The following is a 138435-nucleotide window of genomic DNA, read 5'->3' on the forward strand; positions in this document are numbered from 1 at the left end:
AGCAGCAGAACTGCAGCCTGAAGTCCCTGAGCCCTCTCTCTCCGTGACCGAGACCCAGCCTGCTGACCCCAAAACCCGTCCCCTCCTGTCCGAAACGGATACCACAGAACCCCATCTCCCTGTGTCCGAAACGGGGCCTTCAGACTGGACTGAAGTGCAGGAGAAGAAGAGCGAAGAGGTGCAGGGGTGGAATGATGCATTGGAATAACATTAAAAATGACAAAGCACAACACAAAATCTAAACGCACACTAACAAAAAATATATTTTTTTATATATTTTTTTTTGTTAATGACAATATAATCTCAAGCTGAATCATCCGAACAACACAAAGTGCCTAAGAAGAAAAAAAAAAACCCCTCTAGGGTCTTTCAGCGAACTTATCCCTGGTTATGGGTATGCACTTTCTTGTACGTCGCTCTGGATAAGAGCGTCTGCCAAATGCCAATAATGTAATAATGTAATGTAATGTTGTTTGTTTTCGTGCCGGACAGCGGAAGCGGGCGGTTGCACTCGGTCACGCTTGGCGTGCTAGCGTGCTAGCGTGCTAGCCTGGACGGGTGAAGTGATTCTGAATCTCGCTGCTCGTCTCACGTACAGGCATCGGGAGCTCAGGATAGGCATTTGTCGCTCGTGAAAGGCACGCTTGGCCTTGTGTGTTTTGCCTTTAATCGTCACACAATGCATTAAATTAAGCATTAGGAGCAATAGCACCATGCAGGAGAGCCATTTGATATTTTCTTCAGGGCCTTCAACCCTTCACATTATGGAAGCGTAAGGTTGCGTTGCATTTCCATTCATTGTGCAGAGCAATGATGTCTGTCTACAATCCATAATTAATGCATCTTAACTCGTGAACGGCCCTGGGTGACATGCTTTCTTTTTTAATGTTGTTTTTAAGCCCTGTGTATTTTATTATAGTTTAAGGGTTATTTTTACTTTGACTTATTAAAAATGAGTTAATATTTGTACATTCCAAAATTAGTAATATTTGTACCATTGTGTTCTCTGGTCCGTCCTTTTTGGACAGTGACATGTATCAGCACCTCTGGATCAACAGCATTGTGTGATGAATTGTCACTGATTTATTATTTTGGGCATTCCTCTTTACCTTGCCATGAAAATAATGTAAATGTATTTGTACAGTTAATTGTTCGAAAAAAATTTTTAAATGCTGATTTTTAAATGTGAAAAAGATGAATATTTTGCTGTTTGTAGTTCAAATGAATTTGCTCACCCACAATCGGTGGGGTACAAAAACGTTGACACAATGTCTATGTGTCTACTTGCACTATGTATTCCCCCTTGAGGTGCCTGGATTGGATCACACCTGTGTGGCCTACATGATGTGAAGTGGAACTTTGTGTCATAAACATGTACATACTTCTATGATGAAGTAGTATGTTACTCTTTACTGGTAGTTTACTGGTGTTGTATTTGATTTGGGACACCGCCCAATCGCCCCGCCCCTTTCCCCGCCTACTTCCTGTGCAGAACTTCCGGTATGAGGTAACAAGCATACAAAATCCCTTTGTCAACCATCAGCATGGGAAAAGCCAAGGAACTGTCAATTCAGAAGACACTGATGGTAATTGACCATCACAAGTCAGGTAATGAATACAAAAAATACATAAACGGTCAAACATACCACTTAGCACTGTAAGGGCAGTAATACAAACTTGCCAGGAAGAGGATGCAAGTGCATATTGTCCACATAGACTGCAAGGAAGATAGTGAGGGTGGCCATAAGTAACCTAAGGATTGCATTTTAAGAATTGCTGAGATTGGTTGTGCCTTGGGGTCACCAAGTCTAAAAATAAAATCCTAAAAATGCACCCCCATACCAGCAAGTGAGTGAACAGAAGAAAAATCTAAATCGAATCAATACTTGGTATGACCACCCTTTGCCTTCAAACCAGCATCAATTCTTCTAGGTACACTTGCACAAAGCTAGGGATATTGTAGGCATATAGTCAGGTGTGAGCTAATGATCATCAATTTAATATGTAGGTTGAAACACAATCATTAACTGAAACAGAAACCGCTGTGTAGGAGGGTTAAAACTGGGTGAGGAACAGCCTAACTCTGCTTCCAAGGTGAGGTTGAGGAAGACAGTTTAATGTCAGAAGTAATACACCATGGCAAGACTGAGCACAGCAACAAGACACAAGGTAGTTATCCTAGCAAGGTCTCTCCCAGGAAGAAATTCCAAGGCAGATAGGGGTTTCCAGATGTGCTGTCCAAGCTCTGTTGAAGAAGCACAAAGAAACGGGCAACATTGAGGACCGTAGATGCAGTGGTCGGCCAAGGAAACAGTGCAGCAGATGAGACAGATCATGCTTACTTCCCTTGCATGTCTGCAAATGGAGTTGGGGATTTGGGCAGAATTAATGGTCTCCTCAATGTTGCGAAGTACAGGCAGATACTTATCCATCATGCAATACAATCAGGGAGGCATCTGATTGGCCCTAAATTTATTCTGCAGCAGTATAACGACCCCAAACATACAGCCAATGTCATTCAGAACTATCTTCAGCGTAAAGAAGAACAAGGAGTCTTGGGAGTGATGGTATGGCCCCTAGAGCCCTGAGCTCAACATCATCAAGTCTGTCTGGGATTACATGAAGAGACGGAAGCATTTGAGGCTGCCTTAATCCACAGACAAACTGTGCTTACTTCTCGAAGTTTGGAACAACCTACCTACCAAGTTCCTTCAAAAACTGTTCAAGTATACCTAGAAGAATTGATGCTGTTTTGAAGGCAAAGGGTGGCCACACCAAATATTGATTTGATTTAGATTTTCTTCTGTTCATTCACTTCTTCTGTCAATGCATTTTGTTAATTGTTAAAAATAAACTATTAATATTTCTATTTTTGAAAGCATTCTTATTCTATAGCATTTTTTCCACACTTGCCTAAAACCTTTGCACAGTACTGTAGGTGACACATCCCTGCTCTATATCTCTGCCCTTCAAGGTCAAAAGGTTATCTTGTTCAACCCGAGCATGCATCCTATACAGGCTTGCTCTGTCTTCAGGTTAGAAGTCATTTTTGTGAAGTAACTTACATCTTAAAGGAAGAGTAAACAAACACTTAAATCATTCAGCTTTCTCTACGTTCAAAAGATATATGTTGATTATATATGTTTTAGCTCAAAAAGATATATATATTTTTACTTATAGAGCTCAGCTCTTTTTTAAGAAGTCCTTATTCATGGTCCCTCAGAAGGTATACAAGGAAAAGCACCTCATACCTACTGTCAAATATGACAGTGGGTCATTGATGTTTTGCAGATGTTTTGCTAGTGGACCAGGGGAACTATTTAAGATCAACGGCACAATGAATTAGAAGTACCAGAAACTCTTGGCAGAAAATCAGATTGCCTCAACTAGGAAACCTGAGTCTTGGTCATAGTTAGATTGTCCAGCATGACCACATGTAAAAAGGAAGTTAACCTCAGAACAATGGCTTTTCCATTTATTTATTTATTTATTTATTTAATTAATTAATTTTTTTGTTTTGGAGAAATGAACAGTGTGACAACTTACCATGCTCTCTCCTATGCTTCTGGTCTCCAGTGACTTGTGTTAAGTCGGTGGAGACCAGGATGCCTCATCCAAGCCTGGAAAAATGAAACTGTGACCAAATTACATGGATGTTCTTTTATCATTTTACCCAGTATTTGATCTTTACACATTTGTTCTTTATCCTATAGCAATAGCATAGGCTATATATGGCTAGGTTATGTCTTTTCCACTGTTTTTTTTTGAGGTAACTTGATGTTTTGTTCTCCTTATTTCCATGATAGTTTGGTAAACCTTTAAATCACATACTGTAGGCCTACCACCAATGTGTTTATTCGTTTGGTTTGATTCTTGTTTAACTTTCCGAATGATCTTTTTATTATTATTTATATTTGACAATATCGACAAATTTTTTCTGTAAGAAGTAGACTATTGTTGCTGTAGAAAAATTTATATTTCTGTTTTTGGGAAATAAGACCAATGCCAATTCTGTTCTAAAATGTGTCTTCCTTCCTCCAAACAATGAAAAAGAACCAATAAGAGAATCAATAATATACCGAATCAATCCCTTAGTGTAGGAGTTCCTCAGGACTCCAACTGAGTCCCACTGCCTTTGTGCTTAGGTAACTCAAGTAACGAACAGTACCCTCCTCAAACCTCATTTTCTACTCAAAGCACTACATCCACAGTCAATTTACAAATATTAAAGTCTTCCTGCCTGATTACTTACTCTGCTCAATTTCTCCCAAATGAGTCCCTCTTTCTTCATGCTCTCTTAGGACTGCCTCCCTCGGAAGAAGGGACTGTAGAGAGACACTCTGGAGGACAAGTTACAAAATTCTCTACAGTGGCTTTGGTCATTACTGGAATGGTAGCGGTGGTAATGCTGATGGTCATTGCACTATTCCATCAATCACTCTGCAATCAAGATAAGAACATGAAGTCTTACCAAGCAGCCAGAGAAGCTGACCGTGAGACCCAACCCATCCCAGAGGCAACTGCGTTTCCAGTGTCGGAAACAGAGCCTTCTGAGGCTTTTGTAAAATGTGAAAGCAGCTGAGATTCTGGCCCTTACCCAGTGCAGTTCCACCGAGACCCATTTTGTACCTTTCGAACCTTAACTTGCTCTTAACTTTTGCACATTGCCAGTTTGCCCCCTCCCACTACAAAGTTAAGCACTTGCCACACTTGTTTGTAAGGTACCTTGCTACTCTCTATGTATATTCAGATTTCTGTAATTCAATTCTGGATTACTTTGGAACTTTGTTCTTTTGAAGATTTTGGTGAAGATTTGAAGATTATCAAATTCCAGTGATGCAGAGACAATATTATTTTTTCTCTTCTAGGCTTGACTACTACAATGCTCTGTATTCTGTATCATCTCATTTCATACCAACTCCAAGATGGCCAAAATTCAGCAGCTCAATTTTTAACTAGAATTAAGGAGTTCCAGTGTAATTCTGCACTGGCTTCCAGCAGTGTTCAAAGATTATCATCAATATCTTTAGATTTAATATCCATTCTAAAGCTCCATGTGACTTATCGCTTCCCTAGACAGGCAGAGGGGTGGCACGGATGGTGCAGTGGGTAGCACTGCCGCCTCACAGCAAGGAAGGTCCTGGGTTCGAATCCCCGTCGGCCGGGGCCTCTCTGTGCAGAGTTTGCATGTTCTCCCTGTGTCTGCGTGGGTTTCCTCCGGGTACTCTGGTTTCCTCCCACAGTCCAAAGATATGCATGTTAGGCTGATTGGAGAGTCTAAATTGCCCGTAGGTATGAGTGTATGAGTGTGTGAGTGTGTGAGTGTGTGAGTGTGTGAGTGTATGAGTGTGTGAGTGTGTGAGTGTATGAGTGTGTGAGTGTATGAGTGTGTGAGTGTGTGAGTGTGTGAGTGAATGGTGCGTGTGCCCTGCGATGGACTGGCGACCTGTCCAGGGTGTATTCCTGCCTTTCGCCCAATGTATGCTGGGATAGGCTCCAGCCTCCCTGCGACCCTGTTCAGGATAAGCGGGTTCAGATAATGGATGGATGGATGGAAAACAAATTGATATGTCTACGTTGATTGATATTCCCTCTTGAGGTGCCTGGATTGGACCATGCCTGTGTGACCAACATGATGTGAAACAACTTTATTTCGCCACAGTATCTGTGTCAGGTCATGTAGGTTAAAAATGCTAATAAAAGCAGTTTTTATCTTCATTTGAATTAAATTTCTAAAATTTAATTTTCAGCCAATGTAATTTATATATTTTCATTTAGAATCATTATTTCAAGCTTTTATTACCAACCTTACTAACCAGTGAATATTCAAGGTGAGATCTCATAGTATGTAGTGCTCAGGAAATAAAACATTTGCTACCATTTATTTTAGAGAAATTGCACTGGCTGTAGATCACGAGTTGGTGTGTTCAAGTCTCTGACAGAAAACTTCTGAGAACTTCCAATCTGGAAAATGTCTGAAAATGCTTTTTAGTACATGACACCACATTGTTTTCTCAACTCAGTCAATTTAAATTATGTATTTTTACTACAAAAAGATCTGTGTAATCCCGCCTGACTGATTAGTCTCACAATAAGACCTCTATAATAAGATAAAAATAACCTTATTTTACCATACTATAGTTCTCTTTTCAACTGCACTTGTTACTTTGCCGCTCCATTGGATAGCCAATGCAACCATGCCATTAAAATATACCACTAATGTAGTACAATAAATTAATGTTATCATAGCTCAGATTTTCTTTTAAATCAATTGCACTTCTTACTCAGATGGTCCAGATTCATTCCTTGCTCTCTTTTTTGCAAGAAGCTCCTCCCCAGCTGATGGTTTAAAAAAAAATTTTTTTTTTAATCATATGTTAATAGAAAGACCCCAATAATTATGGAAGTACGCTTCCATTTTAATTAAAACCATTTTTGTAGCCTTTTTGCATTCGGCGTGTGGGTGCAGACGGCTATCCCGTATCGCATTTTGCCAATGTGAAGTGTAATAATTCCTTAAATTTCTAATACTCTCAATAGACTGATATAATTTAACGCATGAAGGATATTATTGTTTCATGTATTTCCCCTATTTTGCCAGACCATAGGGCCGACCTTGAATTGTCCAGTGACGGACATACATTGTTGAAACGTACGGTCTGATACAGAAGATTCGGTAAGCAAGATGGTAGTGCAAACAGATATTCCGAGTCGGCTTACACTTCAAGTCCATGCTAGAAGAAAGCAAGCAATTAATGCAATGCAGTGGAGTCTGCGTAAAGAATATCAGCGTCTCAGTTAAAATTACATGGCTCTTTGAATAAGTACCATACAATGCTTATCTCTGGCAGTTTTTCCGGTAGCCCATAGGTAGCAGGGTTAACAGATGTGGAAATATTTGCTAGCTATTGAGTTTGCTGTTCTAAATCTAAACCAAAAATATCTAGCTAGCTTGCTTGCAGGTTTTATTACATATAACATTCATCGTAGCTGGGTAGCTTCAGCTTTCTCAGTTAAAGGTACAATAGGTAAAACATTGTGTTAAAACATTGTTACAAGACCATTGTAAATCCCTTCCTATCATTGAAAAAAGACTCGCTGACATGTTGACACCCTCTGCCTGTGTTTATAGTCCTTAAATTCTGGTTTCAATATATACAGTTGACGCCCGACTCTCTGACGAAAACATTGTATAACTGTACAATAATTGAATGAAAATTGGTTCTATTTACCACAGCCAATGGCATTTCAACGGCTTTTATTTACTTAGGCTGCACAAAGCACAGGCCTTTATTTGGGGCAGGCTTGTATTCGAGGCAGGCCTTTATTTCTTATTAGGCTTCTGTTGTAGTATTTTATTCTTAGAAATAAAGTAAAAGGCTACACTTAAAGTGGGCCAACACTGTTCAACACTTCCTGTAACCGTTCAGAAATCAATTCGTGTAGGCTAATCAGGAACACCGTTTGGTAAGTCATAGTGTCAGTCTTAACAGACTTAGTTTATTGCAAATATTCTCAAACACATCACATGCAAGTCCAGAATCCATCAAATAACAACTTGCCAGACACGCCTTCATGAACAATAACAAATTAGCGTAGATAACAGCAAGTTAAGGATCTTTTTTTCCTAAAGTGCGTTTTAATGTGAGACATGCGTTTCGTTTGGAGCAGCATACCGGTAGGCTATCAAAAGATTTTCGCTTTGGTTTGGGATTTAATTTACTTTTGGACTGTTTGATTCTATTGTTAAATGTTGAGAGATGGGCACTGAAATCTGGGGGGGATTTGATGGTTCACTGTTAAGTTTTATGTAGTTGAAAGAGTGTCGGGATTTCCACCCGTCTGTTTATTGCGAGCCAAGGCAGCCGCTTTGATTAATTAATTGAACGTGCGCTGTGCTGTAAATACATGGAAAGCTTATTGCGTAGCCTAAATTGAGTTAATTTTTAATTTTGCCTGATTTACTTTTTATTAAATTCGTAGGCTGGAGCCACAGTCAGTGATGATTTTGGGTGCCATGTCATCTGCTGGTGTTGGTCCACTGTCCACTGTCCACTGTCAAGTCCAGAGTCAACGTAGCTGTCTACCAGGAGATTTTAGAGCACTTCATGCTTCCATCTGCTGACAAGTTTTATGGAGATGCTGATTTCCTTTTCTAGCAGGACTTGGCACTTGCCCACAGCCAAAACTACCAGAAACTGGTTTGCTGACCATTACTGTGCTTGATTGGCCAGTTAACGTGCCTGACCTGAACCCCATAAGGGTATTGTCAAGAGAAAGATGAGATACCAAACCCAACAATACAGACGAGCTGAAGGCCGCTATCAAAGCAACCTGGGCTTCCATAACACCTCACAGGCTGATTGCCTCCATGCCACGCTGCATTGATGCAGTAATTTGTGCAAAAGGAGCCCCGACCGAGTGCATAAATGAATATACTTTTCAGAAGGTCAACATTTCTGTATTATAAATCTTTTTTTTGATTGTTCTTATGTAATATTCTAATATTTTGTGATACTGCATTTTTCATGAGCTGTAATCATCAAAGGCTTGAAATATTTCACTTTATGTGTAATGAATCTAGAATATATGAAAGTCTCACTTTTTGAATTAAATGAACTTTTCCATGATATTCTTATTTTTTGAGATGCACTTGTACAGCAGATACTTCAAGGGTTGTTTCTCCTAAATAACTCAAATAATTGAGTTCAACAGGAAAATTAGTCAGGAGAAATGTCTCATCTGGCAGCAGCACAGTGGTTTGATGCTCATGTGATACCTTGGACCCTTTATGACATAAAGCCATTTAGCCAACAAATGTGTTCTGTACTGTTTTGGTGTACAGCTGAATCTAGTCCCACCCCCAGTTCCCATAGAGATCCATTCAAATAGAAGGAGATTTTTGTATCACTTGTAAGACAACCTGAAAATATGATATCCAGACTCTGGTGATGTTGATAGCTCACACACTTCATGAAGTCATGGCATGCAAACGATATGCAACCAAATACAAAACTATTTTATTTGACATTATGTTAAATGGTCTCAAACATTGAAATGCGGGGCTATGTATAAAAGTACTGTAATTACTGCATGGTGAATCAAGAATACCCTTTAATAAAAGCTGAGAATCTGTACATTGACCACATATGAATTGTTTGATTACAAACAGAGAAAATAGGCAAGATTTGTCCAAATTTTAGATTGGTACTGTATATATATTATTTTTCATTTAAATATCCTAGCCCTGATTGCTACTGTACCAAAAACAACACAAAAAATACACTATAAAATCTAAATGTATTCAGCCCTAACACATATAAAATGTGTAACTTATTGTAACCATAAAACCTAGCTATTTCTAGCTGGAGTCTTCAATACTGTACTTTTTCAGTTTACATGAAAGAAAAACCATGTAAATATTATTATTCAATTAAAGAAATGCAAAGTGAATGTTTTTGATGTCATTTATTACGAAAAGCCTCTGTTTTAATGAACAGTAGTGAACAAAGATGGAGGCTGAAAGGTTGGAATGAAGCACAGACAAGACCAGTGCTGTCTGAACGACATGAGCACTTTGAGATATTTTGAGTTTCTAACTGAAATTTTGACAAAAATTTGTTGCTGTGATAAATACGTTGTTTATAGCAATTTCATAGGATGTTGATATTGTTCATTCAGAATCTGTCATTTTCATCTGCATTTAATTTTTTTTTTTGTTAGGGTGTGAAAGCTTCAAGCTCAATATCTCAAAATTATGCAGAACGGAGATACAACCTTATAATTCCAAGGTCACAACTTTATTCAATGAAGAAAAAGTGTCTAAGGCGAAATCTTCAGAAGAAATGTTTCGCGTGGCGCAGGTGTCCTGGCACTGTGAACGCGTTGGTGTCGTTTGAGGTGACTGAAGCGTGTGAAATTCTTTCCGCACACGGTGCAGACGAACGGTTTCTCCCCGGTGTGGATGCTCAGGTGGGTCTTCAGGTTGCATGACTGGGTGAACCTCTTGCCGCACTGCGTGCAGCTGTACGGTTTCTCTCCCGTGTGGACTCTCCGGTGAATCTCCAGTTCCTTCGCCCTGGGGAAGCCCTTGCCACAGTACTGACAAATGAATTTTCTCTTTCTATCAGAGACCTTGCGGTAAGAGTGAAATGGACCGGAGACGGGGAAACCGCCGGCGCGGGGATGAAATACGCTGGCAGTGACCTGGTTTCTCTCGTGCACAATCTGGGGGTGTGAGGGAAACCCATCGGCAGCAGTACCAGGTAGAGCTGCCTGTTCCTGCCTTTGGTCTCTGTGACGAATGCGTTGGATATTAGCACAGGCCCCTGGTCTCCACCCGCCATTGAATGCCGAATGTTCCACAGACACCCCTTCGACAGGTACCGAGCCCTTCAGCTCTGCCTCTGCTTCCCCATCAGAGCTTCCTGAAAAGGACACACCACTTCCACATACAGGAAGTGACCTCATCTGCGAGTGAAATGACAGGCGCTCTTCTGGGTCTGTTTCTGTAGAATAAGAGGAACAGGGATTGTCAGTTCAAAACACTCGCACATATACAGGTCAAATAATCAGTGACCTTACAGCTTGAGTCATTTCTGGACTTAAATACTGTATAACTGGCAAAAAAATTAATAAAATGTCTTTGATTTTAGAACTTAAATTGAAGGATGCACGATTGGAATGAAAGGGCATTTTAAATTGTAATCACATTTAAAACATGAATTACCTCAATTTCTCAATTTCCCTTTTCTTCACAATATGAAATAAATTAAATCAATTGTTTAAAAAAAAAAAAAAAAAAAGATTGTATTACTAGATGTTGAAGGCTTTATCATGAACACTTCTATAATCCTATAATCATATTACAAAATTAAAACCGTATATTCAGTTTAGGCTAATCTGTTAAATGTTACTTTAATCCCTGTAAAAATCAACATTATTGTTGGTGATACTCTTGACATAGTGTGCCAATTTTATTATTTTGAAGAATTTAGCAAAAACTGCATTCATTTCAATGTCCCTTCATTCCAAATCCAAAGAATTCCAGCTCTGTTCTAAACCAGCTCCAGGCCAGCCCAATGTGTGCTCACTGTTCTCCCGCTCCGTTGGAAGCTCGGTGTTCCCCAGAACTTCCTCTGCGTTCTCCTCCTTTATATGAAGTGATGTAAGGGATCGTCGCTCCCCGTCTGCAGCCTGCAACAGAGGAACAAGCTGATGAACCCGCGTCCCTTTCTTTTTCCTCAAGTGGAAAATACTGGCTTGTTTTAAGTTACATTTTGTTAGTCAAGTCTTACCCCACTGGCAAGTCAAACTCTCACCTGGTTAAGTTTTATTCATTCATGATGCTGTACATCTGATGTACCAGAAACAAAATGTGCAGTTTAGTAGGAACTTGGATTTTATGCTTTGTAGTACAAAATAATTGGCCTACTTAACTTTCCTACTGAAATCAAATTTACTTCTGAGTCTGCAAAAAAAAAAAAGCCTCAGATTATAGATGAATAAATTGGGGGAGATTTTGATTATGGTTCACTTTTTTGGAAGCATTTCATTATAACTTCCACTGAGCTCCATATGAATCGTAACCTGTTCATTGTAATCAGTGTTCAAGCCACCTCATGGTTGAATACTGTCAGCAGTATATTGATATGAAGAGATATTTTGGGTGGAAAGAATGTTGTGTAAAATGCATATACAGCCACAGTACCCCTGACATTCGGTTCTCTGTATATGGGAAACCCAGAATTTAGTGCTTCATTGCAGAGCCATTAGACCAAGCAGTTCAACAAGAATGGCTCAAGGGAAACATTATCTTAGATGATTTCTCATTAAAACAACAGTAAATGTACGGAAATCAGAGATGATGATGCTTTAACTAGACCAGGGGTCAGCAACCCTGGTCCTGGAGAGCCGCAGGGTGTAATGGTTTTTGTTTTCGCCTTAATACCAGCAACTGATTCAGACCCAAGAAACCAGGTGAGGCGAGTTAACTGTGTAATCCACTGCTTTAATCGATTAATTAAGTGCTGAGTAACAACAAAAGCCAGCACACCCTGCAGCTCTCCAGGACCAGAGTTGCCGACCCCTGAACTAGACAAACTAAATGTTCATGTTTCTCACTTTACGGATGCCAAATTGTATTGCTGGTCCCCATGTTGACATAATAACATTAATCAGTTCAGGAAGACTTCTGACGTTCACATAACATCTGCGCAGTCACTGCGTCAGAGAATACATCTGCGCAGTCAGAAGAGTTCATTTAATGCGCAACTGGTGCTGGTAGACTGCAGGTGGCAGTTGACCAGAAGGGGACGCTGGTGACAAGGCATTTCCATAATCCTACACGTGATCTTAATTCCTGCTGGTCCAACAGAACAGCAGGGTTTATAGTTTATAGGTACTCGGCACTTAATTGCAGGCGATTAGACCGTTAACTCACCTCACATGGTCTGAATTGGTTTAGCCCAATCATTTGCATGATCTGCCATTTTTAGCCTCATTCCGTGACTTGGAACAGTCAGCAGCTGATAAATGTTATTCTTGTCTTGTTGTAGCAATTTATTGTGGTCTAATTTACGACTGAATCGGTCATGGTGCATATGGCGCAAATTAGCTGATTGAGCCAGGCTAACCGTCAGCAAAATCCTGCATACACACCGGCCCTCTACGACTGGAGCGTCCCATCCCTGATTTAAATTAATAATGACGTGCTTACACACTTCTTGGTAAAGTTCGTGTTTTTAGCGTAGCGTAGCCGATGATATCACTTATTTTATTGGGTGTAAAATGTCTCAGGACTCCTGGGATAGCCTTCTAACGTTACCAGAGGCCAGACGGATATGGTTTTAGAGCAAGCAACGAAAAACAGCAATGAACAAGAGACAACCTTAATATTTTTGCCAGATACTTTAATTATTCTGTGACTGGTTAACTGTTCAGTGAACAAGGTAGGGTTTTTAATGCCGTAGCCAATACAATGGAATGTCACCATTTTCCCCAACAACCAGTTAACGAAGAAATACAGCCAGCCAAAACCGCTCATTTGTGATGGATTGGTATCGCTAGCTACCTTAATATCATGCCGTATATATATCGCTAGCTAGACATTGTACGAAGGTTGTAAGATAGCCAGCTACCCTAACTGGTCTAATATCGCCAACTGATCTCAAACCTAGCGATTCGCTTACACATAAATGCAGCCAATTGGCTATCTGCCGCCATTTTGAGAACTCGGCCAATATATTGATTCGATTGGTGTAATTGAGATACCGCCGCCGCCATTTTGTTGATATATAAAATTCAGCTGACACAGTAACCTAGTTTTCGGGAGAATTTCCCCTGAACATTATTTCACGAAACCCGATTACCGAGTTGGCTATATAACTGCACTGAATATTGAATAAAATATGTCCTGGTTTTTATATTTCATATTTATGAGTTAGCTGTTGGAAAAACGTGACTGTAACGTCAGCCGCTTCAGGCTAGTTACCAACACGATTTTTCTATGTCAACAAAATGGCGGCGGTTGACCAGTTCCGGTTTTGTGAATACATGATGCTGAGCTGCTGCGATTAGGTTCTGATGGATTTCAGATTTTCGCTTGTTCATACAGCTTCCCAGTCGCTAGCTAAAGAAATACGAAAAAATAATAATAATATCATCTTTCAAGACATCCATGAATTCATGTTATATTCATGAAGGGTGGGTAGGACAACATTGCCTCTAACCTATAAAGTTGGGAACATACTACCATTCTGAGAAGTTTCATTAGTGTGATATTTGTTTACAAATCTGCATATACCCTCCATGGGGTAGCTTATAATGGGACTCCTGTGATTCTAGGAATATTGTGGATGGGGATTACTAACCACATCTTTCACTCTTTATTGTTCTATTGGAATATCCTATTCCTGTTTTTGTTAACATAATGTTAATGCCTCCAGACATTTTTGTGTCAAGACAAAAACAATAAATCAGTTAAGATGAGGGCATATTTGCCCCAAGCCCTCAATTTCAGAGCCCTGTTGAATGCTCATATTAAAGCGAAAAAACAAAAACCATCATACTCTGTGGCCCACTAGACACAGGACTAAAGATCACTGCCATAGACTGTAACCTTCTTAGTGTAAGGCGAATTAAGGCTAATTCAGTTATGCTTCGGCCTGCGGGACAACACTGGCACAGTCCAATATCCATAACGGACCCTGGGCCCATCTAAACACTGGAACAGAGCCTTAACATAATAGTTCTCAAACTCGGTCCTGAGGGGAACCCCCTGTATGCTGGTATTCATTCCGACCACAATTGAAATTCCTGAATTTTAACGAGCATCATTTCTTAATCACGCTCTTCATGTTTTGAGGGATTATTTACCCTCTTAAACCATATTAAGACTGAAATAAATATTCTAATTGTGAGATTTTGCAAACAATGACATAATGGGTTCAATGTGAATCAATAGGTTCTTAACTGGTGATAGTGTGGACACCGGTCAACTAAAACTAACCATTTGGTAGAAAATGAAAAACTGAGGAAAGATGACCAGCCAAAACTACAGTCTGTTAATAAGATGGAGGAAAACAAATGTAATAATTGAAGCACAGGTGTTCAACCACATTAATTAATCAAGATTTTGGCTGCAACAAAAACCCAGCATACACAGGAGTCCCCCAGGACTGAGTTTGAGAAGCACTGCCATGACAGATCCAGACAGTGAAGCCCATCCACACACTGGAGCAGTACTTTAACAGATACCAGACCACAGGGTCCATCCACACACTGGAGCAGTACTTTAACAGATACCAGACCACAGGGTCCATCCACACACTGGAACAGAGCCTTAATGGATTGTCAACAATTTTTTAGAACACGGCATGTTATCAATCAAATATTGCCATCGTTTCTAAACTGATTCCTAATGTCTCTCATCTGCCAGTTTCTTACATCTCACATTTTGTTTACAAGGACATGATCAAAATAACGGTTGAAGTCAGTTTTTATTTCATATAGCGCCGGAAATAGACATGCTATAAATAACAATCACAATAATACAGATAACCATGCAGGTGATACCTGTCGCTTTCACATGACACATATACACTGAATTGTGCATGTTATGAACTATTATATTTGACCGCTGTGCTGTCATTGACACAGCTTATGCTACCCTGAGAAACACATTTCCGTCGATGTGTTGGGTTTGACAATGGAAGCGCAGATTTGGAAGGTGATTTTGATGAAATTTAATTTAATGTATAAAAACAGAATTAAGCACAAATTCTGCAAAATTCGCACAATACAAACAATCTACAGGTGTGCAACAGGTTCCCACCCCTCAGCAGTCCTAACCGAAGAAACTAATTTTCCACTAAACTCAGGTTAATGGTCTCTCTGCTCATGAGTTCTAAGGTTTTGTATGGAGGCAAACATTCTCCCACAAGATGTACATCTGAATGGTTTCTCTCCCGTGTGAACCCTCAAATGCTTTTTAAGATTACCTGCCTCAGCAAAACACCTCCCACAAATTGTGCACCTGTATGGTTTCTCTCCTGTGTGGACTCTCTGGTGTATTTCTACCTTTTTTGGACGATTGAAAGCCTTGCCACAGTATGTACAAATGAACAGTTTCTCCCTTCTGGCAACTCTGTGTGTACTGATGCCCTTTGCTGGCGATATTTCATCATCGAAGGGCATGTGTGGGTTTATGTCAGATGCCAGGATGTGTGTTGCTTCAGTGCTCTCTCTCACTGACATTTGTGCATATGGGGGACACATGTCAATATTGCCTGGGATGACTTCCATTCTCTCTCTCTCTTCACTGTAATGTCTGTGCTGAGACACAAGATTTCTGGAAATTGTCTCTTCATTCCATGCAGAGTGCATCTCAGCCTCCTCTTCAGACGGTGAATCTATCATTACAGCCTCTGGTTTCCCATCAAGAGGCCCCAATGAAAGATTACTGCCAGCACCTTTCCCTGGGGGAGGAAGTGACTGCAGCCCTGAGTGAATGGACAGGCTCTCAGAGCTGCTTTCTGTAGCATAAGAGCAGGAGGGAACATCAGCCTCTGTTTCACCAGCCCCCTGTGTACAGAAAGTCCTCAGTTGACTAGTTCTCTCACACATTAAGTACTCAGGACAGGAACTGTGGAGTCTTCCTGTGCTCTGCTCACATCCTGTGTGCTGAAGGGTCTTGGCACTCTCTGTCTCTGCCTCTCCCTTAAGAGGAGATTCCAGTCCACTGACCTCCCAAATGCAGTGCCTGGTCTCTCTGTACATCATGGGTGGAGCTTGCGATTCCACAGAGGGAGCCTGTCCCAAATGGTCAGAGCCCGAGTCCACCAATCCTGGAGAGAGGGTGCAGCAAACTGTCACTCAGTACAAGAGACCAACTTCAGCAGTTACAGGTGAATACAGCAACATTTCATACACTTCTGCCCCCAGTGCCTGTGATTTCATACATTTCTGCCCCCAGTGCCTGTGATTTCATACATTTCTGCCCCCAGTGCCTGTGACTTTCTACACTTCTGCCCCCAGGGGCTGACATTTCATACATTTCTGCCCCAGGGGCTGTAAATGTCTTACAGTTTGGAAAACTTTTGGAAATCTCAAATTTGTTATTTTCTACTGACACGCCAATGCAGAAAACAAAAAAGAAATATCAAAGACCAAATTTATATTTAAAAAACCAGAGAGCCTAAGACTTACAGTAGTGCATGTATGCTCTATGTATAAGCAGGTTTATGTCCTGCTTATATGTGTTATATCCTACAACACTCCCAGTGTCCCCCATGCTCTACTTACTCTCCTCCCTGGTGTTTATCTCTCTCTGTGGGCCTCTGTCCTCTTCCACTCTCTCCTCCTTTATAAGAACAGAGTCAGTCCTTCCCTCCTCCAAGTCTGCACACTGTAACAGAGGAATGAGGCCCAGATAATGGGTGCATATCCAGCTTCATCCACTGTCAGACACAGAGCATCAGCACTTGTCACTTTGGTTTGGTTTTGCTTTTGCTACTTTGTATTTCAGTAAGAGATCGGAAAAAGTCAGAACATTAACCCACACACCAGACATAGGGGTCAGTTCCATAATATACACTCCAGAGTCAGTTCAGTCTCATTTCAGTTAAACCAGTTGAGTTGAAATTCAGTTCATGGAATTCTCAAATGCTCTCATGATCCAAGATGCCTTTGCAATTAATAAATAGAACAGCATTTAATTTCCTGAATTGACAGAATTAGACCTTTTTTTCTTTTTTTTAAAAAACTCAGCAATACAACCCAATGCAATCACGTATATTCACGCAAGAGTTTTTCAACAGAAGCGTATTCTTTTTCTATCAGCGGAAGTTCTTTGTAACGGGAATGTCCGCAGTCCTGCGATGTCATACAGTTTAAGAAAAGCACAGTGATGTTATTTGTGCGGTCTAATCAAAGCACTGCTACAGTGTGTGACAGAGTGGCCCGGTCTGGGCCTTTGCTTATTCCTACCCGGCACGTAACGGCACAGCTGACAAGAATGACCCTCACCCACACCATTCTCCTCCATCTCCCTTCATACCTACACATTCACACTAACCTCTGACCCCCCTCCCCCCCCTTATGAAGAAACCAGGGAGAGCAAAGTCTGTCAGACGAACAACGCCGGGTGCAACTGTAGCAAATGCCACCTACTGGAATGTTTGTGCAGAAAACTATTTCCATGGTGATCAGCAGCCATATTGGTGCCGTTCCACTACATCGGTCAGAGGCAAACACTCGGCCATAATGCAACTGCTCTACAACGCTCTCCACGCAGGTGACACCCAGTTCTGTTCTGTATTCTGACTGCAACCTCACACCATATCTTAACCACTCATTTGTATGTGCAAATGTTGGCAGAGTATGTGGGAAATAACGGAAGACTTGCGACCAAGATGCAGCAGAAGCCACGCAAGTGAGTAAAACCACCGTACATGACGACTGCACCACTAACATGACCCCCGTGCTCATACAAAGCCTATGATTGGTGTTTTTTTGTATAATTATTTTTAGATATTCGCCTGGTTATATGTGATTTTCTTCCTTTGATGCAGAGATCAGAAATGTTGGAAATAAACCACAGGCATACTTTTCCCCCCCCCAAGCAAATAAATAGAAAATACATTTTAATCTTTATTACAAAAATCCAGTGCTGCAAAGCTTAAACAAAATTGAACACAGCTATCGTATCGTTAGTTTAAATGTATAGAGAAGGATTAAAACTCCCACTCATTGTACGACACAAGCAGGTCTGTGCCAAGTCTTTCTTGTTTTTGAGTGGAATCTTGGCCTTGTGATGACAACTCTATAAACTGAATTTGGGGGGTGTGTGTGCTGAATTTCCTCAAATGTTTAATGTTGTTCTGGAAGGACATCAGCAACAGGGTGACCTCAACAGCTTCCTGAATAGAGTCCATCTAAGAAACCTCAGTTCACCAATAGGAAGGCGGTGATGTCACATGTGCCCTCTCAGCCAATCGTGCAAGATGGGTCACCATCACAGATGCGTTCACTTCGGTTAGGTATACACCACGGCAAAATCCACCGCCTGCCTTCTCAACTCAGTTCTCGGTGTAGGCGTCTCTGATGCCTCTTGAGGTTACTCGGATGGGAGAAAGTGTCTCCGCAGGTCTTACAGCTAAACGGTTTCTCTCCTGTGTGAACGTTCTGGTGCGCTTTCAGATTGCCAAACTGAGTAAAGCGCTTCCCGCACTGAGGGCAACTGTACGGCTTCTCTCCCGTGTGGATTCTGTAGTGAGCCTTGAGATTCGTTGGACCACCAAAACATTTCCCGCAGAACTTGCAAACGTTTAGTTTCTTCCTAGCGCCGTATGTGTAAGTCTTTCTGAAAGACGTCAGGGCGTGTGGCGGACTCCTACGAGTTACACTACGAAGCTCCTCGCACCACCCTTCTTCTCCGCTGACGCTGCAATGGCTCCGAGCTACGCCTAGCGTGACCCTCTCACTGAAAGCCCAATGGGCCTCGGAAACCCCTTCTACAGGCACAGAGTCCTTTAACACAACCTCTGCTTTCACATCCGAATGTCCCGAAGAGGACACACCGCTTCCAGAGCAACGCAGATCCTCCGTCTCTGCGACAGCGCCCCCTTGTGTACAGTAGGACCCGAGTTGGCCTGGTCTCTCAAACATGACAAACTCAGAGTCCAGACTGTTGAGTCCTCCTGCCCTGTGTTCAGCTCCTCTGTGTTGGAGAGTCTTGGTAACACTACTATTCTCTGGCTCTGTTTTGAGGACGGTGTCCGGTCCACTGACCTCCCAAAGGCTGCCCGGGGGGCCGTGTTGCTCGACCAGCTCCTCCAGGGTGGGGGCAGGTGCCGTCTGCGGGTTCAGGGCGGGGGCTCTTCCCCCAACAGCCACACCCCTCTCCACAGCTCCTGGAAGCGAAAGAGAGGCTGAAAATAAATATCCTGAAAGATAACGGCGATTATAGCGACCAACCAGAGGCTTAGCATCATCACCGCGAACATACTGCCACACTGCGGCAGAAATGCCGGCATTCCCAGGGTTTGAACAACCACAACAACAACAAAATAATCCTGCATGTCAGATCCTGTCTGGACCTGAGATGTGAGACATGTAAAAGGTTGGGATATTAATAAGAATTAAACACAGCAATTGAATTGGAAGTGTTATTAGACCAATACATTTGTACGCCTATGTCCATTAATGGGTAACATTTGTAAACTTATAAATGTCCGGGACTGTTGGGCGACTGATCTGGTTATGACAGCCTTCTCATTCTAACGCTGGATGTTTTTTCTTTATTTTCTTTCATCGATGTAGAATCCATGTCGCTGGATATTTACGGAAACAGTTCAGGTCAAGCGCTGAAGTGCAACGGCAGTGCCACACTTGGGGCTCAAACTCGCAACCCCTCAGTGACAAGCTCAGTTTTCTAAGTGCTAAGCAATGCGGGTGGATTCAGTCCACGAAGGGTTTACGCACCGGAAGGTCTTCCTTTGGAGAAGGCACTTTGCTCTGTGTGGCTCGGCTCTCCCTGCGCGTTTCTCTTCTGAAGGCTCGTTCCCGGTCTCTCCTCCTTTATCAGGACCAGTTCGGCGTTTCCGTCCTCCGAGTCGGCGCCCTGCAACAGGAACGGGGTGGTCAGTCCAGCCGCATGCTTCAGACACAAACTGCACGACAGGCCTTCATCAGGAACTCAATCACGCAAAAATAAAACACTGGCATAACTCAATACAATACAATGTTACTGAAGAGACAGTCAACAGAATCCTAAATATGTTTTGGGGATGGGGGCCATGAGCTACGCCTTCCCAGGAAATGACATGACACTGCCGCAGTTCATCACATAATCTGGACCAAATAGTCCCTCGTCAAACTAGGGGGCAGAATTTGGTGGGTAAAACAAACTATCCTTAAACAAATATGTTTGAAAAGTGTCTTTCATTTGCCAATTCCCAGTTTTATGACAGACATTATTCAAGTTGTATATATAAGCAAAAAAGGACCAAATAACTAAACCACTCATTTTGCGAAGCATGGCGTACTGATAGCACATACGTTTATATTGATAGCATACAGTACGTGTTTATATTGATAGCATACAGTACGTGTTCATATTGATAGCATACAGTACGTGTTTATATTGATTGCATACATTCTAAACGCCGTCATACCATTAGCCTCCCAGGAGGAAATGTCAAGAGGGTTCAGGAAAAATTAAGTAAAATGATAAAATTAGCCCTGGTCAGCTAATGGTCAGTTATACAATTAATATTTCCATAATATTTGGACAGTACTGACACCTGAAAGCGCATATAATGCATACAACTATGAAACTGCCATGGTGATAGTTAATTTGTAGTGTGTGGAAAACTTTGTGTAAAGTGATCACTAAGATGATTCATTAGCAGAGTGCTCTTTACAGTGACTGTACATTTGGAGTATGGTGACTATAGATTTCCTTAGTACAGTGACAGTTGATTTAAGACTGAACAGCACTCAGTACAGTGACTGTAGAGGCGCTGTACAGATATTCGTAAATGAAGCAGCTCAAGTCTGGTACAAACAAATGTTCTATCCATTTGAGGTAAAACTGTTTTATTACAATTTCAATACAATTTATGCACAACATCCATCCATACAGGAAATTATCTTTTCAAACGAAAGATCCTCTTGATTTGGCAAACACATCGTCTGTAAACCAGTACATAAAAAAAACTTTTAGTGTTCTGTCCAAGTTTGTTTGTTGTTTTTCTAAAGTAATATGAACTTTTTTTTTTTTTTTTTTTTTTTTTTTTTTTTAACGTACAGAAGATAGCAAAATCCCAGAATCCCCATTATAAAAATGCCATGCAAGGGGATGGGCTAGGGCCCAAAGAACAGCGTTTAGACCGACTGCAACATGATGCATCAGTGCCAAATGAGAACAAAACTGCTCGGTTTCTTAACTCGGCAGTTTTGCACCAAAATTTGGGTACGTCACACTCAGTCAAACGGATGTCATTCTGTGGATCCACTGCAGATGCAGCATCATAGATGGCTTTGAAAATGCCTCGATTGCATTTCTAGCCATCTGCAGATGCAGATAACCGTGTTTCAGATACGCACACCATCCTTCCCATTTGTATGTCACCACAATGAAGAAGAAAATATCTTCATAGCTAAACACTGATTGGCTTGAGACTAAAAAATGCTATAATACACATTTGTAACAATACATAGAAGTGAATGAAACTACATCTCATTTTCAAGGTTCTAATATAAGTTATGAAGTGTTTTTTTAATGCGGTTAATTTTTTTCAAAAGACAAGTACATTTCTTAGTGTTGAATAGAGAGTAAATGATTTCAGTTGATATCCGACGCACACAAAAGACTATGTCGTCTAAAGGCTACGTTTACCCCACGGGTCTTGATGTCCAGTTCCGATTTTTTGCCTAAATTAGATTTTTTTTGACCGTCTGTGTACTACCATCTACTTTCAAAAAATGACACACAATCAAAAGTGTGTGTTAACCATCGGGAACTGGACTGGAGACGGCTCCATTTACCGGTCCCATGGATTCCTATGCGAGCAGCTTCTTCTCCAGGGATCAAAAGAAAATTATCCCTGGAGAGTAATTAGTTTAGTGTGAAGAAATGTTTTTCTTTAAAAGCACTGTCAGAAATAGTAAACTTGGGTAAAGTCTGGCCTTGAATGGACTGGGGGAAATTAGCTTTTTGGCAGCAGAGGCTTAATAATCTGCAGTACCTCCAGTAACCACTGGGGTGTGGGCTTCTAGGGGCATGTCGATCCCGGCCCTGGTCATCTGGGTTGTGCTGGTTACGTTACTCAAAAGCCAAGAATATTGCATTTTAAATGACATGCCGATTGCAATGGTGGGGAAATGTAGGCGAGTCAGTGGCAGATACCAGCTTTGCATCAAATTCATTTCCACATACGAATGTGACCCAATATAATTTTCAGATTCTGGTTTAAACATTTGTAGTACATATCTGATCTGTGCCACACGCGAGCACAAACTCAGAATTGGGTTGTGTTTACCAGGCGGCGTGAACGTAGCCTGAAGATGTTCAAGTGACGCAAGCACGCACGACGGATTCACTCAAGACGCGCCCAACCCATCCCTGAAGTACGAAACTCATCTTCCACTGCACACAGCTGTGTGGTTTCTCTGCTGGTGTGTTTTAAGGTTTCGTATCCAGGCAAACCTCTTTCCACAGAGTGTGCAGCTGAAGGGTTTCTCTCCGGTGTGGACCCTCTGGTGTTTTTTAAGATTACCCGATTCAGCAAACCACTTCCCACAAAGTGTGCATCTAAACGGTTTCTCTCCCGTGTGGACTCTCTGGTGTATTTCTACCTTTTTTGGACGATTGAAAGCCTTGCCACAGTATGTACAAATGAACAGTTTCTCCCTTCTGCCAACTCTGTGTGTACTGATGCCCTTTGCTGGCGATATTTCATCATCGAAGGGCATGTGTGGGTTTATGTCAGATGCCAGGATGTGTGTTGCTTCAGTGCTCTCTCTCACTGACATTTGTGCATATGGGGGACACATGTCAATATTGCCCGGGATTATTTCCATTCTCTCTTTCTCTTCACTGTAATGTCTGTGCTGAGATACAAGATTTTCTGAAATTGTTTCTCTATTCCATGCAGAGTGCATCTCAGCCTGTACTTCACACGGTGCAGAGTCTATCATTACAGCCTCTGGTTTCACATCAAGAGGCCCCAATGACAGATTACTGCCAGCACCTTTCCCTGGGGGAGGAAGTGACTGCAGCCCTGAGTGAATGGACAGGCTCTCAGAGCTGCTTTCTGTAGCATAAGAGCAGGAGGGAACATCAGCCTCTGTTTCACCAGCCCCCTGTGTACAGAAAGTCCTCAGTTGACTAGTTCTCTCACACGTTAAGTACTCAGGACAGGAACTGTGGAGTCTTCCTGTGCTCTGCTCACATCCTGTGTGCTGAAGGGTCTTGGCACTCTCTGTCTCTGGCTCTGTTTTAAGTGCAGATTCCAGTCCACTGACCTCCCAAACACCGCGTCTGGTCCTGTGCTGCTCAGTGAGCTCCTCTGTGTGATTCGCTGCTTTATTCTGCGTTTCCTGAACGGGACGCTTTTCCCTGCTGCCTGCCCTCCACTCCACAGCTCCTGGAAGAAAATGAGAAGTAATGTTTATTACACTCACATTGGTCTTTTGAATTCGTCATTTCCTAATGATGCACAATTGAAAAACGAATTAAGTAATCCTACAAAAATTGATTTACGATGTGTACACAAAATAATATTGAAAAACTGATGAATATTCAGTTTTGTAAACGGTAAATGGTTGGCATTTATATAGCGCCTTTATCCAAAGCGCTGTACAATTGATGCTTCTCATTCACCCATTCATACACACATTCACACACCAACGGCGATTGGCTGCCATGCAAGGTACCAACCAGCTCGTCAGGAGCATTTAGGGCAGTGTTTCCCAACTCCAGTCCTCGGGACCCACATGCCAGAAGGTTTTTGTTGTAACCAGTAACTCACACACCTGATTTAATGATTGAACCAATTAAACCACAAAAATGCCCTTGATTAGTTAAGTTCAGGTGTCAGGTTCAGTAGCTCAGGTGTGTGAGCTACTGGTTACAACAAAAACCTTCTGGCAAGTGGGTCCCGAGGACTGGAGTTGGGAAACACTGATTTAGGGGTTAGGTGTCTTGGCTCAGGGACACTTTGACACAGCCCGGGCGGGGGATCGAACTGGCAACACTCCGACTGCCAGACGACTGCTCTTACTGCCTGAGCAATGTCGCAACACAACAGGAGTTCTGCCTCTACTTACTCTCCTTCCCAGTGTTCATCTCTCTCTGTGGGTCTCTATCCCCTTCTGGTCTCTCTTCCTTTATAAGAACAGAGTCAGTCCTTCCCTCCTCCATGTCTGCACACTGTAAAAGAGGAACAGTGTGATCAATCAGACTTGACACCAGTTCTCAAAATTTGAAAGATGTATGTTTTTTGGAAAAGAATACATAGAAATGAGTCGGGCTCAAAACCTCTCAATCGGTGTAAATGCATTGCAACCGACTTGACCACAACTGACACCGTAACGTGATCGGTTTTGGGCAAGGTAGCCACTGTGTACTCTTGCGCTGTACCTTGAGGAGAATTACACCTCTGGGAAGCGCATTAGAAATGTCAAGTAGCCGTATTTTATTCATTCCTTTAAAATCGGGTGAGAGGGTAGGATGCTCAATCCGGTGTTCAACCCATCCAAAAAAACAAGACAGTTGCTGTTCAGACTTATTGAGCCGTTACTTGAATGCTTCCATTAATCTAATGTTACATCTGCTAGTTTAAATGACGGAATTTTGTTTATATTCATCCCCGTCTCTCAAATTCAGAGTGCCCAAAGTACCCGTTTTATAATTAATCTAACTATTCCAAACAAGACCTGACGTTTCCATCCACGTATGAATGCACATGACCAGCTGACACAACATAAGTGATGCCAGCCTATGACAAATACAGAAAAACACACAGGTACTGAGAGCGGCAGCATGTCCACTTTGTAGCCTAGTACACAAGGACACTCGTAATACATGTTTATGTTGCATTAAGGACATATTTTCCACAACGAATGACGCCTTACTTTAAAGATGGGATTGACATAGCCAGCTAAATAATATTGTCAATAATTATTTACAGCTGAATTTATTTCTGTGTTTACGTTACCATGTCGGTGCTGTAATTAGTTGCATTGACCTCGTCTCTCTGGACGACAGGCGGCTCTGGTGTGTGGTCTTCATCCACAACCGTAATCTCCCCATCTCTCCTCTGTGTGGCCGAAGGCCCTGCAAAGATCCCCGTTTCACCAGGAAAATGGCTGTCTGGAACATAATTGGCAACTTAAAAGGCGATCACGTTCAGGATTTCAGGGCTTTGACTAAAATCAGGAATGTTGCTAGTTAGCTAAACCGATTAGCATCGGTCGGTAAACTGAAAAGTTACTGCTACACGTTTTAAAGACGTAGAACATGACCAAACAATGATTAAATTGGCCCAAACAATACATTAACGTTTTGCAGTCGTTACCGGTGACTCTTCTTCTGGTTTTTTCGCAACTCTGAACTCCAAAGGGGCGAAAATTTACAGAGTTCTTCTCTGTATACCCTCGGGCGATCCGCAGCTCCAGCATCTGCAATTTCCTCTTTAAAGCTTTGTTCTCTTTCTGGCTTTGTGACATTTCCAAGCGTAAAACCGCATATCCATCGTCTACAACTTTGCAGATCTCCGCCACGGCCGCGTTCGCCAGCACCTCCATGATGGAAGCGATCTGTGTGTGAAACGCTACACAATTCGACATTGCAGCAATTATCTTGCAATCGACTACAGACACCCGACGATTTCACTCCCTGGATGAAGATATTATCCGAGGGAGGTGCAGAATATTCGCTTCACAATATCTGGAATGGCACATTTACCGAACATTAAAACGAGTTATTAGGTAGCTGTGTTTCTCGAGTTTGCTTTTTATTTCCGCACAGCTGGGAACAACGGCAGAGATACTAGTAAAACGAGATTGTAATCCCACCTTAATTATTTTAACAAAACATCGTCACGTGGCTCTCCAAGATGGCGTCAGGCAGTTTCGTGAGAGCCAAAGGCCGTATCCTTAGTATATGTGCTGATATTATTTTGCTTTTTGATTACGGCTATGTGCATATTTTTCGCTTACATTTTCTAGTTGAACTGAGATTTCATACTTCCTATAACGTTACTGCTTCGCCACGCAGACACCCTCTATGTGACGCCATTTTATGCGAGATTTGACTCTCTTAAAAACCGTTTTTCTTCTTTTGGTTTATTTTACCGCTGCATTTGTACAGCACAGGGTGCATTACCGCCACCCACTGATGTGGAGTGTGGATGGAGGAGACACAGATCATACGGAATTCATTTTAAAAAATATATGAATCAGTCGTATTGTGAAATAAATTACATACTTCCATCTCATGTAGATCAGAATTATATTAACATTAAGTTCTTTCCATATCCCTTGTAAACTCATCGTCTAGCCTTCTGGGGTGACATGAAATAGAACCTTCTATAATCAGATTTATGTTTCTTTATGCTAAAGTATTTTTGAATCCTGAGTGACCAAGTCTTAATTTAGAAATAACATTCTCCTCCTCGGTTGCCCCTCCAGATCATTACTCCGCCCCAGTGGATTAATGGAGAATAAGTGTTGCCCTGGGCACACTACCATCTCTTTTCAATTCAAGTTTTGATTTACCCTGATCAGCCACCTCTGCCCCTCTTACATCCAACAGTCAGACTTTTGATTCCCTAGCATATTCTTGTCCCCTTTCAGCCTTGTAAGATATACCTTTGTCATGGTGACAGTTTGGCACGATTTAAGATGTAATTCATGGTGTCTCTTCTCGTGGTGAGGCAGTTTCACAACTTACAAATCTTTTCTTTACTTACCGACAACTGCCCCTTTTCCCCTTTAATCAATTTATTTAATCAGGGAAGGCCCATAGAGAATGTGTTTCAACAGTTAAGCACCTGGAGCAAGTAAGGGCCTTGCTAAAGGGACCAAAAGCAGAGTTCTTCCTTTTTTTCTTCTTCTTCTTCTTCTTCTTCTTCTTCTTCTTCTTTTCCATGGTTTTTACCATCAGACCTTTTCAAACCAGTGTAAGCAAGTTCCGTTGCTGCCACTCTCTGGCATTCTCTGGCCAGGCACATCTCTGCTGCTGCTTCTCAGCACTCCACACTATGACCTGAGTGCCGTAGTCACCGTGTCAGTGACTTGACGTGTACTGACTGACCACAAGGTGTTTGCTACATGCTGTAATGGTGACACTTGCGCATAATTATTTGACTATTCATAGTGTTCTAGTTGCCAAAACTGTGGTATTGCTACCTCTTGGTCAGTTTATCTGATTATTCTACAAGGGCTCCAATTTTTATCGATGTGATCACTCAAGCACTTGGAACCGTACTTCCCTCTGGGGTTTTCAACACATTATTCCCAGTTTATCGCTCTGGATAAGAGCGTCTGCCAAATGACTGTAATGTAATGTAATGTAATGTAATGTAATGCAATGCATTGGACAATTACAGCATTGAGCTTCGCAAGCTTATAAGCATTTCAAGAGCTGAACTCAGTCAATGATTCAGGATATTAATGGATGCATGTAATAGATACATCTCAGTCTTTCAAACAAATAAACTGACAACTCACTGGATATTACTAATAATCCATATACATTTTAGCTGTTCAAATATGCATTTTTAAGTTTAGCTTTGAAATAACACACCGTTACCGACAGTATGGAAACTATACATTAGACTTTGATTATTATAGATATGTATTAAATCATTCCAAAGTATAACAGTACATAAACATGGATTAATAAATGTATAGATATAATTCAGATATTCATACAAATCTTTTTGTAGTGTAATCAACACTTAACCCTCTCCACTTTGACCCCCCCCCCCCACAAAAATTCAACTTGATGAACAATTTTTCACAGACATGGAGCCATGTGAGAAACAAACCTTCTTTTGCTTGAAGCCCACTTATCTTCTTGTGCTTTAAGTAACTAATCGACTGATCCATCTGTATCAATTCAGAAAATGTTTATTTGGAACGACTAAGGCAATAATTATTTTTCCTTCATAGGAAATAGGATACCGAAGGCAAAAAGAAAAATCCTAGTAAAATAGTCCCCGAAAACCTGTCATAGGTTTGGTGATTCCTCACGATGAAGAGAACTGCAGCGTGGTACTGCTTCAATTATTAGCTTCCGCTGTGAAGCTGGAAGAAATAATGTGCATGCAACAGAACCTACAGTGAGTCACTTTCAACTATTTAATGAGGGCAGCAGGGGAACAAAAAATGCTTTGGCACCAAACCTTTGTTGTGTAAAATCTGATCTAGGTGGCCCAGCCTGCATACAATTCCCCAGAGTTAAAGGAGAAGAGTGTTTCTGTCCAGCATGAGTTATTAGCATGTGTTTTATGGGGTGATGGTTTGTTTTACAAGAAAAAGAAAGAAAAAGATTTGCTTCCTTTGCCAAGTCATTGGGCTCTGTCCTGGCGATGCACCATTATAGAAACCACTTATAAAACTTTAATTTCCTCACACGATGGAGCTAACACTGTTACCTCTGCTTCGTTTGTCTAGCACATGCCTTCATCCTGAATGACTTACAGAGCAAAGCTTCGTCAAAACAAGTTCAGGTCGGTGCAGTTCCCAAGCACATGAACACTCTGGTGCCTCTTCAGGTGACAGGAGCGAGTGAAACACTTCCCACAATGTGCGCAGCTGTACGGTTTCTCCCCGGTGTGGACACTCTGATGGGATCTCAGGTAAGACGACTGGCCAAACCTCTTCCCGCATTTGGTGCAGCTGAAGGGTTTCTCTCCCGTGTGGACCCTCTGGTGTGCCTTCAGATAACCCGACTGGACAAACCGCTTTCCGCACTGCAGGCAACGGAAGGGTTTCTCCCCGGTGTGAACGCTCAGGTGCGTTTTAAGGTTACACTTCTGGGTGAAGCGCTTTCCACAGTGCGTGCAGCCGAACGGTTTCTCCCCCGTGTGCACTCTCTGGTGGATCTCCAGTTCCTTCGCACGGGGGAAACCCTTCCCGCAACATTTGCAGATGAACTTCCTCTTTCTCGTGCAGACCTTGCGGTGAGGCCGGAAGGCTTTCGGTGCGGCGCTCTGCTTCCCGTAGAGCGCGGTCCCGCTCGCACCTTCCGGACTGGACTGCGGTGCCGTTTCATGGGGCGGCAGACGCGATGTGAAGACAGGACCAGCTCGCCCTGCCTGCCGCCCCCCAGCCTCAGCGTGGTGCCTGTGCTCCGTGCACACCATCTCCGACACGGGCTTCCTGCTCCAGGCGGGAAGACTGTCTGCTTCCATTTTAACGGACATAGTGTCTGCCGGTACCACTGGTTTCACGTCATGGGAATCCAACGATAGACTGCTATGACCAGTGTCATCATTTGTAGGGCTGAACTGCAGCTCTGAGTGAAACAGGCCCTGTGCTGCTGTGTCTGCAGAGTAAGAGCAGCACGGATCCTCCGTCTCTGCGACAGCGCCCCCTTGTGTACAGTAAGACCCCAGTTGGCCTGGCCTTTCAAACATGACAAACTCAGAGTCCAGACTGTTGAGTCCTCCTGCCCTGTGTTCAGCTCCTCCGTGTTGGAGCGTCTCCACACACTCGCTCTGTCCCTCTGCTTTGAGAGCAGATTCCAGTCCACTGACCTCCCAAACACCGCGTCTGGTCCTGTGCTGCTCAGTGAGCTCCTCTGTGTGATTCGCTGCTTTACTCTGCGTTTCCTGAACGGGACGCTTTTCCCTGCTGCCTGCCCTCCACTCCACAGCTCCTGGAGGGAAGACTGAGAACAAAACATCTGCATTAAAATTCAACTGGATTAAAGTGATCAAATGAAATGGTGAAAAGCAAATGGTGCACAGCACTACCTAACATGGTTTTAAAGAATAACAACTCCTTCAGAGATGTAAGCCGATTCACAGCGCCTATCTACAAGAGTGAAGCAAATATCACTTACTCTCCTCCCTGGAGTTCATCTCTCCCTGTGGGTCTCTGTCCTCTTCCACACTCTCCTCCTTTATAAGAACCCATTCAGTCCTTCCCTCCTGCATGTCTGCACACTGTAACCAGGGGAGAAGTCAAGTTAAGTGTATTTCTAAAGCAAATTTAAAACGACTGCTGTCAACTAGCAGTAAATGCCTAGTGGTTAAGGTGCATGACTGGGGGCTGCAAGGTCGGTGGTTCCATCCCTGGTGTAGCAACGATAAAATCTGCACAGCTGCTGGGCCCTGGAGCAAGGCCCTTAGCCCTGCATTGCTCCAGATGGGACTGTCTCCTGCTTAGTCTAATCAACTGGAAGTCACTTTGGATAAAACTATCAGTTAATGACATATATAAAATAACTAAAGTGCTGAATATGATTTAGCAAAACAGAGGTAGATCTAGACAAACCTATAGCTAGATAAATATCTCACCATAGGCAATTACATGGGTTTAGTTTAACCTGGCAAGGAGCAGCCAGCTAAGTGTGAGCTGATGTGTGCTGGGCAGGTCAGTTTACCTGGGGTGATGAAATTGCAGGTTGCTCAGGAGCGATATCGTCAGGTACAGGTGTGGTCCGTCCACCTGTGTGCGGACAGCCAGCCACCTGCTCCCCAAAAGTCTGAAAACAACTGTCTGAAACTGAAGAAATACCTAAAGATACAACCGTATGATTACAATCACACCAGTGCCAATACCAGATTATCTCTATTTAAATGATTGGCCAAGGGAAGATCCAATGTTAATGTAAGGTCCTGCTATTTGATTGGTTTACGAAGTTATGTTATATAAAAAAAACCGTGTAGCCTCTGTTAATAATTTTAGAGAAAATAATGTAACTTCACAAGGTTTGGGGCACAGCGCATACTACATATCCCACCTTTAGTTCTTCTGGATTCAGGGCAAACTTGCACCTCTAAACGGCGAGAATGTGTAGAGCTCTCTGTTCTCTCTCGACGCGCTCGTGAAACCCGCAGCTCCATCGTCTGCAATTTTCTCTTCAGAGCTTCGTTCTCTTTCACACACTGCGACATTTCCAAATGTAAAACCGCATAACCATCATCTACAAGTTTGCTTATTTCTGATATTGCGGCAGCGGTTAGCACCTCCATAACGGAGGCCAGTTGTTTATGAAAAATAATCGCCATTGTACTGTACGCCACACGGCACGGAATATTTGTGAGATGCTTTGTGTAGTATATGCACGTAAACTACAGACTGATACAGTCGACGAATTACAAATTGACGTCCCAGGGTCTCACGTTAATAGAAAGCGACGGAGAATAGTTTTTTTTGCCGATACAGCATTTACTTCCGGACTGCAGAAGCGGTGATAGTGACGGATATTAATATTACCGTAACATGTGGAAACCGGGCGCAATTAGACATTCAGTTTGCGACTCTCGGTCATATTCTATTATTTTAAAATTAGACATCGAAAGTGTGCAACATTCGGTCATATCGTGTTATCTTAAAAAGCCTTTACAAACGTTGATTTAAAATCTGTTTTGGTTTTGGAATGATTTGTTTATTACTATTTGGATCCCGTGACTCACTCCCACACAAAACAATATTCTACCGCGACTTGTTTCGTACTTCCCTGGAATCGTCCTGATGAATTCAAGGAAAAACAATCAAATTGCCAAACTGGTTAGCCTACTCGTTTCAGTATTGGGTAGAAATCTATCCAGTACTACCAATGTTTGTTTACACACTGCTCGAGAACATTTGGAAAGTGTGTGTGTTTTTAAATATATTTTTTATGTTCATTATATCCAATGTATTGATGGTTGTGCTAGTGCACCATTTCATCGCATGTTCAAATTACCAAACTGTTACAGAATCTAAAAAGGAGTTGCTAAATTAAAAATACATAACATCAAAAAACATTAATACCATCTGAAATAACATAAACTTACTGTGGGTATTTAGGTACAACATTTTTCAAATGCACAATTATCATTCCACACAAGAAATAGAAACCAACAGGATTTATTTGACTTTCTAAAATATATGTAAATGCAAATGCATGATAACGTATGATAACGTACATGTGTGTATGTATTCACACACATGCGCGCGCGCGCGCGCGCACGCACACACACACACACACACACAGAGTTTTATTCAAAAATGGAAAAAGTAGTAAAATAAATAAAAGGATAAAATCATTAAACACAGGCATGCATTTATTGGTCATGATTGCACTTTAAATATAGATATATGCATAGATTTAGATTTAAAATAAACAGTTTTAAAGATTTCCCCAACTATTTTAACATGTTTACTCTGGAAAAACTGTACTATGAAACACTGGGATATCTGTTGAAAACTGGAATTAATCTCCATTAAGAATACAGATTATGAAGATGCCTGGCCCCAGCAGAATGGCATGACTAATCCCTGCATCAGGAATAAACCCCCCAGCAGTAATCTGACACATGGAGAAGATACAATCAGGGTGCCTTCTGAAGCACTGAAATGTCAAATATATAAAAAAAATGGAAAGGGAACTAGAGGACTGGAAGCTGAACCAGAGTCCCCTGTAATGAAGGAAGTTAAGGACAGAACAAACATTTGGTTGGTCTGTTATATATTTTGTGTTTGACCAGTGCCTCATTCTATTTGACTCTGATTCTTACCTTAGTCCATTTTGTTGTTTGTCACTCCTGCTCCACCCTGCTCACTCCTGCTCCACCCTGCTCACTCCTGCTCACTCAGGCTCCACCCTGCTCACTCCTGCTCCACCCTGCTCACTCCTGCTCACTCATGCTCCACCCTGCTAACTCCTACTCACTCCTGCTCACTCATGCTCCACCCTGCTCACTCATGCTCCACCCTGCTCACTCCTGCTCCACCCTGCTCACTCATGCTCCGCTCTACTCACTCCTGCTCCGCCCTGCTCACTCCTGCTCCACCCTGCTCACTCCTGCTCCGCCCTGCTCACTCCTGCTCCACCCTGCTCACTCCTGCTCACTCCTGCTCCACCCTGCTCACTCATGCTCCGCCCTGCTCACTCCTGCTCCGCCCTGCTCACTCATGCTCCACCCTGCTCACTCATGCTCCGCCCCACTCACTCCTGCTCACTCGTGTTCCACCCTGCTCACTCATGCTCCACCCTGCTCACTCCTGCTCACTCATGCTCCACCCTGCTCACTCATGCTCCACCCTGCTCACTCCTGCTCACTCATGCTCCACCCTGCTCACTCATGCTCCGCCCTACTCACTCCTGCTCACTCCTGTTCCACCCTGCTCACTCAGGCTCCACCCTGCTCACTCCTGCTCCACCCTGCTCACTCCTGTTCCACCCTGCTCACTCATGCTCCACCCTGCTCACTCCTGCTCACTCCTGCTCCACCCTGCTCACTCAGGCTCCACCCTGCTCACTCCTGCTCCACCCTGCTCACTCATGCTCCACCCTGCTCACTCCTGCTCCACCCTGCTCCCTCGCCCCAACTGTGGCTCTCGTCTTGCCCCACTGCTCACCATATAGTGACTCCGGTTTGTTAGTATTCCACCCAGATCACACATCCTTCCGGCGGGACACTAGTTGTTATTTTGCTTTGTTATTTTTCCTTATTATTTTTTAAGGTGACCCTGGGTACCCATCTGAGGTACACTATTTGGACTCTTGATCGCAGCCTGTGGATTAAAAGTTCTGAAGCTCAGAGTTCAAAGCTGCCCTGTACCTGGTAAACCTTTGCAGACCAGCCCGGCTCAGTTAGTTTTGGTAAATAGGGACCGGAGTTACTCATCGGTTTGCAGTTTTATTTTTCAGTCCCCATACTTCACACACACACACGCACGCACGCACGCTCGCTCGCTCACTCACTCACTCACTCACTCACTCACTCACTCACTCACACTACAATCCATTTTTTTCCTGTTATGGTCTGACCCCACTGCATACTCAACCCCATGTTTGTACAGTACCATATCCATGGCAACAGACACTGTATACTGTAATACAGCACCAAAAACCCTTCTAACCAGCCAGGACTCTCCTGGAGATGATGAGCAGAGAGGATGGAAGCAAAGCAATGCTGGATTTGAGTATCTGACGACCCGAAAGAATCTGGCCCCGCAGGAACAGCCGCAGGAACACATGTGGCTTCTGAAGGATGGACCTAGTACCTCATTTACCAGAATAATGGTAAATGATCACTTACGATGGTGTCAGAAACCTGGAACTGTTTCCTCTGTGTGCGAGTCGAAGGTAAGTGCCCTTCACATGGTGAGCCCACATGCTTTGCCAGCCTGTGACTTTACTCTCACAACAAACGTTCATGGGAAGTGAAGTCCTGTCCAATTCACAGCAGCAGCAGGAAGTGTTGATAATTAATAATTATAGGGATGCAGCCAAACAGCTAACAGTGAAAGAGTCTTCAGTGCACAGCCACCCCTCCCCCAAGACTCGCCAGATGCCTGCTGTTACAATATATAGGCCCAGTCTCACAGACACAGATTACATCTAGTCCAAGACTAAATGAAATTTTAAGCGGAGATTCTCCATACAAACTCAATTTAGTGCAGATTACAGCATTGTGAAATAGTTTCAGCTATGACACTGATGAATGCATCTCTTTTGGTGCCATGCCAACCTCTCTCACAGGCTACCTGTGAACGGTTTCCCTCCTGCATGTAGACCCTGGTGCCTGATGAGATTGCTTAAAAAGGAGAAACTCTTCTCACACTGTGTGCATCTGAACGGTTTCTCTCCGGTGTGGACCGTCTGATGCCTCTTGAGATAGCCGGGCTGAGCGAAGCGTTTCCCGCACTGCGCGCAGCGGAAGGGTCTCTCTCCCGTGTGCACGCTCAGGTGCGTCTTCAGGCTGCACAGCTGACTGAAGCTCTTCCCGCACTGCGTGCAGCTGAACGGTTTCTCCCCGGTGTGGACCCTCAGGTGGGTTTCCAGATTTCTCGGCCGGGAGAACGTCTTCCCGCAGTAGGTGCAGATGAAAAGCCGCTCCCCCGTGCCCATTCTGCAGCTGTTCTTAGGGCCCTGGAGGCCACAGAAGGAGAACCTCTTCCTCATGGACGTTTCAGGTTTGGAATGTGACTGGGTGGCCTGGTGTTCCCTCCCAGGCATTTGGGCGTGGCTGGGGTACAGGGTGCCAGCGTGGTCCAGCTGAGCGGTCTCCGCGGTTTCTTTGTAAAGTCTGTGTTTTTTAAGGGCCGGTCCTGGCATGGCATCGGTAAAACCCCTCGTGTTTAATTGTAAAGAGTTAACCGAGTCAGTCATACCCCTTGGGTTTAAATGTAAAGAGGGCAGACCGTTAATTCTCTGTTCCTCTGCCGGAGAACCCGTCTGCAGCTCGGAGTGAAACGACAGACCATCCGCGTCCGGTTCTGTAGAGTACGAGCAGCACGGATCCTCCGTCTCTGCGACAGCGCCCCCTTGTGTACAGTAGGACCCCAGTTGGCCTGGACTCTCAAACATGACAAACTCAGAGTCCAGACCGTTGAGTTCTCCTGTCCAGTGTTCAGCTCCTCTGTGACGGAGCGCCTTGGTAACGCTGTTAGTCTCCAGCTCAACCTTGAGGGAGGTCTCGTGCCCGTGCACCTCCCAAACCTCCTGTCTGGTTCTGGGAGCACCGTCAGGAGTTTCTCGCGTGTCCGAAACGAGAGGTCCTTCAGCTCCGTCACACGACCTCCCCACAGGACGAACGGCTGGAACAAATGCACAATGTTTAACAAGGCTCAATAATCACCATTTACACAGCACATGTTCCATCTTGTATGTGCTAAACCATGAGTATGCAACCAGGGTCGTGGAGTGCCTGGGATAGTCCTGGTTTTTGCTCCATCCATGACTGTATTCATTTGAATGAATCAGGTTTAATGAATATGGGCGACCATGTGCTGGAGGCACTCAGCATTTCACCAATCAGAATATCCAGCCTAAGACTTTTACTAATCCATCAAACTGTAGTGATCAACCTCAGATGGAGCAAAAGAAACGTCTGAAGAGGAACATTTACTGATAAAGGTATGTCAGTTTCATGACACTTGACAAACTTGTATAATCTGTTATGCCAATTTAGGACAGCTATTGTGTCATGTGTATGACATCATTATGTCAGCCGTATGTCGATGGGTTCAAGTAAAGTGTTCCCGTCGTGTTTTAATATGAAAATTAAGGACTGACACTTTAAGGTACCGCTGCATTTAAATACCTATGTTAAACCAAATTATCCAATGTGACAAGCATATATACAGAAGCTTGGCCCCCATACTTACTCTTGTCCCTGTTCTGCAGCTCCCCCTGGTAGTCGGGGTTCCTCATGTTCTCGTTGAGTCTCTCCTCCTTTATGAGAAGCGGCTTGGTCCTACCTTCCTCCGTGTCTGCACACTGTAACGGAGGAACATGGAATTCAGCTGAGCCCAGACTCTTTGGGCGTCTATAAACATAGACAACATGGAGAAGCAATGCTGCCTTTAACGGCTAGTGAGGGAACGGTTCATGCTGTAAAAAGGTTTACAGCTACGGATTAATAATTGTAATAATTGAATTACTGAACACAGATGTCGGAAATGTGATTAACTGAATGTTTGTATTTGTACATTGTAAGAAAGACCATGACTGGCTATGTTTTAAGGCAGCAGGGAGTTAACAGGCTCTGTAACCTGGACAAGGGGGTAGTCCTTATAACTGCAAAGCCGTGGAGGAGGAACTGAGAACCCAATGTGTGAGAACCCAAAAGAGCTATATCAGGCCAGGCTCAAACCAGGCCATGATTAAACTAGGCCAAGCTTAAAACTAGGCCACACTCAAACCAGGCCCAAGCTCAAATCAGGCCAAGTCTAAATTAAGCCAAGCTCATATCAGGCCAAGTTTAAACCAGCTCACTCTCAATCCAGGCCAAGTTTAAACCAGGCCACTCGTAAGCCAGGCCAAGCTTAAACCAGGCTCAGCTGAAACCAGGCCAAGTTTAAATTAGACCAAGGTTAAATCAGGTCACTCTCAAACCAGGCCAGGCATGCGTCTGCCCATCATTTGCCTTCAGATCAGCAGCCTGGTTTCTGCAGGAAGGGGCCTATATTGATTAACATAAAGATAAGCCTGCTGTACTGTGCTGCCATATTAATTATGGTCAACCTCTTAAACTGTGTTCTTCTAGTCAGTTGCACGAAAAGCAGGCCTGGGTCACACACACAGATTAAAATGTGTTTAACTCATATTCCAGCTTCGCTGAATTCAATGAATTAGGCCATGAAAGCCGTGAAAGTCACTCTGGATAACGGCTGGCAGGGGAGCCAGACTCAAACAGCGGCCAGGCTCATCGATTGGCTTCTTACTACTGACCTGTATGAGGTCATTGGCTGTCACACAAAAAAACACTTGGCAATAAAAACAGGAGCTATGATTTGTTCAGTAAAAAAAAAAAAAGCAGCCATCCAAACAGCATGGAGCCCAATTTGGTGCTTACAAGCTCAAAATACAGTCATCAGAGACTTTAGTTATCAGTAGGCATCCGGGCACCTACGTAAGCTGCATCTACCAAGCAGACAATGAGTAAGAGTCTTTGTGAGGGAGTGACTCTGTGAGGGGGCTGTGGCAGAGGTGACGCTCTTTTCCGTTAGTGACTGCAGTTAGACACAGCCGTGTCTAGGCTCAGTGCAAGGTCACTTAAACCAAACAACTCAGGAAGTCTGGCTCAACAAAATCTTTTTTTTTCCTTTTTGTAAAGTTTTATTTGAGTCTGACAAACGTCATACACAATCTAGGAACAACAGCCACACAGAACAATCTTAAGTGTTTAATGGTTTTCCTTTTGGTGGTACAGTGACATACGCAGGTTCCGTTAACATAACATGGGTTCATATTTACTACCGATCATTTTCAGTGATACGTTGATAACATGTCATGTTTCAAACTGCAAAGTGACAATTTAAGATACCAACAGAATTTCACTGATTCTGGACAACATTTCTTTAAAAAAAAATACAACTTCTAACATATTTAGGGAGAATAAATTATGTTCCATTTAATGGTGTTAAATTAACATGCCTGCTTACATGATATTGTATCAATAGTTCAGTCTTGACGATGAAAGGAATTGGCATTCGATATGTGAATTGTCAAATGCAATCCATACTGGGGAAATTATTGAAATTAAGAAGGGGAGAAAATGCAGAAATGGAATGGCATTTGTATGGCGTTTCACATTATTTTGTTTATTTTTGGAAGCTGATAAATAAGTTAAAATATAAACAGCTGGAAAACAGAAATATACAAAAAGCTTAAGCCTGATCTCTGATTTGGCAGCCATTTTGGATATTCTTTAACCAATTCACTAGTTTCTTCATCTATAATGAAGTTCAGCATGTCTTTGTTTGGGAGATAATATAGGCGTGGTGCATGCTTTCAGAGAAAGAGCAACTTCAATTTAATTCTGTATGCAGTTCGAATACAGAAGAATTTGCACAAATGTGATGTGGATGATTAATATTCATAATTTATACAATAATCAGGTTTGACTTTTACGGCAAATTACTTGATGATACAAGAATTCACATGCCAGTGTGTTTTCTATGCTGCTGAATTCTCAGGGTCCTTTTTTCCGAGAATCTGGTACAACTGTACAGTCTCCCCCGTGCATGAACCCTCTGGTGTGTTTTGAGATGACAGGACTGAGTAAACCTCTTCCCACACTGCGCGCAGCTGAAGGGTTTCTCTCCCGTGTGAACGATCTTGTGCCTGTTTAGGTTACACGACTGGGCAAACCGCTTTCCACAGAGTGGGCAGCTGAACGGTTTCTCCCCTGTGTGTATTCGCCGGTGTATCTCCAGCTTTTTTGGGCGGTTGAAACCCTTCCCACAGAAAGTGCAAATGAACAGTTTCTCTCGTGCGTGCATTTGCGCGTATGAGGAACACAAGCTGCTGTTAGTGTCCGGTTGCATTTTTGTCTTCGCATCTAAGTTATAAAGACCGTAAGGCATGAAGCCTCCGTCACAACTACTGTCCTGATTCCACAGAGTGTGCGTCTCGTCCTCCACCTGACAGGAGACAGACTGGGCCAGTGCAGCTCCTGACTTTGCCTCAACAGCTCCTAACAAAAGACTATTCCCAGTCCCAATCGCTTCCGCTGCAACCGAGACCGACCGCAGCTCTGCGTGAAACAGGCTCTGTGCTGCCGTTTCTGTAGAGTAAGAGCAGCACGGATCCTCCGTCTCTGCGACAGCGCCCCCTCGTGTACAGTAGGACCCCAGTTGGCCTGGCCTTTCAAACATGACAAACTCAGAGTCCAGACTGTTGAGTCCTCCTGCCCTGTGTTCAGCTCCTCTGTGTTGGAGCGTCTCCACACACTCGCTCTGTCCCTCTGCTTTGAGAGCAGGTTCCAGTCCACTGACCTCCCAAACACCGCGTCTGGTCCTGTGCTGCTCAGTGAGCTCCTCTGTGTGATTCGCTGCTTTATTCTGCATTTCCTGAACGGGACGCTTTTCCCTGCTGCCTGCCCTCAACTCCTCAGCTCCTGGAGAAAGGTGAGAAGTAAAACATGTTCAAGTACCAATTACAATGAAGACATTTGCCGAGTTAGTGGCAACTGTTGCATGATCAGATATGATCACAAATTCTACAGACCCACCAGATATTGAGATCCTGCACTTCTTATATCTTCTCTGCTTATATACAGTCGGTTCAAGCCGGAGACAATAGTTTCTGGTGCTTTTCTCCGCCAGTTAGCTAACGTTTGTGGGGAACAGAAAAAAGTTTGAATATGTTCGTGCTACGTTAGCTACCGTTTGCCATCTTGAACGCAGCTGAGGTGTCAAAAAGATGTTACCCCGCTCCACCGGCCACGTAGCCTCCTCCTTTACCCCCGTTAGCCAATATTCCCAAATGGCATATGCCGTTGTTTTTCGATAGCACACCACTTCATCGTGGATTATCACTTACAATGCCCACAGAGTATTGTTATATTAATTTCATTGACAATTCCCTTTAATGAAATTTCAGTAGATGCAGCTAATGTTTGGTTTCAATGGTCAAGAGACAACTTCCAAGAATACAGAACTGAGCATGTGGAAGAATAAAGAAAATGCGATTCTGAAGAAGAAATAAAGGTATTGCCCACGTTAAAACACACCAATAATTCTCCAAAAACAGCCAGAGAGACCAGCCAACATGAGAAGGCTGTTTAAATCAGACTTCAAGCAATTCTTCACTGATTTATCCAAAAGGCATATATGGTGACTTTGTGGAGCCAACTTGTACAGAAAGAGGTGGTGGTAAAATGTTGAAGTTTTCCCAAACAAACAGTAATAGGCTAACTTCAGATACAGAAGGGCATATGAAACTATTGGTTCTTTTGACAGCTTTTCAACTGTAACAAACTGTGAACCCTTTTGCACTTACTTTCCTCTTCAGTTTTCATCTCTCCCTGTGGGTCTCTGTCCTCTTCCACTCTCTCCTCCTTTATAAGAACCCATTCAGTCCTTCCCTCTGTGTCTGCACACTGTAACAGCGGATTGGACAGCAATACTCACGAGTTTCAAACACATTAAAACAGAAGCATACTTATAGTTTCATCACAGACAGGAACGTGCCCACAGACTCACACTTGTAAGCTCATCAAGTTTGGTTAAAATTGGACTTCAGTTGGCTTTTTATGAGCAAACATTTAAAAGTTTAGGACATTCAGAAGACACAGGTCACTATGGCTTTTCTACATCTTTACCAATCTGGATTGTGTGATCTGATTTCCAGCCACCAGCGGACCACTGACCTGGCTGGGATGTACTGGAGAGGTATTGTCCACCAAAGCGTTTCCCTCTCCTGCTCTCCTTGGGCTGTCCACCACCCGCTGACCCAGGGAGAAGTAACTCTCCTCTGGAACTCATAAAAAGGGAAATTAAGCGTTTCTCTGGTAACCATTAACCATAGTTCAATAAGTATCAATTTAGAACTGTCCCACATCACAGCGTGTAATGCCCATATCCATCTGTCTGTCTGTCTGTCTGTCTGTCTGATTAATTGATTGATTAATTTATGGTTGCTGCGCCAAGATAAAAGGCTTGTCGCCAGAGCTTAGAATTTGTAATCCGCATAACCTTGAAAGTTGAGCGAACTGCAATAGTGCTGTTGTAATCAGTTGCTTAACATGTTTTTAATTGGGAGAAACAAATAGTTTACAGTGTGGCATAGTGAGCCTGAATATAAATATAAATTGAGAATGGCTAGTTAAGGCACGACTTGATGGTCAAATAAGATAAATATATATGTCTACAAGGCGGCTCGATTGTACGTTATTCTTTATGATATTTTAATATTTAAAAATAAGTAAATATGACTGACAGTTGTTCGAGTATTCATTCATAAGAAGCCTGCTATAAAATGTTTACAGAAAACCATTTTCGCAGGTGAGTTTCTTGTCATTATAAATCATTCGCAATTAACACACTCATGGCTGGTTGTGAGTTAATGTAAACAAACGGTGCTCTTTAATATGTGGTAATAAAATTTACGGCCGGCCATATGGATACATACCGGTAGTCCACATCAGTTAACCAACTGCTCAAACAAAATAAGCTAGCAAGCATAGCTGACTATATCGGCGTGATTCTGCTAGGCTAGGTGAATGTCGTACCACTACCATGAAGTCCCTACGCGAGTGTCGACGTCAGAAACTAGTCTCACTCCTACATACAAAGAACGTAAACACATTTCAAGATCCTTGCCGAAATTTTTGTGTGTGTTAACTAGTGATTTACTTAGGCGAGCAGACGTGTCAATTAGCCAACCTGTAGTTCCCTTTATTTCGCTGCAGAGGCGAGGTACGTCCGATCGAGAATGTGCAGGACTCTCCCGCATCTTTGCTTTCTCTGTACATCCATGGGCCACCCGCAGCTCCATTATCCGTAATTTCCGCCGGAGAGCGTCGTTCTCCTTCTTGCTTTGGGACATTTCCAAACGTAAAACCGCATAGCCATCGTCTACGACTTTGCAGATTTCAGCCACTGCTGTATTAGCCAAGACTTCCATGATGGACGCCAACTGTTTATGCAAAACGCGATTCGACATTGTAGTGGCCAAACCGAATCCCTTGGCATCAACGATATCTTAAGGAGAGATTCTCTCAATTGTAGGACAATAACGATTACCAGTCAGAGACGTGTACTGTATTGTTGTGAATGTCGTCAAACAAAATACAGGGTATTTCGCTGGGAACAACAATTACTTCCGGATGCCTGCGGATGAGGCGTGATGGTATTAAAACTGTACCGTAAACACTGGAAAAATGTCGCATCTATTCTTCAGAATGGCATATTTGATTCAATTTTCCCGGGAGATGCCAATACGCCGTATTGCATCTATATGTACAAGTTTGACGAACCATGTATTGCGAATAAATACATTGAAATAGAGACTAGGTTAATCGTGTTTGTTCCACCATAAGCCAGTCTTTTCCAAGTAAAGCGGTTGTATTTTAATAAAAAACACGTCGCTCTGGATAAGAGCGTCTGCCAAATGCCATTAATGTAATGTGAAAATTTTATGAACATTTGCTTGATCTCGCTGCCTTAAAATGAATTCTCACTTATAACTCGGAAAGGCCAGCGCAATTCCACATAGTTCCAAAAGCTCTCAATTCTGCGATGCTGATTAGGTGATTGTATTTCTAATCTTTGTCGTTTTCCTGTTCCTTATAAAACCTGAGATTCTAAACCACAGCTTGACACAGGATTCCTTTATTTATTCTAGATAAATTAACACTTTTAAAATCCTCGCGTGAGAACGTTTATTGCATCGTCATATTTTAATACTAATGGAATTGACACATCTCTCTACAGTAACATTCTCACCAGGAATGTCCCTTTAATTTTCCACTGAAGCATGTAACTTAATTCCTGACAACGGTTAATGACGCAGTCTTGGTTTACATTGGGGTAAAGTGTGTGACTAATGAGGTAAGGCACAGTTATAGACTGTTACTAAAAATAATAAATACAATGTGAACGCCTTCTTCTATGTCTTAATATAGTATCGTCTTTGGATTAACAACCGACTTGAAAACACCTGCAGGTGACGTGACTTTCTGTCAGAATAATGGCATGGAATCACACAAGGGAAATCACAACATAGCATAAAACAGGCAGGCTCCACAGTCCTTGAGCGCCGGAGCTGTTCAAATCTCTGGCATGTCGAGATCACTGCTCGTCAGTTTGGAATTTCCATTCAAATTTAAAGTAAACTGTCCACTCGTGATGTAGGAATAATGATTTACTGCTCCTAAGAAAGGCTCGGGGACGCCTTGTACTGTCAATCGCGGATTCATGCTGCGTGAAACAATCACAAGAGCGACTGGTTCAAATCAGCAAATCACAGACAATGTGGCTGCTTGAGTCATTCACTCATACATCTCCATCCAGTGTTGCTGTACTGGAACTCAGCCACCGACTGATGTGATAATTCAGCTCGTGCGTTTTTGAGAATGTGTTATAGTGTGAAGTGCTCCTCTGACACTGCATCTACGAAATGTAGATTCATCTCCCAGCCGGCCGACGGGCCTCATCTCACGCTGTACACGCCCGAGTGGCTCCGCTGCTGGTGGATTCTGAGATAGCTTCTCTCGGAAAACCTCTTCCCACAGTGCGCACAGGCGAACGGCCTCTCCCCGGTGTGAATGCGCTGGTGCATTTTGAGCTGATGCAGGTGAGAGAAGCGCTTCTCGCACAGGGTGCAGCTGAAGGGTTTCTCCCCGGTGTGCACCCGCTGGTGTCTCTTCAGGTTCCCGGAGTGGGAGAAGCGCTGCCGACACTGAGCGCAGCTGAAGGGTTTCTCCCCGGTGTGCACCCGCTGGTGTATCTCCACCTGCTTGGGGAAGCTGAATCCCTTCCCGCAGAAGGAGCAGAAGAATCGTTTCTCCCTCCCGCCGCCGCCGCCTCTGGGCGGGGCGCTGCCGCCCTGCAGGCCCCCGTAGCCCCCGTCACTGGGGCCGCTCCCGTGGAAGGGGTCCGCGGGGGCCTGCGGCGGGGGGGGCAGGCACAGTTTGGAGGCGATCAGCACAGGCTCCGCCCTCCAGTCCAGGGCTCCCAGAGAGGCGGCGGAGTCTTCCGCGGAGGGGAGGAGCTCTGGGGGACACAGCGGGCCCTGGGGGCCGGTCCCCATCCCGTACAGGCACACAGGACCCCCGGCCCCTGTGCTGTCCCCCTCCCCTCCCCCCTGGGAGAACACCGTGCCGGCCGGGCCCTCGAGCCCTTCGTACAGCACACACTCAGCGCCCCCCCGCACCGACGCCCCGCACACGCCTCTGCCCCGAGGCTCCGCCTCCAGTCCGCCGGCCTCCCACACAGCCCTGTGATCCTCCACGTGATTGGCCGGTTTAGCTGCCTCGTCACCGTCCGAGCTGGAGTCCAAAACCCCTAGAGAGAGAGAGGGGGCAAACTGACACGCTCATTAACGTTCATCTGCAGGAGTCACACACACACTCTCACTCTCACTCTCACTCTCACTCTCACTCTCACTCAAACACACACTCACACACACACACACTCACTCACAGACAAGCTCACACACACTCACACACACCATACACACACACACACTCACAGACAAGCTCACACACACTCACACACAATACATACACACACACACTCACAGACAAGCTCACACACACTCACACACACAATACATACACACACACACACTCACAGACAAGCTCACACACACAATACATACACACACACACACTCACAGACAAGCTCACACACACCATACACACACACACACACACTCACAGACAAGCTCACACACTCACACACACACTCACAGATAAGCTCACAGACACACAGCCTGAACGCGCACACACACACACACACACACACACACACACACACACGCACGCACGCTCACACACTCACACACTCACACACTCACACACTCACACACTCACACACTCACACACTCACACACTCACACATGATGCACACATGCACACACACACATAGACACACACACAATACATATGCATATGCTATATATACAGTACCTACCATAGAGGAAATCAGGAAGGGGTCAAATACTCTTGCACGGCTCTGTGCATACACACTCTCTCTCACACACACACACACACACACACACACTCTCTCTCTCTCTCACACACACACACACACACACACACACACACACACACACACACGCACGCAGTGTGCTGCGTCTGTTTTAGCATAGAGCTTGAAGAGCAGATTGAAGAAACAAGTGCAGTTGTTCAGTTGTTCCTTATCTGATTTACCACAGGGGTATTACGGGAGGCATGTAGAATTAAGGGAAGTTGCTCAGTGGTTACAGCAGTTCCTTATCTGGTTCACCATAGAGTTTAGTCCCATAGACACTTCTTCAGTGGTGCCTTGCTATAGAAGATAATGACACTACAAACTGAAAAACGTATGAAGCCTCTCTTTCTGCATCCCCCATTGAGAATGCACCTGTGCCAGACAGAATTGGCATCTTGCATATTACTGATAAAGCTTCAGTACAGACACAGAGCATGTCTTGCCTCCAATACAGCGTTTCCCAACTGCAATGGCCCTCTAGTGCGCCATCAGGCTACATCAGGGGGGCCATCTGAAAAACCCTTGAAAATAAATGTTTAATCTTGATCAAAGAAATCCCATTCACAAAAGCCAAAATAAATGTAATTAAAATGCATATTGCTTAATTAAAACCCTAAAAGAACACTTAGGCCTACTGTTGAGCCTTCACATCCACGTCAGGGTGTCGCTGGCTTTGAGAGAGACATGCCGTGAGATTCTGTGAATCTGGAAAGTGTGCCGCGGAGGGAAAAATGCTGGGAAGTGCTGCTCTAATATACAAGCCAGCCTTGAGCAGGACTCAACAACATTAACAACGTACAGCAAACCGGCAGAAATCAACCAGAAATATGAGCACAGTTCACTGGAGACAGTGAGGTATTCAGACACTAGACAAAAACCTGCAGGTGGCTGCCAAACAGAAGAGATTATTTTCACATTTATTAAACCACAAACCTGATGCCCAGAGTTCAGACAGGAACAGCCCTGTTTTTACACTTAAAAAGACCCCTTCAAGATCATACCAGGTACACAGGAATATCTCCACTAATGCCGTCAAACTTTCTCTTTCGAGCAGTTGGATCTAGAGGAACGGTGCAGGAGGAGGGACATTTTCAAACGGTGGTAAAATAATCATCTCCTTCTACACCCTTCACCCCCCCCCCCCTCCCTCACTCACTCTACTTACTCTCCTCCCTGGAGTTCATCTCTCCCTGTGGGTCTCTGTCCTCTTCCACACTCTCCTCCTTTATAAGAACAGAGTCAGTCCTTCCCTCCTCCGTGTCTGCACACTGTAACAGAGGAACGGGGTGATCAGTCTGACTTGGCTTCAGCTCTCCTGCCAGCAAACACTCAAGAGATCATCCTAGTCCCACCTGAACCCTGAGTCTGGAAGTCCTGCGAAGTACAAGCAACGACCCAGCAAATATCTGTACGATGAGCGAGGGCCTCTGGAAAGTTGTGAATTTGCGCAGGATGACAGGCATAAAGTAAAGATCCCTTTAGGTCTTAAATGTTGCACCTGTTCTGTGGAAAGGCTTTCAATCTTGTGGTGAATGCGTTTTGGCATTTGTCGCTTGCCGACAATCGACCTCAGTCATGCACATACATTTCATTACCCATGAGAAAAACCTCAACAATCACTTTCCAGAGGATTCAATATGGCCATCACCATGATATAAACTCTGCTTCACATGTATCCTGTCAAGAGTATAAGAGTATATCTCTCAATGAAGTGAACAGGCACGAAATACATGGTGAGATTAGATTAGATTAGATTAGATCAGAGAAATTGGATCCATACAGCCACACAACTGCCATGGTTGTATTATCTGAGAAACAGTTCCTTGATTAAAGCTGAACCTACTGTGTGTGGAAAATAATCATGAAGAGGATTCAGAGTGGGGTCTGAGGAAATGTGTTTTTATAACGAGCTGCAGCAGGGAACCCTAATTTACACTGTACAGCCACTGTAGATATTTACTCTGTACAGTGACTTAACATTAGAGATCTACCAAGTAAAATGACTGCAGATATAGTCAGTATAGTCACTAGATTACCTCAGTACAGTGACTGTAGATTTACTCAGTACAATAACTATGCAAGCTTAGCCCAGAGCCTTTTAAATCAAACAGCTCAACGAGTCCAGCTCAAACACTTCACAATTTTTTTTATTAAAATTCAACAAACTACAAATACAAAGTGTCAACAACATCATCGTCTGCACAAGGATTTTCGTACCATTTAATCCATGTTTTCAGTGAACTGGCCAAATAAAAAATAAAAAAATTAAATTACCGTTTCACAATTTTCTTTGACTTGTTTTTATCCTGACATTAGACAGTCTGTTCTTATGGGAGTTAACAGCTATTCAATGGCTGTGTTCATAAAAAACCAAGCAGGAAAACAAACAAGCCATTTCCAATTCAATGTTATGTGTACACACTCATGCACATTATCCCAAGTTAACACAAATTAGTTGCAACTAATCCAAATGTTTCCCAGATGGAAATATTGCCACTGTTAAAGTGACTTATTGGTCATAAAGTATATATATATGTTATTATATAATTATATAATAATAATGAATATATACACTTACTGAGCACTTTATTAGGAACATTTTTACTTTATTATACCTACTTATTCATGCGATTATCTAATCAGCCAATTGCAATGCATACAATCAAATAGATACGGGTCAGGAGCTTCAGTGAATGTTCACATCAACCATCAGAATGGGAAAAGAAATGTGATCTAAGTGACTTTGACCGTGGAATGATTGTTGGTGGCAGACAGGGTGGTTTGAGTATCACAGAAACTGCTGATCTGCTGGGATTTTCACACACACTAGTCCCTATAGTTTGCAAAGAATTGTGCTAAAAACAAAAATAAATCCAGTGAGCAGCAGTTCTGCAGACAGAAATGCTTTGTTAATGAGAAATGTCAGAGGAGAATGGCCAGACTGGTCAAAGCTGACAGGAAGGTGACAGTAACGCAAATAACCACACATTACAACAGTGGTATGCAGAAGAGCATCTCTGAACACACAATGCATCATAACTCTAAGTGGATAGGCTACAGCAGTAGAAGTCTAAAAAATAAGTCTAATAAAGACCTAATAAAGTGCTCACTGAGTGAATATATATATACACATACACTGTATAGTCCGTTTTGGCCCATCCTGACTGATACATATTATCTGACACTGTAAACAACTGGATGGTTTCTCTGTTGGTGTATTCTAAGGTAACTTCTCTCAGCAAATCTTTTCCCACAGTGTGGACAGGCATACGGTCTCTCTCCAGTGTGGACCTTTTGATGCATCTTGAGTTGGTGCAGGTGAGAAAAACGCTTCTCACACTGTGTGCAACTAAACGGCTTCTCTCCGGTGTGAACCCGCTGGTGCCTTTTGAGGTTGCCCGCCTGCGCGAACTGCTTTCGACACTGCGCGCAACTGAACGGCTTCTCCCCCGTGTGGACCCTCTGGTGTATTTCGACCTTCTTTGGACAACTAAAGCCCTTCCCACAGAACTTGCAAAAGAACCGCTTTTCTCTCGAGCCGACCCTCAACGTGTGCGTGTCAGCGGGCTCTGCCGCGGCGAGGCTGTTACCCAGGGGCGCGCGCTCGTGCACCTCTACGGCGCCGAATTTCGCCGCGGCCGTCTCTCGCCTCGCGGGCGTTTGGGCTTTTACGGGGCAGGGGTGGATAATGTGTTCCGGCAGCGCCTCCTCACCCTCCCTGCAATCGCCAAACCCTCTGAGCGGCGAGCGGCCCGATTCTGAAAAGGCCTCTCTACTCCAAGCGGCCTGCATCTCAGCTTCCTCTTTAACGGGCACGGAGTCGACCACTACAACGTCTGTCTTCCAATCGAGAGAGGACAGCGAGGACACACTATTACCCGAGCCTTCCTCCGCAGCAGAGCCGGACTGAGACTTAGCTTGAGCCAAGATGGCTGCCGCGTCGTACAAGCAAGACGAGTCACCGGTATCGCCATCTTCTTGGGAAAAGTAAGTCCCCAGGTGGCTGTTTCTCTCAGACATTACACATTCAGGGCCCAGACTGCGTTCATATCCTCTATCCTGGAGCCTCTTGGTAGCAACACTATCATTGTCTTCCTCTGCTTTGAGGAGAGACTCCAGTCCACTGACCTCCCAAACACTGCGTCTGGTCCTGTGCTGCTCAGAGTCCGTGAGCTCGTCCGTGCCCCTTCCCCGTCCGGTCTGCACCACTGCGGCTGGAGACCTTCTGCCTCCATCAGCACCCAAATCCACAACTGCACAGAATGTGAACGGCAAAATTAATATCCATTTTAATATGTACACACGCGAGTCCCCGCTCTTTTAAAAGTAAAATAATAATCAACGCTCCACAAACCGAATGTGCTGCCATGCATGATGCAACTGCAACGGAATACAACAATTTAAAATGTTTTTAAAATGCATTATGTTTATCCACTGTTTGACGTTGATATGTCTTTGAGATGTATATCGCATCTCTTGCGTTTCACTGGTTTCTCCAGAATTGCTTCGCCGGAGTCTTCATCACTTACTCTCTCCGTGAAGGCCTTTCAGTGGCTCACTCTCCTCTTCCTGTTTCTCTTCTTTCACAGGAAGCGAGTCAGTCCTTTCCTCCTCCAAGTCTATGCACTGAAACAGAGGAATGAGGTCATCAACCTGACTCACACCAGCCAATCAGACTTTAGTCTCAACCCTATGGATATGGTCCATGGTCGAGTTGGCGTGAAAACTGCCGCCAATTTTAGCCCCACCTGTTGAAGATCATGATTTTGTCAAAATGAGTAACTAACCATTGGTTTAGTAAACAATGCACATCCCCGAATTTGGTTGAAATTATCTCAGTCAACAGTAAATACAATCTACTTATACAAATGAACGTGAGATGAGAGCTAAATGCATCGTCACTGGAATCATTCCTCTGAAACGGACCTCGTCCCACGTGACCACTGGGTGCGTCGCAGCGCCGTCAGCATCCGCAGCCGTGACGTCAGCCTCTCCGTCTCTCGTCAAAACCCGGTCCGTGTGTTTGCTGAAGACCCTCTGTGCACCTGGGAAAGACCCCTCGTCTGATAACACAGGGACATCTAACTTTAGTTAAAGATTAAATGACGCCGATTAATATAAATCCTCCGATGGTTTTTCAACATTCCAAGTCAGTGTTTTAGAACCCCTTTGCTTTCAATTAACCGTAGTGATTGCTATTACAGCATAACAATTCGAGCTACATTTAGTGATCTTTACACCATAGGGTTAACTCTGAATTATTAACGCGGCAAAATAGCATTGACATTTTTATATTTTTAAAAGCAGTAAAATCACTAATCTATTCTTAAATGCAATAGCATACAAAAACAGGAATGTTGAGCTAAATTCACAATTTAAACTCTTAATTCGATTAGCTAGTTACAGTGGAATGGCCAGCAAGATAGAAAAGTAAGTTTAAAAAAATATTTTTTTTAAATCCACGTTGCCAAAACTCACGATATGGTGTAAACTTGCCTCTCGCGGCTTGTCTTAAAGCGCTGCACAGCTCAGTTCTATCTGGGCGGATTTTCACAGACGCATCTCGCGCGAGCCGCATCTCCATCATCTGTAATTTCCTCTTTAAAGCTTTGTTCTCAATTCGGCTCTCAGACACTTCCAGCCGTAAAACCGCGTACCCATCATCTACGAGTTTACAGATCTCCGCCACGGCCGCGTTCGCCAGCACCTCCATGATGGAAGCGAGCTGGGTATGAAAGGAAACGCAGTTCGACATTTGGCTTCGCCGCTCCCTCTCCCAAAGATCAATTTCGAAGAAACTGCTATTTTAGGAGGTTGTACTGCGGTATGACTGGACACAAAAAGTTCGCGATTATTCAGGTGTTACAAATAAGACAGCTCTCACGGACGCTGTACTCTTCTTGGTGTGTGTTTACTTCCGGGCTGGCGAGGAAGCCACATACGATGCGCGTCCGCTATGCAGAACCACTACCTTATTCACTGTAATAAGACGAAGGACCGATTGGGACATTGCAGAATGACTGCCCGTCAATATTATAGACTTGTGGGTATCTGGATTGTAGCCTTTCGCATCTCTGTTGAATTTTAGCAAACTGTACCATCTTCCAAAGTGCCCTTGGGACCTGTAAAGGCACTCGCTGGTTTAAAATCCAGATATGTTTGAAACGACCAGCTACCAGCTTTTTCAAAACATAGCTTGAGCTGGTCTGAACTGGTCAACCAGCAACCATTTGTTTCAATCTTTAGCTGTTTTTTTTCAGCAGGGATATTACTACTTTAAATCCCTGTACTCTACAGTTGGGGAAACATGTATGTGTGCTTTTGTCTCACATTTATATTGTAATTGAAATTGTATTTCACATTTTTTGTTGAAACCATGTGAACATTGACACAACCCTCCATGATAACCAGATATCAGATAGATATCTCTCTCTCTCTCTCTCTCTCTCACACACACACCTACACACACCTACTGTGCTGAGGTAAACAGTATGTTACCGATAGCACAGGATTCATGTTTGACATTCACAGGGCTGCAAGCATAGACCCCTCGTGCACTTTATGTGCTGAATGAGCCACTGTAGCAGGGGTGCACAACTCCAGTCCTGGAGGGAGGGACACACCACATGCTGGGTTTTAATCCACCCAATTGCCTTTAGTTTCCTGACAGCCCTATAAACTACGCCGGTTCACTCTGGTACCTGAGCACAGTAAAATCTTTTGGGTACATTTTCAGTCTGTAGCTGTAGCTGGTGCTTTTACAATCATCAGACCAAGATATGATTGAACTAATTAAATAATTAACAGCAGAAGTTGGCACAAAATCCTGAAACGGATCGACCCTTGCGCACTCCCATACTATGGAGGTGTCCCTACACTTCCCACGTTTAGGAGCAGCCAGTATCCAGACAGACTAACTGGCAGCTCCAGCACAGTAATGTGGTGTTTCAAAGGCAGTGCCTCACCTGGGATTTGAACCAGTAACCTCTTGAGTTTGAGTCCTGGTTCCACCAATAATATGATTTAGTCCCAGTTCTACTCATAATGCCAGATACTTTGCTCTATCCAAAATCCCATTTTAACATTGTTCTATCCATAATCCAATTTAGACCTAGTTCTAACCATAATCATATCTTCGAATAGATGATACCCATGTCGTGCAGTACCTCCAAGGTAGAGATAATTAATGATTTATGCTCTTATAATGGTGCAGTAACATGCTATAAAATAATGTCAACAGTTTAGATCCGGTCACAGATTGTTTGGGATGAAAAGGGAAACATTTTATTATTCACATTCATCCACAGAAGCCTGTGAGGTACAAGCCTAGAGAACTGTCATAACCTACTTCTCAGTAAATGCAATAATTCTCAGTAAATGTGATCATTAGTAAAGAATCACTTGTGATAAATAAAACTTACAATACAACCAATCCTGTCATAGGTAATTCCATGTCAATTCAGCATACTTTTGGACAGCGTCTTCATAGATTATATCATAATTATATTTAGCATGCTGATTTGGCTGTAGAAGAAACCCCTGGAACCAAAATTACTCTTGGATTGGTAATCTGGGAGATGGGCAAACAAAGTTTGCACTCATTTATTATAATTATAATAAAATAAAAAAATAAAAACAGTCACAGACATAGGCCAAACAATACTTACCAAAACAAACTGTTCAGAACATCTTTGAGGAGAACACTGTTGTTCTTGTTGAACATCGTATTCTTATCAATTTCTCTTACTTTTTTTTGTAGAAAGGGCTCATACGAGTGTGCCAGACACACCTAACTGTCCAAAACGTCTGTTATAATGCAGTATACACGGTAATGTAGGTCGTCTGTTATAATGCAGTATACACGGTAATGTAGGTTGTCTGTTATAATGCAGTATACACAGTGATGTAGGTCGTCTGTTATAATGCAGTATACACGGTAATGTAGGTTGTGTTATAACGCAGTATACAAGGTGATGTAGGTCGTCTGTTATAATGCAGTATGCACGGTGATGTAGGTTGTCTGTTATAATGCAGTATACACGGTGATGTAGGTTGTCTGTTATAATGCACTATACACGGTAATGTAGGTTGGTTCCGTCAGACAGATGGCCAATGGGATTAACTTTTTAAGGGACAACTTACCTGATTCAGTAGACTGTGGGTTCATTCTTTTTGGGAAAACATAATAATATGGTAGACCGTTTTCTCTCTCTCAGTCCACTAAAATACGTTTCTGAAAACATTTGAGGTGAGAAATACCTGGGGATAATACCTGGGGAAATACCTCTGGATAAGAGCGTCTGCTAAATGCCTTTAATGTAATGAAATGTACAGAAATAAGCAAAGCAGTTGCTGAATCTTGATTCATATTTGATCTCCAATGCCGAGTTTGAAAGTCTGATCCGAGTCCTGGTGGCCAGACGACCTGCATGGCTGTCATTTACTGCGGCTGCTGTCAGCGGTTACATCAATGAGCCAGCAGCCGTGGCAGCCCTGCATGCCCAAAATATAACACCCCCACCACCATGTACACAAATGACAGGGCGGTGCTTTGGCTCTTGGGCAGTTCCTTTCAGCCTCATCAGTCCACACAACCTTTTTCTAGAACTCTGCAGGCTCTTTTAGGTACTACAAAGCAAACCGTAACCTAGCCATCCTGTTTTTCGCAGCTACAGTAAATGGTGGTTTCCACCTTGCAGTGTAGCCTCTGTAGATATGTTTGAGAAGTCTTCCGTTATACAATATTCTGTACAATAGTCACTGCCCCCTGAAGAGTTTCTGTCACACAGGTGTTTGGTTTTGCGCTCTGCAATATGGCAAGAATTACTTTGGTCATCAACTTCCTTGGCCTACCAACCACTTTGCAATTACTGAGCTCACCAGTGCTCCGTTTCTTCTCAGTCATGTTCCAAACAGTACAGAGCCAAAACAGCAGAAATTATACCACTGTGTATAACACAAAGGACAAGCATGATTTCTCAGCACTTGCATCGCTCCCATTAACCAGCGTTGTAAGGCCTGGTATTAACCTGAATATGTTTTTAGACTAAGTGCATGAGTAACTGACATAGTTCAGCTGTGAGTAACCTCAGGTTATTTCACTCCTGTCCTCCTCCTGCATGTCTGACGAGGTTAAAGAAGCACGTGCCGATCCTGTTGCCACGGACCCTCTTTAGCGGCGCTCCGGGAGTCCGAGACACCGTTCGATGCGTGCATCTGCAGTCGGTGCCGCTTGAGGTGGCCCGAGGACGCGAACCTCTTCCCGCACTGCGCGCACACGAACGCGGTCAGCCCGGCGTGAACGCTCTGGTGCCGCTTGCGGCTGCCGGAATCGGAGAAGCGCTTCCCGCACTGCGCGCAGGCGAAGGGCCGGTCCCGCGTGTGAACGCTCCGGTGCCTCTTCAGGTGGCTGGAGGAGATGAAGCGCTTCCCGCACAGCGAGCACCTGAAGCGCCGCTCGCCCGTGTGAACGCTCTGGTGCACCTTCAGGTTGCCAGAGTGGGCAAACTGCTTCCCGCACTGCAGACAGCTGAAGGGCTTTTCTCCGGTGTGGACTCTCTGGTGTATTTCCAGGGCGTTTCTGCGGGCGAATACCCTCCCGCAATACTTGCAAATTATTGGTTTCTTTCCCACAAAGTTCATTTCACATCCACTCGTTTCCTGCCCTTCAGAGAATGAAACCAACAGGCTCTGTGCTGCCGTTTCTGTGGAGTAAGAGCAGCACGGATCCTCCGTCTCTGCGACAGCGCCCCCTTGTGTACAGTAAGACCCCAGTTGGCCTGGTCTTTCAAACATGACAAACTCAGAGTCCAGACTGTTGAGTCCTCCTGCCCTGTGTTCAGCTCCTCTGTGTTGGAGCGTCTCCACACACTCGCTCTGTCCCTCTGCTTTGAGAGCAGGTTCCAGTCCACTGACCTCCCAAACACCACGTCTGGTCCTGTGCTGCTCAGTGAGCTCCTCTGTGTGATTCGCTGCTTTATTCTGCGTTTCCTGAACGGGACGCTTTTCCCTGCTGCCTGCCCTCCACTCCGCACCTCCTGGAGGGAATATTTTGAACAAAATTATTAACTGATTATTTATTCACTGATGAGATATACTTAAAACCCAACAATGTTGACAGCAGCTTACACAATATTAGCAAATGGTTATGAACTCTCCATAGCATGTACATAACGTGTCATCATCATTTTTCAGGTTTTCTTAATTACTTTCACCGGAATGAGATGTTGATGCTTCCCAATGGGAAATATCGAGGAAGTAATGAAACTGGATAATAACAAATAATGATGAACCGGAAATAATATTTTAAGATATCTGCAACAGCATTAACGCCGTAGTACGGCCATACTGTCGCAGGTTCCTGCCTTCCGCTCACTCTCTCTCCGGATCGCCTCCACTCCGTGCGGCTCGGTGCTGCCCCGGTCCTCTTCAGGTCTCTCCTCCTTGATAATGAATAAGTCCAGCCGTCCCTCCTTGAGACAAAGAATTGCAAATGTTTTTTTAAATCTCATCAATCGACATTCGTCTTTCCACATAATAGCAGTTAAGTAAAACCGTTGGAGTGCTTCCACTTCCCGTGCCCGTTACTGCGCCTGAACTGACCTCTTCCTTTGTAACGATGTCCTGCGCTTGAGCATCATCTTCATCATCTATTGCCGTTGTTTCACCGTTTCTCCCGGGGCTGACGTCGGCCTGTTGACAAAACGCACTCTCTGCAGCCGCAAAACCGCACTCATCTAAACCAACAGAGAACGGAAGAGAAAGCTGGTCGTTATAGACGAATGACAATTATTCATATCGTATGTATGAATATGAGTATCGTATGAATGCGGTTTTATGTTACCAATTTCGAGCTAATACTGGGTCAGAACATAACGACGATGGCTAGCTGAACCAGTCATTTAACTTACCAGCTGTTGGTCCAGTGAACGTATGGCAAACCTCTACTACATCAGGGCTCGTGTGCGTCTCTGCTCTTTCCACCGAGCATCGCGCAGATTTAAGCGCCATCATCTGCAATTTCCTCTTAAGGATTTCGTTTTCATTCTGGTGTCGCGACACCTCAAAACGTAAAACGGCATATCCATCGTCTACGACTTTGCAGATTTCCTCCAAAGCCTTATTTGCCAGAGCATCTAATATGTAGGCCAACTGCGTGTGCAAATTTACACAATCCGACATTGTGGATTCCCAACTGGTTGTTTCACATTTCAATAGAAGAGTTCAATACTGTACGTAAACACGTTACCGAGCTAAAAGGGAAAAAAAGCGTTGGGCCTCTGCCTTTGCTCCTCACTCAGGTATGCGATATTTTCTCATGTTCTGGTGTAACAATCAAAAGTTCCCGGAGGAACTCTTTGCCGGTTCCTGCGGACCGATGGTTCCGGACTACAGAAATGACTAATTCGACGTAGGTCCAGCAGCTGGACCATTCCCCAAATATCTTTGCATGATGTATTTATTTTTACGTTTCGGTCTGCCCAGTTTTTGGTGTAATTTTCTCCATTGTAACAAACGTTAGGCTATTCGTGTAATATGTCCGACATATGCGGAAACGAGACCGGCTTATGATAGCCTACGTATAATTGTTGTTTTTGTTTTGTTGTTGGATTTTTTAATTCCCTTTTGTCTTATTCATAATTAATTTACAATTGGGCTATCTATTCACTCCTGCACGTTAGTAATTTTAGTTCACCGTAAATATAAAAATATTACTTGATTTGTAACTTGACGCTGCACTGTCAATCAAGAACTTTAATCAAAAGATCCACGTTGCTCATCGATCCTGACCGACAGTAGGCCAGTAGGCTTTGCTTGTTTCATTATTGCCTTCTGTAAAGCACTTTAAGATCATCACTGTTTGATGAAAAGCGCTATATAAATAAAATGTATTCATTCTTTGATTTGTCTTTCAAACCATGTCCGAGTAATTACATAACAAAATGAAAAGCGTGCTTACTGTCAGAATATTGATGGATGTTTTTATGAACCTTTTTTAACATTAGGAAATGGAAACAATTTTCGAGAAATCTGACATTTTTATATATAGTTGAGCTTTTTGGTGTCACATCATGGAAAACAGTGTGTTCGAAGCCTTACTTTTGCAATATGATGATAATTTAACTTACGTTAACTTAAGTTAAACTTACTACTTTCTGGTCAAAATAAAAGAAAAACACTGAAAATTATTGTTTACTGATGATCTAGATTAGTTTAAAAATATATAAAATAAAATCATATTTTATTAAAAATTTGTTCAGCTTCAGCAAGATTCATACTTTTTATAAAGTATGAGAATGGTATGCACAGCACTCATACATCAATACCAGTGTTATTCTACCAGTATAATAGTGCAGAATGGCCTTTTACTCCCCATGTATGCACGTTTTTGGGTTTCAGCCCGAGGTATTCCCAGTGCACAGAATATTACACAGATGTGCAGCAGAGGTCCACACCAGTGTGCCTCCTGCCTTTTGTGATTGAAAGTGGAATGAACAGACGTACTCTCATTCTTTCTTGTTCATTTTATTTTGTTTAAATACCTTGTTTTTGTGCCTAATTCTCTGAAAATGAATGGATGTGGTTCATACAATCCTACATTAAAACTTCTGGCTGGATATTAGAGCAGAGATTACCAGCCCGGCTACTGGTGAGGCGCAGGGTCTGCTGGCTTTTGGACTCAACACTTAATTGATCAATGAAAGCAGTCAATTACACAATTTACGCACCAAGTTTAGTGGTATTCATTGTATTTAATGTGAAAATGAAAACTAGCAGACAAGCTCTCTAAGACCTGCGTTAGCCACCTTTGCCCTCGTGGTCATTCTTAAAGAAAAGAAGCCCAAAATATTTATTTTCTATTATGAACATTTTGGTGCCTCAGAAGATTTCCGAAGATTGAGAAGCTCTTCCCACACTGTGAGCAGCTGAACGGCCTCTCTCCCGTGTGTACAGCCTGGTGTGTTTTAATATGACTGGACTGTGTAAAGCGCTTTCCACACTGTCCACAAACAAAGGGCTTCTCCCCGGTGTGGATCCTCTGGTGTATTTTGAGCTGGTGATGGTAAGAAAACCGCTTTCCACAATGTGTACAAACAAACGGTTTCTCTCCAGTGTGGACCCTCTGGTGTCCTTTGAGGTCATGTGATCTAGCAAAGCTCTTTCCACACTGCATACAGCTGAACGGTCTCTCTTCAGTAAGAGTTCCCTGTTGGAATTCATTGTCTTTAAAACTACCAAAGCTCTTCTCAAATGTAGGATAAGAGAACAGCTTTACTCTGTTAATTCTGTCTTGCATACTGTGGCTTTTGGAGGCGGTTAAACGTTTAAATGGTCCACATCCGGTTGTGCTGGGGCCAATGTATTCAGACTCTGCCGTGTTCTCTCTCCCTACCCTTTGGGTAAATGAAGGACAAGGGTTACTGACACGTTCTGGCTCCCCTTCACCTTTGTCCTGCACCTCACTGTAAAGTCTGTGCTGCGTAAGAAGTCTTCCTTCATTCCAAGCTGCAAACGGCCCTGCCTGCTCTCCAACGGGCACAAAGTCCACCTGCACAAGCTCAGAGTCCCACTGAAGGGAAGACAGAGCGGAAAGCGTGTCAGCAGCACCTTCCACCGTGACGGCACCTGACTGCGTCTCCGAGTGAACCAGCGGGATCTCCATGTCCCTTTCTGCAGAGAAAGAGCAAGACGGGTCCTCGGTCTCTGGGTCAGGGGTCAGTCGTGGAAGCAGGGTTCTTCGCTGACCAGGCCTCTCCTGGGAAACGGCCTCCAGACCTTGTCTGTCCAGATTTCTGTGCTGGGCCCCCTGGCTTTCTCTATGGGCAGCTGGTCTGGTCTGTCTGACCAATGAGGGAGCTTGTTGCACACCATCAGTGCCTGACTCCACCAATCCTGGAGAGGGGGCGGAGCACATATTCACTCAACGCAAGGGGTCAATTACACCAGTATAGAGCATTCCTCCAGGACAACACTGCTCCTGCACCTGACTCAAAGAGCTGTCCGTCTCAATAAAGCGAATTATCTATCATTTCCATTCTCAGATTCTTTTACGTTTTACAGCATTTCAAATGAACTATTTGATTAAGGTATGGATAAAATCCAAAGTCTACAACTGTCTCACACAAGTTTAAAGGCTTTGGTACACCCATTCACCACAGTTAATGGTTAGATTCACAATATTACAAAACCCCCCTCTGCCCCCCCCCCCCCCCCCCCCCCCCCCACACTTACTTTTCACTCCGTTCCCTCGTTCTCTGCGAGACTCTGAGTTCCCCAGAACTTCCTCTGCGTTCTCCTCCTTAATTTGAAGTGATGCAAGGGATCGTCTCTCCCCGTCTGCAGCCTGAAACAGAGGAACAAGCTGATGAACCCGCGTCCCTGTCTATCGCCCTTTGAACACAGCACCACGTACCTGCCAATACATTTATAAAAAGCTTCATGTATCCCACCATTTCAATAAATGCTTACAATAATTACATAATGCAACAGAGGCATTCATTAAGGGCTGTATTGCCTTCCTGATACATTTATATTAGTCTAAGAACATTATGATCTGGTCGGGCAGATCAATCATTCAAGAAATAATTAGAACGACAAAGTGTTGACAGTATGATTTCTTTATTCTGTTTTTCCATCTCACCGAAGCAACAGTAATTCCCACTATGGGCAAGTTATTATATCCAAACAGCTTCAACATACCGTCTCTTAATTATAAATAAAGTGACCAAAATGGTCACAGTCCGATTCTCCATATAAACAGTACTGTGCCCTCCAAATGTATGGTAATGTAGAGTGAAATTAGTTATTTATTGCTATATATTTTATATATTTTCAGCTGTGCAAAATTAATGGCTGAACATAAGTACATTAAAGCAATGAAGTCTTATATATGGTTGGATAGCCCTTAAATCCAAATGCACTGACATCACCAAACATTTGGTATCTTCTTTGGAAATTATTTTCCAGGCCGTCACTGCAGCCCATTTCAGTTGATCTTCGTTTCATCCTCTTCAGTAACTTAAATGAATGCTCGATTGCATTTAAATCTGGTTACTTACTGTCTTCAATGTTTTTTCCATTGATGAATGCTTTGGCTGCGTGGGCAGTGTGTTTGGGGTCTTTGTCTAGCTGCAGGATGAAGAGCTGACCAATAAGGTTGGAGGAATTTCCTTGTACATAGCCCAGACAGAATCTGTGCTTAGAAACTCTGCCCACTGCTGCTGTCCTCCTTTGCATCATCAATAAAGGTGATTGAGCCAGAAGCAGCCATACATGCCCAAGCCTGTTCCAGAAGCAGCCATACATGCCCAAGCCATGACACAACCTCCTCTACATTTCACAGATAGGGGTGCTTTGGATCATAAGCTGTTCTGTTCTCCACACTTTCCATTGCATTGCTAAAGGTTTATTTTGTTCCCATCTGGCTACAAAACTTTGTTCCAGAACTTGGAGCTTTTTGTGAATTCTAAGCTGGGCTTTTGATTAGCCTGTATAATTCCATAAGAATTTCTGCAAATAGTGCCATCCAACATTTTCACCCTGCCATTTGGGGACTGCTGCTAATGTCGACTGTTGTTTTTTCTGTTGTTGTGGGTTTTTCTTCAGAAATCCGTTCATTTTGCACAGCTGAAAATGGTGGTACTCGATACAAAAGCAATTTCTGTAAAATGGTAAAACATTACGTTAAATTGACAATCTGCTAGTAAATTAAATATCTAGAGATACAAGCTGATTGCTATAACATGAATCACTAGAACTCAAATATAAATTATATTGCAAAAATAACAAATGTCACCTTACTGTTACCATACTTTTGGAGGGCACTGCATCAAGCACAGCACCGTGATTACAACAGTACACACTATTAATCACATGGAGGATTCACCAGCATGACTGTACATTCACAGTGCAGTTACGATAGAGCAGGGATCAGCACCTCAAGGGCTGAGAACTCCTCCCTTTACCAGGGAATCGGGTGTAAATACAGTCTGGCCAATCAGTAGCACCAATTACCCGGGAGAAAAGAAAACGAGGGCTGGATTTGGATTTAAGGGCGAGAGTTGATGATCCCTGCTTTAGAGGCTGAGTCTGGGATCCTTTAAATAGGTTAATTATCTGCCTTAATAGAATCAAGATCCTTTTATTAAATCTTACAACAAAGTAGTCTAGAAAAGCAATGTGTATGCATGAGATTGCATTAATAAATTACAGAATATATACCTTGCTATTATTTTAAATTGAGTCATTATTTTTAAACTGAAAACAATCCAATTTAGTTTACAAGACCATCACAGAAGTTAATTAGTAAAGACTGTATTGTATGGAAAGGTATTTAAAAAGATGCTGTGAATTCACAACAGTAATATGCAAATGATGGCTGCAGTTCTCATACACACTGTGTGAAAGTAAGGCTCTACTGTAATTCTGCACTGACAGACACATTTCCTACCATATGATGAATAAAGAATGCAGAGAAAATTTGGCAGCAGTAGTTTTAAATTTCATTTCCAATGTAAATAGATTATTGTAACAACATTTCTGTCTAACTAAAGAAACCATAGGCTACATGTGCGTAAGGGATGATGGGCATTTGGAGAGAGGCGTGTGGACTCTCTCTTGGTGTTTTTGAAGGTTTTGTACTGAGGTGAATGTTCTCCCACAGTATGTGCATCTGAATGGTCTCTCTCGAATGTGAATCCTCTGATGTTTTGTAAGATTACCCGACTCAGAAAAACACTTGCCACAATATGTGCATCTAAATGGCCGCTCTCCTGTGTGAACTCTGTAATGTCTATTTAGGCTACCCGAACGTGAAAATTGCTGTTGACACAGTGTGCATCTGTATGGTTTCTCTCCTGTGTGGACTCTCCTGTGAATTGTAAAATGAGATAAATGAACAAAGCTCTTTCCACACTGTTGGCAGCTAAATGGTCTCTCCTGCCTGTAATTTTTGTGTTGTGCTGGAATATTTTCTGAAATGGTCTCTTCATTCCATGCAGAGTGCATCTCAGCCTGTTCTTCAGACGGTGAATCTATCATTACAGCCTCTGGTTTCCCATCAAGAGGCCCCAATGACAGATTACTGCCAGCACCTTTCCCTGGGGGAGGAAGTGACTGCAGCCCTGAGTGAATGGACAGGCTCTCAGAGCTGCTTTCTGTAGCATAAGAGCAGGAGGGAACATCAGCCTCTGTTTCTCCAGCCCCCTGTGTACAGAAAGTCCTCAGTTGACTAGTTCTCTCACACGTTAAGTACTCAGGACAGGAACTGTGGAGTCTTCCTGTGCTCTGCTCACATCCTGTGTGCTGAAGGGTCTTGGCACTCTCTGTCTCTGGCTCTGTTTTAAGTGCAGATTCCAGTCCACTGACCTCCCAAACACCACGTCTGGTCCTGTGCTGCTCAGTGAGCTCCTCTGTGTGATTCGCTGCTTTATTCTGCGTTTCCTGAACGGGACGCTTTTCCCTGCTGCCTGCCCTCCACTCCACGGCTCCTGGAGGAAAATGAAAGTGATTGAAAACATTACAAGAAATGTATCATTCAAGATGGCTAGAAAAGTCTTTCAACTTATTTTAATGTTTAAAGGGTACTGTTAGCTGCTATTTGTTGCGGCCTGTAGCGTAGTGGTTAAGGTAAATGACTGGGACACGCAAGGTTGGTGGTTCTAATCCCGGTGTAGCCACAATAAGATCCGCACAGCCGTTGGGCCCTTGAGCAAGGCCCTTAACCCTGCATTGCTCCAGGGGAGGATTGTCTCCTGCTTAGTCTAATCAACTGTACGTCGCTCTGGATAAGAGCGTCTGCCAAATGCCAATAATGTAATGTAATGTTGCTCCACGGTTTATGCACAACTGTCTGAAAGGATGGGACTCTTAAAGCCACTGATTGGATCACAAGGCTCATCTATTTCCATGATGAGATTCCACTGGTCGATGTGCAGTCTTACAAATGTACAGTGGAGCTGAACAATCACTGCAGCCAAATAAATCTGGAGACACTGGAGATTCCCATGAGTCTGATATCCAGAGCAGTGTACGATGAACCTCATCTCTGTCATTACACAACTCCCAGTGTCCCCCATTCTCTACTTACTCTCCTCCCTGGAGTTCATCTCTCCCTGTGGGTCTCTGTCCTCTTCCACACTCTCCTCCTTTATAAGAACCCATTCAGTCCTTCCCTCCTCCATGTCTGCACACTGTAACAGGGGAGTACGGCCATCAGTGTTGTGATAATGAGCTCAGACAAATGCTGGGGTATTGAAATACATAGCTGCATCCAGTGCAATATGGTTCCATCGGGGGGAAAAACATCAAAAGCTATGGAACCAATTGGTTCCGTGTTATGTCACTGGCTAACGCTAAATGCCCAAATGGTATATTTTACGAAGACCAGAGTGTGATTAGGACAGTAACTTACCTCTGCCCTCACGTGAGTTGATGGTGTGGGAGTGTTCTCGTTCCGAGAGGGGGATCCTGTGTCCATCTTCGGCACGTCCATACATTCTACAAAGACGTCATTTGTGGTTTTAACTGGATTCTGTTCTGAAACGAGGATAAGAAAAAAAAATTACGTTATAACCCATCATAATTAATGTCTTGCGAAGCAACACGAACTTAAATTTACGGTCTATTTCGACCAACAAACGACGCAGAGGAAATGTATGTTCGCAGTCGCTGTCACCAACTCACCGCAACGACACTTGGCGAGCTGTTCTCGCATTCCCGACTCCTCCACACATCCTCGTGCTATTTGTAGCTCCATCGTCTGTATTTTGCATTTTAGTGCTTCATTTTCTTCGTGGCTTCGCGAAATTTCTACATGCAATATCGCAAATCCATCATCCACAAGTTTTGAAATTTCTTTCACAGCCGTGATCGCCAATTTGTCGACAACGGAACGAAGCTGTGAATGGAAATCCTGGTGAACGACTTTAGCCATTGTGGCTAGCTGGTTAGGGATGTAACCTAGTTGTTATTATGATACACTTTCAAGTAGGTCAAAAATGAGGATGTATTTATTTATTGTTCAATTTTTATAATGGGCGGCTTGGTGGCTCGCTCAAGGAGCTCCCTTGATCCGTTACACCATTTAGCTGTCTGTTTACTTCCGCTCTTTGGCCACACCTCCAGGCGACTTCTTCGATGGTATTTTACAATGACGTCACGATGCTCTAATTGGCTCAGAGGGACGTTAACGGGCGTAATTCCAGTCCTCGGTCTTTGAAGAATTGAATTGGACGAAAGCAGTTCCGAAAATCGGCCATGACGACCCAGGCGTATTCTGGTTTTATACCAACTACAACGGCAATCCCCTGGTAATTAACAAGGTGTTAATTTGTCTGAATGACACTTTTCCTATATTTAGGGATCATATACCCTCTTTTGCCTGATTATGTCAGAAAAGCGACGCATGCCATGAAGAATACAAGTCCCATATTCACATTCTGCTGGACTGTAAATTATTACATGAAGAGAATACATTATTTTTTTAACTGATGAAATTGTAGAGTGATATAAATCAATTGGCTCCTAATTGCGTTGCAAAGGATAACGAGCCAAACCTGCATTTTGTTTGACTTTTCATTTATTTTGTCTTTGAATTCTGAATTATGAAGGAAATGGCGAGTTTTAGTGACCACGTGTGAAGTATGGGACTTCTATTATTTAGACCATGCATAGCTATTTCTGACAATGTATCTGAAGTGGGTAAATAATCCCACAAAACAAGAAAAACGCCATTAAGAAAAATGAACAGTAATTAAAACGATGGGATTGCAGTTGTGGTTGGAACAAAAACCAGCATACACAGGGGCCCCAGGACTGAGTTTGAGCACCACTGGACTAAAGCATGGACAGTCTCAAATACACACTGTATTTATAGCTGGGATGGGCAACTCCAGTCCTGGAGGGCCAGTGTGTATGCAGGATTATAGCTGGGATGGGCAACTCCAGTCCTGCAGGGCCAGTGTGCATGCAGGATTTTGATGCCACCACTTACCCTGGCTTAATCAGCTAATTGATTACCGACAGAAAGCAACACATTCAAATTGGAACACACCAACATTTCACAATAGCTTGAATTGTTGTTTTTTCTTCCATCCTCACAATAGTTTTCTTGGTTATCATACTTAGTTCTCTGGCCCTCATCTGCAGCGTTCTTGTCTTGTATCCTTTAGCTTATGAAGTTTACTCAACAAATGCTTCCAAAGTACATAACCCATGCACACTCACAGCTTTCCATGTATTACTAGAGTAATATGGTAAACCTGTGAAATTCACAACAGCTGAAGATAATTTCTCCCAATATTAATGTTCACATGGAATACAGACATCGAATGACACTGTAATTTACACTCAGTGAGCATTTTATTTGTTACTTATTTTTTAGACTCACTGATCTTCTGCTGCTGTTGCCTGTCCACTCAGAGGTTTAACACATTGTGTGTTCAGAGATGCTCTTGTGCATGCCACTGTTGTAATGCATGGTTATTTGTGTTACTGTCACCTTCCTGTCAGCTTCGACCAGCCTGGCCCTTCTCCTCTCACCTCTCTCATCAACAATGCAATTTTTGCACGCAGAACTGCTGCTCGCTGGATGTTTCTGGTTTTTCACACCATTCTCTGCAAATTCTAAAGACTGTTCTGCAAAAAATCGCAGGAGATCAGCAATTTCTGTGATACTCAAACCATCCTGACTGGCACCAACAATCATTCCACGGTCAAAGTCACGCAGATCACATTTCTTCCCTATTCTGGTCTGAAGAATAGCTTAACCTCTTGACCATGTCTGCATGCTTTTATGCATTTAATTGCTGCCACATGATTGACTGATTAAATATTTGCATGAACAAACTGCTGTACAGCTCTATATATTAAAGTGGTCACTGAGTGTAGTTCAATGTCTGTGAAAAAAGTTAAATAAATGCAGACATTGAGAATGTACATCAAGTTTATTGTTTGATTGAAAAATATAATTTTCAGACAATTATTCTGCAAAAAGAAATACTTGTCCTGAGAAGTGTTAATTGAAGAATGCAATGGGGATTGGGAACCAATAGTTTTAAATTACATTTCAGATGCTTAGTAACAAAGTAAAACATTTATTTTTTTAATAACAAACATCAAATAATCCATGGTATACATGTGTGTCATGGATGAAAAGACATTGCCAATTACTCACTCACTTGATTCATCCTTGCTAAAGAAACTTCTCTTGCACTCAGCACAGGTGTGTGGTCTTTCTGTTGGTGATTTTAAAATGTTTGTTTTGAAATAGACTTCAAATGACATCTCAATGGTCTCTCTCCTCTGTGAACACTGTGATGCTGTCTAAGATTACCCGACTCAGAAAAACACTTACCACAATATGTGCATCGGAAAGGTCTCTCTCCACTGTGAAGCCTTTTGTGTTTTGTAAGATGACCCGACTGAGAAAAAGACTTACCACAATATGTGCATCTAAATGGCCGCTCTCCTGTGTGAACTCTGTAATGTCTATTAAGGCTACCTGAATGTGAAAATTTCTGTGGACACAGTGTGCACCTGTATGGTTTCTCTCCTGTGTGGACTCTCTTGTGAATTTTCAGTTGAGATAAATGAACAAAGCTCTTTCCACACTGTTGGCAGCTAAATGGTCTCTCCTGTCTGTAATACCTGTGTTGTGCTGGAATATTTTCTGAAATAGTCTCTTCATTCCATGCAGAGTGCATCTCAGCCTCTTCTTCAGACAGTGAATCGATCATTACAGCCTCTGGTTTCACATCAAGAGGCCCCAATGACAGATTACTGCCAGCACCTTTCCCTGGGGGAGGAAGTGACTGCAGCCCTGAGTGAATGGACAGGCTCTCAGAGCTGCTTTCTGTAGCATAAGAGCAGGAGGGAACATCAGCCTCTGTTTCTCCAGCCCCCTGTGTACAGAAAGTCCTCAGTTGACGAGTTCTCTCACACGTTAAGTACTCAGGACATGAACTGTGGAGTCTTCCTGTGCTCTGCTCACATCCTGTGTGCTGAAGGGTCTTGGCACTCTCTGTCTCTGGCTCTGTTTTAAGTGCAGATTCCAGTCCACTGACCTCCCAAACACCGCGTCCGGTCCTGTGCTGCTCAGTGAGCTCCTCTGTGTGATTCGCTGCTTTATTCTGCGTTTCCTGAACGGGACGCTTTTCCCTGCTGCCTGCCCTCCACTCCACAGCTCCTGGAGGAAAATGAAAGTGATTGAAAACATGGCTCAGGCAGTAAGAGCAGTTGTCGGGTTGCCGGTTCGATCCCCCACCCGGGCCATGTCGAAGTGAGCTGAGTCCCTGAGCAAGACACCTAACCCCCAAAGCAAGACACCTAACCTCCAAAGCAAGACACCTAACCCCCAAAGCAAGACACCTAACCCCCAAATGCTCCTGACGAGCAGGTCGGTGCCTTGCATGGCAGCCAATTGCTGTCGGTGTGTGAGTGTGTGTATGAATGGTTAAATGAGAAGCATCAATTGTACAGCGCTTTGGATAAAGGCGCTATATAAATGCCAACCATTTGATGAGATTCCACTGCTCAATGTGCAGTCTTACAAAAGTACAATGGAGCTGAACATTGAATGCAGCCAAATAATTATCATACTAGAGATTCCCATAAGAATCTGATATCCAGAGCAGTGTACGGTGAACCTCATCTCTGTAATTACACAACTCCCAGTGTCCCCCATTCTCTACTTACTCTCCTCCCTGGAGTTCATCTCTCCCTGTGGGTCTCTGTCCTCTTCCACTCTCTCCTCCTTTATAAGAACCCATTCAGTCCTTCCCTCCTCCGTGTCTGCACACTGTAACCAGGGGAGTACGGCCATCAGTGTTGTGATAATGAGCTCACACAAATATTGGGCCATTTAAATACATAGCTGCATCCAGTGCAATATGCTTCCATCTGAGAAAAAAAAAATCACAAGCTATGAAAGGTTGTTAAATCCATGTTACAAAGATCAGAGTGTGATTAGGATAGCCCAATGGAAACAGGCAGAAAACGCCCATTGAACCAGGTGCTGCCAGGAACTGACCTCTGCTCTCATGTCAGTAGATTGTGTGTGAGTGTTCTCGTGCCTCGAGGGGTATCCCGCGTCCATCTCTGGCACGTCCATACATTCTGCAAAGACGCCATTTGTGGCTTTAACTGGACTATGTTCTGAAACAAGGAAAAGAAAAAACGAACGTCATAACCCATCATACTTTATGTCTTGCGAAGCAACAAACTAAAATTTCCGGTGCACATCGACTGACAAACGGCCTACAGCAAATGTATAGAATTTCAGTGGCAGTTACTTTCTGAAGTTGCCAGTCAACGCACTCCTGTAACTGCAATGTATGGTTGCGGTCGCTGTCACCAACTCACCGCAACGACACTTGGCGAGCATTCCTGTCTCCTCCACAAATCCTCGCGCCATCTGAAGCTCCATCGTCTGTATTTTGCATTTTAGTGCTTCGTTTTCTTTGTGGCTTCGTGAAATTTCCACATGCAGTATCGCAAATCCATCATCTACAAGTTTTGAAATTTCTTTCACAGCCGTGATTGCCAATTTGTCGACAACGGAACTAAGCTGTGAATGAAATGTCTGGTTAACGCCATTGACGTTAGCCATTGTAGCTACGTTAGCTAGACAGGATATGTAGCCTAGTTATTATCATTCACTTTCGAACAGGTCGGGATAAGGCGAGTCTCTGTATATATAGGAACGTTTCAAAAAAGACAATGTATTTATTTACTGTTACTGTTTACGGACTGCTTGCTGTCTCGCTCAAGGAGCTCCCTTGATCCGTTACACCATTTAGCTGTCTGTTTACTTCCGCTCTATTGATGACACTTCCAGGCGACCTCTTCGATGGTATCTTACAGTGACGTCATGATGCTCTGATTGGCTCAGAGTGAAGTTAATGGGCGTAATTCCAGTCCTCGGTTTTTCGAGAATTGAACTGGACTGAAGTAGTTACAAAAGTCGGTCCTGAGGACCCAGGCTGGTTTTGTTCCTACTACAACTGCCATCCCCTGGTAACTAACAATTTGTAAATTTGTCTTAATTGCATTTGAATCTCCAGTATGATAATTATTTGGCTGCATTCAATGTTCAGACTCCACTGTACTTTTGTAAGACTGCACATTGACCAGTGGAATCTCATCATGGAAAGAGATCCACTTTGGTGGATCCCAGTGAGCCTTGTGATCCACCAATCAGTGGCTTTTCATCCCCACTGCCTGAGGGTTTTTTTTCCCCCCACTTGTTACATTATTATTATTATTAAGAACTCCATTCTTTCAGACAGTTGAGCATAAATTGTGGAACAACAAATATCAGCTAACCAGTTTAAAAGATAAGCCTTAAGATTTAAAGAATAATAAACTTCCCAACATAATAATCATAAGACTTCTGTAGCCATCTTGAATGATACATTTCTTGTAATGTTTTCAATCACTTTCATTTTCCTCCAGGAGCCGTGGAGTGGAGGGCAGGCAGCAGGGAAAAGCGTCCCGTTCAGGAAACGCAGAATAAAGCAGCAAATCACACAGAGGAGCTCACTGAGTACAGGGCCGGACTGCTAATATTTACACCATGCATAGCTATTCCTGACAATATCATTTAAGTGGGTAAATAATCCCTAAAAACAGGAATAATAACATGAAGACAAATTAACAGTTTATTAAAACGATGGGATTGCAGTTGTGGTTGGAACAAAAACCAGTATACACAGGGGCCCAGGACTGAGTTTGAGCACCACTGGACTAAAGCACGGACATTCTCAAATACATACTGTATTTATAGCTGGGATGGGCAACTCCAGTCCTGGAGGGCCAGTGTGTATGCAAGATTATAGCTGGGATGGGCAACTCCAATCCTGCAGGGCCAGTGTGTAGCAGGATTTTGATGCCACCAGTTACCCTGGCTCAATCAGCTAATGAGCCATATGCACCATGAACGATTCACTCGTAAATTAGACCACAATAAAATGCTACAAGACAAGAAGAACATTTATCAGCCGCTGTTTATATCACAGAATGTGGCTAAAAATGACACGTCATGTTAATTAAGAGAAGTTGGTCTCTTCATCAGCAGACCTTAACCCAATTGAGCATGCATTTCACCTTCTGAAAAGGAGATTGAAGGGGAAAAACCCCTGAAACAAACAACTGAAAGAGGCTACAGAAAAAAACTGGAAAAACATCACAAAAGAAGAATGCAACAGTTTTCCGATGTCAATAGGTTGCAGGCTTGATGGAGATATTGCAAGCAAGGGACATGCTACCAAATATTAAGTGTTATTTACTTTAATTTACTGAAATACCCTGTACCCTGTTTTGCTCACCTAAAAATTGGGTGGTCTGATACCAAAGGTAGTTTAACACATCAAGGTGTAAATACCCAGAAATAAAAGCTGAAATTGAGTAAAGGTGCATATTAAATATGTTTTGACCATCTTTGTTTTACTGCAGTGAGAACCCTGGTATAAAATCCAGCTATGACCAGCTTGAAATATCTGCTAATAGCTTGAGCTATCAAACCATGTTGAGTATAGAGCTGGTCTAACTGGTCAACCAGCTGGTCAACCAGCTAGCAGCTGTTTCAAAACCTATCTTGAGCTGATTTTTTCAGCAATGCAATGGAGATATCCGATACGGAGTGACAGAGTGACTCAGATCACAAAAATCAAATAAATCATGGTCTAAATAATAATACAATAATAATAATAATAACTTTATTTGTATATAAAGGGCGGCCTGTAACATAGTGGTTAAGGTAAAGGACTGGACACGCATGGTTGGTGGTTCTAATCCCGGTGTAGCCACAATAAGATCCGCAAAGCCGTTGGGCCCTTGAGCAAGGCCCTTAACCCTGCATTGCTCCAGGGGAGGATTGTCTCCTGCTTAGTCTCATCAACTGTACGTCGCTCCGGATAAGAGCGTCTGCCAAATGCCAATAATGTAATGTATATCCATTTGTTCATGTCGGCGAGACAGGCTGCAAGAACGCTCATGGCATTTGGGTCGTCTGGCTCAACGGAGACATGCAGCTGCGTATCATCAGCATAACAATGGAACTGCACATCGTGAAGCTGGATGATCTTGCTGAAGGGAGCACTGCACATCGTGACGCTGGATGATCTTGCTGAAGGGAGCACTGCACATTGTGATGCTGGATGATCTTGCTAAAGGGAGCACTGCACATCGTGAAGCTGGATGATCTTGCTGAAGGGAGCACTGCACATTGTGATGCTGGATGATCTTGCTAAAGGGAGCACTGCACATTGTGAAGCTGGATGATCTTGCGAAAGGGAGCACTGCACATTGTGATGCTGGATGATCTTGCGAAAGGGAGCACTGCACATTGTGATGCTGGATGATCTTGCGAAAGGGAGCACTGCACATTGTGATGCTGGATGATCTTGCTAAAGGGAGCACTGCACATTGTGATGCTGAATGATCTTGCTAAAGGGAGCATGTAGAAAGAGAATAAAAGCGGTCCTAGAATGCTCCCCTGCGCTGTGCCACAGTTTGAGACATTGTCACCAAGTTGCACAAAAAACTTTCTTTCGTTTCATAGGTACGGAACCATTTTAGCACACTACCAGAGAGAATTAACCCAGGTGAATTAAAATGCTAGGGTCTATAGTGTTGAAAGCAGCACTCAAATCGAGCAGGACAAGAACTATTGAAATACTGTTATTATCAACATTTTGCCGTAAATCATTCACTATCTTCACTAAAGCCGTTTCAGTGCTATAATTAGCGCGAAAACCGGACTGGAAATTTTCAAGGATATTGTTTTCAACAAGAGAGGAATTTATTTGTTTGAAAACTATTTTTTCTATAATTTTGCTTACAAACTGCAGGTTGGATATAGGTCTGTAATTGTCCATAACAGAAGTATCCAGATTTGCTTTCTTGAGTAGTGGTTTTACCAGAGTGGTCTTAAAAACATCTGAAAATACCCATCATTAGCGATGAATTTACAACTTGTAGAGTATCTCCAGATTGGCAGTCAAATGCGTCAATTGGAAAGTCCAGTGTCGGTGTAATGGATGAAAAACACACTGCAGCTTACACTAGAATTATCTTTGTTAAAGAAACTTGCTGGTGCTTTTAAAATGTTTGTATTGAAGTAGACTTCATATGAGATGTATGTCTGAATGGTTTCTCACCACTGTGAACCCTGTGATGTTTTCTAAGATTACCGGACTCAGAAAAACACTTACCACAATATGTGCATCTAAATGGCCGCTCTCCTGTGTGAACTCTGTAATGTCTATTAAGACTACCTGAACGTGAAAATTTCTGCAGACACAGTGTGCACCTGTATGGTTTCTCTCCTGTGTGGACTCTCTTGTGAATTGTAAAAGTAGATAAACGAGTAAAGCTCTTTCCACATTGTTGGCAGCTAAATGGTCTCTCCTGACTGTAATATCTGTGTTCTGCTGTAGTATTTTCTGAAATGGTCTCTTCATTCCATGCAGAGTACATCTCAGCCTCCTTTTCAGATGGTGAATCAATCATTACAGCCTCTGGTTTCCCATCAAGAGGCCCCAAAGACAGATTACTGCCAGCACCTTTCCCTGGGGGAGGAAGTGACTGCAGCCCTGAGTGAATGGACAGGCTCTCAGAGCTGCTTTCTGTAGCATAAGAGCAGGAGGGAACATCAGCCTCTGTTTCTCCAGCCCCCTGTGTACAGAAAGTCCTCAGTTGACAAGTTCTCTCACACGTTAAGTACACAGGACCGGAACTGTGGAGTCTTCCTGTGCTCTGCTCACATCCTGTGTCTTGAAGGGTCTTGGCACTCTCTGTCTCTGGCTCTGTTTTAAGTGCAGGTTCCAGTCCACTGACCTCCCAAACACCGCGTCTGGTCCTGTGCTGCTCAGTGAGCCCTGTGTGATTCGCTGCTTTATTTTGGATTTCCTGAACGGGACGCTTTTCCCTGCTGCCTGCCCTCCACTCCACGGCTCCTGGAGGGAAAATTAGGTACAATAAATATTTAATTATTAAATAATTCATAAAACAAACTGTAAGGATACAAATGCTAATTCATCAAAATATGGACCCTGAATGAACCTCATCTCTGTAATTACACAACTCCCAGTGTCCTCCATTCTCTACGTACTCTCCTCCCTGGAGTTCATCTCTCCCTGTGGGTCTCTGTCCTCTTCCACTCTCTCCTCCTTTATAAGAACCCATTCAGTCCTCCCCTCCTCCGTGTCTGCACACTGTAACAGGGGAGTGCAGCCATCAGTTGTGAGCTCACACAAGTGAAATGACTAGCTACATCCAGTGCAATATGCTTCTGTTTTGAAAAATACACATGCAATGAAGACACAGAACCAGGACTTTGGTATGTCATTGGGTAATGCTAAATGCCAAAATTTCATGAATTAATTCTTTCATTCATTCAGTCATTAATACATTTTAAAAGACCAGAGTGTGATAAGGATAGCCCAAACAAACAGGCAGAAAACGCCCCTTGAGCCAGGTGCTGTTACCAGTGACAGGACAACCTACTGCAGCTTCACCACTGACGCCACACTAACTGACCTCTGTCCTCATATCAGTAGATGGTGTGGGAGTGCTATCGTGCCGAGACGGGTGTTCTGCGTTCATCTTTGGCACGTCCATATGTTCTGCAAAGACGCCATTTGTGGTTTTAATTGGGGTCTCTTCTGAAATCAGGATAAGAAAAAACTAATGTTATGAGTTTCGACTTAACATCTTTTGAGTAACGGTTATTCCCCACTCACTTCGACCTACAGGAAATGTATAGATTTGCAGTCGCTGTCACCAACTCACCGCAACGACACTTGGTGAGCATTCCCGTCTTCTCCACAAATCCTCGCGCCATCTGAAGCTCCATCGTCTGTATTTTGCATTTTAGTGCTTCGTTTTCTTTGTGGCTTCGTGAAATTTCCACATGCATTATCGCAAATCCATCATCTACAAGTTTTGATATTTCTTTCAGAGCCGTGATTGCCAATTTGTTGACTACGGAACTAAGCTGTGAATGAAATGTCTGGTTAACGCCATTGACGTTAGCCATTGTAGCTACGTTAGCTAGTTAGGGATGTGTAACCTAGTGATTATCATTCACTTTGAACAGGTCTTGATAAGGCGAGTCTCTAGATTTTGCAACGTTTAAAAAATGACGATGTATTTATTTACAGTTAAATTTTTATGACAGGCTGCTTGCCGGCTCGCTCAATGAGCTCCCTTAATCCGTTACACCATTTAACTGTCTGTTTAGCTGCGTGAAGTTGGCAAATGTTGCTGGCCACAATTGGAGACTTCCGGTTCGCATTTATCAAAATAAAAGTTCGGTGAATAAAATTATTTATGAACTGTAATTTTGTCAATTTTAATTGTTAAATTAATACAGTTGGATATGATTGTGATGTATTTGCAGATAATATACAATTGTGCACAAATTTCAATAAAAACTGTTTGCCACCTGTTGTTGCTGTCTGTCAGGTGTGGTATGGGCATGCATTGCCATAGACTGTCAGTTGCCACCCAGCTCATTTGCATAGCTCATAACTCAAAAACTAGAAATTGTTTCAAAATGAAAGGGGGTATACATTTGTTAGCTGGACCCTTATCTTTAATATTCTACAGTCCTTTCTGCAAAATCCTGTTCCGAGCAATTGTTGCTGTGTTTCTAGTGTGGGGTGGCCATACGTTGCCATAGAATGTCAATTCACAAGCAGCTCATTTGCATAGCTGATAACTCAAAAACTAGAAATTGTTTCAAAATGAAAGGGGGTATACATTTACTCTATATACCCTTATCTTTAATATTAAACAGTCCTTTCTGCAAAATCCTGTTCCGAGCAATTGTTGCTGTGTTTCTAGTGTGGGGAGGCCATACGTTGCCATAGACTGTCAATTGCCACCCAGCTCATTTGCATAGCTCATAACTCAAAAACTAGAAATTGTTTCAAAATGAAAGGGGGTATACATTTGTTAGCTGGACCCATATCTTTAATATGAAACAGTCCTTTCTGCAAAATCCTGTTCCGAGCAATTGTTGCTGTGTTTCTAGTGTGGGGTGGCCATACATTGCTATTGACTGTCAGTTGCCACCCAACTCATTTGCATAGCTCATAACTCAAAAACTAGAAATTGTTTCAAAATGAAAGGGGGTATACATTTGTTAGCTAGACCCTTATCTTTAATATTCTACAGTCCTTTCTGTGAAATCCTGTTCCGAGCAATTGTTGCTATGTTTCTAGTGTGGGGAGGCCATACGTTGCCATAGACTGTCAATTGCCACCCAGCTCATTTGCATAGCTCATAACTCAAAAACTAGAAATTGTTTCAAAATGAAAGGGGGTATACATTTGTTAGCTGGACCCATATCTTTAATATGAAACAGTCCTTTCTGCAAAATCCTGTTCCGAGCAATTGTTGCTGTGTTTCTAGTGTGGGGTGGCCATACGTTGCCATAGACTGTCAATTGCCACCCAGCTCATTTGCATAGCTGATAACTCAAAAACTAGAAATTGTTTCAAAATGAAAGGGGGTATACATTTGTTAGCTGGACCCTTATCTTTAATATTCTACAGTCCTTTCTGCAAAATCCTGTTCCGAGCAATTGTTGCTGTGTTTCTAGTGTGGGGTGGCCATACATTGCTATTGACTGTCAGTTGCCACCCAACTCATTTGCATAGCTCATAACTCAAAAACTAGAAATTGTTTCAAAATGAAAGGGGGTATACATTTGTTAGCTAGACCCTTATCTTTAATATTCTACAGTCCTTTCTGTGAAATCCTGTTCCGAGCAATTGTTGCTATGTTTCTAGTGTGGGGAGGCCATACGTTGCCATAGACTGTCAATTGCCACCCAGCTCATTTGCATAGCTCATAACTCAAAAACTAGAAATTGTTTCAAAATGAAAGGGGGTATACATTTGTTAGCTGGACCCTTATCTTTAATATTCTATAGTCCTTTCTGCAAAATCCTGTTCCGAGCAATTGTTGCTGTGTTTCTAGTGTGGGGTGGCCATACATTGCTATTGACTGTCAGTTGCCACCCAACTCATTTGCATAGCTCATAACTCAAAAACTATTAATTGTTTCAAAATGAAAGGGGGTATACATTTGTTAGCTGGACCCATATCTTTAATATGAAACAGTCCTTTCTGCAAAATCCTGTTCCGAGCAATTGTTGCTGTGTTTCTAGTGTGGGGTGGCCATACATTGCTATTGACTGTCAGTTGCCACCCAACTCATTTGCATAGCTCATAACTCAAAAACTAGAAATTGTTTCAAAATGAAAGGGGGTATACATTTGTTAGCTGGACCCTTATCTTTAATATTCTACAGTCCTTTCTGCAAAATCCTGTTCCGAGCAATTGTTGCTGTGTTTCTAGTGTGGGGTGGCCATACATTGCTATTGACTGTCAGTTGCCACCCAACTCATTTGCATAGCTCATAACTCAAAAACTAGAAATTGTTTCAAAATGAAAGGGGGTATACATTTGTTAGCTAGACCCTTATCTTTAATATTCTACAGTCCTTTCTGTGAAATCCTGTTCCGAGCAATTGTTGCTATGTTTCTAGTGTGGGGAGGCCATACGTTGCCATAGACTGTCAATTGCCACCCAGCTCATTTGCATAGCTCATAACTCAAAAACTAGAAATTGTTTCAAAATGAAAGGGGGTATACATTTGTTAGCTGGACCCTTATCTTTAATATTCTATAGTCCTTTCTGCAAAATCCTGTTCCGAGCAATTGTTGCTGTGTTTCTAGTGTGGGGTGGCCATACATTGCTATTGACTGTCAGTTGCCACCCAACTCATTTGCATAGCTCATAACTCAAAAACTATTAATTGTTTCAAAATGAAAGGGGGTATACATTTGTTAGCTGGACCCATATCTTTAATATTCTACAGTCCTTTCTGCAAAATCCTGTTCCGAGCAATTGTTGCTGTGTTTCTAGTGTGGGGTGGCCATACGTTGCTATTGACTGTCAATTGCCACCCAGCTCATTTGCATAGCTCATAACTCAAAAACTAGAAATTGTTTCAAAATGAAAGGGGGTATACATTTGTTAGCTGAACCCTTATCTTTAATATTAAACAGTCCTTTCTGCAAAATCCTGTTCCGAGCAATTGTTGCTGTGTTTCTAGTGTGGGGAGGCCATACATTGCTATTGACTGTCAGTTGCCACCCAACTCATTTGCATAGCTGATAACTCAAAAACTATGAATTGTTTCAAAATGAAAGGGGGTATACATTTGTTAGCTGGACCCTTATCTCTAATATTCTATGTTCACAGCAATTGTTGCTGTGTGTCAGGTGCAGGGTGGGCATTCATTGCTATAGACTGTCAATTCACATGCTGCTCATTATAGACCTATATACCCAGGGATAAACCCAAACCATGCAACTTTACAATGAAATTAAAGTCAAATCAACTTTATTTGTGTTGCACATTTCATGCTATATTTGTCAGTACATGCTTTAGAGCAGTGCTTCTCAACCAGGAATTTATTAATTGATTTATTTAATTTAGGGCATTTTTGGTGGTATGATTGGTTCAGTTATTAAATTAGTTGTTTCAGTTTCTGGTTACAACAAAAACCTTCCGGCAAGACTAGAGTTGAGAAACACAGCTTTAGCGCAAGCCCCAGCCTTTCCCCCCACAAAAGCAAGCCTAGGGCAACAGTGGCAAGGAAAAACTTCCAAGGTGGAGAAGGAAGAAACCTTGGGAGGAACCAGACTTAAGTGGGGGGCCCATTCTCCTCTGGCTGGCTTACGGGTGACAATGATGGTCAGATAAAACAATTAACAATTAATTATGAACAATTTGTTCATGTGATGGGTTTTGAATGTGTGTGAGATTGGCAGGGTGCAGATGAAGGAGGTGGCGGTCCTGGGGCAGTATGTGGGGGGTGTCTCAGCGCTGCAGTATGATTGTGATGAAGACAAGGGGGAAAAAAATGACAATATGGCAGTGGGAAGTAAGTAGGGACACAAATGGGACTTGGAAACAAACCGAGGCCTTAATTGTAAGGAGGATTTACTGTTGGGCTAATTCTAATGAGTATTTAATTTTAAGTTAAGTCATCCAGGACAACCTTTCGCATTTTACTTGGACTGCAATTTAACTGATTACTATCAAGTATTATACTTTTTGAAAACACAAACGTAAAGTCCAAAGCTGCTCCCATCTAACTGACCTGGAAAGGAAGGACATTGGTGAGCATATTCAAAAACCAAATTTACTGGATGTAGTTTTCCTGTAATGCCAAAATACTGTAAAGATAAATAGAGTGAGAGACGGTCAAGAACTGCTAATAAAGATGAGTTGTGGTGCTTCAGTGAATCCATTAATAATGCTTTTAAAAATATTTTTCCCTCTAATATCCTGCAATGTTCCATTGTAATATGAATCATGGTCCAATGTAACAAATCTAAATTCACTGGAACAAGGACAAATTTAAATCTCCACCAATTTCTTTTTAAATTTGGTAAATTTGGCAAGACCTCAATTGTCTTGCAGTACAAACTATACAGTTCCTGGCTAACAAATGGTTGCAGTAGAGGGGACTGCAAGAATTATTTTTTTGGGTACTGTTCTGATAAAAAATGACAGGTATGTGTTTATAATGGAATCATTTAGCCAATTGTTTCCAGGATTTCACAGAAAGGACTGTAGAATATTAAAGACATGGGTATATAGAGTAAATGCATACCCCCTTTCATTTTGAAATAATTTATAGTTTTTGAGTTATCAGCTATGCAAATGAGCTGCTTGTGAATTGACAGTCAATAGCAATGTATTACATTATTGGCATTTAGCAGACGCTCTTATCCAGAGCGACGTACAACAAAGTGCAAACCCATAACCAGGGATAAGTTCGCTGAAAGACCCTAGAGGGAAGTACAATTTCAACTGCTACCTGTACAACAAAGATAAAGACGAGGGCCTTTTATTTTTATTTTATTTTTTTTATTTTTTTGAGAACAAATTAACAAACAAACAGAGCAAAAGTGACCAAAGTGAACTATCCAAACACTGCTTACCTAGCCAACTAAAAATACCGATACACAAAGCACATCACAGAGACAACAATTAAGGTTCACAGGGAGGTAGGGAGGGACGGGGAGAGGTGCTGCTTGAAGAGGTGCGTCTTCAGCTTGCGCTTGAAGGTGGGGAGAGATTCTACAGTTCTGACCTCAACGGGGAGTTCGTTCCACCACTGTGGAGCCAGAACAGACAGTAGTCGTGAGCGTGAGGTGGAGGTTCGGAGAGGGGGAGGTGCCAAGCGGCCTGTGGAGGCTGAACGAAGAGGTCTGGCAGGGGTGTAGGGTCTGATGATTTTTTGTAGATAAGCTGGGGAAGACCCTTTAACTGCTTGGAAGGCTAGCACCAATGTTTTGAATTAGATGCGAGCCATGACAGGCAGCCAGTGGAGGGAAGTAAGCAGGGGGGTGACGTGTGAGTATTTGGGAAGGTTGAAGACCAGACGAGCTGCTGCATTCTGGATGAGTTGGAGGGGTCTGATGGCAGACGCTGGGAGGCCAGCCAAGAGGGAATTGCAGTAGTCCAGGCGGGACAGAACCATCGCTTGGACCAGGAGCTGGGTCGAGTAGGGGGTGAGAAAGGGGCAGATTCTCTGTATGTTGTATAGGAAGAACCTGCAAGACCGGGTCACCGCTGCAATGTTCTCGGAAAGGGACAGTCTGCTGTCCATCACCACGCCGAGGTTCCTTGCACTGGGTGACGGTGTGAGTGTGGTATCCCCGAGGGAAATGGAGAGATCCAGATGGGGAGAGGTTTTAGCAGGGATGAATATCATTTCAGTCTTGCCTGGGTTGAGCTTTAGATGGTGGTTGTCCATCCAGCTCTGGATGTCAATCAGGCAAGCAGAGATACGGGCTGAAACCTGCGTATCAGACGGCGGGAACGAGACGAAGAGTTAGGTATCGTCCGCGTAGCAGTGGTAGGATAGCCCATGTGCAGTGATCACAGGGCCAAGGGAGCGAGTGTAAAGAGAAAAAAGAAGCGGGCCTAGGACTGAGCCCTGGGGAACTCCTGTGGCGAGGGGCCGAGGTGTCGATACCGAACCAGCCCAGGCAACCTGGAAGGAGCGACCAGAGAGGTAGGACTCAATCCAGTCCAGGGCTGTGCCACAGATGCCCGTTGCTGAGAGGGCAGATAGGAGGATGGAGTGATCCACAGTGTCGAAGGCAGCAGAGAGATCTAGGAGAATGAGGACAGAGGAGAGGGAGGCTGCTCGTGCGGCATGGAGTGACTCACTGACGGAGAGCAGCGCGGTCTCTGTCGAGTGGCCCGATCTGAAGCCAGACTGATGGGGGTCTAGCACGTATGGCCACCCCACACTAGAAACACAGCAACAATTGCTCGGACCAGGATTTCACAGAAAGGACTGTAGAATATTAAAGATAAGGGTATATAGAGTAAATGTATACCCCCTTTCATTTTGAAACAATTTCTAGTTTTTGAGTTATCAGCTATGCAAATGAGCTGCTTGTGAATTGACATTCTATGGCAACGTATGGCCACCCCACACTAGAAACACAGCAACAATTGCTCGGAACAGGATTTTGCAGAAAGGACTGTTTCATATTAAAGATATGGGTCCAGCTAACAAATGTATACCCCCTTTCATTTTGAAACAATTCATAGTTTTTGAGTTATCAGCTATGCAAATGAGTTGGGTGGCAATTGACAGTCTATGGCAATGTATGGCCTCCCCACACTAGAAACACAGCAACAATTGCTCGGAACAGGATTTTGCAGAAAGGACTGTAGAATATTAAAGATATGGGTCCAACTAACAAATGTATACCCCCTTTCATTTTGAAACAATTCATAGTTTTTGAGTTATGAGCTATGCAAATGAGCTGGGTGGCAATTGACAGTCTATGGCAACGTATGGCCTCCCCACACTAGAAACATAGCAACAATTGCTCGGAACAGGATTTCACAGAAAGGACTATAGAATATTAAAGATAAGGGTCCAGCTAACAAATGTATACCCCCTTTCATTTTGAAACAATTTCTAGTTTTTGAGTTATGAGCTATGCAAATGAGCTGGGTGGCAACTGACAGTCTATGGCAACGTATGGCCTCCTCACACTAGAAACACAGCAACAATTGCTCGGAACAGGATTTTGCAGAAAGGACTGTTTCATATTAAAGATAAGGGTCCAGCTAACAAATGTATACCCCCTTTCATTTTGAAACAATTCATAGTTTTTGAGTTATCAGCTATGCAAATGAGCTGGGTGGCAATTGACAGTCTATGGCAACGTATGGCCTCCCCACACTAGAAACACAGCAACAATTGCTCGGAACAGGATTTTGCAGAAAGGACTGTTTAATATTAAAGATAAGGGTCCAGCTAACAAATGTATACCCCCTTTCATTTTGAAACAATTTCTAGTTTTTGAGTTATGAGCTATGCAAATGAGCTGGGTGGCAATTGACAGTCTATGGCAACGTATGGCCTCCCCACACTAGAAACACAGCAACAATTGCTCGGAACAGGATTTTGCAGAAAGGACTGTTTAATATTAAAGATAAGGGTATATAGAGTAAATGTATACCCCCTTTCATTTTGAAACAATTTCTAGTTTTTGAGTTATCAGCTATGCAAATGAGCTGCTTGTGAATTGACATTCTATGGCAACGTATGGCCACCCCACACTAGAAACACAGCAACAATTGCTCGGAACAGGATTTTGCAGAAAGGACTGTTTCATATTAAAGATATGGGTCCAGCTAACAAATGTATACCCCCTTTCATTTTGAAACAATTCATAGTTTTTGAGTTATCAGCTATGCAAATGAGTTGGGTGGCAATTGACAGTCTATGGCAATGTATGGCCTCCCCACACTAGAAACACAGCAACAATTGCTCGGAACAGGATTTTGCAGAAAGGACTGTAGAATATTAAAGATATGGGTCCAGCTAACAAATGTATACCCCCTTTCATTTTGAAACAATTCATAGTTTTTGAGTTATCAGCTATGCAAATGAGTTGGGTGGCAATTGACAGTCTATGGCAATGTATGGCCTCCCCACACTAGAAACACAGCAACAATTGCTCGGAACAGGATTTTGCAGAAAGGACTGTAGAATATTAAAGATATGGGTCCAGCTAACAAATGTATACCCCCTTTCATTTTGAAACAATTCATAGTTTTTGAGTTATCAGCTATGCAAATGAGCTGGGTGGCAATTGACAGTCTATGGCAACGTATGGCCTCCCCACACTAGAAACACAGCAACAATTGCTCGGAACAGGATTTTGCAGAAAGGACTGTTTCATATTAAAGATATGGGTCCAGCTAACAAATGTATACCCCCTTTCATTTTGAAACAATTCATAGTTTTTGAGTTATGAGCTATGCAAATGAGTTGGGTGGCAATTGACAGTCTATGGCAATGTATGGCCTCCCCACACTAGAAACACAGCAACAATTGCTCGGAACAGGATTTTGCAGAAAGGACTTTAGAATATTAAAGATATCGGTCCACCTAACAAATGTATACCCCCTTTCATTTTGAAACAATTCATAGTTTTTGAGTTATCAGCTATGCAAATGAGCTGGGTGGCAATTGACAGTCTATGGCAACGTATGGCCTCCCCACACTAGAAACACAGCAACAATTGCTCGGAACAGGATTTTGCAGAAAGGACTGTTTCATATTAAAGATATGGGTCCAGCTAACAAATGTATACCCCCTTTCATTTTGAAACAATTCATAGTTTTTGAGTTATCAGCTATGCAAATGAGTTGGGTGGCAATTGACAGTCTATGGCAATGTATGGCCTCCCCACACTAGAAACACAGCAACAATTGCTCGGAACAGGATTTTGCAGAAAGGACTGTAGAATATTAAAGATATGGGTCCAGCTAACAAATGTATACCCCCTTTCATTTTGAAACAATTCATAGTTTTTGAGTTATCAGCTATGCAAATGAGCTGGGTGGCAATTGACAGTCTATGGCAACGTATGGCCTCCCCACACTAGAAACACAGCAACAATTGCTCGGAACAGGATTTTGCAGAAAGGACTGTTTAATATTAAAGATAAGGGTATATAGAGTAAATGTATACCCCCTTTCATTTTAAAACAATTTCTAGTTTTTGAGTTATCAGCTATGCAAATGAGCTGCTTGTGAATTGACATTCTATGGCAACGTATGGCCACCCCACACTAGAAACACAGCAACAATTGCTCGGAACAGGATTTTGCAGAAAGGACTGTTTCATATTAAAGATATGGGTCCAGCTAACAAATGTATACCCCCTTTCATTTTGAAACAATTCATAGTTTTTGAGTTATCAGCTATGCAAATGAGTTGGGTGGCAATTGACAGTCTATGGCAATGTATGGCCTCCCCACACTAGAAACACAGCAACAATTGCTCGGAACAGGATTTTGCAGAAAGGACTGTAGAATATTAAAGATATGGGTCCAGCTAACAAATGTATACCCCCTTTCATTTTGAAACAATTCATAGTTTTTGAGTTATCAGCTATGCAAATGAGTTGGGTGGCAATTGACAGTCTATGGCAATGTATGGCCTCCCCACACTAGAAACACAGCAACAATTGCTCGGAACAGGATTTTGCAGAAAGGACTGTAGAATATTAAAGATATGGGTCCAGCTAACAAATGTATACCCCCTTTCATTTTTTAAACAATTCATAGTTTTTGAGTTATCAGCTATGCAAATGAGCTGGGTGGCAATTGACAGTCTATGGCAACGTATGGCCTCCCCACACTAGAAACACAGCAACAATTGCTCGGAACAGGATTTTGCAGAAAGGACTGTTTCATATTAAAGATATGGGTCCAGCTAACAAATGTATACCCCCTTTCATTTTGAAACAATTCATAGTTTTTGAGTTATCAGCTATGCAAATGAGTTGGGTGGCAATTGACAGTCTATGGCAATGTATGGCCTCCCCACACTAGAAACACAGCAACAATTGCTCGGAACAGGATTTTGCAGAAAGGACTGTAGAATATTAAAGATATGGGTCCAGCTAACAAATGTATACCCCCTTTCATTTTGAAACAATTCATAGTTTTTGAGTTATCAGCTATGCAAATGAGCTGGGTGGCAATTGACAGTCTATGGCAACGTATGGCCTCCCCACACTAGAAACACAGCAACAATTGCTCGGAACAGGATTTTGCAGAAAGGACTGTTTAATATTAAAGATAAGGGTATATAGAGTAAATGTATACCCCCTTTCATTTTGAAACAATTTCTAGTTTTTGAGTTATCAGCTATGCAAATGAGCTGCTTGTGAATTGACATTCTATGGCAACGTATGGCCACCCCACACTAGAAACACAGCAACAATTGCTCGGAACAGGATTTTGCAGAAAGGACTGTTTCATATTAAAGATATGGGTCCAGCTAACAAATGTATACCCCCTTTCATTTTGAAACAATTCATAGTTTTTGAGTTATCAGCTATGCAAATGAGTTGGGTGGCAATTGACAGTCTATGGCAATGTATGGCCTCCCCACACTAGAAACACAGCAACAATTGCTCGGAACAGGATTTTGCAGAAAGGACTGTAGAATATTAAAGATATGGGTCCAGCTAACAAATGTATACCCCCTTTCATTTTGAAACAATTCATAGTTTTTGAGTTATCAGCTATGCAAATGAGTTGGGTGGCAATTGACAGTCTATGGCAATGTATGGCCTCCCCACACTAGAAACACAGCAACAATTGCTCGGAACAGGATTTTGCAGAAAGGACTGTAGAATATTAAAGATATGGGTCCAGCTAACAAATGTATACCCCCTTTCATTTTGAAACAATTCATAGTTTTTGAGTTATCAGCTATGCAAATGAGCTGGGTGGCAATTGACAGTCTATGGCAACGTATGGCCTCCCCACACTAGAAACACAGCAACAATTGCTCGGAACAGGATTTTGCAGAAAGGACTGTTTCATATTAAAGATATGGGTCCAGCTAACAAATGTATACCCCCTTTCATTTTGAAACAATTCATAGTTTTTGAGTTATGAGCTATGCAAATGAGTTGGGTGGCAATTGACAGTCTATGGCAATGTATGGCCTCCCCACACTAGAAACACAGCAACAATTGCTCGGAACAGGATTTTGCAGAAAGGACTTTAGAATATTAAAGATATCGGTCCACCTAACAAATGTATACCCCCTTTCATTTTGAAACAATTCATAGTTTTTGAGTTATCAGCTATGCAAATGAGCTGGGTGGCAATTGACAGTCTATGGCAACGTATGGCCTCCCCACACTAGAAACACAGCAACAATTGCTCGGAACAGGATTTTGCAGAAAGGACTGTTTCATATTAAAGATATGGGTCCAGCTAACAAATGTATACCCCCTTTCATTTTGAAACAATTCATAGTTTTTGAGTTATCAGCTATGCAAATGAGTTGGGTGGCAATTGACAGTCTATGGCAATGTATGGCCTCCCCACACTAGAAACACAGCAACAATTGCTCGGAACAGGATTTTGCAGAAAGGACTGTAGAATATTAAAGATATGGGTCCAGCTAACAAATGTATACCCCCTTTCATTTTGAAACAATTCATAGTTTTTGAGTTATCAGCTATGCAAATGAGCTGGGTGGCAATTGACAGTCTATGGCAACGTATGGCCTCCCCACACTAGAAACACAGCAACAATTGCTCGGAACAGGATTTTGCAGAAAGGACTGTTTCATATTAAAGATATGGGTTCAGCTAACAAATGTATACCCCCTTTCATTTTTAAACAATTCATAGTTTTTGAGTTATGAGCTATGCAAATGAGTTGGGTGGCAATTGACAGTCTATGGCAATGTATGGCCTCCCCACACTAGAAACACAGCAACAATTGCTCGGAACAGGATTTTGCAGAAAGGACTTTAGAATATTAAAGATATCGGTCCACCTAACAAATGTATACCCCCTTTCATTTTGAAACAATTCATAGTTTTTGAGTTATCAGCTATGCAAATGAGCTGGGTGGCAATTGACAGTCTATGGCAACGTATGGCCTCCCCGCACTAGAAACACAGCAACAATTGCTCGGAACAGGATTTTGCAGAAAGGACTGTTTAATATTAAAGATATGGGTCCAACTAACAAATGTATACCCCCTTTCATTTTGAAACAATTTCTAGTTTTTGAGTTATGAGCTATGCAAATGAGCTGGGTGGCAATTGACAGTCTATGGCAATGTATGGCCTCCCCACACTAGAAACACAGCAACAATTGCTTGGAACAGGATTTTGCAGAAAAGACTGTAGAATATTAAAGATAAGGGTCCAGCTAACAAATGTATACCCCCTTTCATTTTGAAACAATTTCTAGTTTTTGAGTTATGAGCTATGCAAATGAGCTGCTTGTGAATTGACAGTCAATGGCATTGCATGCCCTTACCACACTGTAAATACAGCAACAATTGCTCGGAACATGATTTTAGATAATAAATGTATAATTTTATATATATTATACATAGATTTAATGTATGCCCCTTCATATTTGGCAACTTTTTTTTCAAACAGTAAGCAGGTATGCAAATGAGCAGTTATTGAACCGACAGGGTCAAGCAATTTATGCTTGGCCTACAATATAGTCACTAGTCAAATAGCAAGCTAGTTGCTTGCTGACTTTTGTAAGTTCTATCAGCAATGAATTTAAACAATGCTAATTATGTGAGGAAGCGCAGCAAACGCGGTAACTATGTTCTCATTATTTAACGTTACTCAGCAGCTCTTATTTTGACGGAAAATCACAGGAAGTTGAAACCGGAACTTCTGTACAGGAAGTCTAATTGTTGCCAACTTCACGGAGCTCTGTTTACTTCCGCTCTACTGGTCACACCCAGCTCCGTGAAGTTGGCAAATGTTGCTGGTCACAATTGGAGCCTCCTGTTCGCATTTATCAAAATAAAGGTTCTGTGAATAAAATTATTTATGAACTGTAATTTTGTCAATTTAAAAATTGTACACTCATTTCTATAAAAACCGTTTGCCACCAGTTGTTGCTGTCTTTCAGGTGTGGTATGGGCATGCATTGCCATAGACTGTCAATTGCCAACCAGCTCATTTGCCTTGCTCATAACTCAAAAACTGTAAATTGTTACCAAATGAAAGTGGGTATACATTTACTCCATAGCCCCATATCTTTAATATTCTACAGTAGTTTCCGTGAAATCATGTTCCCAGCAATTGTTGCTGTGTTTCTAGTGTGGGATGGCCAAGCATTACCATTGACTGTGAGTTGCCAACCAGCTCATTTGCATAGCTGATAACTCAAAAACTATAAATTGCTACCAAATGAAATGGGTTATACATTTACCCCACATCATCATGTTTCCTTGCAGAGGATCTGCTGTACACAAAATTTATATTCACTACAATCTGCAAATGTGGACAAGTGCAAATAAACAAACTTAAGGATTTTCTAATGATAAATTTGACCGATGTAACACAAGAGAATATAGAAATTGCATTAAATTCCGAATCTGGTTGTCAAACAAACTGCGGAAATTAAAAAAATAATGATTTTTACCAACGCAGAGCAATTGTTCATCTTCCACAAACACTTATTGTTGCATGTAACCCTTAGATCTGTATTTAAAGAGCAAAAGTATATATTGGTAGCTGTATTAATTGGATTACATTATTACCCACACGTGATTATATTTAAAAATGACAATACCTGGAAATTTTTAATTAAATAAATCAGTTCCTGGTTGAGAAGCACTGCTCTAAAGCATGTACTGACAAATATAGCGTGAAATGTGCAACACAAATAAAGTTGATTTGACTTTCATTTCATTGTAAAGTTGCATGGTTTGGGTTTATCCCTGGGCATATAGGTCTATAATGAGCAGTTTGTGAATTGTCTATAGCAATGAATGCTCACCCTGCACCTGACACACAGAAACAATTGGTGGGAACATGATTTCACAGAAAATACTGGAGAATAATAAAGATATGAATCTATAGAGTAAATGTATACCCCCTTTAATTTGGTAACAATTTATACTTTTTGAGTTATGAGTTATGCAAATGAGCTGGGTGCCAACTGACAGTCCATAGCATAACGTATGGCCACCCCACAGTGGAAACACAGCAACAATTTCTGGGAACCTGATTGTAGTACTGTCGAATCTTATTATCTCTATAGATTTAATATATGCCCCTTCATATTTGGTAACATTTTTTTCAAACGGCAAGCAGGTATGCAAATGAGCTGTTACTGAACCGACAGTGTCAAGCAATTTATGCTTGGCCTACATTATAGTAACTAGTTAAGTCGCAAGCTAGTTGCTTGCTGACTTTTATAAGTTGTATCAGCAATGAATTTAAACAATGGTAATTATGTGAGGAAGCGCAGAAAACGCGGTAACTATGTTCTCATTATTTAACGTTACTCAGCAGTTCTTATTTTGACGGAAAATCACAGGAAGTTGAGAGGTAGTATTGTTGCTAGCTTCACGGAGCTGTCACACCCTAAGATTATGTAAGAACTGGAGAGGCGGGCGGAGCCAGAAGTTGCAGAAACCAATATGGCGTCCAGTCCACCGTAACTCTCAATTTCCCCATGGGCAATAATGCGAAAATCATTGCCTTTTTCCACCAAACTAAGGGGGCTACAGTGATATTTTTAACCCAGTTAAAAGCAAAATACATATACGAATAAGAATCAAGATGTGATTTTACTTGACATGAATCGAGGACTTATAAGGCCGCTGTTGTATTCGTCGCGAGTCAACACTAGACTCTTTGGTTGGTCAAAATGTGACTTGACATATGACTGAGTGGTGGAACGCGTAACATTGATGAAGAGTCAACAATGTCAGTGACCGTAAATTAGTTTGAACTCCCATGGTTACCGAACTAGCGTTTGTCAGTTAGTGCGGGCGGAACTTTGCTTAGTCAAGGTACTATGCTTTTCTCCCTCAGCGACGACTGGAATTCAGCGGCTTTTAGAAATAGCTAACTAATTGCGACAGATTAGCAAACTAGCTGTCTTATTAACGTAACCACAGATTTGATTTAAAACAGAAGAAGCTAGCTAACATTAACTGTTAGCTATTTTGATCATTATATACTAGCTCGAATGGGTTAAATGTTATCTAGCTACTTTTTTTTTTTGTAGCAAAAATATATAGCGAACCCAGTCGCAGAATAGCTAGCTAGATTTTTCTCTGACTGCTTTGCTTGCTAGCTGTCCAGTTTTCCACTGTGGTATTAGTTAGTTAATCGAATGTTAAATTGTATGTTAAATATTTGACAATGTCCATATGTGCAGTTACACCATGTCGTTTCTGAGTTTAATTTTCATATTCATGCAGTTAACCTAAGTTAGGTGCCCTGTCATGCGAATTCGGGACTTGACTTGAGAAATTGAAATAAACTGTGTTTTTGCGAATAACTGGTCATTTATTAATCTTGGAGTTGCTATCGGAAAGTAATTAGCCTAGACAAGACTCCCAGCTTGTGTGTTCATAATGCGCGACCACAGAAGGTACTGTATTCAGTTCAAATCGGCAGAACCTGGCGTCGCATCATCCACAGTTGTAAATTGGCTATAGTCTGATGTATCAGGAATAGGTGTGCATGATTAAGTCCTCTATTGGCATCGTGTTTGCAATATTCCTGAAATGATGTACTCGAAGTGAGATATGCTCTCACCTTTTAATTAGTGGTTCCTGAGAAAGAAATGACCTGTGTCACTACTCTGTGGAAAATTGTCTCATCTGATATTATTATTATTATTATTATTATTATTATTATTATTATTATTATTATTGTTGTTGGCCTTTATTTAAAATGGGGAACAATCCCAATTGGATTCATACTCTCTCAAAGGAGTTCTGGCCAAACATGCTAAGTATTATTGCTAAAAGGCTGAGAATATAATGTATGTTACCCTCAGACAATCTGAACTACAATCAAGCATATTTAAAAAAATTAAAATACATATTTGTTTAAATAAACTTCATTTATTAAAAAGTCATACTTACACATAACATTTATACATGTACATTTATTTACAGAGGTAATTACTGGAGGTTATTTAGGAATTTATAATTTTATTTGGTAGACCAGTACACCAGCTTATTAATGCCAATATTTAATCAGCCAATCATGTGGCAGCAACTAATTGTATAAAACCATGCAGACATGGTCAAAAGATTCAGCTGTATTTCAGACCAAATGTGATCTCAGTGACTTTGACCGTGGAATGTTTGTTGGGGCAGTTGGAGTATCTCAGAAACTGCTGATATCCTGGTATTTTCACACTCAACTGTCTCTAGAGTTTGCAGAGAATGGTGTGAAAGAAAAGACGGGTTGAAGCTGACAGTAACGCAAATAACCGCACATTACAACAGTGGTGTGCAGAAGAGCATCTCTGAACCCACAATGCATCAAACCTCTAAGTGGATAGGCTACAGCAGCAGAAGTAATAAATAAATGGGACTAAAATACCTAATAAAGTGCTCACTGAGTATACACACATTGTGAGATCCCAGGTCGAAAACCAGGCAAGCAAAAGGTTTTCAGTGAAAACTGAGATTGATTTATTCTCACAAAAACAGTGAAGGACAAGGGGCGATGAGAAAGAACAAAAACAGCCGTTCCAAAGCTTCCGGCTGGTGGGTTCCCGGCTCCTAAGCTTTCCTTGGCTTAGGGGGCGCGGCACTACTCCAGGCCTGTGGCAAACTGGATGAAAGACCGCAAAAAGTCAGCACAGTCACATAATTCACCATCACACCCTCTCCTGCGCTCTTGAGAATCCCTGTTGGCCTCATCACTCCCAACGCAGCCCATCTGTGCTTGAGGGGGTGTGGCCAGGAGCAGTTCACAATCACCAGGTGTGCCTCGTTGGGTCCTGATCAGCTCCAATCATTCGGTTATTGTCCTCGAGACTGGCACTGCGTTTCTCTCCATGGTCTTAAAGCCCTCCAGCATATCAGCAGGAAAATATGATGATGAGGGCCAGGTTGGCCCAGTGGTACCCGGAGGGCACCTTGGGGGGCCACAACATGTATATATATATATATATATATATATATATATATATATATATAGCCGATTCCATGATTGGTGCGTCATTTGTGTCCCATAAACACACTGCAGATTACTCCCTCATCTGATTTATCCTTGCTAAAGAAACTTCTCTTGCACGAAGCAGAAGCATATGGTCTCTCTGCTGGTGCTTTTAAAATGTTTGTATTGAAGAGGACTTCAGATGAGATTTACGTCTGAATGGTCTCTCTCTCCACTGTGAACCCTGTGATGTTTTCTAAGATTACCCGACTCAGAAAAACACTTACCACAATATGTGCATCTAAATGGTCTCTCTCCACTGTGAAGCCTTTGATGTTTTGTTAGATTACCTGACTCGGAAAAACACTTACCACAATATGTGCATCTAAATGGCCGTTCTCCTGTGTGAACTCTGTAATGTCTATTTAGACTACCTGAACGTGAAAATTGCTGTTGACACAGTGTGCACCTGTACGGTTTCTCTCCTGTGTGGACTCTCCTGTGAATTGTTAAATTAGATAAATGAACAAAGCTCTTTCCACACTGTTGGCAGCTAAATGGTCTCTCCTGCCTGTAATGTTTCTGTTGTGCTGGAGTATTTTCTGAAATGGTCTCTTCATTCCATGCAGAGTGCATCTCAGCCTCTTCTTCAGACGGTGAATCTATCATTACAGCCTCTGGTTTCCCATCAAGAGGCCCAAATGACAGATTACTGCCAGCACCTTTCCCTGGGGGAGGAAGTGACTGCAGCCCTGAGTGAATGGACAGGCTCTCAGAGCTGCTTTCTGTAGCATAAGAGCAGGAGGGAACATCAGCCTCTGTTTCACCAGCCCCCTGTGTACAGAAAGTCCTCAGTTGACGAGTTCTCTCACACGTTAAGTACTCAGGACATGAACTGTGGAGTCTTCCTGTGCTCTGCTCACATCCTGTGTGCTGAAGGGTCTTGGCACTCTCTGTCTCTGTCTCTGTCTCTGTTTTAAGTGCAGATCCCAGTCCACTGACCTCCCAAACACCGCGTCTGGTCCTGTGCTGCTCAGTGAGCCCTGTGTGATTCGCTGCTTTATTCTGCGTTTCCTGGCTGCCTGCCCTCCACTCCACAGATTCTGGAGGGAAGATTAGGTACAAGCAGTATTTTACCTCAAAGGAAACAATATTATTATTGAAATATTCTGAATTGTATTATTTATTTTGTACATCTGTTTGACTGTATCATTATCTCATCAATATATATTCAATAATTCATCAAACAAACTGTAAGGACACAAATGCTATTTAATGAAAACATGGACCTTGAATGAACCTCATCTCTGTAATTACACAACTCCCAGTGTCCCCCATTCTCTACTTACTCTCCTCCCTGGAGTTCATCTCTCCCTGTGGGTCTCTGTCCTCAACCACACTCTCCTCCTTTATAAGAACCCATTCAGTCGTTCCCTCCTCCGTGTCTGCACACTGTAACAGGGGAGTGCAGCCATCAGTTGTGAGCTCACACAAATTAAATGCATACCTAAATCCAGTGCAATATGCTTCTGTTTGGAAAAATACACGTGCAATGAAGACAGAACCAGGCCTTTGGTATGTTATTGGGTAATGCTAAATGCCGAAATATTACAGAGTGTAACGAGGATAGCCCAAAAAAACAGGTAGAAAACGCCCCTTGAGCCAGGTGCTGTTACCAGTGACAGGACAACCTACTGCAGCTTCACCACTGACGCCACACTAACTGACCTCTGTCCTCATGTCAGTAGATGGTGTGGGAGTGCTATCGTGCCGAGACGGGTGTTCTGCGTCCATCTTTGGCACGTCCATATGTTCTGCAAAGACGCCATTTGTGGTTGTAATTGGGGTCTCTTCTGAAATCAGGATAAGAAAAAACTAATGTTATGAGTATCTACTAAATATCTTTCGAGCAACAGATATTCCCCACTCACTTCGACCTACAGGAAATGTATAGATTTGCAGTCGCTGTAACCAACTCACCACAACGACACTTGGTGAGCATTCCCGTCTTCTCCACACATCCTCGCGCCATCTGAAGCTCCATCGTCTGTATTTTGCATTTTAGTGCTTCGTTTTCTTTGTGACTTCGTGAAATTTCCACATGCAGTATCGCAAATCCATCATCTACAAGTTTTGAGATTTCTTTCACAGCCGTGATTGCCAATTTGTCGACAACGCAACTAAGCTGTGAATGAAACTTCTGGTTAACGGCATTAGCCATTGTATGTTAGCTACCTAGTTAGGGATGTGTAACCTACTTATAATCATTTACTTTCAAGCAGGTCTGGATACGGCGAGTCTCTGTAGATTTTGCAACGTTTGAAAAAGGACGATGTATTTATTTACAGTTCAATTTATTACAACGGGCTGCTTGCCGGCTCGCTCAAGGAGCTCTGTTCGTCCATTACACCATTTAGCTGTCTGTTTACTTCCGCTCTAGTGCCACACCTCCTGGCGACTTCTTCGATGGTATTTTACAGTGACGTCATAATGTTCTGATTGGCTCAGAGGGAAGTTAAGGGGCGTAATTCCTGTCCTCGGTTTTTGAAGAATTGAATTGGACGAAAGCAGTTCCGAAAATCAGTCATGAGAACCTAGGCGTTTGCTGATTTTTGTTCCAACTTCAACTGCAATCCAATGGTAATGAACAATGTTCAATTGTCTAAATTACACTTTTCCTATTTTGATGGATTATTTAGCCTGATTATGTCAGAAATATCAATTCAGGCCAGGAGGAATACAAGTCCCATATTCACATTCTGCTGGACTGCAAATGATTACATTAAGAGAATAATTCTTTTTTTTGAACTGATACAATTATAGAGTCAGTTGAATTAATTGGCCCCTAATTGCTTTACAAATGATAACAATCGAAACATGCATTGTCTTTGAATTCTTAATAATCAACCAGATGGTGAGTTTTAGTGACCACGTTAGCCAATTAGCAGCCTGTTGATTTGCTTCAATCTTTAATTTAATCAGTTTAAGAAAAAGTATCTTCATCATTTGCGCTACAGCACAATGTGAATATGGGACTTCTATTATTTAGACCATGCATAGCTATTTCTGACAATATATCTGATGTGGGTAAATCATCCCTCAAAACAGGAAACATGTAATTGAGACAAATGAAGTTTATTAAAACGATGGGATTGCAGTTGTGGTTGGAACAAAAACCAGCATACACAGGGGCCCCAGGACTGAGTTTGAGCACCACTGGGCTAAAGCATGGACAGTCTCAAATACACACTGTATTTACAGCTGGGATGGGCAACTCCAATCCTGCAGGGCCAGTGTGTAGCAGGATTTTGATGCCACCAGTTACCCTGGCTCAATCAGCTAATTATCCATATGCACTATGACCGATTCACTCGTAAATTAGACAACAATAAAAATGTTCCAATACAAGAACATTCATCAGCTGCTGTTTATATCAAAGAATGTGGTTAAAAATGACAGATCATGTAAATGATTGGGCTAATTAAATAATTAAGAGAACTTGTTCTGAAATCCAGAAACAGATCCGGTCCTCCTTGCCCATCCCCGATTCATAATAAGGTAAAAGAATTCTCATATGAAGTGCGACACAGAAACATGTGTTGTGGAGATTCAAGTTGAACAGGCTTTTCAATTATTTAATTATTTAATTACTGGAAAAAGAGAATTTTTATTCATTATTTCACTGTATATATACTAAAAACTAATTAAGTGGATTTAGACTATATCCGCTTGAGGAAAACCAGCACAAATATTGAATTTCGATGTATTAATTTATTTTCGAAGCTAAAACAGAAAGTGCTGTGGTACATTAAATTAAATAATTGCTATAAGTTGGGAAATTCCATGGACGTGAAAATGAATTGTCTTGTCATTTTTTAAAATGAGTTAAACTTATGGGGCGACATTGGCTCAGGCAGTAAGAGCAGTCATCTGGCAGTCGGAAGGTTGTCGGTTCGATCCCGCCTTGGGTGTGTCGAAGTGTCCTGAACAAGACACGTAACCCCTAAATGCTCCTTACGAAATTAGAAATTTGTATGTATGCCGATTGTACCCATTTCGGGTAGCAGAAGAGATATTTGGGAAAACCAACATTCTGCCGTTGTGGAAACCGACAGAAAGCAACACATACTGGAATTTTCCTGTGAAACCTGTGAAATTCACAACAGCTGATAGACATTTCTCTCAATATTTATAATGACTTAAACTAGGGACAAAGACTGACACTATTATAGTTTAAGATCTGTTAAAAAAGTTAAATAAAGGCAGACCATGAGAATGTGCATCAAGTTTGTTTATATTTGTGAAAATTATATTTTTAAATCACACAAACACACACACACACACACACACACACACACACACACACACACACACACACACAGTAAAGGGGCACATTAAATATGTTTTGACCGACTTGGTTAAACTGCAATGAGAAGCCTGGTGTGTGTTTAAATTTTTTTTTTTTTTTTTATCCAGCGATGGCCAGCTTGAAATACCAGCTAATAGCTTAAGCTGGTCTAACTGGTCAACCAGTTAACAGCTGTCTCAGCAGGGAAACACTTGTCCTGAGTGTTCGTTGGAGAATGGGGATTGGGAACCAAAACTTTTAAATTACATTTCCGATATTGACCAACAGAGAATTATAAAAACCCTGGTATACATGTGTGTAATGAATAAAAAGACACTGCCGATTACTCACTCACTTGATTTGTCCTTGCTAAAGAAACTTGTCTGGCATGGAGCACAGGCGCATGGTCTCTCTGCTGGTGCTTTTAAAATGTCTGTATTGAAGTAGACTTCATATGAGATGTACGTCTGAAGGGTCTCTCACCACTGTGAACCCTGTGATGTTTTCTAAGATTACCCGACTCAGAAAAACACTTACCACAATATGTGCATCTAAATGGTCTCTCTCCACTGTGAAGCCTTTGATGGTTTCTAAGATTACCTGACTCGGAAAAACACTTACCACAATATGTGCATCTAAATGGCCGTTCTCCTGTGTGAACTCTGTAATGTCTATTAAGACTACCTGAATGTGAAAATGTCTGTGGACACATTGTGCACCTGTATGGTTTCTCTCCTGTGTGGACTCTCTTGTGAACAGTAAAATGAGATAAATGAACAAAGCTCTTTCCACACTGTTGGCAGTTAAACGGTCTCTCCTGCCTGTAATGTTCCTGTTGTCCTGGAGTATTTTCTGAAATGGTCTCTTCATTCCATGCAGAGTGCATCTCAGCCTGTTCTTCAGACGGTGAGTCTATCATTACAGCCTCTGGTTTCACATCAAGAGGCCCCAATGACAGATTACTGCCAGCACCTTTCCCTGGGGGAGGAAGTGACTGCAGCCCTGAGTGAATGGACAGGCTCTCAGAGCTGCTTTCTGTAGCATAAGAGCAGGAGGGAACATCAGCCTCTGTTTCTCCAGCCCCCTGTGTACAGAAAGTCCTCAGTTGACTAGTTCTCTCACATGTTAAGTACTCAGGACATGAACTGTGGAGTCTTCCTGTGCTCTGCTCACATCCTGTGTGCTGAAGGGTCTTGGCACTCTCTGTCTCTGGCTCTGTTTTAAGTGCAGATTCCAGTCCACTGACCTCCCAAACACCGCGTCCGGTCCTGTGCTGCTCAGTGAGCTCCTCTGTGTGATTCGCTGCTTTATTCTGCGTTTCCTGAACGGGACGCTTTCCCCTGCTGCCTGCCCTCCACTCCACGGCTCCTGGAAGAAAATGAAAGTGATTGAAAACATTACAAGAAATGCATCATTCAAGATGGCTACAGAAGTCTTATGATATAGGTAAGTTTTTTAATCTTTGAATCGATTTTAATGTTTAAGGCTTATCTTTTAAACTGGTTAGCTGACATTTGTTGTTCCACAATTCATGCTCAACTGTCTGAAAGAATGGAGTTCTTAATAATAATAATAATATAACAAGTGGGAAAAAAAACCCTCAGGCAGTGGGGATGAAAAGCCACTGATTGGTGGATCATAAGGCTCACTGGGATCCACCAAAGTGGATCTCTTTCCATGATGAGATTCCACTGGTCAATGTGCAGTCTTACAAAAGTACAGTGGAGTCTGATATCCAGAGCAGTGTACGGTGAACCTCATCTCTGTAATTACACAACTCCCAGTGTCCCCCATTCTCTACTTACTCTCCTCCCTGGAGTTCATCTCTCCCTGTGGGTCTCTGTCCTCTTCCACTCTCTCCTCCTTTATAAGAACCCATTCAGTCCTTCCCTCCTGCATGTGTGCACACTGTAACAGGGGAGTATGACTATCAGTGTTATGATAATGAGCTCACACAAGTAAATGGTAAATGGTAAATAGTTGGCATTTATATAGCGCCTTTATCCAAAGCGCTGTACAATTGATGCTTCTCATTCACCCACTCATACACACACTCACACACTTGGCTGCCATGCAAGGCACCGACCAGCTCATCAGGAGCATTTGGGGGTTGGGTGCTTCTTGCTCAGGGACACTTCGACGCAGCCCGGGCGGGGGATCGAACCGGCAACCCTCCGACTGCCAGACGACTGCTCTTACTGCCTGAGCCATGTCGCCCCACATTTAATTTTGTAAAGTAAAATTCATAGCTACATCCATTGCAATATACTTCCTTCTGGGAAAAAAAAACACGGAACCAAACCTTTGGTACGTCACTGACTAATGCTAAATGCCTAAATTGTATATTTTAAGAAGACCAGAGTGCGAAGACCAGAGGCAGAAAATGCCCCTTGAACCAGGTGCTGTTACCAGTGACAGGACAACCTACTGCAGCTTCACCACTGACGCCACAGTAACTGACCTCTGTCCTCATGTCAGTAGATGGTGTGGGAGTGCCATCGTGCCGAGACGGGTGTTCTGCGTCCATCTTTGGCACGTCCATATGTTCCGCAAAGACGCCATTTGTGGTTTTAACTGGATTTTGTTCTGAAACGAGGATAAGAAAAAAAGATTTAACATTATAACCTTTCATACTTTAAGGCACACTCTGTAATTCTGGTGGCTAATATAATGCTAATGGTATGGTATAATAGTATATACTCTCCTAATAAAAATAATGATAAAGATCCTTGTAAAAATCACTTCAAAATGTTTTTTTTTTTTTTTTTTTGTCGGACAGACACTAGTTCCGTGTTCATCCTCTGCATTTCATTCTTATTCTCTTTAAGTCCTCACTCAGCTGATCACCATGGAAACATACTCATAACTCACTGGGTAAGACATCGAAAAGAGCAGGCTTGTCAGCAAGCGTTTTGCCAAATAAAACATGCTACTTCAGATATACTACAAGTACCATGATGCACCAGGGTTCTTAGTTGCCACCCACGTCACTTTCATTGGAAAGCAACTGAACGTTCTGTGGAAACTTACTGAGTGGGCCATTAATGTCTTCCAAAGCAACACAAACTGAAATTACCCGTCCACATTCACCGCCAAACGGCCTACAGTAAATGCATAGAATTGCAGGAGCAGTTATTTCTTCTTCTTCTTTTGTGGTATTTAACGGCGGTTGGCAAACAACAAAGGGTGTATTACCGCCACCCACTGATCAGGAGTGTGGACTGAAATTATTTATATACTCCTTGATCACTTTTGTTTTTGTCTTTTTTCTCAATAAAAAAAACAAAACAAATCAAATTCTATTAATAAACCTTGTTGCTTTTAAGAACTGAATGACACATTGCATACTTCTCTCTCCTGTAGACCTTTTCAGAATTTTGCAAGCATCTAGTTCTGCAAACTCCTTCTCAATACTCTCCTTTCCATACTATATCCATTAGTTGTTGATTTGACTGAAAATAGTTTCATTTCTTCCACAGAAATCACACCTACCTGTCTCATGCCTCTTTATAATAAACAATGGTCTATTTAATCCTGTGTGCGCCAACCTTAATGGAGATATAACCTTCTCCTTCCGGTTCCCCCTCCTGCCCTTGTACTCCCAATCAATGATTGGATAAAAAAAAAGAAGGGATCTCCTCATGATCCAAAACATACAAGCTCTTTTGTGAAGCACGGTGGAGGAAGTGTCATGGCTTGGGCTTGTATGGCTGCTTCTGGAGTGGGCTCACTAATCTTTATTGATGATGCAACTCATGATGGTGGCAGCAGGATGAATTCAGAAGTCAAAAACCTTCTGTCTGCCAACTTACAAAGAAATGCGTCTAACTAATTATGCAGGAACGACTTCATTACGGAGAAAAGGTGGAAGGTTTTAGACTGGCCAAGTCCATCACCAGCCCTAAACCCAATTGAGCATGCCTTTCACCTCCTGAAGATTTTCAAGTTGTCCTAGACAGAAAACATTTTAGCAGTAAAATAAACTTAACACCTAGAGACTAGGGGGTGAGAATGGTTAAACATTCAAATGGTAAATGGTAAATGGTAAATGGCAGGCATTTATATAGCGCCTTTATCCAAAGCGCTGTACAATTGATGCTTCTCCATTCACCCATTCATACACACACTCACACACCGACGGCGATTGGCTGCCACGCAAGGCCCTGACCAGCTCATCAGGAGCATTTGGAGGTTAGGTGTCTTGCTCAGGGACACTTCGACACAGCCCGGGCGGGGGATCGAACCGGCAACCCTCCGACTGCCAGATGACTGCTCTTACTGCCTGAGCCATGTCGCCCCATGTTTAAACAGTTTAAACTGTTAATCGCAACTGATTTGTAAATGGTTACAAACAATTGCTAAACGATAACCGATAATTTTTTTCTGAAGCTGAAATGATAAGTTTAGTTTAAAGTAAATGCATGTTCACTACCAGGCGTATGATTGCGGTTTACATTCAAACCTAGCAATCAACAAGCTACAGTAGTTTGTCACATTTCAGGGGGTTTTAAATGCAAACACCACAGGGAATTGAACACTACGGTATTAGAGTTATCAAATCATTTCTGTAGGCCTGGCTGTTGTGTATATTCAATCCCTTATCAAGACCTATACACCAACAAGACCCCTCCGTTCTGCCACTTCGTGCCGTCTGGCGCCTCCCCCTCGCCACACCTGCACTTCACGCTCATGACTGCTGTCTGTCCTGGTCCCACGGTGGTGGAATTACCTCCCGGTGAATGTCAGAACGGCAGAGTCTCTGACCTCCTTCAAGCGCAGACTGAAGACCCATCTCTTCAGGCTACACCTTTCCCTCCCCAACTCATAATCACTGTGTTTAGCCTTAGACCGTAATGGCACTTATGTATAGACATCGTTACTTGTATAGGTATTGTTGTTTTTATTGGCTGTTGTTGTATTCTAGCTGCCAACAGTGGTATGCTAGTTTGAAAGTTGATTGTACTCTTCAAGGGTTCTGAATTTCTGTATGTTTACACTAGGACTCGGAACTGTACTGTCCTCTCAGGTCTACTTTTGCACTTGTTCTTGTGATTGATTTGCACTTTGTTGTACGTCGCTCTGGATAAGAGCGTCTGCTAAATGCCACATAATGTAATGTAATGTAATGTAATGGTTGACTTATGGCTTATTGTAACGTTATGTCATTTCTTAAGGTTCACAGAAGATCCGCATTTATTCGTTGACACACAAATTCAAACTACCTGCAAACTGAACGTAGCTTTCCACTATGCTGTATCAACATAAAAATAAACAAAGCAATAGATCATTGGACAAATACTGCCCGTAATATTACAATACACTGTTTAGCAAGCATCTGCGGCCATTTCAGAGAGTTAAGAATTCAAATACGACAGGGAATTGAATACTACAGTACTATAGTTATCAAATAATTTGTGTGTGTTTTAAATCTGTAGCTTTTAGTTCACTCATGGCTGATTGTATTGAGTTTCTTCATCCGTGTTTATTCATTCACACGCAAATTCAAACTACCGGCAAACTGAACTTCGATTTCCACTCTGCGGTATCTACATATAAATAAAGCAACACATTATCATGAGGTAATTAATGAATGTAAATATTTAATTTGGCAATTAGGCTATTATCTAACTTACAATATTGACATTTAACTATTGAGATGGCCCAAGATAAAGTTTGAAAATAATATTACATTTCTCAGCAATCCAGTATAATAAAATAAACAAAAAAAAACAACAAAAAAAAAAACACGTCATAAGCAGTATCCGTTAACCGGTTAACCGTGATGGTAACCGTTTACAAAAACTGATGATTTGTCAGATCTCTACTTGAGACAGCCTTACTATAGCCTTATAAAATATATAATTTTACTTATCCCACATGGCCATCCAGGCAGCAGAAGTTGTATCTGTTTGTGGCTGGTGCCAACTTGAGCAAAGGTCAGTTTCACAAATATACCTTCTTCAAGTCTATAAATCCTGTTGTTTGTATATCATAATGTATATAGTTGTTCAAAACACTCTATGCACCTCCTAAAATACTTAAAATCCCAATTTTGGCACTATAAATATGCGAGAATATGCAAGCATAACAGCATATTTCTGCATTTCTTCAGGTTTAGAGCCAACAAAAATCCATACATTTCCCGGGGGGAGATGTACACCCCCACCAGAGGCACAACTCAACCCCTAAGTAGGATTCACATTAAACATTTTTTTTGAATATTTCAGAATTCATAAAAAGCAATGAATATAGACAATTAAAAGAAAATCAGAGACAATGAGGTGGGAGGGTTTTTTTCTAAAATTGCCTGTTTTCACATGGAATGACTCAATATTCGTAGAAGACCGCAGTTTTTATCGATGTAGATGGATGTGATTATTCCATGGTTTCCCTCTTCCCAATGTCTTACCCGCTTTGCCAGATCTGTCTCCTGCTTAGTCTAATCAACTCTACGTCGCTCTGGATAAAAGTGTCTGCCAAATGCCATTAATGGCATGTAATCTAACTCTTATTTAAAATACCAAAAAATTTTGCTTCATCTTTCACTACCCAGCCCAAACTATTAACTTTCTTTTTAATGTGTTCCCAATAGCTTTCAGTAAATTTTTAGTTGGATGGTCACTTTTATGCACTTGCAAACTAACCCACTGCTAGCTGTTGCCTTCTATACTGGCATTTCCCCCATTTCTACCTGTAATGCCGGAACTGATGTTGTTCTAAAAGCACCACAGCACATTCTCAATGCTTGAGCTTGAATAAGGTTAAGTTTTCCCAGCATTGACTTTGGGTGTATTGCATACAGTTCAGCATCAAAGTCAAAAAGTGATCTAGTTAAATTTGTGTACATCGCTTTCAGAGCGGATCTGTCAGCACCCCATTCCTCACCAGCTACACATCTCATTATGTTCAAAACGTCTTTACATTTTGTTATTAACTTTCATCTTTTTCAATGTGAGACTTCCATGAGAGCCTGGAATCAAACCAAATCCCTAGAAATCTAAAAAAAAATATTGATTCTGACACTGTTCAACGTTGCCTATAGCTCTCTGCAGTTTTTTCACGATGTGGTTTGTATTTTTTCCTCTCTTCCATAGTGCTCCGTCACCAGCAAATAATGACCGACCTATATCTTTGTCAATATTAGAATACACATAATCAGTCATGATCGAAAACGAGGCGCAGTTACGTTCTGAAGTTACCAGGTCTGTCACCAACTCACCACAACGACACTTGGCGAACTGTTCTCGCGTTCCCGACTCCTCCACACATCCTCGCGCCATCTGAAGCTCCATCGTCTGTATTTTGCATTTTAGTGCTTCGTTTTCTTTGTGGCTTCGTGAAATTTCCACATGCAGTATCGCAAATCCATCACCTACAAGTTTTGAGATTTCTTTCACAGCCGTGATCGCCAATTTGTCGACAACGGAACGAAGCTGTGAATTGAAATTCTGGTTAACGACATTAGCCATTGTAGCTAGCTGGTTAGGTATGTAACCTAGTTATTATCATTCACTTTCGAGTAGGTCTGGATAAAGTAGAGTCTCTGTAGATTTTGCAACGTTTCAAAAATGACGATGGATTTATTTACAGTAAAACATTTCGAACAGGCTTCTTGCTACCTCACGCAAGGATTCGTAACATCATTCGGGTGTCTGTTTACTTCCGGTCTACTCGCCATGCCTCCAGGAGACTTCTTCGATGGTATTTTGCACGATGTCAGATGCTCCGAGTGGCTCAGAGTGAAGTGAACGGGCGTAATTCCCAGTCGTCAGCACGGGCAGTCTCAAATAGTTACTGTATTTATAATAAGGTCAAGTAAGTCTCAACAGCGCTACACAGAATATATCCTGTGAAATGTGTTGGGGAGATTTAAGTTGATTATTTATTATTTTGTGATTACTGTAAAAAAACTTTTCATTCATTTTTTTCCACCGTAATATTTTTAGTTCATTGAGAGAATTTCATTTAGAAGAAAACAAGAAAAGTGATTGAATTACATGGCAATGGCATATTCATTTATTTTAGAAACTGTGAGACAGAAAGGGACATTTAATACTTATTAGTATTAATTGAGTAATTCCACATACATCAAAATAAATTCTTACATTATAAATAGAGTAATATGATAGACCTGTGTAATTCAAGACAACTGACAGTAATCTGTCCCAATATGTATTTTGACTTGGAAGAGGGGCACTTGAGTCACTGAATGGCATTGTTGTAATACAGTTCAGTATCTTTAAAAGCAAAAAGTGAAATAAATGCAGACCTTGAGAATTTACCTTGAAATCATTGTTTGATTTAAAAATAAATATCACACACACGCACACAGTAAAGTACATTATTCTGCAATGAGGTATGAGAAACACAGTGTTAATTCAAGAATGCAATGGGGATTGGGAACCAGTAGTTTTAAATAACATTTCAGATGCTTATGAACAAGTCTGTTTTTTTATTTTTATTTTATTTCTTTATTTTACAAAAACAAAAAAAAACGTGTGTAATGGATGGAAAACACAGTGCAGATTACTCTCTCACTAGAATTATCTTTGCTGAAGAAAAAGAAGTCTTGCACAAAGCACAGGCATATGGTCTCTCTGCTGGTGCTTTTAAAATGTCTGTATTGAAGTAGACTTCATATACAATGTACATGTGAATGGTCTCTCTCCTCTGTGAATCCTCTCATGTTTTCTAAGATTACCTGAATCAGAAAAACACCTGCTACAATGAGTGCACTGAAATGGCTTTTCTCCTGTGTGAACTCTAAGATGTCTTTTAAGATTACCTAAACATGAAAATTGCTGTTGACACAGTGTGCACCTGTATGGTTTCTCTCCTGTGTGGACTCTCTCATGAATTTTCAAATGAGATAAATGAACAAAGCTCTTTCCACACTGTTGGCAGCTAAATGGTCTCTCCTGCCTGTAATGTTTGTGTTGTGCTGGAATATTTTCTGAAATGGTCTCTTCATTCCATGCAGAGTGCATCTCAGCCTGTTCTTCAGATGGTGAGTCCATCATTACAGCCTCTGGTTCAACATCTAGAGGCCCCAATGACAGATTACTGCCAGCACCTTTCCCTGGGGGAGGAAGTGACTTCAGCCCTGAGTGAATGGACAGGCTCTCAGAGCTGCTTTCTGTAGCATAAGAGCAGGAGGGAACATCAGCCTCTGTTTCACCAGCCCCCTGTGTACAGAAAGTCCTCAGTTGACTAGTTCTCTCACACGTTAAGTACTCAGGACAGGAACTGTGGAGTCTTCCTGTGCTCTGCTCACATCCTGTGTGCTGAAGGGTCTTGGCACTCTCTGTCTCTGGCTCTGTTTTAAGTGCAGGTTCCAGTCCACTGACCTCCCAAACACTGCGTCTGGTCCTGTGCTGCTCAGTGAGCTCCTCTGTGTGATTCGCTGCTTTATTCTGCGTTTCCTGAACGGGACGCTTTTCCCTGCTGCCTGCCCTCCACTCCACGGCTCCTGGAAAAAAATGAAAGTGATTGAAAACATGACAAGAAATGAATCATTCAAGTCTCTTAGACCATTATGTTTCTAAGTTTATTAATCTTTAAATCAATTTTAATGTTTAAAGCTTACCGTTTAAACCAGTTAGCTGATATTTGTTGTTCCCCAGTTTATGCTCAACTGTCTGAAAGAATGGAGTTCTTCATAATCATAATATAATAACTTTATTTGCATAGACGTTTGAGCATACAGCACAAAGTGCTTTACAGTGAAAAACAAATACCATAAAAATAGACACAATGCCAAAAGACACATTACTAAAGATCAAATAAACATAAAAATCAATTAATTTATAAAACACAAAGACAAAGACGAAATAGACAGAAAAAAAACATGGTAAAAAATGAATAAATAAAAAGACCATGAATTCAATATAAATTCAATGTAGTTCAATTTCATTTCGACACCCCACATAAGAACAGAGGGGAAGGGGGAACGCAAGCCCGACGACTCCCCAGTGGGGAAAAAAGGCAGTGGGGATGAAAAGCCACTGATTGGTGGATCACAAGGCTCACTGGGATCAAAGTGGATCTCTTTCCATGATGAGATTCCACTGGTCTGTGCAGTCTTACAAAAGTACAGTGGAGTCTGATATCCAGAGCGGTGTACGGTGAACCTCATCTCTGTCATTACAGAACTCCCAGTGTCCCCCATTCTCTACTTACTCTCCTCCCTGGAGTTCATCTCTCCCTGTGGGTCTCTGTCCTCTTCCACTCTCTCCTCCTTTATAAGAACCCATTCAGTCCTTCCCTCCTCCGTGTCTGCACACTGTAACAGGGGAGTGCAGCCATCAGTCTTGTGATAATGAGCTCACACAAGTAAAATTCAGAGCTACATCCACTGCAATATACTTCCCTCTGAAAAAAAACCCGGAACCAAACCTTTGGTACGTCAGTGACTAATGCTAAATGTCTAAATTGTATATTTTAAGAAGACCAGAGCCCAATATAAACAGGCAGAAAACGCCCCTTGAACCAGGTGCTGTTACCAGTGACAGGATAACTACTGCAGCTTCACCACTGACGCCACAGTAACTGACCTCTGCCCTCATGTCAGTAGATGGTGTGGGAGTGCTATCGTGCCGAGACGGGTGTTCTGCGTCCATCTTTGGCACGTCCATACGTTCTGCAAAGACGTCATTTGTGGTTTTACCTGGATTTTGTTCTGAAACGAGGATAAATAAAACATTAACGTTATGACCACATACGGAATGTCTTGCGAAGGAACACGAACTTAAATTTCCGGTCCACTTCGACCCACAAACTACCTACAGCAAATGTAGATGTTGCAGTCGCTGTCACCAACTCACCGCAACGACACTTGGTGAGCATTCCCGTCTCCTCCACAAATCCTCGCGTCATCTGAAGCTCCATCGTCTGTATTTTGCATTTTAGTGCTTCGTTTTCTTTGTGGCTTCGTGAAATTTCCACATGCAATATCGCAAATCCATTATCTACAAGTTTTGAGATTTCTTTCACAGCCGTGATCGCCAATTTGTCGACAACGGAACGAAGCTCTGAATGGAAATTCTCGTTAACAACTTTAGCCATAGTAGCTAGCTGGTTAGATATGTAACCTAGTTGTTATTATTATACACTTTCGAGAAGGTCTGGATAAAGATGAATTTATTTACAGTTAAATACTTATAACAGTCCGCTTGTTGGCTCGCTCAAGGAGTTCCCTTAATCCGGTACACCATTTAGCTGTCTATTTACTTCCGCTCTCTGGTCACACCTCCAGGCGACTTCTTAGATGGTTGTTTACAGTGACGTCATGATGCTCAATGGGAAATTAATTCGCGTAATTCCCAGTCATCAGATTTTGGTGAATTGAATTGGACAAAAGAACGGACAGTCTCAAATAGGTCATGTATTTATAATTAGGTCAAGTAAGACTCATATCAAGTGCTACACAGAATATATCCTGTGAAATGCGCGGGGGAGATTTAAGTTGAATATCAATTATTTTATGATATCTATGGACTGGAAAAAGTTATTACTTTTCACCGTAATATTTTCTGTTCATTTAGAGAAGTACCTTTAGAGGAAAACAAGAAAAGTGATTGAATTACATGGCAATGACATATATAGAAACTAAGACAGAAAGGGATATGGTATATTTAATAGTTATTGGTATTAGCTGGGAAAATTATTTTATAGAGTAATATGGTAGACCCTTGAAATTCAAGACAACTGACAGTAATCTGTCCCAATATGTATTTTGACTTGGAAGAGGGGGACTTGAGTCACCGAATATTGAGTTCAATATCTCTAAAAAATGTAATTAATAAATAAATGCAGACCTTGAGAATTTGCTACCAAGTCATTTTTTGATTAAAAAATGAATAAAAAACGCACACACGTTTACAAAAACATAATAAAAGAGACCATGTTCATGTGTGTACTGGATGAAGAACACACTGCAGATTACTCTCTCACTCGAATTATCCTTGCTAAGAAACTTGTCTTGCATGAAGCACAGGCGTATGGTCTCTCTGCTGGTGCTTTTAAAATGTCTGCATTGAAGTAGACTTCACATGAGATTTATGTCTGAATGGTCTCTCTCCTCTGTGAATCCTCTCATGTTTTCTAAGATTACCTGACTCAGAAAAACACCTGCGACAACAAGTGCACTGAAATGGCTTTTCTCCATTTACTCTGTAATGTCTTCTAAGACTACCTGAACATGAACATTTCTGTGGATAGTGTTCACCTGTATGGTTTCTCTCCTGTGTGGACTCACTTGTGAATTGTAAAAGTCGAGAAATGAGAAAAGCTCTTTCCACACTGTTGGCAGCTAAATGGTCCTGACTAATATCTGTGTTGTGCTGGAGTATTTTCTGAAATTGTCTCTTCATTCCATGCAGAGTGCATCTCAGCCTGTACTTCACACGGTGCAGAGTCTATCATTACAGCCTCTGGTTTCACATCAAGAGGCCCCAATGACACATTACTGCCAGCACCTTTCCCTGGGGGAGGAAGTGACTGCAGCCCTGAGTGAATGGACAGGCTCTCAGAGCTGCTTTCTGTAGCATAAGAGCAGGAGGGAACATCAGCCTCTGTTTCTCCAGCCCCCTGTGTACAGAAAGTCCTCAGTTGACTAGTTCTCTCACACAGTAAGTACAGTAAGTCTTCCTGTGCTCTGCTCACATCCTGTGTGCTGAAGGGTCTTCTCTGTCTCTGGCTCTGTTACATGTTCACTTGATAGAGGGACTTTAGTCATGGAATGGCATTATTGTAATATACACTCACCGAGCACTTCATTTGGTATTTATGAGGCTTATTTTTTAGACTGCCGTAGCCTATCCACTTAGAGTTATGATGCATTGTGTGTTCAGAGATGCTCTTCTGCATACCAGTGATGTAATGTGTGGTTATTGGCGTGACTGTCACCTTCCTGTCAGCTTTGACCAGTCTGGCCCTTCTCCTCTGATATCTCTCATTAACACGGCGTTTCTGTCTGCAGAACTGCTGCTCACTGGATTTATTTATTTATTTATTTATTTTTTGCACCATTCTTTGCAAAATCTAGAGACTAGTGTGTGTGAAAATCCCAAGAGATCAGCAGTTTCTGAGATACTCAAACTACCCTGTCTGCCAACAACAATCATTCCACGGTCAAAGTCACTTGTATCACATTGTTTCCCCATTCTGATGGCTGATGTGAACATTAACTGAAGCTCCTGACCCATATCTACATGATTGTATGCATTGCACTGTTGTCACACAATTGGCTGATTAGATAATGGCATGAAAACGCAGGTGTAATAAAGTAAAAATGTTCCTCAAAAAGTGCTCGGTGAGTGTAGTTCAATATCTGTAAAAAATTTTTTTATAAATGCAGACCGTGAGAATATGCCTCCAAGTCGTTTGATTTATGAATAAAAATGTCACGCACAAAAATGCACATTAAGTATGTTTTGACCATCTTTGTTCCTCTGCAATGAGAAACACTTGACCTGAGAAGTCTTAAATGAAGAATGCAATGGGGATTGGGAACCAGTAGTTTAAAATAAATTTCAGATGCTTAGAGACAGAGTAAAACATTTATTGTTCAATTACAAAAACAAAATAAACCACAGTCTATATGTGTATAATGGATAAAAACACACGGCAGATTACTCCCTCACTTGATTTATCCTTAAACTTCTCTTGCATGAAGCACAGGCGTATGGTCTCAGCTGGTGCTTTTAAAATGTCTGTATTAAAGTAGACTTCATATGAGATGTACATCTCAATGGTCTCCTTATAGGTTTTTTTAAGACGACCTGACTCAGCAGCACCTCCAAAAAAATGTGTATCCCCTTGATTTCTCCCCTGTGTGAGGCCTGTTAAGGTTGTTTAAATGAGAAAACTGCTGTCCGCACAGTGTGCATCACTGCTGCCTCTCCCCGTGGAGGAACATGGGCTGTCATGGCAGTGTAAGCCCTGTGATAACCGAACTGCCCCTGACGAGCTGGTCAGTGCCTTGACTGGTGTGTGTGTGTGTGTGTGTGTGTGTGTGTGTGTGTGTGAACAGGTGAATAAGAGGCATCAATTGTTTATCGCTCTGGATAAAGGCGCTATATAAATGTAGTCGGTTTACCATTTAGCCTAATTGCCACATCTGGGCAGCACTGTGTTCCTTCCTACACAGCTCAACTGGACTCTAATATTTCATGTTAATCATAACACTGGGCCAGCCAGCAGAGGATGAGGAGCTCCCTATGGCCAGGTTCCAATTGAGATTTCTTCCCACTGGGGAGTTTCACCTCAATTTCTCACTTTCTGTTGGTTCAGACCTGGTATTTTGCCCAATTTTCTTTTGTATTCTCCACTGTACAGTGTCTTTCAATTCAATTCAATTTTATTTGTATCGCACTTTTCACAGAAGACTGTCCGAAAGTTGATCGACAGACTACAAAATGGAAGAAAAAGGGGAAATATCAGCCCAAAGCCCCCAAATTGCACAAGGTAAACTACTAACTTATGGGGAGAAATACCCTTAAGGTGTTTTTTAGTTTTCTTGCTGAGGGACACTTCGACACACCCAGGGTGGGACCGCCTGAGCTAATGTCGCCCCCCAGTAGTAGGTAAATGACTAGTCCATATGAAGGGATGTAGAGTCTGGAGTTCAGAGGGCAGGGCAGTGTCTTTGTAGAAAGCACAAAATAAATAAAATGAAATTGACTTCAGCAGGACTCTTCATTAGCGCGGCAGCCTGCATTTATTGTGCCAGCCGACTCCAACACGGCGTCCGGCCGTTGCAAGGTCAGGAGGGAAGCGCTGAACCTGATCGACCAGCAGGGGTCACTGGTGCACACTGAGACATTCTGCCTGAAGCCCTCCACACACAAGCAACTATAGCACCAATTATACATCACTCTGCACTGTAGGAGATAGCAGACCATGGGGCCCATCCACACACTGGAGCAGAGCCTTAACAGATACCAGACCATGGGGCCCATCCACACACTGGAACAGAGCCTTAACAGACACCAGACCATGGGGCCCATCCACACACTGAAACAGAGCCTGAACAGATACCAGACCATGGGGCCCATCCCCACACTGGAACAGAGCGTTCACAGATACCAGACCATGGGGCCCACCCACACACTGGAACAGCGTCTTAACAGATTCTAGAAAGTGGGCCCATCCATTTATACCACAAGCCATTTCCCACCTTAAATGATTTGATTTTACTGAAGAAACTCATCATACACTAAACACAACTCTCTGGACTCTCTGCTCATTGTGTTGAAGGTTTTGCACTATGGTAAACTTCTTCCCACAAGATGGTCATCTGAATGCTCTCTCTCCACTGTGAATCCTCTGATGTTTTGTAAGATTACCCGACTCAGAAAAACACTTCCCACAATATGTGCATCTAAATGGCTTTTCTCCTGTGTGAACTCTGTAATGTCTATTTAGACTACCCGAACATGAAAATTTCTGTTGACACAGTGTGCATCTGTATGGTTTCTCTCCCGTGTGGACTCTCTGGTGTATTTCTACCTTTTTTGGACGATTGAAAGCCTTGCCACAGTATGTACAAATGAACAGTTTCTCCCTTCTGCCAACTCTGTGTGTACTGATGCCCTTTGCTGGCGATATTTCATCATCAAAGGGCATGTGTGGGTTTATGTCAGATGCCAGGATGTGTGTTGCTTCAGTGCTCTCTCTCACTGACATTTGTGTATATGAGGGACACATGTCAATATTGCCAGGGATGACTTCCATTCTCTCTCTCTCTTCACTGTAATGTCTGTGCTGAGACACAACATTTTCTGAAATTGTTTCTCTATTCCATGCAGAGTGCATCTCAGCCTGTACTTCACACGGTGCAGAGTCTATCATTACAGCCTCTGGTTTCACATCAAGAGGCCCCAATGACACATTACTGCCAGCACCTTTCCCTGGGGGAGGAAGTGACTGCAGCCCTGAGTGAATGGACAGGCTCTCAGAGCTGCTTTCTGTAGCATAAGAGCAGGAGGCAACATCAGCCTCTGTTTCTCCAGCCCCCTGTGAACAGAAAATCCTCAGTTGACTAGTTCTCTCACACGTTAAGTACGCAGGACAGGAACTGTGGAGTCTTCCTGTGCTCTGCTCACATCCTGTGTGCTGAAGGGTCTTGGCACTCTCTGGCTCTGTTTTAAGTGCAGATTCCAGTCCACTGACTTCCCAAACACCGCGTCTGGTCCTGTGCTGTTCAGTGAGCTCCTCTGTGTGATTCGCTGCTTTATTCTGCGTTTCCTGAACGGGACGCTTTTCCCTGCTGCCTGCCCTCCACTCCACAGCTCCTGGAGGGAATATTAGATACAAGTATTTTAACTTTAAGGAAACAATATTATTATGAAAATATACTGAATTGTATTCTTTATCGCACATCTGTTCTCCTGCATCATTGTCTCATTAATATCTAATTAAAATAATTCAATAATAAGGATACAAATGCTATTTAATCAAAATATGGACCATGAATGAACCTCATCTCTGTAATTACACAACTCCCAGTGTCCCCCATTCTGTACTCACTCTCCTCCCTGGAGTTCATCTCTCCCTGTGGGTCTCTGTCCTCTTCCACACTCTCCTCCTTTATAAGAACCCATTCAGTCCTTCCCTCCTCCGTGTCTGCACACTGTAACAGGGGAGTGCAGCAATCAGTGTTGTGATAATGAGATCACACAAGTAAAATTCAGAGCTACATCCACTGCAATATATTTTACTAAGACCAGAGCCCAATATAAACAGGCAGAAAATGCCCCTTGAGCCAGGTGCTGTTACCACTGACAGGACAACCTACTGCACCTTCACCACTGACGCCACAGTAACTGACCTCTGCCCTTATATCAGTTGATGGCGCGGGAGTGTTATCGTGCCTAGATGGGGATCCTGCGTCCATCTTTGGCACGTCCATACATTCTGCAAAGACGCCATTTGTGGTTTTACCTGGATTCTGTTCTGAAACGAGGGTAAGAGATAACTAACGTTATAACCCATCACACTTAATGTCTTTCGAAGCAACACAGGCTTCCCACCCACTCTGACCTACAGGAAATTTATAGATTTGCAGTCGCTGTCACCAACTCACTGCGACGACACATGGCGAGCTGTTCTCGCATTCCCGACTCCTCCATACGTCCTCGCGCCATCTGAAGCTCCATCGTCTGTATTTTGCATTTTAGTGCTTCGTTTTCTCTGTGGCTTCGTGAAATTTCCACATGCAAGATCGCAAATCCATCATCTACAAGTTTTGAAATTTCTTTTACAGCCGTGATCGCCAATTTGTCGACAACGGAACGAAGCTGTGAATGGAAATTCTGGTTAACGACATTAACCATTGTAGCTAGCTGGTTCGGGATGTGTAACCTAATTCTTATCATTCACTTTCGAGCATGTCTGGATACGGCGAGTCTCTGTATATATATATGTATATATATATGTAACGTTTAAAAATGACGATGGATTTATTTGCAGTTAATTGTTATAACAGGCTACTTGCTAGTTCGCTCAAGGAGTTCCCTTAATCCGTTACACCATTTCGCTGTCTGTTTACTTCCGGTCCATTGGCCACGCCTCCAGACAACTTCTATGATGGCAGCTTTGAGTGACGTCATGATACTCAGAGGAAAGTTAACGGACGCAATTCCCAGTCGCCAGTTTTTGGAGAATTGCATTGGATTAAACTATGGACAGTCTGTAAAAGGCAGCTACTGTATTTATAAGGTAAAGGATGTGTCATATCAAGTGCTTTGGGAGATTTATGTGTTTTGTGTTTTCGGTGGACTGGAAATAAATAATACTAGCCTATTTTTCAGAAAACATTTTTAGCTTTAAGAATAGTAAAATAAAATTTAAAAAAATGTTGTGGATGTTGAGAATGTCCTGGCAATGCGATTGAATTTCATGGCAATGACATCTTAGTTCATTCTAGGAACTGTAAGATAGAAAATGATGTGGTAAGCTATAATCCACTTATTGGTATTGATTGGGAAATTTCATATACATAAAAAGAAGGGGTTATATTATAAATAATGAGTAATTCGAGTAATATGTTAAATCTGTGAAATTCAAAACAGCTGACAGCTATTTGTCCCAATATCTATGTTCTATGGAAGATGGGGACTTGAGTCATTGAATAGCATTGTTGTAATTTTTTTCAATGTCCATTCAAAAAAGTGAAGCACGTGTTAAACAACTAACTAACCGGAGTCACTACATACCAGGCAATGGGGCAAAACACAGTCAACGTAGGGGCGGGTGAACAGCGTCCAGCACAAGTTATTGTAGCAACCCGGCTGGATGACATTAAGAAACTGGTGCTTTATTACATTTTTATTGCATTGAAGATTTCAATAAACACACGCAAGACCTAAAGAAAACAACAACAAAAAAAAGCTTCTTACAATACGATCCAATTACCAAAAGCAATTATAAATAGAACCGCAAGCAGTAATTTATGGGGTCTGAGCAATCATGAATTTTCAAGTTGGGATGAATGGTAAAAAAAAAAAAAAAATTCTTCTTGATTTTTGTAGGTTATTGTAGGTTTGTTATGTGATTTGCCTTTAACCACAGACAGTGGTACACTGGCTCTTTAAAAACCGGCTCATTTGCCCCCTAATGGCCGACACAGGAGTGCCATGTTCATAGGTCAATACACCCACCAAGTTTCATGCTGATCGCCATTGCTAAGCCTGTCAAATGGCAGCTGATATCTGATTGGTCGATTGGCTGGTGGCAGGCAGGATTTTTAAGATATCATTTCTGGATTGGAGTATTGAGTAGGGGATATCACACTTTTCCAAAATTTCAAGATGATTGGTCAAATGGCTCAAGAGATATAGGCATGAAAACATTTTTGTTTGTTAAAGCACCACATATTGGCAAACTTTGCGTACTTGCAGAGAAACCAGGCCTGTCCTGGTGCACCAAATCTGGTGTGGATTGGACAAACCGTTCACAAGTTATACCTGTGGCCACACCCACAAACATTTATGGATACCTGGTGGCCATATTGTTTTGAAAAGTCCATTTTTTGGGGGATAATTAGTATAACTTTAGACTCCCCAGATTCTTTTTTGTTCAATTTGGTGAATATTGGCCAAAAACCCAGAGACAAGTTCACAAAAGTAGGTTTGCAAACTATTCAAAATGGTTGTCGATATTGGTTCTTGCGGCAAAGTTGTTCAGGTGAATGATGTGTGACATTTGATTTTCCATTAACCACAGCCAATGAGACATTCTTTGAAAACCTGCATATTTGCTATAGCACCCCCTAATGGCCAACTGATTCCACATTTTGCACAATGGTGGCAAGTCAAGTGGTCAATATACCACTTGACTTGCTACCATTACTATATATAAGTTTCAAGATGATCGGCCATTGCTAAGTCTGTGAAATAGCAGCTGATTTCTTATTGGCTGATGGCAGCCATATGTTTTTATATATATCTTTTCTTCATTGGACAGTCTCGTAGAGACTACCAAACAGATGGAGTATACCAAATTACAACCTGATTTGTCGCGTGGTTCAAGTAATATAGGCAGTTACACATTTGTTTTTAAATTATAGCGGCACTTATTGACCCAGACACGCCAACTCTGTATATACAAAGCATTCCTGAGTTATTACGGTTTTAGTAAAATTGGCCCACAGCTATTTATTGATGCCTGTCGGCATTTTTTAAATATAATGATTGAGATTCAGACTCCACAGATTCTTTCTAGCCCTATTTGGCGAAGATGGGCCAAAGATAGAGAGATTAGTTCACGAAAGTAGGCTTTGCAATAAAAATCTAAATGGTGAGAAAACTATTCATAAACGTTTTATATTGGGATATACATTTGAAAATTATACATTTTGTTCAGAATGACCCAATCACCAGATGAAAAGAGAATTTTGTTCTGGACCACACAGCTCAGGATTTATGGGCCAAAACATAAATCGACGCATTAGAGCGCAACCATCTAGCCATCAGATGTAACTGTGATAACCTGACTTGTGAGGGAGTATAGTCACGTATCTGCAAAGGGTGCGTCCCAATATCTGGAAAGAGTATACTCCTTAACTCCATTACCCCCCTCCTAACTCCGCTACCACCCTCCTCCACTCCACTACCCCCCTCCTAACTCCGTGCCGTTCTCCCTCCCTCCACGGTCCCATTTTTGAGGTCCATCCCATCCATCCATTATCTGAACCCGCTTATCCTGATCAGGGTCGCAGGGGGGCTGGAGCCTATCCCAGCATACATTGGGCGAAAGGCAGGAATACACCCTGGACAGGTCGCCAGTCCATTGCAGGGCACACACACCATTCACTCACACACTCATACCTATGGGCAATTTAGACTCTCCAATCAGCCTAACATGCATGTCTTTGGACTGTGGGAGGAAACCGGAGTACCCGGAGGAAACCCACGCAGACACGGGGAGAACATGCAAACTCCACACAGAGAGGCCCCGGCCGACGGGGATTCGAACCCAGGACCTCCTTGCTGTGAGGCGGCAGTGCTACCCACTGCACCATCCGTGCCGCCTACCATTTTTGAGGTGTATGAACAAAATGAATTGGACTCAGTCCTCCTCCACAAAGCAGAGATGGCGGGGAACTTGAATCCCCCCAATGATGCAAAATGTTAAGTTTGCGTGTCATTATTAATACCCATATCACCCTACAGAATGCAAAATGTCCATTTGTTTTTGTAGCTCACATCTTACAAACATATTCTGCCATTCAAAACAGGGAAGCGGGTTTATATATTTGTTTGTACATAAAACCAGCATGACTCCTAATAAATACGGCAGCTACAGTTACTTCTGTAGCGTACGTAAACATACATGGATGAATTTATTCAATCAACCGTTTCCAAATGACATATTTATTGCCAATACATTTGTTACAGTTCGAAATAATTACGATACCTCATGTATGAAGCGCCATATAGGCTAGGCTATGTTTCACTAATCTACAGAAATGTTTCTGAATTAGCGTATGTGAGATGCAGCTGACAATAACCAAGAACATAACGTTTTACAGTGTTCAGATCTGACTGGGATTCTGGGATGACAGTAAATAGGATAGTTATTTTTGTTTAGCTTTTTACTTTGATCCAATGTTGCTGGTTGCTGACCACGTATACGATCTTTAATTGGCAATGGGAATACGTCTGGCCTTGCCAAAAAAGAACGATTATGACAGGGCTATTTCCTCAACACGTCGACTTTGATGACTGCAAAGCCGAAAAGCTTCTCCCAATTTTGTTCACCTGCTTGGACCTCTAAAAATCACATTTACATTAAAACATTATTTAAACAAAGTACTAAAGCACTACTTCAACAAATCAATCAACACAATGCCTGCACAAATATAGTTCAACTTCATAAAATGTGAAACCATAAATATGCAGAAACATTAAAGTAAGATCAAGTGCTTAGTTTCATATGTTTAACACGACTGCTGGACAACTGCACATTCAGTCTTTGAATTGCTTAACATAAAGTAATCTTAAATAATGACGTTCAATAGCAAAACGATACATTAGAAATATACTAAGGCGACCAACCGTGGACAAGACAACACGGACCCTATGATTTTTCATATCATTCGGGGAATGTGGTTTTTAAATTTGTATTTTTAACATTAGGTGGCGATAATGGTCCGGTGGAGGAGAAATTCGCCTTGGAAAAAAAAGACGACTAACAGTATAGCATAACAATTCACAAAATACACAGGTGAAAATATACACTAAAAAATAAGTCAACATTTCCATGATAATAAAAAAATGTCACTTTCCAGCCAAGTGCTAAGAAAAAGCAGAACTCGTTAGTTTTAATTTGTGTTTCCAACACCGATGGTACTGAAATTCGCGCAGGTAACTTGCCCTTGTGTTAGAATACATTCTTATAAACCACGCGACCGTACGAAGATGTCAAAATAAAAGTCCAATCGACAAGTTTATTTCATACAGAAAATGTATATATACAAGGACATTCTTTTTGCAGTCCGTTACAGTGATACACGTTGCTGCTGATCCTGTGTTGTTGAAGGTTGAGGCAAACATTCTTCCACAAGATGATCTGAATGGTCAATCTCTGTGAATTCTCAGATGTTTTTTAAGATTACCTGAACAAGAAAAACACCTATCGCAATGAGTGCAATGAAATGGCTTTTCTTGTGTGTGAACTCTGAAATGTCTTTTAAGATTACTTAAACGTGAAAATTGCTGTTGACACACTGTGCATGTGTACGGCTTCTCTCCTGTGTGGACTCTCATGTGAATTGTGAAATTGGATAAATGAGGAAAGCGTTTTCCACACTCTTGGCAGCAAAACTGTCTCTCCTGACTGTAATATCTGTGCTGTGCTGGAATATCTTCTGAAATGGTCTCTTCAATCCATGCAGGGTGCATCTCAGCCTGTTCTTCAGATGGTTCAGAGTCTATCATTACAGTCTCTGGTTCCACATCGAGAGACCCCAATGACAGACTACTGCCAGCACTAAATGGCTTTTCACGTGTGTGAACTCTGAAATGTCTTTTAAGATTACTTGAACGTGAAAATTGCTGTTGACACACTGTGCATGTGTACGGTTTCTCTCCTGTGTGGACTCTCCTGTGAATTTTCAAATTGGATAAATGAGCAAAGTCTTTTCCACAATGTTGGCAGTTAAACGGTCTCTCCTGCCTGTAATATCTGTGCTGTGCTGGAGTATTTTCTGAATTTATCTCTTCATTCCAATCAGAGAGCATCTCAGCCTCCTCTTCTGACGGTGCAGAGTCTACCATTACAACCTCTGGTTCAACATCCAGAGGCCCCAATGACAGATTACTGCCAGCACCTTTCCCTGGGGGAGGAAGTGACTGCAGCCCTGAGTGAACGGACAGGCTCTCAGAGCTGCTTTCTGTAGCATAAGAGCAGGAGGGAACATCAGCCTCTGTTTCTCCAGCCCCCTGTGTACAGAAAGTCCTCAGTTGACTAGTTCTCTCACACGTTAAGTACTCAGGACAGGAACTGTGGAGTCTTCCTGTGCTCTGCTCACATCCTGTGTGCTGAAGGGTCTTGGCACTCTCTGTCTCTGGCTCTGTTTTAAGTGCAGGTTCCAGTCCACTGACCTCCCAAACACCGCGTCTGGTCCTGTGCTGTTCAGTGAGCTCCTCTGTGTGATTCGCTGCTTTATTCTGCGTTTCTTGAACGGGACGCTTTTCCCTGCTGCCTGCCCTCCACTCCACAGATTCTGGAGGGAATATTAGATACAATATAAATATTTTAACTCAAAGGTTATGAATACAAATTAATCAATTTGCTTTCTGAATCCATATATAAATTATACATACAAATATGCAGACACTTATGTAACAGCTTTTTATTCAACTGTTGGAAAGGATTGTGATCTCTGTGATTACACAACTCCCAGTGTCCCCCATTCTCTACTTACTCTCCTCCCTGGAGTTCATCTCTCCCTGTGGGCCTCTGTCCTCTTCCACTCTCTCCTCCTTTATAAGAACCCATTCAGTCCTTCCCTCCTCCGTGTCTGCACACTGTAACAGGGGAGTGCAGCCATCAGTGTTGTGATAATGAGCTCACACAAGTGAAATGCAGCGCTGCATCCAGTGCAATATGCTTCTGTTTGGGAAAAAAAATCACAAGCTATGAAAATACAGAACCAACCCTTTGTTATGTCCCTGGCTAATGATAAATGCTGAAAGTGTAAATTTGGATGAGTGTGATGAGGATAGGCCACAGGAACTGACCTCTGTCCTCATGTCAGTAGATGGTGTGGGAGTGTTCTCGTGCTTAGATGGGTGTTCTGCGTCCATCTTTGGCACGTCCATACGTTCTGCAAAGAAACAAGGAAAAGAAAAAACATCGGAGAAAGGCCCCCCATTAAGCCGATGTACCCATTAGACCCAAAAAGAAAACTAAGTGTTGACTATGTACCTTTTCCATAATATAAAAAAACAAATGTAGCATATAACAATAATGTAAACCATTATCAATGTTGTACAAAAAATAATATTTTATTACAATATATAGTGGTTCATATGATATTATGTATAGCTTCTCTTTAAGGGAGGAGACCCGCTCAAACGCAGAGGCAGAGACAACTAGCCACGGGAACCCAGATGACCAGCACGAGTTGTCCCAGCAATGAACAATGCTATATCTCTATCTCCATCTATCTCTACTGACTGTATCCCTCCCATATCCCTGAGTAATGCGAAGCCTGTGTTGCTCATGTGTGGATGTCAGCCACACTGGCACAGGTTGGACTCAATCCCGGGGAAATGCGATGTTGTTATGATGTTTGCAGCAAACGGAGGAGCGAGTGAAGGTTGATGCGGAGGCAGGACACAGGAGCACCCTTAGTGCAGATGTAGAGAATAAAATAATGTTCATGTTTTATGATAAGTTAACATAGTCATACCGAATATACCTGTTCATTTCATTTTTTGTCTTTTATCCACAAATTGCATTCAGTCCAGGTAGCACTTGGGTGGAGATCAGATATGCCCACTTAAACTAAACAGATGACAGTGTTAGTCATCTGTCAATCAAAACAATTGCTTTAATGAAAGTTTTTGAAATTTGTATATTAGTTTTTGGAATTTGCCAATTGGTAAAGAAAAAAATAATAATCAGAAGACTTGCGAGCTTAAAGGCCTCACTTTTCAGATATAAAGTTAAATATCTCTGTTCAATTTACATAATTTGGGGGCATAGCTTTTGTAATTAAAAATGAGTAATGAATCTTCCCATTTATTATAGATTGTTTGATAAAAACATTTAACTGTTTATTTGAATACTTATGTGGGCTGACTGGGGCCATTTCCCCTCACTATAACGTCTTCCGACTCAGACTTTCCGTCCAAATCGACAGAGATGAAGACCCACAAAAGACCTATATCATGCACATATGTCACCAACTCACCGGGTTGAACACCGCGGCAGTGACAGTTGGCGAGCCGCTCTCGCAAATCCGACTCCTCCACACATCCTCGCCCAATCTGAAGCTCCATCGTCTGTAGTTCGTATTTAAGCGCTTCATTCTCTTTCTGGCCTCGTGAAATTTCCAGGTGCAAGATCGCAAATTCGTCATCCACAAGTTTAGAGATTTCTTTTACTGCCGTTACAGCCAATATATCGACAACAGAACGGAGCTGTGAATGGAAATTCTGCCTGACGGCATTAGCCATTGTAGCTAGCTAGGTATGCAGGTTGTAACTTAGCTCTAGTTATTATCAACCGAGCCAGTTCAGACACTCAAATAAGCATGGAAAAGGCGAATCTCTGTAGATTTACCACCCGTGTTTTTAAAAAGTACTAGCCTACTCTTTCCTTCAAAAAATGGCCCGTGTGCTGGGTCTTGTAAGCTAGGAGTGTTACTCTTGCTACCCTGCTTCCGGTTAACCTGAATTTCACAATAAAAGTCCCAATTTATGCTTTGTTATAATAGGCTACGTTTTGCTGTATTGCATGCAGAAATTTGATTTATGTATATAATGCCACAATTATTTAATAACTTGGTGTTTAAGCACATTTTAAAGTCTTTTAATAATCTAATTTCTTGATCAAGCAAAATTCTGCCTCCTTGCAAAAGCAAAGAATTCTAACTCCGTAAAAGTGGTGTGAAATTGAATCAGAATGTACACTAGCCAATTTAAAGAGCAAGGACACTCCGTTTGCCGAATAAACATTCCCTTGATTCCTTCATCCTCCCGTCCTTTCCTCACCTCTTCCGATGGGTGGAGCTCAGAGCAAGGAAACGAAGAGCTTTACGAAAAAAAAAAAGCTGCATTTGGAAAGATCCATCTGAGCATTATCAGTAAGACCTCCTTTGCCAGATCAATCCAAAACTTCCAAACACTTCTTGTAGCCAGCTCTAATGTGTCAACAGATGGGCTGGGTTGAGCATTGCTTACCCAGAGATAGGCCTTGCCGATCCAGAGGAATCATCTGCCCATCCAATGAAAACTTGATTTTGAAGGTGTGGGTGTGCTTAGACAGTGCTCCTCCTTTACATTATAGCCACACAGACACTTCTTCACACATCAGACATGGTTAAGTTAACTGCAACACCTGTTTGTCGCAAGCTTGTCTCAGCAATCAATTTAAAACCGTTAATGCCTTTGATTTGTGTTCATTCTTTTCTATTGTTCTTTTAAGTTATATTAGTAGTCTTGCATAGTTTCGCAGTTGAGTTTGCAGTTTTGCAAGTTACCAGCTCACTCGGTGGCCATTGGTTTAGTGATTAGCCAGCTAGCTATCCAGATCCCGGCCAGCTATAGCTGATTTGTTGCTAGTCACTGGAGTTGGCTTGTTGGGCATAAAATAATTTTATACAAGGCTGACACGATTAGTTTTATTTAGCTAGCCAGGTAAATCTTTCAGCGTGGATAGGTGGCTCGTTAAAAAACAGTCACCCTCAACCCCAGTGCATCATCCCAAACTGTGAGAAGAGTTGGTGCAGGCTGGTACCAGTCTCGGCCATGGCCAAAATATTCTCTCACATGATGCCTGCTTTTGCTTTGCCTGTAGCAAATTGGGGGTTTCCCATTCTGAAAGAGGGGCTATATTTACGAAACGTGGATACACTAATTAGAAGAGCACTTGAACAAGACAGTGGTTTCCATAAACATGCCTCTAGCATTCCTCACGTTAAAGCGATGTCGGCATGGCAGTTATACCAGCGTTGCTTTTTAAAGGCCTTTGTCTTCTTTTACCTTCATTGATGTTTACCCTGGCTAGCTATCAATCACATTTCATAGAGTTCTACATTTATTTACACGCAAAAAAAAAAGATATAAAAATGAAAAGTAATTTTTAAATTTTTTAATTGCATCTGCTAATCATATTGAGCCTAGAAATCATTCTATCAAAGGCAGAACTATCCTAGTTCATCATACAAATGTTCATCATACAGGTACTGCTGCCTGACCCTGGGCATTATATTCTATTGTAGCCAACTGAAGATCCAAACCAAAGGTTTTTCTCTCTAGTTCAACATATAAATGCTCATCGTAAAATCTAAATCTACATTGTACAGAGTCTAATTTCCCCCCATTTTGTCTTCCTTTCTCAATAGCTGATGGCTGATTGGGTAAGTAGGCTGACGTGGTCCATCGTACTACAGATAATCTTGAAAAGAACAAGCCACATATCCAAAAACGAGATCAGCTCAATACCATGAACGTAACGCTCATTTTCATTTGTTTATTCTGTTCAATCAAGGGTCTAACATCCTATATCTAATCCCGGTGCAGCCACAATAAGATCTGCACAGCCGTTGGGCCCTTGAGCAAGGCCCTTAACCCTGCATTGCTCCAGGGGAGGACCGTCTCCTGCTTAGTCTAATCAACTGTACGTCGCTCTGGATAAGAGCGTCTGCCAAATGCCAATAATGTAATATATCAAGCTGCCATCATGTACATGGTGTCCTTCACACTATTACAGATCACAACTCAGCAGCGCTTTGTACACAATGTACATAAAGGCTCATCATAAACCGAGGGCAGTCAAACCAGTTACATTAGACACGCCCACTATAGTCACCGTCTTAAACATTTTAACAGTTCACCCCCCCACCCCCACCCCCCCCAACATGATTCAAAGGTTGAATCAAGAAAGCCTGAAATTTTTACTTTCCAGTATGAACCATCTTGTGCCTCAAAAGATTGCCTAAAATGGAGAAAGTCTTCCCACACTGTGAACAGCTGAACGGCCTCTGTCTTGTGTGCACAGCCTGGTGCGATTTGAGGCCGCATGACTGAGAGAACCTCTTTCCGCACAGCGTGCAGCTGAATCGCTTCTCTCCCGTGTGCACCGCCTGGTGTCTTTTAATGTGACTGGACTGAGTGAAGCGCTTTCCACACTGTCCACAGACGAAGGGCTTCTCCCCGGTGTGGATCCTCCGGTGCATAGTCAGCTGGTGATGGTAAGAAAAGCGCTTCTCACACCGCTCACAGGCAAAGGGTTTCTCTCCGGTGTGGACCCTGTGATGGCCCTTCAGATAATGCAACTTAGCGAAGCTCTTTCCGCACTGCACGCAGCTGAACGGTCTCTCTTCAGCAAGGGCTCCCTGTTGGAATTTGTTGTCTTTAAGATGATCAGGGCTCTCCTCGAATGAAGGATCAGAGGATTGTTTTACTCTTCTGTGGGATTTGGAGTCGGTTAAACGTTTAAATGGCGCACATCCGGTTGTGCTGGGGCCAATGTATTCAGACTCTGCCGTGTTCTCTCTCCCTACCCTTTGGGTAAACGAAGGACAAGGGTTACTGACACGTTCTGGCTCCCCTTCACCTTTGTCCTGCACCTCACTGTAAAGTCTGTGCTGGGTAAGAAGTCTTCCTTCATTCCAAGCTGCAAACGGTCCCGCCTGCTCTCCGACGGGCACAAAGTCCACCTGCACAAGCTCAGAGTCCCACTGAAGGGAAGACAGAGCGGAAAGCGTGTCAGCAGCACCTTCCACCGTGACGGCACCTGACTGCGGCTCCGCGTGAACCAGCGGGATCTCCATGTCCCTTTCTGCAGAGAAAGAGCAAGACGGGTCCTCGGTCTCTGGGTCAGGGGTCAGTCGTGGAAGCAGGGTCCGCCGCTGACCAGGCCTCTCCTGGGTGACGGGCTCCGAGCCCTGCTCATCTGGATATCTGCGCTGGGCCCTCTGGTTGGTAGTTTCTGATTTGCCAACCTGCCAAACAGGGCATCGGACTCTCGCACACTTCACAGGGCCCGACTCCTGTAATCCTGGAAAGAATGCAGAGCAGAATGTCACTCTTACAGTACACGCCGTTCCAGAGCAATTTCACCAGTATAAAGCATTCCTCTAGGACAATGGTTCCCAAACCTCTCAGCCAGATCGGATTCCCGCTTTTCACTCCGTTCCCTCGTTCTCTGCGAGACTCTGTGCTCCCCAGAACTTCCTCTGCGTTCTCCTCCTTTACATGAAGTGATGCAAGGGATCGTCGCTCCCGGTCTGCAGCCTGCAACAGAGGAACAAGCCGATGAACCCGCGTCCCTGTCTATCGCCCTTTCAACACAGCACCACGTTATTTTACACCGCAATACCCCGAGCAGACACCCTTATCCGCAGGCATGTGCAGAACAGAACGTAAGTGCAACTCTGTGTGACCTGGACGTGCAGGTGCACGGAGGGGGGAGGCGCCGAACACTCAGAGGTAGCAGGACAGAGGGACCTGGAAGGTGTGGAAGGTGTGATGGCCTTTGGAGCCTCTAACACAGCAGTCCCCTTGGCTGGCTAATGGACCAAGGCTCTGATCTGACGTGGGCTGATATAGGCAGCTTGTGCAGAGTTAGGGTTAGGGTTTTGTGAAGGTGAGCGTCGTGGCGGAGTCTGAGGAGGCTGTAGATCGGATGAGCAGCAGTGCTCTGGATGAGCAGCAGTGCTCTGGGTGAGCAGCAGTGCTCTGGATGAGCAGCAGTGCTCTGGATGAGCTGCAGTGCTCTGGATGAGCTGCAGTGCTCTGGATGAGCAGCAGTGCTCTGGATGAGCAGCAGTGGTCTGATGGCAGAGGTAGGGATGCCAGCGAGGCAGGGGGGGGCGTGATGTTCGCAGAGAGGGGCGGCCTGCTGTTGAGTGACAGGGTTAGACTGTGGGGCCATTCAGGGTGGTCCAGTGCTCCCGAGGCCTTTGCACTTTTCCTAATTCAATTCCATTCTGCCTACAACTGTTTTAAGCTTGTTTTTAAAAACAAGTGCAAATAATTCAGCTTTTGGAGATACTGGAAAGTGCATTTCTGTCACTAATTACCAAATATGCAGCTTGTAGATAAAGTCTTAATATTTTTGTCCTGGACGCAACGCACAGGGATGAAATCATTCATCCAACTATGGGTAAGATAGCCAAAAATGTTGGACTACCCTTGTCATATTTGGTGCCTCCCTGGATTATGTGGGGAAACAATGAAAATTTAATTAGAGCTGTACATACCATGTGTGGAAAGTGATCATTAAGATGATTCAGTAACACAGTGAGGTCTCCAGCGGCTGCTACAGAAGTGAATCTCTAACAGCAGTGAGTTGAATTTACTCTGTACAGTGACTGTACATATACTCCGTGAGCAATGGATTTGGTAGACCTGTACACCAGCTTATTAATGCACATATTAGCCAATCACGTGGCAGCAAATAAATGCATGAAAGCATCCAGATGTGGCCAAAACTGTTGGTCAGACCAAATATCGGAATTGGGAAGAAAGGTGATCTAAGCGACTTTGACCGTGGAATGATTGTTGGTGGCAGACAGGATGGTTTGAATATCTCAGGAACTGCTGATCTCCTTGGAATTTTGACACACACCAGTCTCAAGAGTTTGCAGACAAACGTCCAGTGAGCACAGCAGTTCTGCAGGCGAAAGCCCGTCGTTAATGAGAGAGGTCAGTAGAGAAAGGTCAAAGCTGAGAGGAAGGTGACAGTAATGCAAAAACATGCACATTACAGCAGTGGTGTGCAGAAGAGTATCTCTGAACACACAACGCATCAAACCTCTAAGTGCACGGGCTACAGCAGCAGAAGTCCAGTAAGTCTAATAAATACCTAATAAAGTGCTCACTGAGTGCATGCCCACAGTACAGTGACTCTAAATGTATAAATACAGTAACTACAGAGGTGAAACAGCGCAGAGAGTCTAGCTCAATGGAACATTTTAATGAAAACTTTCAATATAATCTGGGACATACGCATCATTTTAAAGTGACACTTTTTTTTTTTTTTTTTTTTTTTAAACTGGTGACTATAAAAAATAAAAATAAAAATAAAAGATGTCAGTAGTGATGGCTGTAGTTTTTACATAATACATGTACAAAATTAATGTGCGGGTTATGGACATTTATTTGAAACCAGAAGCTTTACATTTCATGTGCACGAAGGCAGGGTTAAAGACACTCGCTGTTGTTTTATAGCAGCTGCCGCACTTTCACATGATGTCCATGCGGTCAGTTATACCACAAGCGGGATACACCGAGCACGGTCCTCATGGCCACCGATTGGCGATATGGAATTCTGCCCAAACTGGCCTGGCTAATGACGTCATCAAGTTCCTCAAAGGCTAATCACCAGATCCTCCCGGAGAGGGCTTTCAGCATGAAGAAGAGTGCAGAGGAGCCTCCAGCGCAGCTTGTGGGAGTGAGCACACCAGGGTCACACAAGGCCAGGGGCCAGGGGCCGGGGGCCGGGGGCCAGGGGGCCCCACAGGAGCGCTTCTGAGCCAGGGAGGGCAGGGCCCGCCTACGGCACGCTTGCCCAGTTTGAGTGGAGGTTACACATTTCCATTTCAAATAAATGTATAAAATCTCAACGAAACGGTAAGTGCTTAAGACCACAGCATTTTGTTATACATATTAATAATGTAACCATTCTAATCGGATGGTTGATTGAAAGGAACCACGGTTCACACGTGCGCACTGGGCACTGCAAATATACCGCAGATCAATATTTACCCCGCTGATCGGCCCAAACTGAGGAAATTCACCGCCCGCTAAACACAGATTCATGGTCTCTCTGCTGGTGCAGTTTAAGGTGCTGTATCGAGGTAAACATTCGCCGACAAGACGTGCATCTGAACGCCCTCTCTCCACTGTGAAGCTTCTGGTGTTTCCTGAGATTACCCGACTCGGAAAAACACCTTCCACAATCCATGCACCGAAAGGGCCTCTCTCCCGTGTGGACTCTGTAATGGCGGTTCAGGCTGCTGGAGTGGGAAAACCGCTGTCCGCACTCGGTGCACCTGTACGGTTTCTCTCCTGTGTGGACTCTTCGGTGAACTCGAAGATGACCAAGCTGAACAAACTGCTTTCCACACTGAGGGCAGATAAAAGGTCTCTCTTCGCTGTAATATCGGTGTTGTGCTGGAATATTTTCTGAAATGGTCTCTTCATTCCATGCAGAGTGCATCTCGGCCTGTTCTTCAGACGATGAGTCTATCATTACAGCCTCTGGTTCAACATCCAGAGGCCCCAATGACAGATTACTGCCAGCACCTTTCCCTGGGGGAGGAAGTGACTGCAGCCCTGAGTGAATGGACAGGCTCTCAGAGCTGCTTTCTGTAGCATAAGAGCAGGAGGGAACATCAGCCTCTGTTTCACCAGCCCCCTGTGTACAGAAAGTCCTCAGTTGACTAGTTCTCTCACACGTTAAGTACTCAGGACAGGAACTGTGGAGTCTTCCTGTGCTCTGCTCACATCCTGTGTGCTGAAGGGTCTTGGCACTCTCTGTCTCTGGTTCTGTTTTAAGTGCAGATTCCAGTCCACTGACCTCCCAAACTCCGCGTCTGGTCCTGTGCTGCTCAGTGAGCTCCTCTGTGTGATTCGCTGCTTTATTCTGCGTTTCCTGAACCGGACGCTTTTCCCTGCTGCCTGCCCTCCACTCCACGGCTCCTGGAGGAAATATTAGATACAATATAATCATTTTAACTCAAAGGTTATGAATACTAATTAATCAATTCTATAAATTATACATACAAATATGCAGACACTTATGTAATAGCTTTTTTATTCAACTGTTGGAAACTCCCAGTGTCCCCCGTTCTCTACTTACTCTCCTCCCTGGAGTTCATCTCTCCCTGTGGGTCTCTGTCCTCTTCCACTCTCTCCTCCTTTATAAGAACCCATTCAGTCCTTCCCTCCTCCGTGTTTGCACACTGTGACAGGAATAGAGCAATTTATGTGACTGGACACCAGCACAGCTTCCAAACACATGCAGCAGCAGGTCAAGCCAAGTGATGAATGAGCAGATAACGGTGCTGCCCCACTGCCGTGTCTGTGCTTGGTCAACTCACTCATACCACAGAAAATAACTCTAAAAAATAATTACGAATATCGCTGCATGTAAACATATTCAACAGCCATACAGGTTTTCGTACTGCTGGCATGGCAGGACACACAGCAGTCGGTACATTGCTCATATCTGTACGTCACTCACACCCCCATTCAAATAAAGCACACCTCACTCAACAAGCTAGAGCAGGGCTGCCCAACCCTGCTCCTGAAGATTTATCATGCTGTAGGTTTTCACTCCAACCCTAACAAAGCACACCTCACTCAGCAGCTAGAGCAGGGCTGCCCAACCCTGTTCCTGAAGATTTATCATGCTGTAGGTTTTCACTCCAACCCTAACAAAGCACACCTCACTCAACAGCTAGAGCAGGGCTGCCCAACCCTGTTCCTGAAGATTTATCATGCTGTAGGTTTTCACTCCAACCCTAACAAAGCACACCTCACTCAGCAGCTAGAGCAGGGCTGCCCAACCCTGCTCCTGAAGATTTATCATGCTGTAGGTGTTCACTCAAACCCTAAAAAAGCACACGCCATTAAACAGCTAGAGATCTCAATGAGCTGCTAATTAGTAGGTTATGGTTGGAGTGAACACATACAGGACAGCAGATCTGGGTGGGGCAGCCCTGCGCGGTGTTAACTGACCTCATCCTTCAATGCAGCAGGCTGTGTGGGAGGGGCCTCCTGTCCAATGGGAGGTTCATCATCCGTTTCCGTGGCAATGTCCAAAGGGTTTCCAAAGACACTGTCTGCAGGCTGAAGGTGGTCTGAAGCAAGGATCAGAAAATAAATGTAGCCATTATAAAGGCATAAACAATGTAGGCCAACCAAGAATACTTACATTCAATTCAGAGAGTCTTACTTACACCTACGCACATTCAGCAGAGTAATATGCGCAAGAGATCCAGACCCAGACCAGTGAGGAAAGATACACCATCACCTGACATTACATTCATTCAGCAGACGCTTTTATCCATGTACAATAAGTGCACACTGAAGGTCACTGGAACAACGACAGAACAGAGGTGGAATGAGGAGCAATTTTCATGAATTATCAGTTGCCCACAGCTGGTTCACACAGTAAATATGTGGACGGCATGGCTCAGGCAGTAAGAGCAGTCGTCTGGCAGTCGGAGGGTTGCCGGTTCGATCCCAGTCTGGGCTGTGTCGAAGTGTCCCTGAGCAAGACACCTAACCCCCAAATGCTCCTGACGAGCTGGTCGGGGCCTTGCATGGCAGCCAATTGCCGTCGGCGTGTGAGTGTGTGTATGAATGGGTGAATGAGAAGCATCAATTGTACAGCGCTTTGGATAAAGGCGCAATATAAATGCCAACCATTTACCATTTTACCATTTAAAAATAGGCTAAATCAGTCATGGCATGCCAAACTATAAGCGAGGCATGATAACAATGGATGTTTTAACGTTTTACATTTTAATTACAAGACCAAGATTACAGATACAACCGCACCATGACAGTGCTAGATAGAGACACAATTCCAACAAGAAAGAGCCAGAAGGTTAGGATACCAGTGACATGTGAGTGGTACTAGATTTGGGGTACTCCTGCAGAGGAGTTGTGGCTAGGAGTTTGCTGAAGTACTTGGCTACTGCATAACAACTGTAAGTCCCAAAATACGAATTATGAATTCATACGGAGGATAACAACCAAGACAAGAAACCATAAATACCATAAAAAATAGCCTTGAAGTCTAAAGTATGCTGCTGATGGGCAACAATAAGTGTGTGTTCGTGCATTGGAGTGCTTTGTGCACCAGGGCAGTGCTGATGCTTTTGAAGTGTGTAACACATCGATAAGTAGGCCACAGCTTGTGAGCCATATTAATGAGAAAAACATGCCTCGTCCTCATTCCAACTAGTTGACGTATCGTCCTTCTCAAAAGGTCACACAAGCCATATTGTATAACAAGTTGTTTGGCTGAATGTTCGGTGGGACTGCGGGGTGAGGTAGGTACATACCCAACACTTCCATAACCTGCATTAGCACACAAGGTCTGAGTGGGGTGAGATGGGAGGGGAACAGTCAGAAGACATACCAGCTTTCAAAACATTGGCAACGCAAGTGTACGTGCACGTAGGCCTATGTGTAGGTCAGGTTGGTCAATAAACTGTCCAAGGGTTAAGAGTAAGATTGTCCGATATTGTATCTGCTCCCAAATAACGTTAGAACACATCTCTTTGGTAGATCCAAAGTGGCGTACAACACCTGCTGGGAAAAAAAACAGCTCAAGCAAGGTTTTGAAACAGCTGGTATCTGGATGACCAGTTCAGACCAGCTCCATACTCAACATGATTTGACCACCTCACGCTGTGTTCTGAAACAGCTGGTCGCTACCTAGTTATTTCAAGCTGGTCATCGCTGGATTTTACACCAGGGTTCTGGTAAGTGAATACTGAAGGTTATAGGAACAACTCCAGAACATACATTCAGAGAGCATTCATTTTGCATTTATTAGGCTTATTTTTTATACTTATTGATCTTCTGCCGCTGCAGCCTATCCACTTAGAGGTTTGACGCGTTGTGTGTTCAGAGATGCTCTTCTGCATACCACTGTTGTAATGCATGGTTATTTGCGTTACTGTCACCTTCCGGTCAGCTTTGACAAGTCTGGCCCTTCTCCTCTCACCTCTCTCATAAACAAGGCGTTTCCGTCCCCAGAACTGCCGCTCACTGGATTTTTTTCTCACCGTTAAACTCCAGACACTGTTGTGCATGGAAGTCCCAGAAGATCAGCAGTTACAGAAATACTCAAACCAGTCTGTCTGGCACCAGCAATCATGCCACGGTCTAAAACACCGAGATCACATTTTTGCCACATTCTCATGCTTGATGTGAAGATGAACTGAAGCTCCGTATCTACATGATTTTATGCACTGCTGCCACGCGATTGGCTGATTAGAGAATCGCGTGAATTAGTAGGTGTGCAGTAGATGTTCCTAATAAAGTGCTCAGTGATCGTAGGTCAGACAGGGTACGATTCTCATAAAGTATCCATAGCCACAAACATCAAGTTTAGTTCGCACGATAAGCACAGGCTCAGTCAGTGAAGCTGTGGCCGGCCCTAACTCGAAATGAGGCATGATTGCAACGTTAAAGAGCCTCGGCATCAGGGTGGAAATACCGGTGCAACATGAAAGTGATAAATCATCTGACAGTAAGCGTAATATTTTAAGGGTGCGGTTCTGACTTGTTCCTAAGACTGGCGAAGACCTATTAGGGTCGATACATTCATTCCGGGAATAAATTAACGTTATTTGGGAAGCATAGACTCTTTTTACTCGGCATATTCTTCAGTTCGGCTCCTGTCTTGAGTTCATGAATGAGCGTGTACGCCGCGTTTCAGCAACGACCCAGCGTAGGCGCAGTCAATTGTTCAATTTTGGAAGGAAACAACATTTAAGTTACAGGCACATATAGTAACAGTTATGTCGCCAACTCACCGTTTTCAACACCGCCGCAGCGACACTTGGAGAGCTGTTCTCGCAATTCCGACTCCTCCACACATCCTCTAGCGATCTGAAGCTCCATCGTCTGTAGTTTGTACTTAAGCGCTTCATTCGCTTTCTGGCTTTGTGAAATCTTCAGGTGCAAGATAGCAAATCCATCATCCATAAGACTAGAGATTTCTTTCACAGCCGCCATTGCAAGTGTGTCCATAACGGAACGAAGCTGTGACTGGAAATTTATGTTAACGTTAGCCATTTTAGCTAGCTAGGTATACAACCTATTTTTTTAATCAAACGAACAAGTTTACACTCTTAAACAAGTCTGGATATGGCGGGTGACAGCAGCGAAGCTATCTCGCAACCTTATGCTATTTGTCTGTTTACATCCGGACTACTGACCACGCCTCCGTGCGAATTCTTCCGTGATTGTTGACCAATGGTGCAATGATGTACGTAGGCAAGTGCATAATGCGTCACTCAATCAATTAAGGCCACGCCCAGATGGGGAAAAACAGTCTGTTCCACTCCAGAGTTATTTGCGGTCGATATATTTACAGCATTACATTACATTACATTATTGGCATTCGGAAGACGCTCTTATCCAGAGCGACTTACAGTTTATTAGAGTAAGCAGGAGACAATCCTCCCCTGGAGCAATGCAGGGTTAAGGGGCCTGTGCGGATCTTATTGTGGCTACACTGGGAATGTACCTTAACCACTACACTACAGGCCGCCCCACAACAATGGTAACCAAGCCTGGTCCTGGAGATCTTAGTTGGCGTAGTGGTTAAGATGAGTGGGACCTGCAAGGTCGGTGGTTCAAATCCCGGTGTAGACACAATAAGATCCGCACAGCCATTGGGCCCTTGAATTGTATGTGGTCCTGTTTGAACAGAATGGGCCAATGAGGAGAAGGTGTATTCAGGCCATTATACATCAGGAAATAGGAGTCCTGAATCAAGTCAACATTTGTCATAGCCACTTTGTCACCAGCAAGTAGTCATAAATTCCTTAGATTATCCTTTTTGGTTAATTTATTGACATCTGCATTGGTGGTAATTGCAGCAGAATTGTACAACGCAAATAAAAAAACCGGTGCCTTTGGTCTCTCCGTTTCTGGTAGGACTCAATTATTCAGATGACAACTTTATTCCTCAGAGTCAAGTCCCAAGCTGGCAAAGCAATTAAATATAAAAAAAATTTTTTTTACTGGCCTCTGAACCCAAATTGAATATAACCAAATGTGAGCCTTTTCCTTTTCCTTAGATATGGTTATCTCAGTGATGAAATATAGGGTTACATCCTATGGCATTATAATAGAGGAGGGGGCTAAGTACAGAGCCTTGGAGGACACCTGTAGGGAAGCTATGGGGCCTACACAAGACATTATCCCAGGATTTAACCAATGTATGGGCTGTGCCTCTGATCCCCAATGTAGTCAGGGCAGACAGGAGGGGTGTGTAGTCACTTGCGTCAAAACCTGCAGGGGGTTCCGGAAGAATCAGGACCAAAGACAGGGAAGCCTCTCGTGTTGGCTCCACCACTGTAGTGGCTGGCAGTTTCATACACAGCATATGATAAAGCCATCTACTATACTATAGTGCGCCCAGCATACCCAAATACTGTGTGCATTCTCTCAAGTTTATTCTCCTCAATTTCAATCCACCTTCCTGTACAGAACTGCATATAACTACAGGATGTTCTTTTAACACATTAGAGATCATCATTCAGTGACACCCATACAAAAAGTAAACAAAGACTTTGCAATACAATTCAGCACATGAAAACTCCAAACAATTACAATGGAGGCAACTACTGTATGAAATAGAAAGATTAACAGAAATAACCTTGAAGATTACATTCCGAGTCATAGATTGACCATTAACACAGTGGAAAATATGAATTATGTTCCTAGAAGTAACATGTACGTATATAAACCAGGGTCCTCAGTTACCGTGTCAACGCGACTGAGAATTCAACCCAGAATCGTTAACCCAACTCAAATGAACCTTTCCCGCGCGCGGTTTTATGAAGTCAGGACGCAGTTAAATTCAGGGGCGCGGGAGCGTGTAGAAGTTAGAACGAAGTTGCCATGGAAACAGGCATTCAACAGGCCGATTTGTTTTTATTTTTTACTAATTACACTGACTCTCGGATCATTAATCTGGGGGATATGGGCTAACAAAGATTGTGCCCATTCGCGCGACTCCCATCACTTTGACCTGCCCCGTCTCCATGACTGGAGTCGATATAGAAATGTTCTTCGATCACCGTACATCATCACAACAGGAGTTACATCGCTCAAATATGAATATAATAGCAATGAGTACAACAAGAAGCCATTGTTGCCAATGATGAACAATTACAGCATTACCATTCATTATTTAAGCATACGTCCATTATTATAATCCAGTCTTGTTTTTTTAATTATGCTGTAATTTTATACATAAAAAAGAGGGCGTCTACACACCATGTTCATTGAATGAGGGGCGTCGACACACCATGTTCATTGAATGAGGGGCGTCGACACACCATGTTCATTGAATGGTATCTGCCAGGAGTGGAACTGCTCACAGTGTCTCTTCAGGTGGCATGCCCGCGTGAATCGCTTCCCACACTCTGCGCATCCAAACGGCTTCCTTCCCGTGTGGACCGTCTGGTGTCTTTTGCGGCTACTGGAATCGGAAAACTGCTTTCCACACTGCGCACAGCGAAAGCGCTTCTCTCCTGTGTGAACGCTCTGGTGTTTTTTAAGGTTGCTGGAGTCAGAGAACCTCCTTCCGCAGAGCGAGCAGCTGAACGGCTTCTCGCCCGTGTGAACCCTGGTGTGCTTCACCAGGACGTTTCTCCGAGAGAAGTTCTTCCCGCAGTATTTGCAAACAAACCCCTTCTTTCTTGCGACGTCTTTGCAGTGAGTGACAATGCCGTCCGATGTGATGAAATGTGTATCTGAAGAGGTACATCCATTTAAAGCCGATGTTACATCAATAAACTCAACTGACAGGTTCTGCGAGTCAGTCACTGGTGCATATGAGCTGGCTGAGTTTTCAGCCTCTGTCTCCCCGACCTCTGGAATTAAGAAAGCGCCTGGTTGGCTGGTTCTTCCAAACATGAAATACTCAGAGTCCAGCTGGTGCAGGCCTGCAGCGTCATTTTCAGTTCCGAAATGTTGGTCCTTCTTGTTAACAGCATTATAATCTGGCTCTGCTTTGAGAGCGGGTTCCAGTCCACTGACCTCCCAAACACCGCGTCTGGTCCTGTGCTGCTCAGTGAGCTCCTCTGTGTGATTCGCTGCTTTATTCTGCGTTTCCTGAACGGGACGCTTTTCCCTGCTGCCTGCCCTCCACTCCACAGCTCCTGGAGGAAGACAAAGTGAAATATAAATGTTATCCGTGTGATTAATGATCAACAAATTAACTCATTTACACCAGGGACAGGTTTAGAATGTACAGAAATATTGACAACAACCTTGTAAATGTGCACACACGTGAATAGGATGACCTAAAAGCTTTGGACAGGACAAGATGAAATGAGTGCCTTTGGGAGAAGGAAAACAATAAATGTACTGCCTATTCAACCAGGACAAAGGGACGGAGAGATATAGAAGGCAGCTGCCACTCTAATTTGCATTAACACTTACAAAAGGTGCTTCTAAATATAAAGTTGAGAATTGGAGGCTGGGGAAAGTGTATTTCAACTGGGTCACAAGCACTGCGAACCACCAGTGATATCAGAACATACTGTCGTCGCTGATCTTCACTTCTTCAACTGCATCGCTGGTCCCCGTGTCTTCAAGTCTCTCCTCTTTGACATTTAACACGTCGGCGCATTCCTTCTGAAATTGGAGGAATATTACTATGCTTTAAAAAAAAAACAAAAAAAACAAGAAATTGATATTACGGCACATGTTCCGTAATCTTACCTCGTCGCTCAAGACCACTGTAGCGCGTTCCTCGCGTTCAGGTGTGGGCTGTCGTTTTCTGCCCATGGTAACGTTCATCTGCACGTCGAAGCCACTCTCTACAGCGGGGACACGACCCTCCTCTAGAACAACGGGAGAAAGGTGGTATGAAAGTTGACATTCGTCGGCGAGGTATATCTTCATTATACTTTCAATGTGCCTTTGTGATGTAGGTATGGCTATAGTATTTACCTATTCTTCCTCGCAGCGCTCTGGGATCCTGTGTACCTATACCAGGACTGCTACGCTGCGGTCCTGCCCTCTTTCCACGCATTCGAGACGCGCTCAACTCGAACATCTTTAATTTCCTCTTTAGGGCTTCGTTCTCTTTGTAGCTTCGAGACATTTCCAAATGTAACACGGCATATCCATCGTCCACAAGTTGGCAGATTTCTGCCACTGCCGTATTCGCTAAAACCTCCATTATGGAAGCAAGCTGCGTACGAAATGACGAACAGTCAGACATTTTAGCCAGCTCCCGATTTTAAAAAACACCTTTCGAGTACCACTATTGTTTTGATCTTTAATACAAAAACGTCAACCGTAATAAAAAGACGTCTGGTAACTATGAAGATCTATTCGAGTGTGCACCATATACTTCCGGATTGAGGAGCCTAAGGTGAGCAAAATACCGTAAATATTCAAACTATGCGCATATTTCTTTGCATTTGACTATGTAAGGTAATTCATTGTAAAAACTCGTTTATACAATATCTGAAACACAAACGAACACTAGTTGGCGATTTACCCAAATATGTTTATGTTTTTACCGTTTACGGATTTCCATTACATTTCAGGAAAATGTTATGCAATGTTTCAGGAGTTACACATTTGTTCCTAATGAAAGCGGCAACTTAACTCAAACACAGTCCAACGGGTTTGCCTGGGTTATGCCAGCGGAGGGATTTCAGGAAGTGAATGATTTCAGTGTTTCAGGATTGCTGAGCGAGCTGAGCGAACATTTCTAAATACCGTGTAACCACTTGGGCATTACAATTTCATGAAACAAATCGTAAAACTGGTCATGTATATTTCCATGGCAACGCATCTGTTTATACCTTCTGCCCCACAGGAAAGTTCTCCAGGCAGTGCGTTTCAACTGATGTCTTGAGAAACTCAAATAAACTGAAGTTGTAGGATACCTTGGAAAAGATGAGGAATTAAAACGTTGGATAATAATAGCCATGTTCCAGATCCATTGGTCAGCAAATGCTTCACTGAAACCCAGGCCTGTTTAAAGTATTTCCAATTCAAACATGCTTACTTTGTCATTTAATTAAATCTTAAATATTTTTTGCATTACAAAAGTGGTGGGGTAGTACAAAACACATAAACAACACGAGGTGGTCCTTGGTTTCGAGTAATTTCGAAGGACTACCAAGGAGGTGGGAAGCTTTCGTCCTAAAATAAATCAAAAGAGCTTTCATCACACACGAGGCGAAGCAAATGCAACAAATACATTTAATCTGGAATTCTGCAGTTATATTAGGGCACTCTTCTGCTGCTCAGACATGCAACACGGTGGCGTGTTTGGAATGACGGGCGATTTGCCCGGCACGTCCATACAAGCAGGAATGACATTATGTACACAAGAGTTTCACTTGTCATGAATAATGTAATTATTCAGCTCCAGTCGCTCCCATGACAACATTAAAATAATTGCAATCATGATAAATAATTGTCTAATACTATAACATGAACCTAATAAAAAATAAAATAAAATCTAAAGGTGCCTCTCTCAGCACAGCTTGAGGTCATTTCCCAATGTGAACACTCTGATGTCTGATGAGATTGCCCAGGGACGAGAAGTTCTTCCCGCACTGAGTGCAGCTGTACGGCCTCTCTCCCGTGTGCACAGTCTGATGCGTTTTTAGATTGCAGAGGTGAGAGAAGCTCTTCCCGCACTGCGCGCAGCTGAAGGGTTTCTCCCCCGTGTGCACCCGCTGGTGTCTCTTGATGTGGCTGGACTGGGCGAAGCGCTTCCCGCACTGCACGCAGCTGAAGGGTTTCTCCCCGGTGTGGACCCTCTGGTGCACCTTCAGGCGCCCCGGGTGGGCGAACAGCTTCCCGCACTGCGGGCAGCCGAACGGCCTCTCGCCGGCCTGCAGGGCCCGGCTGAGGTCCCCCCCCGCCTCCCCGGCCTCGTGGTACAGTCCGCCGGCCGCCGCGTCGAAGCCCAGCTCGGTCCGCAGGCCTCGTCCGTTCAGGCTCGGGGGGCGTTCTGCCCCTCTCACCCTAACCTGAGAGAACCCAGGGAAAAGGTCGGTGGCGTTTTCCGCCCGGATTTCCCCATCATCATCATCATCGTTGCCATCATCATCGTCGTCGTCGTCGTCGTCGTCGTAATTTTTGGGCTGTGTGTGACCCGTCCCCAACGCTCCCTGCCTGCCCCACATACAGCGCATCTCCACCTCCGATTTAACGTCCACCGCCGCCGCCTGGGGCTTCCACTCCAAATAGCCCAGCGAGGGAAGGCTTTTCCCTGGGCTGCCGTCCACAGCAGGCCCCCGCTGCAGCTCTGCAGGGAAGGACAGGCTCTCTGCGTCCGCTTCTGTAGAGTACGAGCAGCACGGATCCTCCGTCTCTGCGACAGCGCCCCCTTGTGTACAGTAGGACCCCAGTTGGCCTGGTCTCTCAAACATGACAAACTCAGAGTCCAGACTGTTGAGTC

At 42.9% G+C, this 138435-nt stretch overlaps 15 protein-coding genes and 1 long non-coding RNA gene across 37 annotated transcripts in view; 2 read left to right on the forward strand and 14 right to left on the reverse strand.

The window, feature by feature from the left end:
* Positions 1-1361, forward strand: part of LOC133131360 (uncharacterized) — an 8108-nt gene extending 6747 nt beyond the window's left edge. The window contains exon 6 of the mRNA XM_061246676.1: positions 1-1361. This exon is cut by the window's left edge and continues 190 nt beyond it. Coding sequence (XP_061102660.1) covers positions 1-208 — 208 coding nt within the window. The 3' untranslated portion in view covers positions 209-1361.
* An 8159-nt stretch (positions 1362-9520) lies between these two features.
* LOC133130096 (zinc finger protein 773-like) lies at positions 9521-26329 on the reverse strand. 6 transcript variants are annotated; one of them, XM_061244348.1, is made up of 10 exons: positions 25584-26329; positions 25224-25378; positions 24334-24436; positions 23530-23651; positions 19984-20122; positions 19291-19412; positions 16804-16906; positions 16246-16346; positions 11094-11196; positions 9521-10508 (listed from the first exon to the last, which is right to left on the reverse strand). In XM_061244348.1, exons 1-10 carry the CDS (start codon positions 25852-25854, stop codon positions 9823-9825), a joined length of 1905 nt encoding a protein of 634 aa, XP_061100332.1. In that variant the 5' UTR covers positions 25855-26329; the 3' UTR covers positions 9521-9822. The 6 variants fall into 6 exon arrangements, with proteins under 6 accessions (XP_061100332.1, XP_061100327.1, XP_061100330.1 ...); XM_061244346.1 differs by lacking the exons at positions 9521-10508; positions 11094-11196 and having other exon boundaries at positions 14952-16346; positions 25584-25824; positions 26083-26329; XM_061244344.1 differs by lacking the exons at positions 9521-10508; positions 11094-11196 and having other exon boundaries at positions 14952-16346; positions 25584-25838; positions 26083-26329.
* A 1694-nt stretch (positions 26330-28023) lies between these two features.
* Positions 28024-31358, reverse strand: LOC133130099 (zinc finger and SCAN domain-containing protein 2-like). 2 transcript variants are annotated; one of them, XM_061244359.1, is made up of 4 exons: positions 30983-31358; positions 30623-30756; positions 30080-30182; positions 28024-29893 (listed from the first exon to the last, which is right to left on the reverse strand). In XM_061244359.1, the coding sequence occupies exons 1-4, from the start codon at positions 31248-31250 to the stop codon at positions 28728-28730; spliced, it is 1671 nt and encodes a 556-aa protein (XP_061100343.1). In that variant the 5' UTR covers positions 31251-31358; the 3' UTR covers positions 28024-28727. The 2 variants fall into 2 exon arrangements, with proteins under 2 accessions (XP_061100343.1, XP_061100342.1); XM_061244358.1 differs by having other exon boundaries at positions 28024-29905.
* An 821-nt stretch (positions 31359-32179) lies between these two features.
* LOC133130097 (zinc finger protein 135-like) lies at positions 32180-42679 on the reverse strand. Of its 3 annotated transcripts, none has more exons than XM_061244349.1 (6): positions 41848-42679; positions 40833-40942; positions 40463-40562; positions 39457-39578; positions 36343-36454; positions 32180-35772 (listed from the first exon to the last, which is right to left on the reverse strand). In XM_061244349.1, exons 1-6 carry the CDS (start codon positions 42125-42127, stop codon positions 34709-34711), a joined length of 1788 nt encoding a protein of 595 aa, XP_061100333.1. In that variant the 5' UTR covers positions 42128-42679; the 3' UTR covers positions 32180-34708. The 3 variants fall into 3 exon arrangements, with proteins under 3 accessions (XP_061100333.1, XP_061100335.1, XP_061100334.1); XM_061244351.1 differs by having other exon boundaries at positions 40833-40936; positions 41594-42679; XM_061244350.1 differs by having other exon boundaries at positions 32181-35772; positions 40833-40936.
* Positions 42680-42830: 151 nt separating this feature from the next.
* On the reverse strand, positions 42831-51126 carry LOC133130100 (endothelial zinc finger protein induced by tumor necrosis factor alpha-like). Of its 3 annotated transcripts, none has more exons than XM_061244360.1 (6): positions 50638-51123; positions 50086-50222; positions 49689-49785; positions 49288-49412; positions 46325-46427; positions 42831-44469 (listed from the first exon to the last, which is right to left on the reverse strand). In XM_061244360.1, the coding sequence occupies exons 1-6, from the start codon at positions 50912-50914 to the stop codon at positions 43616-43618; spliced, it is 1593 nt and encodes a 530-aa protein (XP_061100344.1). In that variant the 5' UTR covers positions 50915-51123; the 3' UTR covers positions 42831-43615. The 3 variants fall into 3 exon arrangements, with proteins under 3 accessions (XP_061100344.1, XP_061100346.1, XP_061100345.1); XM_061244362.1 differs by having other exon boundaries at positions 50656-51122; XM_061244361.1 differs by lacking the exons at positions 42831-44469; positions 46325-46427 and having other exon boundaries at positions 47286-49412; positions 50638-51126.
* Positions 51127-53277: 2151 nt separating this feature from the next.
* On the reverse strand, positions 53278-56539 carry LOC133130104 (zinc finger protein 696-like). Its single transcript, XM_061244370.1, has 4 exons — positions 56070-56539; positions 55762-55895; positions 55535-55631; positions 53278-55196 (listed from the first exon to the last, which is right to left on the reverse strand). The coding sequence occupies exons 1-4, from the start codon at positions 56338-56340 to the stop codon at positions 54292-54294; spliced, it is 1407 nt and encodes a 468-aa protein (XP_061100354.1). The 5' UTR covers positions 56341-56539; the 3' UTR covers positions 53278-54291.
* Positions 56540-57665: 1126 nt separating this feature from the next.
* On the reverse strand, positions 57666-106786 carry LOC133130098 (zinc finger protein with KRAB and SCAN domains 8-like). 5 transcript variants are annotated; one of them, XM_061244353.1, is made up of 6 exons: positions 106380-106786; positions 106110-106234; positions 63248-63350; positions 62527-62648; positions 59392-59503; positions 57666-59052 (listed from the first exon to the last, which is right to left on the reverse strand). In XM_061244353.1, exons 1-6 carry the CDS (start codon positions 106618-106620, stop codon positions 58010-58012), a joined length of 1746 nt encoding a protein of 581 aa, XP_061100337.1. In that variant the 5' UTR covers positions 106621-106786; the 3' UTR covers positions 57666-58009. The 5 variants fall into 5 exon arrangements, with proteins under 5 accessions (XP_061100337.1, XP_061100338.1, XP_061100336.1 ...); XM_061244354.1 differs by lacking the exons at positions 106110-106234; positions 106380-106786 and adding exons at positions 63572-63691; positions 63844-64308; XM_061244352.1 differs by lacking the exons at positions 106110-106234; positions 106380-106786 and adding exons at positions 63572-63696; positions 63844-64295.
* On the reverse strand, positions 66086-69109 carry LOC133130103 (zinc finger protein 184-like). Its single transcript, XM_061244369.1, has 4 exons — positions 68521-69109; positions 68189-68313; positions 67855-67957; positions 66086-67345 (listed from the first exon to the last, which is right to left on the reverse strand). The coding sequence occupies exons 1-4, from the start codon at positions 68765-68767 to the stop codon at positions 66408-66410; spliced, it is 1413 nt and encodes a 470-aa protein (XP_061100353.1). The 5' UTR covers positions 68768-69109; the 3' UTR covers positions 66086-66407.
* LOC133130106 (zinc finger protein 235-like) lies at positions 70166-74377 on the reverse strand. The gene is made up of 4 exons (XM_061244372.1): positions 73951-74377; positions 73699-73823; positions 73271-73373; positions 70166-73115 (listed from the first exon to the last, which is right to left on the reverse strand). Exons 1-4 carry the CDS (start codon positions 74195-74197, stop codon positions 72259-72261), a joined length of 1332 nt encoding a protein of 443 aa, XP_061100356.1. The 5' UTR covers positions 74198-74377; the 3' UTR covers positions 70166-72258.
* On the reverse strand, positions 91226-93693 carry LOC133130105 (zinc finger and SCAN domain-containing protein 21-like). The gene is made up of 4 exons (XM_061244371.1): positions 93189-93693; positions 92937-93061; positions 92558-92660; positions 91226-92311 (listed from the first exon to the last, which is right to left on the reverse strand). Exons 1-4 carry the CDS (start codon positions 93427-93429, stop codon positions 91407-91409), a joined length of 1374 nt encoding a protein of 457 aa, XP_061100355.1. The 5' UTR covers positions 93430-93693; the 3' UTR covers positions 91226-91406.
* On the reverse strand, positions 95129-103300 carry LOC133130102 (zinc finger protein 37-like). Of its 3 annotated transcripts, none has more exons than XM_061244367.1 (5): positions 103145-103274; positions 102776-102989; positions 98018-98142; positions 97362-97464; positions 95129-96924 (listed from the first exon to the last, which is right to left on the reverse strand). In XM_061244367.1, the coding sequence occupies exons 2-5, from the start codon at positions 102846-102848 to the stop codon at positions 95981-95983; spliced, it is 1245 nt and encodes a 414-aa protein (XP_061100351.1). In that variant the 5' UTR covers positions 102849-102989; positions 103145-103274; the 3' UTR covers positions 95129-95980. The 3 variants fall into 3 exon arrangements, with proteins under 3 accessions (XP_061100351.1, XP_061100352.1, XP_061100350.1); XM_061244368.1 differs by having other exon boundaries at positions 103176-103253; XM_061244366.1 differs by having other exon boundaries at positions 102776-103300.
* On the forward strand, positions 106147-111929 carry LOC133130108 (uncharacterized). Its single transcript, XR_009708907.1, has 4 exons — positions 106147-106393; positions 107937-108185; positions 109940-110022; positions 111366-111929. It is a non-coding gene; the product is annotated as an uncharacterized LOC133130108 (long non-coding RNA).
* LOC133130101 (zinc finger protein 572-like) lies at positions 109113-113100 on the reverse strand. Of its 2 annotated transcripts, none has more exons than XM_061244363.1 (4): positions 112643-113100; positions 112388-112512; positions 112087-112189; positions 109113-111851 (listed from the first exon to the last, which is right to left on the reverse strand). In XM_061244363.1, exons 1-4 carry the CDS (start codon positions 112932-112934, stop codon positions 110851-110853), a joined length of 1521 nt encoding a protein of 506 aa, XP_061100347.1. In that variant the 5' UTR covers positions 112935-113100; the 3' UTR covers positions 109113-110850. The 2 variants fall into 2 exon arrangements, with proteins under 2 accessions (XP_061100347.1, XP_061100349.1); XM_061244365.1 differs by having other exon boundaries at positions 112604-113100.
* A 4382-nt stretch (positions 113101-117482) lies between these two features.
* LOC133130278 (zinc finger protein 271-like) lies at positions 117483-120948 on the reverse strand. Of its 2 annotated transcripts, XM_061244743.1 has the most exons (4): positions 120482-120948; positions 119304-119389; positions 118988-119090; positions 117483-118786 (listed from the first exon to the last, which is right to left on the reverse strand). In XM_061244743.1, exons 1-4 carry the CDS (start codon positions 120744-120746, stop codon positions 117639-117641), a joined length of 1602 nt encoding a protein of 533 aa, XP_061100727.1. In that variant the 5' UTR covers positions 120747-120948; the 3' UTR covers positions 117483-117638. The 2 variants fall into 2 exon arrangements, with proteins under 2 accessions (XP_061100727.1, XP_061100728.1); XM_061244744.1 differs by lacking the exon at positions 117483-118786 and having other exon boundaries at positions 119043-119175.
* Positions 120949-123160: 2212 nt separating this feature from the next.
* LOC133130275 (endothelial zinc finger protein induced by tumor necrosis factor alpha-like) lies at positions 123161-136713 on the reverse strand. Of its 4 annotated transcripts, none has more exons than XM_061244737.1 (7): positions 136592-136713; positions 135957-136200; positions 135726-135847; positions 135545-135638; positions 135039-135160; positions 124394-124529; positions 123161-124293 (listed from the first exon to the last, which is right to left on the reverse strand). In XM_061244737.1, the coding sequence occupies exons 2-7, from the start codon at positions 136186-136188 to the stop codon at positions 123188-123190; spliced, it is 1812 nt and encodes a 603-aa protein (XP_061100721.1). In that variant the 5' UTR covers positions 136189-136200; positions 136592-136713; the 3' UTR covers positions 123161-123187. The 4 variants fall into 4 exon arrangements, with proteins under 4 accessions (XP_061100721.1, XP_061100722.1, XP_061100719.1 ...); XM_061244738.1 differs by having other exon boundaries at positions 136624-136660; XM_061244735.1 differs by lacking the exon at positions 136592-136713 and having other exon boundaries at positions 135957-136370.
* Positions 136714-137211: 498 nt separating this feature from the next.
* The window catches only part of LOC133130274 (uncharacterized), a 7691-nt gene continuing 6467 nt past the window's right edge, over positions 137212-138435 (reverse strand). Inside the window, exon 6 of the mRNA XM_061244734.1 lies at positions 137212-138435. This exon is cut by the window's right edge and continues 207 nt beyond it. Within this exon, the coding sequence (XP_061100718.1) occupies positions 137519-138435 (917 nt within the window). The 3' untranslated portion in view covers positions 137212-137518.

Source organism: Conger conger, chromosome 6 (assembly GCF_963514075.1).
Source record: "Conger conger chromosome 6, fConCon1.1, whole genome shotgun sequence".
In the NCBI taxonomy this organism is placed as follows: Eukaryota; Metazoa; Chordata; class Actinopteri; order Anguilliformes; family Congridae; genus Conger; species Conger conger.

Coding starts and splice junctions, on each gene's coding strand:
- LOC133130102 (XM_061244366.1), bottom strand. CDS start 103,025: ATGGCTAATGTCGTTAACCAGAATTTCAATTCACAGCTTCGTTCCGTT. Junction 98,143..102,775: donor GTTCGCCAAGTGTCGTTGTG/GTGAGTTGGTGA, acceptor TCCTCGTTTCAG/AACAAAATCCAGTTAAAACC. Junction 97,465..98,017: donor CTACTGACATGAGGACAGAG/GTCAGTTACTGT, acceptor CCCCTGTTACAG/TGTGCACACATGCAGGAGGG.
- LOC133130278 (XM_061244743.1), bottom strand. CDS start 120,746: ATGGCTAATGCCGTCAGGCAGAATTTCCATTCACAGCTCCGTTCTGTT. Junction 119,091..119,303: donor CTACTGACATGAGGACAGAG/GTCAGTTCCTGT, acceptor CCCCTGTTACAG/TGTGCAGACACGGAGGAGGG. Junction 118,787..118,987: donor GATGAACTCCAGGGAGGAGA/GTAAGTAGAGAA, acceptor TATTCCCTCCAG/AATCTGTGGAGTGGAGGGCA.
- LOC133130099 (XM_061244358.1), bottom strand. CDS start 31,250: ATGGCGATTATTTTTCATAAACAACTGGCCTCCGTTATGGAGGTGCTA. Junction 30,183..30,622: donor CTGCAATTTCATCACCCCAG/GTAAACTGACCT, acceptor CCCTGGTTACAG/TGTGCAGACATGCAGGAGGG. Junction 29,906..30,079: donor GATGAACTCCAGGGAGGAGA/GTAAGTGATATT, acceptor TTTTGTTCTCAG/TCTTCCCTCCAGGAGCTGTG.
- LOC133130106 (XM_061244372.1), bottom strand. CDS start 74,197: ATGGCTAACGTCAATGGCGTTAACCAGACATTTCATTCACAGCTTAGT. Junction 73,824..73,950: donor GCTCACCAAGTGTCGTTGCG/GTGAGTTGGTGA, acceptor TCCTGATTTCAG/AAGAGACCCCAATTAAAACC. Junction 73,116..73,270: donor GATGAACTCCAGGGAGGAGA/GTACGTAGAGAA, acceptor TTTTCCCTCCAG/GAGCCGTGGAGTGGAGGGCA.
- LOC133130101 (XM_061244363.1), bottom strand. CDS start 112,934: ATGATAAGAATTAGGTTACACATCCCGAACCAGCTAGCTACAATGGTT. Junction 112,190..112,387: donor CAACTGATATAAGGGCAGAG/GTCAGTTACTGT, acceptor CCCCTGTTACAG/TGTGCAGACACGGAGGAGGG. Junction 111,852..112,086: donor GATGAACTCCAGGGAGGAGA/GTGAGTACAGAA, acceptor TATTCCCTCCAG/GAGCTGTGGAGTGGAGGGCA.
- LOC133130105 (XM_061244371.1), bottom strand. CDS start 93,429: ATGGCTAATGCCGTTAACCAGAAGTTTCATTCACAGCTTAGTTGCGTT. Junction 93,062..93,188: donor GCTCACCAAGTGTCGTTGTG/GTGAGTTGGTTA, acceptor TCCTGATTTCAG/AAGAGACCCCAATTACAACC. Junction 92,661..92,936: donor CTACTGACATGAGGACAGAG/GTCAGTTAGTGT, acceptor CCCCTGTTACAG/TGTGCAGACACGGAGGAGGG.
- LOC133130103 (XM_061244369.1), bottom strand. CDS start 68,767: ATGGCTAACGTCAATGGCGTTAACCAGACATTTCATTCACAGCTTAGT. Junction 68,314..68,520: donor GCTCGCCAAGTGTCGTTGCG/GTGAGTTGGTGA, acceptor TCCTTGTTTCAG/AACATAGTCCAGTTAAAGCC. Junction 67,346..67,854: donor GATGAACTCCAGGGAGGAGA/GTAAGTAGAGAA, acceptor ATTTTCCTCCAG/GAGCTGTGGAGTGGAGGGCA.
- LOC133130097 (XM_061244349.1), bottom strand. CDS start 42,127: ATGTCGAATCGCGTTTTGCATAAACAGTTGGCGTCCATCATGGAAGTC. Junction 40,563..40,832: donor CTCCAGTACATCCCAGCCAG/GTCAGTGGTCCG, acceptor CCGCTGTTACAG/TGTGCAGACACAGAGGGAAG. Junction 39,579..40,462: donor GATGAAAACTGAAGAGGAAA/GTAAGTGCAAAA, acceptor ACCTTTCTCCAG/GAGCTGAGGAGTTGAGGGCA.
- LOC133130098 (XM_061244352.1), bottom strand. CDS start 64,093: ATGGCTAAAGTCGTTCACCAGGATTTCCATTCACAGCTTCGTTCCGTT. Junction 63,351..63,571: donor CAACTCACGTGAGGGCAGAG/GTAAGTTACTGT, acceptor CCCCTGTTACAG/TGTGCAGACATGGAGGAGGG. Junction 59,053..59,391: donor ACGAGGGAACGGAGTGAAAA/GTAAGTGTGGGG, acceptor CCCCCTCTCCAG/GATTGGTGGAGTCAGGCACT.
- LOC133130104 (XM_061244370.1), bottom strand. CDS start 56,340: ATGTCGGATTGTGTAAATTTGCACACGCAGTTGGCCTACATATTAGAT. Junction 55,896..56,069: donor GTTCACTGGACCAACAGCTG/GTAAGTTAAATG, acceptor CTGTTGGTTTAG/ATGAGTGCGGTTTTGCGGCT. Junction 55,197..55,534: donor GGAGGCGATCCGGAGAGAGA/GTGAGCGGAAGG, acceptor TATTCCCTCCAG/GAGGTGCGGAGTGGAGGGCA.
- LOC133130100 (XM_061244360.1), bottom strand. CDS start 50,914: ATGTCGAACTGCGTTTCCTTTCATACCCAGCTCGCTTCCATCATGGAG. Junction 50,223..50,637: donor AGGCAAGTTTACACCATATC/GTGAGTTTTGGC, acceptor CTGTGTTATCAG/ACGAGGGGTCTTTCCCAGGT. Junction 44,470..46,324: donor GATGAACTCCAGGGAGGAGA/GTAAGTAGAGTG, acceptor CTCTCTCTCTAG/GGGTTTTGGACTCCAGCTCG.
- LOC133130275 (XM_061244735.1), bottom strand. CDS start 136,230: ATGTCTGACTGTTCGTCATTTCGTACGCAGCTTGCTTCCATAATGGAG. Junction 135,639..135,725: donor CAGTGGTCTTGAGCGACGAG/GTAAGATTACGG, acceptor CTCCAATTTCAG/AAGGAATGCGCCGACGTGTT. Junction 124,530..135,038: donor CCAGACGCGGTGTTTGGGAG/GTCAGTGGACTG, acceptor CCTCTGTTGCAG/GCTGCAGACCGGGAGCGACG.
- LOC133130096 (XM_061244342.1), bottom strand. CDS start 25,854: ATGTCGAATTGTGTAGCGTTTCACACACAGATCGCTTCCATCATGGAG. Junction 24,437..25,223: donor CTAATTACAGCACCGACATG/GTAACGTAAACA, acceptor CCTCTTTTACAG/TGTGCAGACATGGAGGAGGG. Junction 20,123..23,529: donor CCAGACGCGGTGTTTGGGAG/GTCAGTGGACTG, acceptor TTCCTGTTGCAG/GGCGCCGACTCGGAGGACGG.